Raw genomic sequence first — 144,179 nt, 5'->3', positions numbered from 1 at the left:
GCATGGTTTCCTTTGTCAGCATGACAAATCCATTGGAATTTTTTGAGGAAATAGCGGGCAGAATAGACAAAGGAGAGTCAGTGGATGGTGTTTACTTGAATTTTCAGAAGGCCTTTAACAAGATGTTGCACATGAGGTTGCTTGACAAGATGAGCCCATGATATTACAGGAAAGGTACCAGCATGGGAAGACAATTGGCTAACTGACTGGAGGCAAAGGGGACCTTTTCTGTAGCTGCCAGTGACCGGTTGTGTTCCGTAAGGGTTGGCGTTGGGACTGCTTATATTGACGTTATATGGCAATGATTTGTTTGACAGAACTGACAGCTTTGTGGCCGGGTATGCAGATGATATGAGGATATCGTGGAGGGGCAGGTAGTGTTGATGAAGCAGGGGGACTGTGGAAGTACTTAGACGGGTTAGGAGAATGGGCAAAGAAGTGGCAGATTCAAGATTGGGTGTTGGCCTTTTATTTTTATTTGATTTTTATTCTTTTTTTGAATCTTGAATCTGCCTCAAACTCCTAATGAAACATAGCTGTTGTTGTGCCTTCTATGTAATTGAATGAAAATGTTAGGACCAAGATAGCTCCTCAGAGATACAGACACCCAGGAACTTGAAACTGCTCACCCTTTCCACTGCTGATCCCTCAATGAGAACGAGTGTGTATTCCCTCAATTTCCCCTTCATAAAGTCCTCAATGAATTCATTGACTTACTGACATTGCGTGTAAGCTTGTTGTCGTGACACCACTCAACCAGCTAATCCAACCCATTTCTGTACATATCCTGACCATCTGAAATTCTGCCAACAATAGTTGTGTCATCAGCAAATTTTATATAGTGCTTGAGCTGTGTCTAGCCACACAGCCATGATGGTATGCCAGAGCAGACTCAATGGGCTAAATGGTCTAATTCTGCCCCAATGTTTTCTAGTTTTAGTTTCTTCCTGTCATTTTAAGTTATCCCTGTGGAGAAAGCTGCAAGTCCAGACTTGTAAACTTGGGGAGCACACTCACTATGCATGGATAAATCAATTGTAGATTTTATTGTATGAACTTTGATATTTTTACTAGCAGCTTGGTGATTCCGGAATTTTGACAACAATGTCCTGTAACGGAATGAAATCAGAAATGATCAATTACCATTATTCACATCACCTAATGACAGTGTGACATCTAGAAGAGACGTACAGTTACATTGATAACACAGTTCAATTCCAGGCTTGCTGATTACATGGAAGGTAAATAAGCTTTCAAATTTATCCTTATGAGGCTGGTGAAAGTCAAGGAGAATATGAAATTAACCGTTATGTGTCTCTATTCTCATAAAGCCTTATTACCTTGAGCCACATCTGTTACTGAAATTTGAAATTTACAGTCTTCTGACAAAACTTTCATTCATCCATTGTGCCTGTCTACTTCAGTGGTTTCCAAATTTTTTTGGGCCGCTACCCCATTGGCTCCCAGACCACATCCCTTTCTGGTCATTGCATACTGTAAAAGCTATAAAGAATTTCAATCTACGATGCACAATGAAAGAAATTGTAAGCAGTGACAAATAATTTACAAAATTATTCAAATCTATTTAAAGCTACAAAAATATTTATTTAATTACAGTAAAAACAATTTTCATCAACAATTTTAGAGCGTACTTTAGTTGCGCAACTATTCATGGTTCAGTATCTTTTCACCTTTCAATGAGATGGATGGGCTTGGTGCAGTGATACCAGCTTCTCAACATCAGGCTGAATGTCACTCTGAAGGAGTCGCAGATCCCCACAGTCAGCAACTTGTAGTCTGTTTTGATGCTTTGAAATAATTTGGGGAACTGCACTGAAACCATGCTCTACTAAATATGATGTTGGCAATAAAGGCAATAGAGAACATCCTGACCTTTTACCAAGTTCAGAGATTTTCTTCTGCAACCAAAAACCTTGATATGATTTTTGAAATCAGTTTCAGCTCAAAGTCATTTTGTAGCGGGATCTGTTCTTCCTCCAACCTTCCTGTTAATTCCTCATTACAAGAGTTCAGGAAAGGATTTATTACCCAATTTGGAATTAGATTGAGAGAAGATCCTGAATTCTCTCTGATATGTCTTTATACAGCTCCCCCAGCTTGAAGATCATCATCTGGTATTCTTTCTTTCCCCTCCAACTCCGAGAGGTCAGAAATTTGAAAAGGTCAGGACAGCTAATGTGAAGATGACGGATTTGACTTTGATATGATTCACATTTCCTTGAAAATAAAGATAGATTTCATTAAACTTTGTGAATGACTCTGACAAATAAGCAATGTCATGCCTAATATTCATGAGTTGATTACTAAATAAAGCATTTGAGTCTTCAAAGAATTTTATCACAGTTTCAAAGTGCATAAAAGCACCTTGTGTAATTTCCTTTTGAGAGACACCTGACTTCTGTGTGCAAAAGCAAGCATCAAACTGTTCATCAGTCTCAAAACAAAGCTCTCAAAGTAGTCGAGAAATGAGAGCGTGAGACTTGATTTTACTTACCTGTAATGATTTGTACAGCCGATAGCTTAGATTTTTTTGCAATAGGATGTTGTCTGTGAACTACACACTGAATGGTAAATATGTTCGGCACAGCTTTTTTTTTTAATAAAGTAGTAACCCCACAATGGTTATCTGCTGCGCAAGCAAGGATATTGGTGAGTGGAATGACCTTCTCTTTGAAAAGTTGCTCAACAATCCAAAGTACTGACTCCTCTTTCTTATCTTTTTCTAGTCCCTGTGCAAAGAACAACTCTTGAACCATGCTTTCATCTTTTATGAAACAAACATAACCAAGAAGCAAAGATTCATTGTCTGGAAAATTTGACTCATCCAAATGCAGAGCAAATTCTCTTGTCCTAAGTCTGTTGCAAAATGTATCTTTCATATTCTCAGACATTTCATCTATTCATCTTTGAACAGAGTTGTCACGGAGTGGAATCACTTTTATTATTTAGTCTGGTGACTTATGCAAAACCATACTCAGAACCTTCCTCACTGCTAGCAGAATCATTTCTTCTCCAATTGTACAGGGCCTTCCAGACTTAACAACGAGCAATGAAATGTTGTGCAAAGCACGCAAACCATCACTGTTTTATTGTGAAGTGCTGGCAAATTTGTTTTAAAGTGTTTTCCATTTCTAAAGTTTTTCACTGGATGACTGAAAATAAGCCCAGATCTTGTTTGCTTTGTCAGAGTGTATTCTCTTCAAATGTTCAAGGAGCCTTCAAATGTGGTCAGGACCATTTGAAGGAGAAGTTTCTGAACTTTGCCTCATTGAACGCCATACCCTAATTCACAAGAAATGTGTCATCATGTGATTAGAGTGTGGGAATCGTCCTAGCTAACACTGCACTACGGTATTAAATCGTTATAATGTGTGGGCCCTGCCCGGAAATAACATGATTTTGTCAGTCCATAGTTCTCATGATTTGACAAATATAGAAGTGTCACATTTCTTTTCAACAGCAATAATGTGCTTTGAGCAAAATCTGAGAGAATTGAAGATTAGCAAGAGATTAGTTGAATATGTGATTATTATCATAACTTATGAGGTACTGAGGATCAAATCTACAACATATTTATTTCATTTTTGAAATTAAGCCTGTAACCCCTCAGCTGCCCCCTTGCTACTGACTACTTCCCCCCACTGCCAGCTTTATCTTTATTTCCCTCTAAGAAACTCTCACTGTCCCCAGGGGGTGGCGATATTACCCACTTTAGGAATCACTGGTCTATTAAAATAAATCTAAGCCTGAGCCTTTCCGTTTAGAGGCGCATCTCATATTATCTTAAATGTGAGTGGTGCCACCTGCTGGTCATTAGCAAGCATATCAAGCTATGCATTTGAGGTTTGAGTCCAGTTCCACAAGATTTTCAGTATAACTTCCAATACGGGGCCAGCTCTTCTCCCTCTCTCATCCTGAAGCAGTGGCAAAGAAGGAATAAAATCATGGAAGCATTGGCCATGAAGCTTATCAGTCTGCCAACCTTTCAGGCAGAATCAGGCTTCTTGTTTGTGAGCAAGAGATATAGCAAGGTCCAGCCCTGCATCGATTATCGACCCTCAACAACATCGCTGTGAAGAACCACTACCCTCTTCCCCTGCTGATGTCTGTGTTTGAACATCTCCAGGGAGCAACAATATTTTCCGAAGTTGATCTGTGCAATGCTTAAAATCTGATTCACATAAGAGAAGGGGATAGTGGAAGGAAGACAGCTTTCAACAGCTCTAATGGCCACCTCGAGTACCTTGAGATGCCCTTTGCTCTGTCCAATGACCCTGCTGTATTCCAGGCTCGGGGACACATTGAGGCAATTTGTGTTTCTGTATTTAGATGACATCCTTATCTATTCCCACTCTCATGGGAACACATCCAGCATATTTGGAGGGTTCTCAGATGGTTACTCGAAAACAACTTGTATACCAAGCCCAAGAGGTGTGAGTTTCATAAAGACCAGGTGTCGTTTTTGGGCTATATGTATCCAATGTTCACATGGACATTAGTAAAGTTCGGGCTTTTGCAGACTGGCCCAAACTGTCTACAGTCAAACAGGTACGGCACTTTATAGGGGTTTGTGAACTTCTATCGTTACTTCATAGGAATGAGCATCACAAGAAGTCACTCCTACCTGTGGCCATCAAACTTTACAACTCCTCCCTCAGAGTGTCAGACCCTGTGCCAATAGGCTGGTCCTGGACTTATTTCCACTTGGCATGATTAACTTATTATTTAATTATTTATGGTTTTATTTTACTATATTTCTACACTATTCTTGGTTGGTGCGGCTGTAACGAAACCCAATTTCCTGTGGGATCAAACTTTACAACTCCTCCCTCGGAGTGTCAGACACCCTCAGCCAATAGGCTGGTCCTGGACTTATTTCATCAGAAGAAAACCTTTCCTGCGTCCTCACCACAAAATTCAGCATCAGAGGTTTGAAACAAGCCTGATGCATTTTGGAAACAAGTCCTGTGGACCGATGAAGTTAAAATAGAAATTTTTGGCCACAATGAGTATGTTTGGTGAAAAAAGGGTGCAGAATTTCATGAAAAGAACACCCCTCTAACTGTTAAGCACGGGGGTGGATTGATCATGCTTTGGGCTTGAGTTGCAGCCCGTGGCACGGGGAACATTTCACTGGTAGCAGGAAGAATGAATTCAATTAAGTACCAGCAAATTCTGGAAGCAAACATCACACCGCCTATAAAAAAAAAGCTTAAGATAAAGAGAAGATGGCTTCTACAACAGGATAATGATTCTACATGCATCTGAAAGTCCACAATGGACTACCTCAAGAGGTGCAAGCTGAAGGTTATGCCATAGCCCTCACAGTCCCCCAACCTAAACATCATTGAAAACCTGTGGATAGACCTCAAAAGAACAGTGCAAGCAAGACAGCCCAAGAATCTCACAGAACCAGAAGCCTTTTGCAAGGAAGAATGGGTGAAAATGCCCCAAACAAGAATTGAAAGACTCTTAGATGGCTACAGAAAGTGGTTACAAGCTATGATACTTGCCAAAGGGGGTGTTACTAAGTACTGACTATGAAGGGTGCCCAAAATTTGCTTCGGGCCCTTTTCCTTTTTTGTTATTTTGAAACTGTAAAAGATGGAAATAAAAAAGTAATCTTGCATAAAATATTAAAGAAATGTGGCATCTTTAACTTTATGCCTTTTAGAAATCAGGTCATCTTTTACTTGCATAGCAATTCACAATAACAGAAATTTTGACCACGGGTGCCCAAAGTTTTGCATGCCACTGTATGTTCTGGCGCCCCCATAATTAAAAATATGTCTACCATATGCTAACATGAGAAAAATTATCCTGCTTTAAATTTTTATTTGTCTTTAAACCTAGCTTACACAGTACCTCTGTGCTGTACAGCAACTTCGATATCAATGTGATCCTCGAGTTTGATGGTTTTTAGCAAGAGTTGAAATGTCTGGTATAAGTTACGACAACAAAAGCCTTAAGTCCCATGTGTAACAGTGTCCAAGCGGTTTCTGTTTTTGTGAGTATGTGTTTCACTGCACTGAAGCCTCTTTCAACAAGGTAGGAGGATGGAAATGAATGAAGAACAGTCAGCCTGGCTCCTCTCCAAAGACTAGGAAACTTCGTATGACAGTGCAGCCACATACCACAAAAGCTGATGTCTTTGAAATGCATTTTTGCTTCTTCATCATTCTAAATTTCAATAATTTTTTTCTTGCAAGCTCTCGTCCTGTTCTTTCCCCCTTGCAGAGAAATGGGTTAATTACCCAGTCAGGAATTTCCAGATCTTCCGATGATACAAATCCTTAAATAGATTCTTCAGTGTCTGCAGGAGTAAGCAGTACCCTTTCAAATTACCATCTGTGAAAGAGCGTGGCATACTTTCCAGGCAGGGAAACCGTGAGAACATTCTTCTCTCAATGTTTTGCTTTTATATTTCCAATTTTTCAATAAAAGTGGACACTGCACTTTTTTCCTGGATTAAATTGAAATTCTCACCCTGCGGTTTCATATTTAGAATATTCATTTTGTCATACAGATTGGCTAGGTATGCCACATCTCCCCAAAGATGGTTCTTGACTGCACATATGAAACTGAGGTCACTTTGAACCCCTCAAGGGGAATCCTCGGGGTCAGCTATTTCACCGTTTGGTTCCAGCCAGCACTGTATCATTGCGCAACCTGTTTTCTGTAGATCTGTGGAGAAAGTTGAGAAGATGTACTTGACTTGACTTACCAACTGCAAAGTTGCATGAACTTATTCCTTGCCGTGAGTTAAGGGGGCCTGTTGGGCACCCTGGTTGCAAATTTATACATCCCCAATAGTGTCTGTTTGGTTGGTAAGGTTGGAAGAGATTGCTAAGATCCAGATGTGTTGTGATGACAAGTGTTCACTGCCTGCACTGCCTTGGTTCTTACCGTGTCCAGTGCCTCATCCTTGTTTTTGGAAGTGCCTGCTCTACTGACGGTCGATCAGGTCTCGTGCCTCAAGTTATGGTGCTGCTTACCACCCCATCCCCACCCCAAGAATCTTGAATGTCCCCCAACAACTTCTATTTCCCCTAACATCCTTAGGACACATAAACATTCCCCCGGGAATCATTGCACCAGATTATGTTTCTCATCTAGACCCGTTTGCTGTTCTCCCATCTCTGTGTCCCTGGATTTGATTCAGAGCTATGATTTAGCCACAAGACTTTCAAACAGCTGGTAAACCAGCCTTTCAACCTGAACCCAAGTGCATCGGATGTGGCTTAGAATTTAGCAACGTCCTTGACAGATTGTATTCTCAAGTATTCCCAATTTACTATTTTGCATGGCAGTGTATTTTTTCATTTAAATACTAGTAAACTGTAGGTATTACCCTGGTTTCATATTACTACTATTTTGTCCAAATATTACTATTTTAAACAAAGCACCATTTTACAAATCTCTGTTTTTGTTTCTCGATAGTTTCAGTATTCTCAACACCAAGAAAGACTGAAACCAGGCACTATCTGCACACTTCCTTAAAATCACACCTGTCCGGATTTGGAAATATATCAGTCTGTGTTCCCCACCTGTTCTGCTTCCTTCCCACATCCAGATACATGGTAGTTTAATTAGATGATGTAAATTATCCTTATGTAGATGGATGGTATTTGAGAGAATAGATTACCATAAAACCTTAAGCCATAGGAAAGGAATTAAGCCATTTGGCCCATTAAGTATGGTTGCCCGTTCCATCATGGCTGATTTATTACTCCTCTCAATCTCGTTTCCTGTTTTTGCCCCATAATCTTCGATACCCAGACTAATCAAGAATCTATCAAACCGCTTTAAATATACTCAATGACTTGGCCTCTCCATCTAACTGTGGCAAATTCCACAGATTGACTACCTTCTAGTTAAAGAAATTCCTCCTCGTCTCTGCTCTAAATGGAAATCCCTCTATTCTGAGGCTATCCCCTCTAGTCCTAGACTCACTCCTACTCCATACTCCGCACATCCATTCTATCTAGGTCATTCAATATTCAATAGGTTCAATGAGATCCCCCTCATTCTTATAAACTTAAGCCCACGAGAAATGAGTCTCAGGGTTGTATATGGTGACGTGTGTACTTCGATAATAAATTTACTTTGAACTTTAATAATGGACTTCAACTTCTTCCCAACTACTGAAGTCAGGCTAACTGGCCCAAAATTTCCTTTCTTCTGCCTCCCTCCCTTCTTAAAGAGTGCAGTGACATTTGCAATTTTCCAGTCCTCTGCAAAAGTTCTAGCAAACCTGCCCACAAGGATATTGGTCCCCCTTGGGTTCAGGTGTACCCCGTCCTTTTTGTAGGGGCTATACATTCTCCAGAAGAGATCCCATTGACCCAGAAATCTAAAACGCTGCTCCCTGCACCAGTTCCTCAGTCATGCATACATCTGCAAAATCATTATATTCTTACCCTCACTGGCATGGGGCACGGGAATAAGTACAAATATTACTATCCTGAAGGACCTGCTTTTCAGCTCTCTACCTAACTCCTTATACACCCCCGTGATCCGAAGGTAAAGGGTTCCTATGAAACGGTTCTTAAGCCAGAATGTCGTAAAGCGAATAAGCAATTACCATTTATTAATTTGGGAAAAACTTGTGAGCGTTCCCAAACCCAAAAAATAACCTACCATATCATGCCAATTAACACATGAAACCTAACATATAGTAAAAGCAGGAATGATATGATAAATACACAGCCTATATAAAGTAGAAATACTTTATTGTAATCGTTGCAGCACTGTCTAGCGTAGCAAAAGCCTTACTACGTAGTGGAAGCAGTCTTTCCAGTAACCTTTAAGCTATGAAGCTGCCAAATCATACCAAATAACACATAAAAATACACAGCCTATACTGTATAAAGTAGGAATAATGTATGTACAGTGTAGTTTCACTTACCGGAATCAGGAAGACAGCGAGCACACTGATGATGGTGTGTTAGGCTGAGTCGTCAGAGGTTGGGGTGCTCGGCAATTTTTTCCAATAAATTGCAGTTTCGTCACAGTTAAAGACTTGCTTATATGAATAACCACGTTCTGTAATTATTTTCTTCAGTTCTGCTGGGAACTCGCCTCCTATTCAAACAGAGCTCAGCCTGTTGGGAAGACACTCCGCTCAAGATATTAGAGGAGGCCAGTTTATAGATACGGTGCCAGAAGAAAGTTAAGGTTTCACGTTTTCGATCTCCTTCTAAAAAATTCTCCATCCTTAATCTCAAGGGTGTTGTGGACACCTGTTCTTGGCTCAGGCCAGCCACAGACAGAGAGACAGATATAAGGGAGGAGGAGGAGGGGCTGATGAGATGGAATTCCTTCTACCAGTTTTAAAAATCATAATAGTGAAGAGAACCATGATAGAGGATGTAAAGACAAATCTCCATCAGGATTCCCTTCAATGAAGATCCACTCCAGCAGCATGTTCAAGCGCTGCAGCAGCTCAATAAGGCAGCTCAGCACCACCTTCTCTGGAGATCTGCAGCTACATAGGACCCTGGTCAGACCCCACTTGGAGTACTGTGCTCAGTTCTGGTCACCTCACTACAGGAAGGATGTGGAAACCATAGAAAGGGTGCAGAGGAAATTTACAAGGATCCTGCCTGGATTGGAGAGCATGCCTTATGAAAATAGGTTGAGTGAACTTGGCCTTTTCTCCTTGGAGTGACGGAGGATGAGAGGTGACCTGATAGAGGTGTTAAAGATGATGTGAAGCATTGATCGTGTGGATAGTCAGAGGCTTTTTCCCCCAGGGCTGAAATGGCTAACATGAGAGAGCACAGTTTTAAGGTGCTTGGAAGCAGGTACAGAGGAAATGTCAGGGGTAAGTTTTTCACACAGAGAGTGGTGAGTGCATGGAATGCACTGCTGGCGACAGTGGTGGAGGTGGATATGATAGGGTCTTTTAAGAGACTCCTGGATAGATACATGGAGCTCAGAAAAATAGAGTGTTATGGGCAAGCCTAGGTAATTCTAAGGTAAGGACATGTTCGGCACAGCTTTGTGGGCCGAAGCCCCTGTGTTGCTGTAGGTTTTCTATGTTTCTATTTACAAATAAAAGCTTGCTCAAACTGCGAGTCTAATACCCCTTGAATGAGTAACTCATGGACATTCTTCTTTTTAGTCCTGTACAAATTAGTGAGTGTGAGAAACAACGGAAGCTCCACAAAATCTGCTGCAGCTGGGGTAAGAGCTGGGGTATGTGAGTGAAGTCATACCAGAGAAACTCAAGGAGAACTTCCCCATTGTTTTGAATCAGAAGATTCAGATCTTAAAGAACTTCCCTGAGAAAACGGCCCAGTCTCTGAGGATGTATCAATTAAGAACTGTGAATCTAAAGTTAATGTTATCATACAGTATCTGTCTGGATTAAGGAAGAACAAGCGATTAAGCGGAGTCCGTGGAAGCAGAGTCCTGGGCTTTGGCTAAGTGGGCTTCGGCGTAAGGGGACTTCGGTAAGCCTGTGTGATTGCTCGCTGAGGGGAAGAAGGTAAGGTCGCTAGGTGCTTTTTAGACTTATTCTATTAATCCAGTTCAGGTATGGGGGAGATAGTCAGAGCAGTGGTGTGCTCCGTATGCAGTATGTGGGAAGTCAGGGTCAACACAGTTGTCCCTGATGACCACACCTGCAAGAGGTGCGTCCAGCTGCAGCTCCTATCAGCCCGAGTTAGGGAGTTGGAGCGGGAGCTGGATGAACTACGGATCATTCGGGAGGCAGAGGCAGAGATAGATAGGAGTTATCAGGAGGTAGTCACACCAAAAATCCAAGAAGTAGGCAGATGGGTGACGGTCCAGAGAGGCAGGGGGAGCAGGCAGAGAGAGCAGAGCACCCCTCGGCCATTCCCATTAACAATAAGTATACCGTACTGGATACTGTTGATGGGGATGACCTACCAGGAATGAGTTGTAGTGGTCCTGCCTCTGGCACAGAGGTTGAACCCTCAACTAGGAAGGGGAGGAGGGAAGAGAAGAGAGTGATAGTTTTAGGGGATTCTATAGTCAGGGGGGCAGATAGGAGATTTTGTGGGGCAGATCGGGAGTCTCGGATGGTATGTTGCCTCCCTGGTGCCAGGGTCCGGGACATCTCAGATCGAGTGCAGGCTATTCTTGAGAACGAGGGCATGAACCCAGATGTAGTGGTCCATGTAGGGACCAACGATGTAGGTAAGGTGAGTGAGGGGGTCCTGCTTAGAGAGTTCAGGGAGTTAGGAGTGAAGCTGAAAGGCAGGACCTCCAGGGAGACAATCTCGGGATTGCTACCTGTGCCACGTGCGAGTGAGGCGAAGAATAGAATGATTATGCACATTAATATGAGGCTGAGAGCATGGTGCAGGAAGGAAGGGTTCAGGTTTTTGGATAATTGGTCTTTGTTCCAGGGACGTTGGGATCTGTTTCGAAGGGACGGTCTACATCTGAACTGGAGGGGTACTAACATTCTTGCAGGAATGTTTGCCAGTGCTGCTCGGGGGGGGGGGGGGGTTTAAACTAGATGTGCAGGGGGCAGGGATCCAGAATACGAGAGAAGATGAAATGATGAAGGATAAGGGACAGGTGGGGAATACATGTTTCCCAAATATTAATTGTGTAAAGGAGAAAGGTGAGACAGAACATGTGTTGGAAAAGTTACATGTACAGAGGGTTGGTCAGAAGGAGCATGGGGTTAAATGTGTAGAAGGTTGGGGTGATCTTGAGAAGGTCATCAAAATTCAAGGTGCAATTAGCCCGATGGAAGTTCAAGGAGCTGGGTTAGGTACAATAGACAGTGTTTTAAGCAAAGAGAGGAGGAATGGGCTAAGAATTCTATACTTGAATGTGCGTAGTGTCAGAAATAAGACAGATGAGCTTGAAGCTCAGATGAAAATGGGGAACTACGATATTGTTGGGATAACGGAGACATGGCTGCAAGGGGATCAGGCCTGGGAATTGAGTGTACCAGGGTAAACGTGCTATCGTAGAGACAGAAATGTGGGAAGAGGGGGTGGGGTGGCCCTGTTGGTGAGAAATGAGATTCAGTCCTTAGCAAGGGGTGATTTAGGAACAGGGGAAGTAGAGTCTGTGTGGATTGAGCTGAGGAACAGTAAGGGTAAAAAGACCCTAATGGGTGTTGTGTACAGGCCCCCAAACAGTAGCGTGGATATTGGGTACAAGTTGATTAGGGAGTTAACATTGGCATGTGCTAAAGGCAATGCAGTCGTTATGGGAGATTTCAACATGCAGGTGAACTGGGAGAATCAGGTAGGTGCTGGACCCCAGGATAGGGAGTTTGTGGAGTGTCTAAGGGATGTATTTTTGGAACAGCTTGTGCTTGAGCCAACCAGGAACGAGGCTATTTTGGACTTGGTGATGTATAATGAACAGGAATTGATAAGTGATCTTGAAGTAAAGGAGCCATTAGGAAGTAGTGATCATAACATGATAAGTTTTTATCTGCAATTTGAGAGGGATAAGGGCAGATCAGAGGTGTCAGTGTTGCAATTAAATAAAGGATACTACGGAGCCATGAGGGAAGAGCTGGCCAAAGTTAAATGGGCGGATGCCCTGGCAGGAAAGACAGTGGATCAGCAGTGGCAGATATACTTGGGCATAATACAAAAGATGCAAAAGCAGTTCATTCCAATGAGAAGGAAGGATTCAAAGAGGGGGAAGGGGCCACAGTGGTTGACAAAGGAAGTCAGAGATTGTATAGCATTAAAGAAAAAGAAGTATGACAGGGCTAAGATGAGTGGGAATACAGATGATTGGGAAAGTTTTAAGGAACAGCAGATCTTAACTAAAAAAGCAATACGGAGAGAAAAAATCAGGTATGAGCTCAGTCTAGCCAGGAATATAAAAGGGGATAGCAAAAGCTTTTTTAGCTATGTGAAGAGAAAGAAGATAGTTAAGAACAATGTTGGCCCCTTGTGGTGAACTATGTGCCTGTCGGGACACGCCCCCTGCTGACTGCTCCTGTGGCTCCTCCCACAGGCCCCTGTATAAAGGAGATCTGAGGCCTGACGCTCGGCCTCAGTCTCCAAGACATTGTATGATAGACACTCACTCCTGGTTCCTTCTTCCAGTCAATAAAAGCCGATATCTCGCCTTACGTCTCAGTGTGAGTTATTGATGGTGCATCACCCCTTGAAGAATGAATTGGGAGAAATTGTTATGGGAAACAGGGAAATGGCAACAGAATTTAATGCGTACTTTAGATCTGTCTTCACCAGGGAGGACACAAGCAATCTCCCAGATGTATGGATGGGCCAGGGTCATAAGATATCAGAGGAATTGAAACAGATTGACATTAGGAAAGAAACTGTGATGAGTAGACTGGTAGGATTGAAGGCTAATAAATCCCCGAGTCCAGATGGTCTGCATCCGAGGGTTCTAAAAGAGGTGGCTCAGGAAATTGCGGATGCATTGGTAATCATTTTCCAATGTTCCTTAGATTCAAGATCAGTTCCTGAAGATTGGAGAGTGGCTAATGTTATCCCACTTTTCAAGAAGGGAGGGAAGGAGAAAACAGAGAACTATCACCCTGTTAGCCTAACGTCAGTCGTGGGGAAGATGCTTGAGTCCATTATTAAGGACGAAATAGTGGCACATCTTGATGGCAGAAATAGGATTAGGCCAAGCCAGCATGGATTTACCAAGGGCAAATCATGCTTGACTAATCTGTTGGAGTTTTTTGAGGGTGTAACAAGGATGTTAGACGAGGGTAAGCCAGTGAATGTTGTATACCTAGATTTTCAGAAGGCATTCGATAAGGTGCCACATAGGAGATTGGTGAGTAAAATCAGAGCTCATGGCATTGGGGGCAGGGTTTCAACATGGATAGAAAACTGGTTGACAAGTAGAAAGCAAAGGGTAGCAGTGAATGGGTGTTTCTCGGACTGGCTGGAGGTGACTAGTGGGGTACCACAGGGCTCTGTATTGGGACCACAGCTCTTTATAATTTATGTCAATGATTTAGATGAGGGCATTGAAAACTATATCAGCAAGTTTGCTGACGATACTAAACTGGGTGGCAGTGTGACATGCGAAGAGGACGTTAGGAGAATACAGGGAGACTTGGATAGGCTGGGTGAGTGGGCAGATACTTGGCAGATGTCATTCAATGTGAATAAATGTGAAGTTATCCACTTTGGAAGCAGGAACAAGAGGGCAGAGTATTGTCTGAACGGTGTAGAGTTAGGTAAGGGAGAAATGCAAAGAGACCTAGGAGTCCTAGTTCACCAGTCAATGAAGGTGAATGAGCAAGTGCAACAGGCAGTGAAGAGGGCAAATGGAATGTTGGCCTTTATTACAAGGGGAATTGAGTACAAGAGCAAGGATGTCCTTTTGCATTTGTACAGGGCCCTGGTGAGACCACACCTGGAATATTGTGTACAGTTTTGGTCTCCAGGTTTAAGGAAGGACATTCTGGCAATTGAGGAAGTGCAGCGTAGATTCACTAGGTTGATTCCTGGGATGGCAGGGCTGTCTTACGCAGAGGGATTGGAGAGATTGGGCTTGTACACACTGGAATTGAGGAGATTGAGAGGGGATCTGATTGAAACGTTTAAGATAATTAAAGGATTTGATAGGATTGAGGCAGGAAATATGTTCCAGATGTTGGGAGAGTCCAGTACCAGAGGGCATGGATTGAGAATAAGAGGTCAGTTATTTAAAACAGATTTGAGGAAAAACTTCTTCTCCCAGAGAGTTGTGGAGGTGTGGAATGCACTGCCTCGGAAGATGGTGGAGGCCAATTCTCTGGATGCTTTCAAGAAGGAGCTAGATAGATATCTGATGGATAGGGGAATCAAGGGATATGGGGACAAGGCAGGGACTGGGCATTGATAGTGAATGATCAGCCATGATCTCAGAATGGTGGTGCAGACTCGAGGGGCCGAATGGTCTACTTCTGCACCTATTGTCTATTGTCTATAACACTGGATCTCTATTAGAATCCTGCTGAACAACTTGTCTAAGGAGGGAAGTAAAAGAATGAATTGCTTGTTTGTATTTTTGCAATTTAACAGGGGAATTTATGTATGACTGATGTAAGTCTCAAAATACAGGAAATTATTCAAAGTACATTTATTACCAAAGTATATATAGATTATACAACCTTGAGATTTGTCTTCTTACAGGCAGCAACAAAACAAAGAAACACAAAAGAACCCATGAGAAAAAGACCAACAATCATCCAGTGTGCAGAGAGAAAATAAACTAACAAATCATGCAAACAATAAAAGTAAGCAAATCGCATTTAGACCAAAAGTGAGTCCCCAGACACGAAGCCGGGAGCAGGCCACAGCCTCAGACTCGATCAGTGAGAGCAGATTGTCATGGAGCAGCAAGCAGATCTGGACAACTTCTGCCTCTGGTCCTGACACCCTGCCATTTTGATCCACCTGGCCCAGCGTTTACACTGTCCAAACATTGGGTTGTCCCTCACTCTGAGAGCCAGGCCTTGTCACATCAATACACTCTGAGGTTGGAACCCACCACCATGTTTCAGCCTGTTCTTGACCTTTCCAAATCAGCCCAGCTCTTAGATCAATCAAGCCTCACTCTCAGGACAGGCCTCCAATCTGCCTCTTCTCTGTTTCAACTTCACTCCGCTCTGCTCACCTTGACCTTACCTCAAACATGCCTCAAACCTCAAATCAGCCCCACCCTCATTTGCCTCTTCATTGTTTGCAGTGATTGTTTACCATATTTTTTTTACAGAGAAAGTGTTATTGATGAAGTATTCTGTTGAATTCTTTGTTTTGTTAACCACCAGTAAGTAGTCACCCGCCTTCAGCAGCACCAAACAATAAACTATAGTTAAACAAGCTTTGTAGTGCTAAAGACTTCTGATTTGCTGTGATATTCAAGGATGTGCAATGGTCATGAGCAGGTGAAGATAGACTGTGTTAACACCTCAGTGATCCATTCTGCTCTTTGGCAGCACAAAAGGTAGGCAAGAGCATCTGTGTCTGGTAGCATCCTCCTTCCACACACTCAGCACCTCTGACTTTAACAGAACTGAATGCCTAAGAAAAGCGTAACCAAGGGTAAACACTTCTGCAAACACTCATCAACTAAAGGTGAATTTCATAGTTCTTTTTGTCATTTTTGGAGCTTTTGTCTCCCTTTAGAGTTAGGCAAGTTTCTGTCATCACAAAAACTCCATAGCATTCAACACCAGCTTTAATGAATTCTGTTTATGAGAGTTTGATTTTTTTTTTGAATTGTGATGTGTAAAACACAAATAATGCAATTTAAATATTACCATTATTTAAGTCTTCAAAGAAGCAGGCTTGAAGTTGAACTGCTGATTAGTGGTAGTCTTAGTACAATGCCTTTCATTCTTATTTCTGGGCAGTGTGTTGCAGCTTGTGGTTTGTTGGAATAGATTTTCTTTGATGTGAAGGTGTGGGTCCCTGCCACTGGGAAGGACAGAGCCTTCAATTACCTTTTGCACACTAAAACTTGGAGCAGTGTTGAGGCTGGTGACTTGCTCAACCTGTCCTCACCTCTTATTAGGATTCATGTCAATGGAATTCCAACTCTAGTCCTGTTGACAAACTCCTGGACATGGGCCACAACTCACAGGTCGAAGAACTGGCAGGGCAGAGAAGAATAATAAATCATTAAATTACCTCCACAAGGATACACTCAGTGGCCACTTGTACACTTGCTGCTAGTTGATGCAAATAGCTAATTAGCTGGGCATGTGCTGTTTCCATACCAGGCCATGATGCAACCAGTCCATATACTTTCCACCACACGTCTATAGAAGTTTGTCAAGTTTTAGATGTCATGTCGAATCTTTGTAAACTTCTAAAGAAGTAATGCTACTGATGTGTTTTCTTTGTAATGGAACTTATATTCTGGACTCAGGACAGATCCTCTGAAATGATAACACTGAGGAGTTGCTGACCCTCTCCACCTCTGATCCCCCAATCAGGATTGGCTCATGGACCTCTAGTCTCCTCCTCTTGAAGTCAATTATCAGATCCTTGGTCTTGCTGACATCGAGAGAGAGAGAGAGAGAGAGATTGTTGTTGTGACACCATTCAACCATATTTCAATCCCGTGCTATATGCTGATTCATCACCACCTTTGATTTGGCCAATGACACTGGCACTGTCAGAAAAATTAAACATGGCATTGGAGCTATGCTTAGCCTCGCAGTCATAAGAATAAAGCAAACGGAGCAGGGACTAAGAACCCAAGCCTTGTGTTGTCCCTGTGCTGATGGAGATCATGGACGAGATACTGTTGCCAATCTGAACTGACTGGGGTCTACAAGTGAGGAAATCCAGGATCCAATTGCACAAGGGGGTATTGAAGCTAATTGATAAGTTCTGAGGGGATTATAGTATTGAATGCTGAGCTGTAGTCAATAAAGAGCTTCCTGACGTATGCTTCTTTGCTGTCCAGATTTACCAAGGTTGAGTGAAGAACCAATGAAATAGCATCTGCTGTGGGCCCGTTGTGCCGGTAGTCAAATTGGAGCTGAAGCAAGTCGCTTCTCAGGCAGGAGTTGATATGTTCTGTCACCAGCCTCTCAAAACACTTCATCAGAGAGAACGTAAGTGCTACCAGACAATAGTCATTGAGGCAGGTACCACATTCTTCTTAGGCACCAGTGTAATTGAAACCTGCTTGAAGCTGATTGCTATCTCAGACTGCCAAAGCAAGAGGTTAAAGATCTGTGGACATACCAGTCAGTTGATCAGCACAGATCTTTAGTACTGTGCCAGGTACCCCATCTGGGCTGGATGCTTTCTGTGGATTCACGCTCCTAAACGATGCTCTGACGGCAGCCTCAGAGGCTGTAATCACAGGATAATCAGGGGCTGTGGGAACTCGTGTTCCAAAGACATGCTGAATTTTCAAGTTCAAACATTCCAACCTAAAGTTATAAAGTTTATTTTATAAACCCAAATCTTAATAGGATGGATCTGGTTGTGGAACTCAGCAACATTTACTGCAGACCCCATGGCTGTAAAACAAAGCTCTTTGCCAATCAATATCTCCTCAGTCTAATTGGAGTGTGGAGGCATTAGAAATGATCTTTCAGGAATTACTAGATTCTGGAATGGATCCAGAGAATGGGAAAACATGAAAGGAAAATCTTCTCTACATCTACTGCAAAAATCAGTAAAACTGGCATGCCCCACAAAAGATATAACAATAAAAAAAAATGGAAAGGGAAAAAATCCTAAGTATGTACTGTGAAAGAGAACTGAGTATTCAGTACTCTGCCATCATTTCCAAATGTATGGAATCCACAGTAACACTCTTTATCAGACAGAGAAAGGCATCTCCTTGACCTTCACTCTCTGAAGGGTTCTGACAAAAGTTATTTTCCATGTTTCGACAGAGCCACGGTCAATCAATGGCCAAACCACACATTTGAATATCGTGTATTAGAAATGTTTTTGAAGTTTGTATGAATGAGAGCATTATTTCAGAGCAGTCACAGCATTATTCTCTAGTAATGAGTCTGCCAATATAACAACCAAATCCAGCAGATAAAAGGAGTGCTGAGCCACACTGAACAAACACACAACGATTCCCAAGACATGTACATGCAGCGCGAGGATTCAAGATTATCCCTGGAATTAAAGAAACTGTGCTCAGAATTTTCCAGAACTGGGAAACTGAACACAACTGAAAGCATCAACACAAGAGATTCCATCTTAGAACTGGAAGCATTAACTTCAGTAGTGAGAAATCAGCCACAAAGACTTCAAGCTTTGTCATTACAATCAAACCCTGTTAAGAAACTGTGAAGTGCAACGTCCTGCATGGGAAAGAATGGTAAGGAAGGAGTTTTCGACTATTTATAAAAGACTCGTATACAGTTAGAACCCTTCACAGCTATTCCAAGGCATTTATATCCAATCAAGTATTTGTCAAGAGTGGCAACTGTAATAAATTAGGAAATATGATAGCATATAGCAAGCTCCACAATCAACACTGCAAGAATAACTACAGCAGTGATTTTCATCTGTAAAGTTAAAGTGTGTTGCTATTAGTACATAATTTCTAGTTTGGTTTTCTTCCGTTTCACAAGAAAATCAAATGAACTCAAAGCGTCTATTTTAACTATTATGAGCTAAGCAGAGTACTAGTTACTTACTTCACTTACTAATTCAATCTTAGCTGCAAGTCTGTTCAGCTTCATGCATACCTTTTTAACACCTACAGCGTATGGTTAAGCTTCTCGAAGTTTTGATGTTGTTTTAATCAATATTATAAACAACCAAAAATTATAGTACATGCTGCACTTTTTTTGTAACATTCTCAAATACATGGTTGCCTCTTGAACTATCCCATGGAAATCAATAATTAAAAAGATCAAGCTATGGTTCAGTTATAGCCAGAAACTTATAGCATTCGTTAAATTCTATTTAATTACTGAAACAACAAAGTGTCAGTAATATTGAAGGAAATATTTTCTCTTTGTCTACTCTCTTCCAAAATGGTCTCAGCTATTAGGCGACACTAACTTAAACGAGCTAAGCCTCTAAGCTCATTTAATGTGTACCAGGAACTTGTGGCTTAATGAACTATCAGTCATTGCCAGTGCCTTAACTATGTGAATAGATTTCCATATAGATGAACTCTCACTTCCTGGGTGAAAAATTATCGTGTTTAATTTGTCATACTTTCTCTCAACAAGAACCCTTCCCTTTCAATTAAGCTCCATAGTGTTAACCAATGTACTGTATACGCCATTGTCAGCAATAAACTCATCAAAATAAGGTATGCCTTACAGTTCCTAGAATTCATTAGCTACTGCACAAGTGTTTCAAAGGTACATTTAATGTCAGAGGAATGTATACAATGTACATCCTGAAATGCTTTTTCCATGGAAACAGAGGAGTATCCCCAAAAAATGAATGACAGTTAAATATTAGAACCCCAAAGTCCTCCCCAGCTCCCCCCTGCATGTAAGCAGCAGCAAAGCAACGACCCCCTCCCCACACCAGCAAAAAAAATTGCATCAGCATCCACCACCGAGCACTCAAGAGTCAGCAAAGACACAGACTTGCAGTACTCCATGGACTACCCGTTCACCCGGTATTCGACACTCTCTCTCTCTCTCCCCTCAATTAGGGGGAAAGAGGTGTTTCCGTTTCACCGCGAGAGGGGAGACATAACGAACAACTCTCTGATTTACAATGTTAAAAGTCCATTACGCAGCTTTTCCTGAGCTCTGTGCCCAAAGATCTCGGCTAGAGATCATCCATCTCCCACGGCACACCTATTTCCTGCCTGGACACCGACCTTCGGCCTGCCCGTCTCCAGAGCAACAAGATCCCAGAACTCCGAAGGTGAGCTGATCCCTTAGGCTGCATCCTTGGCATGTCGAATAACAGCCGGTCGTGAAACCCCGAGACCGGGATTCATTCTATTGCAGATATTATATTGGCATGGAGGACTGACTCATTAAAATAATAAATTGGTAATTTTCAGATTAGTAACAGGGATCAGTTTTGGGTGCCTCATGGATATATTAATGCCTTGGAGAAAAGAATTACATGTATTGATGCCAAATTTGCTGAAGGTACAGCGGGACAACATGTTGGAGGATGGCATGATGTGTCTGCAGATGGATATCGGTTGAGTAACTGGGCTAAAGTCTGGGGATGGAGTATAATAATAAAAAAGCAATCTGAGTTTGGTAGAAAACCAGATAAGTGGACAATGCCATAAAATGCTAAAGAATTGGTCTACTGCCTTCACAGTGTATTGTGTACAAAGCTAGACCTAGATTATACATCTTCTCAAAACTCACCTGAGCCAGCAGCTTTCTTTAGGGTTTTTAACGAAAAAAACTTTGTGAAACCGCAGAAAGTAAAACACGCATAAGATTTAATACAGAATCGCTGTGTGCCTGAATAGACTAATATTATAGATTATTCTCACGGTCAGTGCTAAACAACATTCTACACACGGGCAACATTCTATAGCTATGCCATGGACTAGAGCGAACTTGTGATGCAACAATAGCTTAATAGCAACGAATGATAAACACAATACTTCCTTCAAAGTTCATCTACTAAATGCTCACCAATTTTAAGAAAGCTGAAGACTCCCAGATATTGCTGCTTCAAGGGCAAATAAAGAGTGGATGGAGATGGATGTCTTTCTATCATGTTTGCTCAAAGTCAAAATCAAAATTAACCCATGCAGGAAATGATGTAAAAAACAACAGGAACTGATGATTAGTATAAAACAAACAGCACCTGTAGAGGCAGAACACTTGGCGTGCTGTACATGAAGCACAGATGGCTAGCAAACACAGTTAACAAGTAATTAGGAACACACGTGTAATGCTAGCCCTTATTGCGAGGAATGTAAAAGTAGAGAAATTCAGCTACAACTGCAAGGGTGTTGGTGAATCATATCTGAAGTACTCCATACAGTTCTGGACTCCTTTTCAAGAAGGATAATATTTGCAATGAAGGCAATTCAGAGAGGGTTTGTCCACTGGAGATGAATTGTGATTAAGGAAAGATTGATCAGATTTCAGAAGATTCAGAGGTAATCTTATGAAAACAAGATTATGAAGGTACTTGCAAGGGGGTTGCTTCCTCTCATGGGAAAGCATCAGAACTAGAATGGGGGGCATAGTTTTAGAATACGAGTCACCAATTCAAGGAGAAGGCAAGGAAGAAAATTTTATCTCAATGGATCACACATTTTTAAAATTCTTTCTTCCACAGAAATGTAATATTTAATAATTAAATATATTTAAAGTTGAGTTTTTTGTCATATTTACTGTACTGCACGGAGCAGACTCGATGGGCTGAATGGCCTAATTCTGCTCCTGTGTCTTATGGTAAGTGCACAGATGCAATGAAAAGGCTTGCAGCGGCAGCACAAGTTTCGAAGGTTTCAAAGGTACATTTAATGTCAGAGAAAAGTATACAATATACGTCCTGAAATGCTTTTTCTTCACAACCATCCACTGAAAGAGCAGTGCAACAAAGCATGAATGACAGTTAGATGTTAGAACCCCAAAGACACCCCCCAGCTCCCCTCCTTCCCACACGTAAGCAGCAATCAGCAATCCCTCCTCCCCCCACCAGCAACAAAAAAGCATCATGTAAGCAGCATTCACAAGAAAACTATAAATATAAATTATGCAACACTTTTACAAAAAGGAACACAATCAGAACAATAAAAAACAAGAAGTCCATTCTAGTGCTAAGAGATCATGGTGTTGCTAGACTGTAGTGATGGGGGTTTTGCCAGCTGGTTCATGAACCATTTGGGGGGAAGTAGCTGTAGGGAAGGCAAGGACAAAGCAGATAGATACCTGGTGTAAGGAAAGTTCTTGTTACAGAGTAATGAGGAACATGAAGGCAATGCCACAGCCAGGGCAACAAAGATCTTAGAGAACAGCAGAGCAGATTTGCTGGCCCTTTCAACCCATACCTGACCCCAGTCTTTACTTTCTGCTGCACTGATATTGACCTTGTTGGTACATGCAAGTGATCCCCATATTACCATCGTGTGACTATGTATTTCTTGCATTACAATCCCTTTTCTAACTGTTCCCCTTCCACATTTTATAATTTGTTAAGTGCATAATCAGTTGGCAGACTTGTCCTTACTGGAGCCTTTTCCAACAAATCACTTTTGTTTTCTATGTTTGCTACAAGTTAGAATCTCTTAAGTAATTTCTTATTTGGAGCCCTGAATGCCTCTGGATAAAAAAATTTGTAGGACTACAATGGCTGGACTTTCAGAAGCCAGAGGATAGATTCACCCCATAGAAGTCGTCTTGTAATGGAAGATGAGGCTACTGTTGCTGACAAGGGAATTCAGAGAAAACGTAAAAGCAAAAGAGAGCGCATAGAAGATAGCAAACATTTGGAAGCTAGAGAATTAGAAAAAGAAACTGGCATAAGCACTGGCTTGATGAGCCACAAAGGCTCGGGATAGGACTTTCTGAGAGAATTAGTAAGGTTTTAAAACCCAGTAGGCAACAAGGCAATGAGAAGAAAAAAGATGAAACATGAAGGTAAGCTAGCCGATAATGTAAAAGAGAACACCAAAAGTTGTTTTCAGATATGTAAAGAGTAAAACAGGAGGCAAGAGTGAAAATTGGACAATGATGTTTGAGAGATAGCAATGGGGAGGGGGGGGGGAAGAGACAAAGAAATGGTGGATAAACTTAATAAGGATTTTGCATCAGCCTTTACTGTGGAAGACACCAGCAGTATGCCAGGAATTGGCAAATATCTAGGGGCAGAAGTGAGTGTAGTTGCTATTACTAAGAAGAAGGTGGTTGGAAAGTGAAAGGATTTAAGATAGATAAATCACTTAGAGCAGAAGGACTACACCCTAGGGTTCTCAAAGAGGTGGCTGAAGAGATTGTGTAAGCATCTTTCAGGAATCACTAGACTCTGGCATGGTTCTAGAGACTGGAAAATCGCAAATGTCACTCCACTCTTTAAGAGAGGGAGGCAGAAGACAGGAAATTATAGGCCAGTTAGCTTGATCTCAGTGATTGGGACGATGTTGGAGTCAATTATTGAAGATGCGGTTTCTAGTTTACAGGCGGGATAGACAAAGGAGAGGATGTTATTTACTTGGATTTTCAGAAGGCCTTTGACAAGGTGTCATGCATGAGGCTGCTAAACAAGGTTAAGAGTCCATGATATTACAGGAAAGAATGTAGCAAGGATAGAAGATTGGCTGACTGGCAGGAGGCAAAGAGTGGGAATAAAGGTGGCCTTTTTTGGTTGGCTGCCGGTGACTAGCAATGTTCCACAGGGGTTGGTGTCGGGACAGCTAATTTTCACATTAAATGTTAATGATTTTGATGATGGAATTGATGGCTTTGTGGCCAAGTTTGTGGATGATAAAATATAGGTTCAAAGTTCAAAGTAAATTTGATATCCAAGTACACGTTTGGGCAGGTAATGTTGAGGAAGCAGGACTGCTGCAAAAGCACTTGGACAGTCAGAGAATGAGCAAAGTGGCAGATGGAGTACAGTGTAGGGAAGAGTACAGTCAGGCACTTTGCTAGAAGGATTAGAGGGATCGACTATTTTCTAAATGGGGAGAAAATTCACAAATATGAGGTGAAAAGGGATCTGAGAGTCCTAGTACAGGACTCCCTAAAGACTTACTTGCAGGTTGAGCCTTGGTAAGGAAAGCAAATGCAATGTTAGCATGCACTTCAAGAGAACTAGTAGATAAAAGCAAGGATGTAGTGCTGAGCTTTTTAAGACACTGGTCATGTCAGGAGCAGCAGGTTAGCTGCCATGGGCTGTGTGTCCAGAGAGGTGAACCTTTCTGGAGCCAACTCTCTGGGTGCAGAGCTCATAAAGGCGATGCACAGACTTCTAACATCACAAACCAGTTTGTTATGTCTCCCCTCTCACTGTGAAACGAGGACATCTGTTTTTTCCCTTATTAGGGAGAAAGAGAGAATTTGTGGTATGTCGAATGAGTAGTGGGTTACCAGGTGAACCAGTAGCTCGGTGGAGGGTGCTGATGCTTTTTTGCTGGTGGGGGGGCCGTTGCCTCGCTGCTGCTTGTGCGTGGGAGGGGGAGCTGGGGGGTCTTTGGAGTTCTAACTTTTGGGGTACTTCTCTGTTTCTGTAGATGTTAGCAAAGAAAAAGAATTTCAGGATGTATATTATATATATTTCTGTGACATTAAATGTGCCTATTGAAACCTATTGAAAGTTTTGGGGCCCTTATTTAAGTAAAGGTCACCTGGTTTGACTGGTTTGGGCCAGTCGGAGTTGAAAGGAACAAATACACAAGGCTGGAGAGTAGAACCATAAAACATCATTTGTTGTAGCCCTGGACTAGAGCCAGTAAGAAGATGACCCAGGTAGGTCAGGTGAGACAATGGGATGCACTGAAGGGCCTGATCGCATGCAACATAATTCTATAGTAATCCACAAAATCTCTTGCACTGATTGACAGTAAGGTTATGAGTGAAAGAGAGCAGTTCAGCCTGTTGAGATTGTATTGGTTCCATGAACATATTCCATCTGGTGCCATACTTCCACACTCACCTGATTGACAGTAAGGTTATGAGTGAAAGAGAGCAGTTCAGCCCGTTGAGATTGTATTGGTTCCATGAACATATTCCATCTGGTGCCATACTTCCACACTCACCTGATTGACAGTAAGGTTATGAGTGAAAGAGAGCAGTTCAGCCCGTTGAGATTGTATTGGTTCCATGAACATATTCCATCTGGTGCCATACTTCCACACTCACCTGATGGCTCTAAATTTCTTTTCTTTCAAGCTCGTTTTAAATGCCACCAAAGGATCTAACCTGCCGGTGCATACGAGATCCTAACAGTGTAACAAAAAAGACTTCACTCAGGTCACTTTTTGTTCTTTGGTCAATCATCTTTGTTCTATGCCCTCAAGTTCTTTCTCCCTAACTACTCAACCCAGAATCATTAGAAACCGTTATCAGGTCCATCATCCCTGTGCTCCAAGGAAAGAAACCAAAGTTTTTCTCCTCTATGCATGTAAACCACATCACTGATGTCACTCTAGTAAATCCAGTGTGCACACTCTCTGATGCAACATTTACATCTTTCCTGAAGAATGGGGCTCAGAAGTGCACACATTATTCCTGCTGTAGTTGAACCACTGTGTTATAATTCAGCATAACCTCCTCACACTTGTTTTTACATCTCCATTTATAAACCCATGATCCTTTATACTTCTTAACTTTTTCTCATCTCTGAAGTTTTCTGCAAGCCTTTTTGTTTTTGTTACCCTCTTGGCTTTATACCATCACCCACACAATTTATTATGCTAACAAGCTTTGTGTCATCTGCCAACTTGAAAGTTGTGTCTTTGTCAACCTAGTCGACTTCATTGATATATATTAAGAAAACGAGGGATCCCAGTGTCAACCCTGGGAAGCAGCACTGGACACTCACCTCTAACCTATTAAAAAAATCCCCCAGTATTCGTGCTGCTACAGTCCTTTTAATTCCATGTCTTGATGTGACACTTTGCTAAATGTTATTTAAAAGTCCACATACACCACGCCAGCCATATCTCTCTCATCAACCCTCTCTGTTGAGGTTTACAATTCACTTCATTGGCAAGGTCGGCCATGGGTGTTGTGTTCCAGCTGATACACAAGCCAGTACGCAAACCAAGGCAGTACGATACGGAGAGCAAAGCTGTTGCCCGTGTAGCAAGCTCCTCCTCTCTACACAGCTGATGAACAGCAGAGACAGATACAGTCCAGCACCAGTGACATCATAGAAGTTGCCAGTCAGAGTTGAGCTCAATGTAAGACTGCCTTAAAGCCTCCAGCTCTGGATTTCCCTTGGGGTTTACTCCTGAAGCCTTTCCCATGAGTGGGTGTAGACACAAGGCAGCAGGGGTTTGAGATCAGAGATTTCCTGCTCCTAGATGAGCTGCCAACTATGGCTGACAAGTCCTATCTGCCCAAAGTGACTGGTTTTAAGGCTTGGGCCCTTCTCCTGTCAGTAGAAGTGATGGCATCAGGGTTAGTAACTAAGCCACACGTGAAGGCCAGAGGCAGGACTTCTTTGTCAGAGCCTACTTGAGACACATGCCATTGAGAACATTTAATAGGTACTCCCCCCGGCTACAACAACATTAAGGAACCAACCCTCTCTGTAACCTCATCAATATCAATAACTTCATCAATATTAGACGAGAAGCTAGACTGGACTGCCAACACAGATGCCCTGTGCAGGAAAGCACAGAGTCGACTGTACTTCCTCAGAAGGCTGGCGTCATTCAATGTTTGTAGTGAGATGCTGAAGATGTTCTATTGGTCAGTTGTGGAGAGCGCCCTCTTCTTTGTGGTGGCGTGCTGGGGAGGCAACATTAAGAAGAAGGATGCCTCACGTCTTAATAAGCTGGTAAGGAAGGTGGGCTCTGTTGTGGGCACAGAACTGGAGAATATGACATCGGTGGCAGAGCGGAGGGCGCTGAGTAGGCTACGGTCAATCATGGAAAACCCTGAACATCCTCTGCACAGCACCATCCAGAGACAGAGAAGCAGCTTCAGCAGCAGGTTGCTGTCAATGCAATGCTCCTCAGACAGGATGAAGAGATCATTACTCCCCAATGCCATTCGGCTCTACAATTCAACCACCAGAGGCAAGACATGTTAAAGTGCCAGGGTTAGGACTGAGCTTAAGTTATCACTCAATGCACTTTAGTAAGCTATTTAAGAACTTTTTAAAAGCTATTTATTAATGCTTGTTGGGAGGGTGATTTTAGATGCATATCATATTTATACTGAGTTAAATACTGGATGTAATTAGTTTTTGCTACAATAAGTGTATGGGACACTGGAAAAATGTTGAATTTCCCCTTGGGGATGAATAAAGTATCTATCTATCTATCTAATCAAGTTAGTTAAACTTGGTTCACTTTTCAAAAATCTGTAATCACTCTCCACCTGACCACACGACTGCTAATTCTTTCCCTAATAATCATTCCTAATTCCTACCTCCTCCCCCCATCACCAATGTTAAATCGATTGGCTTGCAGTTGTTGAGTTCATCCTTGCACTATTTAATGAACAAGGGTAATAGTTGCAGTTTTCCAATGCATAGGAGCCTGTGTTTAAAGAATTATATCCAGAACCTCAACAATTGCTCATTGTAAATGGTCCATGATTAGGTGAGGGTTAAATTGGGGTTGTCGGGGGTTGCTGGGCAGTGCGGTTCAGAGGGCCAGAAGGGCCAATTCTGCACTGTATCTCTGAATAATAAAATGTCCACCCCTACACTGCTCATCATCTTGAATGCATCCCATCTGAACCAACTAATACATCCACTTCAGCAGAGCTGCCCATTCTATTAGTAATTTTCTCATTATCTTTAAAGCTTCTCCAGAATCTCAATGATACCTTCCATTGCTGAGGCTCCAGCAGCAGCTTCCTCCTTGGCCAAGATCAACGTACAATATTAAATTAGTACGCTAGGCCAGACCTATTGTCTCCATGAGATTTCCTATTAATCCCTGATTGACCTCTCCTCTTACATTTTATTTACTGTTTACATGCTTTTAGACGGTTTTTGCATTCCATTCTATATTTATTACTAGTCTTTTCTTGTACTCCATTTCTCCCCCTTATTTATTTTTTCACTTCCCCTGAGAACTTCCTGTGATCAGTCTGATTCTCAATTGTATTATTAACCTAACTTCACTCAGATGTTCTTTTTTTTCTGCTTTATTTTATACTTTTTGTTCATACAAGGTTCTCTCACTTTAATTGCCTAATCTTTCTCCTTTAGAGGAAAGCAAAATAAATTGGTATGGTAGGGTACAGGAGCCATGGTGTACAACGGCTGTTGTAAATCTAGTCAAGAAGAAAAGAAAAGCTTACAAAAGGTTCAGAGAGCTAGGTAATGTTAGAGATCTAGAAGATTAGAAAGCTACTAGGAAGGAGCTTAAGAAGGAAATTCGAAGAGCCAGAAGGGGCCATGAGAAGGCCTTGGTGGGCAGAATTAAGGAAAACCTCAAGGCATTCTACAAGTATGTGAAGAGCAAGAGGATAAGAAGTGAAAGAATAGGATCTATCAAGTGTGGCAGTGGGAAAGTGTGTATGGAACCGGAAGAAATAGCAGATTTACTTCATGAATACATTACTTCAGTATTCACTATGGAAAAAGATCTTGTGATTGTAGTGATGACTTACAGCAGACTGAAAAGCTTGAGTATGTAGATATTATGAAAGAGGATGTGCTGGAGCTTTTGGAAAGCATCAAGTTGGATAAGTCGCCAGGACTGGATGAAATGTACCCCAGACTTACTGTGGGAGGCGAGGAAGGAGATTGGTGAGCCTCTGACGATGATCTTTCCATCAATGGGGATGGGAGAGGTTCCGAAGGATTGGAAGGTTGCAGATGTTGTTCCTTTATTCAAGAAAGGGAGTAGAGATAGCCCAATAAATTATAGATGAATGAGTTGGTAAGTTGATGGAGAAGATCCAGAGAGGCAGGATTTATGAACATTTGGAGAGGTATAATATGATTAGGAATAGCCAGCATGGCTTTGTCAAGGGCAGGTTGTGCCCTATGAGCCTGATTGAATTTTTTTGAGGATGTGACTAAACACATTGATGAAAGAAGAACAGTAGATGTAGTGTATATGGATTTCAGCAAGGCATTTGATAAGGTACCCTGTCCAAGGCTATTGAGAAAGTAAGGAGGCATGGGATCCAAGGGGATATTGCTTTATAGATTCAGAACTGGCTTGCCCACAGAAGGCAAAGAGTGGTTTAGATGGGTCATAATCTGCATGGAGGTCAGTCAGCAGTGGAGTGCCTCAGTGATCTGTTCTGGGACCCTTACTCTTCGTGATTTTTATAAATGACCTGGATGAGGAAGTGGGGGGATGGGTTAGGAAGTTTGCTGATGATACAAAGGTTGGAGGTGTTGTGGATAGTGTGGAGGGCTGTCAGAGGTTACAGTGGGACATTGATAGGATGCAAAACTGGGCTGAGAAGTAGCTGATGGAGTTCAACCCAGGTAAGTGTGAAGTGGTTCATTTTGGTAGGTCAAATATGATGATTAAATATAGTATTAATGGTAAGACTCTTGGCAGTGTGGAGGATCAGAGGGATTTTGGGGTCCAAGTCCATAGGACACTTAAAGCAGCTGCACAGGTTGACTCTGTGGTTAAGAAGGCGTATGGTGTATTGGCCTTCATCAATTGTGGAAATGAATTTAGGAGCCGAGAGGTCATGCTGCAGCTATATAGGACCCGGTCAGACCCCACTTGGAGTACTGTGCTCAGTTCTGGTCGCCTCACTACAGGAAGGATGTGGAAACCATAGAAAGGGTGCAGAGGCGATTTACAAAGATGTTGCCTGGATTGGGGAGCATGCCTTATGAGAATAGGTTGAGTGAACTTGGCCTTTCCTCTTTGGAGCGAAGCAGGATGAGAGGTGATCTGATAGAGGTGTATAAGATGATGAGAGGAATATATCATTGTGGCTAGTCAGAGGTTCTTTCCCAGGGCTGAAATGGTTGCCACAAGAGGACACAGATTTAAGGTGCTGGAGAGCAGGTACAGAGGAGATGTCAGAGGCAAGTTTTTTACTCAGAGAGTGGTGAGTGCATGGAATGGGCTGCCAGTAACATTAGTGGAGGCGGATACGATAGGGTCTTTTAAGAGGCTTCTAGATGGGTACATGGAGCTTAGTAAAATAGAGGGCTATAGGTAAGCCTAATAATTTCTAAGGTAGGGATATGTTTGGCACAACTTTGTGGGCTGAAGAGACTGTATTGTGCTGTAGGTTTCCTATGTTTCTATTGTCTAAGAATTTTGCAAACTATGAGAACTTTTTTGTCATATGGTTACATCAGGTTCTCAATGAAACTTTCATGTGTGCAATATAATTCCCAACCTATCCTGATGTAGTGTATAACAAACTGGGATAGATAGCAAAGGTCATCCACTAGCATTAGTTCAGGGTGAGCCTAACTGGAGTTCAGCTTGCATAAAGTTGTGAATCTCTGCCACCCCCACACATACACCCTTTCTCACCTGAAGGCACCTTCATGATATTTTTGTTTTGTTTTCTCCTGGAGCTCCCCAAACTTTCCTGGGGGTTAGATTCCACGGGAAAAAAAGTCCTGTTTCCTTTGGGATCCCTGGGAATGTTTGCCCAGTACACCCAGGAAAGAAACTTCTAAATTTAGGAGGCTATAACTGAAAAAACAACAGTAGACCTTATCCAAGATCATTCTCAGTTTATGGTTGTTGCCAACAGCATCCAGTAGTTATCAGAAACAAACTGGTGGTAAAGATCCTTTAAATAGAGCTTTGGAAAAATATTTACCAATCAAAATCATTGAATCATGAAAGGATATCTTAGAACAGATGACTAAGAGATTCATTGTAGAAAAGTAGTTTTAAACAGATTCAAAGAAGAGCAAGACGCAGTGATGGGATGTAGCGAGGGAGTAATAAAGCTCGAAATGTAGGCAGCTGAGGCACGCTCGATGATAGAAGGGTGATTAAAATCAAGGATGTACAAGAAGCCAGAATTTGGAGGACAGACTTGTCATTGTGTAACAAGCCAGAGAAGGCTACCGAGCAGATTTGAAAACCCATACCAATGCATGCTCATTTATGCTCAGCCAAACATTGTTTATAAAGTTAAAGAACATTGTGTTCATCCAGAAAACAAATGTTATTTTTGTGTGTGTGGAGAAACAGATAATTTCTTTGATCCCTATCAGTTTACTATTATAGTTCTATTGCACAATTTTCTCAGAACAATGCCAAATCGTTGAATTGCATTGTACTGCAGGGTACTCTGGACTTCCCTTAACTTTGCCCCTCATTCTCAATTATGTCTGATAGGCCTCCAAACATTATAAACACATACACATAGATGGATAACACATACATGTATTCCACATTCCTTTTCTACATTTGAAATTTTGTCATCTAAACAGTAAGTACTTTCTAGCCTGTCAGCGTGGCATTCTACCAAAATCAGATTTCTAACTGAAACTGCACACACGTATCTGTGCAAAGTTAGCTAATCCTTCAATTGTCCTGAAGTTACCTGCCTCCCTCACCTGACTTAGCCTGCTCGCATCCTGTTCTTTGCAGCTTTCACCCTTTTCATGGGACCGAATCTCACCGTGAGGTGTACCATTTGTTCCCTCTATAATGCCTACCCTGTTGACAACTCACCCCATTCTCTGCAGCTTCTCCATCTCATCTTCAAACCTTTGCTACTTGCTAGCACTGTCCCAACCTCTGAATTCCCAGTACTCACTTGTTCAAGCTGCCCCCTATCTGGCTACTAGCCTGCCCTCATCACTTCGGTCAAAGTGCTGTGCTCAAATCATCAAACACCCTGATTTGAAAGTTTTCCATGTTCTCCCCAACCCCTTTATCAATGATCTTATCAGTCCAATGTGCATGACAGACATTAGACTCCCCTTGCTTCACCACCACTCTGAACTTCTGGACTCTCTACTTAGATTTCTCTAAGAGATTCTGCAGATGCTGGAAATCCAGAGTAGCACACATACAACATGCTGGAGGAACTCAGTAGGACAGGTGGAATCTATGAAGAGAAATAAAGAGTTGATGTGTCGAGCCAAGCCGAGACTGAAAAGGAAGGAGGAAGAGGCCAGAATAAGAAACTGTGGACAGGGGAAGGAAGCTGGAAGGTGATAGGTGAAGCCTGGCAAGGGGGGAAGTTAAGTGGGGGTGAAGTGGAAATCTGGGAGGTGATAGGTAGAAAAGGTAAAGGGCTGAAGAAGTAATCTGTTAGGAGAGGAGAGTGGACCATGGGAGAAGGGGAAGGAAGAGGAGCACCAGGGGGATGTGGTAGGTGAGAAAAGACAAGAGGAGAGCCAAAATGGGGTGTGGTTTAGGAGAAAAGGGGGAAAGGGTACAAAATTACCAGAAATTATAGAAGTGGATGTTCACAACGTCAGGTCGGAGGCTACCCAAACTGAATATGAGGTGTTGTTCCTCCAACCTGAGAGTGGCCTCACCATGACAGTAGAGGAGGGCGTGACCGGCAAATTCAAATGGAATAGGAATCAAGTGCCTGGTCACCAGGAAATCCTGCTTCTAAAGGTGCTTGACAAGGAGGTTCCCCAAGCCACATCGAGTTTCGCCAGTGAAGAGGAGGCCACATGAGGAGCACCAAATGCAGTAAACGATCCTGACAGACTCGCAGGTGAAGCATTGCCTCACCAGGAAGGACCGGGGCCTGAACGGTGGTGAGGGAGGAGGTGAACATGCAGGGATAAAGGCCACACTAGAGATCAGTGGGGAATGACGAATGGACAAGAGAATCACAAGGGATTGGAATTTCTGCAGAAAGTGGATTATGGGGTTGAGGAGAGGTAAAGATGTGTTTAGTACAGGCTCATGGAGTGTTAGGTAAGGACAAAAGGAACTCTATCTCTGTTAAGGCAGTGAGAAGATGGGGTAAGGTCAGATATCTGGGAGATGCATAGAAAACATAGAAACATAGAAAACCTACAGCACAACACAGGCCCTTCGGCCCACAAAGTTGTGCCGAACATGTCCCTGCCTTAGAAATTACTAGGCTTACCTGTAGCCCTCTATTTTACTAAGCTCCATGTACCTATCTAAATGTCATTAAAAGACCCTATTGTATCCGCCTCCACCACCATTGCCGGCAGCCCATTCCACACACTCACCGCTCTCTGAGTAAAAAACTTAACCCTGACATCTCCTCTGTACCTAATCCCCAGCACCTTAACCCTGTGCCCTCTTGTGGCAACCATTTCAGCCCTGGGGAAAAGCCTCTGACTATCTACACAATCAATGCCTCTCATCATCTTATACACCTCTATCAGGTCACCTCTCATTCTCCGTCGCTCCAAGGAGAAAAGGCCGAGTTCACTCAACCTGTCTTCATAAGGCATGCTCCCCAATCCAGGCAACATCCTTGTAAATCTCCACTGCACCCTTTCTATGGCTTCCACATCCTTCCTGTAATGGGGCGACCAGAACTGAGCACAATACTCCGTGGGGTCTAACCAGGGTGCTATATAGCTGCAACTGTATGCAGGTGAGGACAGCATCAATAGCAGAGGAAGGGACGCCCCATTCTTGGAAGAAGGAGGACATCAGTGATGTTCTGGCAAGGGAAGCCTTATCCTGCTACTAGAAGCAGCAGACACAGAGGAACTGAGAAAAGGAATGGCATTTTTACAAGTAGCAGGAGGGTAACAAGTATAGTCAGATAACTGAGCATCAGTGGGTTTATAAAAGGAATCAGTCAACAGTCTATCTCTAGAAGTGGAGGCAGAGAGATTGAGAAAGGGAAGAGGGTGTCAGAAATGAACCAAGTGAATTGAAGGGCAAGGCGGAATTTGGAGGCAAAGTTGATGAAATTGACGAGCTCATTATGAGTGAATGAGGCAGCATCAATGCAGTCATCGATGTAACGTTAAAGGAATTAGAGAGAATTACCAGTGAGTAGTTCAGGAATAAATTCTGAGATTATTTAATAGATATTGAACAGTTTTGCTTATATATTCCAGAAGCTGTTCTGTATGTTAGCAATCATAAAACACAGGAGTAGAATTAGGCCATTCGGCCCATTATGTGTTTGGAATACCTATGTGCAAAAGGCTTACATGCAATTAGATATTCAGTGCCCCATATAAGCACAATAAGCTCACATCTAGTTAAATAACGTATCAGTGTCATAATAGTACTAACTGTTTCCTTTATCATCTGTAGGTACCAAACATAAGAATTCTCCAACTATTGCTCCTGCTTAAGTACCTGAGCTCTACTTTTACACTGGCAGAAGTGCAAGCCACTGTACAAGGTAAATATTTCAGAATTCATGCTGTTGCTGTAACACAACCTCCACAGAGACTTAAGAATGCAAACTTCTTCCAAACTCACCAAGGGCCATCAAAATAATTAAGGAACATCTTTGTCTCACCTGAAACCTGGAAAAATTTGTAAGCTATTCAAGAATCTGGGTCCTGAAGTGCTTTAAAACTGCTGGAAGTATCAAGTTTTTGCATGATTGCTCAATTTAAGACAGCTCGCAGATTTAGGGATATGTTTTGACCATTTTCTTCGCCTACAGATTGAGATTTGCACATTGAAATTCCCCAGGAAAATTGAACAATCTGAAACAAAACCCACTGCCTTTTAATTAAGTTCTCTGGCTGGAACAGCATAAAAAACAGCCTTTAAGAAGATTTTTTTAAAGTTGCAAGCCTCAAGAATCTTTCCAATATCACCAACATAATTGAGCATGTGTTTCCGAAGCACCTGCACGGCAGTGAGTCTCTCTCAGCCAGTCAGTGGTTTTGGTTTCCAGTGGACCAAAGTCCCCGTAGAATTAGGCTGATTCTTCTTACACCACATATAACCAATACCTTTCTTTTTTAGTAGATCTCCCTTTTTGCTCAATAAATGGAATATTTAAAGCAAAACACAAATGCCATAAAATCAGTTCCAGGATTAATTTATAATGGCCCTTTTCTTTCAAAAGTAATGCCAGGGAAACTAGACAAACTAGTTGACATCACACTATAAAAATAACGTCAGTTCTGGGATAACCTAGTGTGGGCATAGTGTAGAAATTCTGAAGTTGAGCATTCAGTGCATCTTTACAGCCTGTGCCCTGTTTGAAGTCTTCACCACCATGAAGGGAAATCACTGGAATTGATAACAGGTTAATCTGTAAATGGACTAATCCTGGAATAAAATATTCTGAAAAATACACTCGTTATGAGACCTAGCAAGTTTCTCATATATATCATGCATAATTACAGCTCAGCAAACTATCTACCCTTAAAAAAACTACCTGCATGTTGTCACTCCCTTGTACTATGAGTTTATTAATATACACTATTTTGTTCTCTGTACAATGCTGTAAAAGTTGTCCATCTTGCAATATGTGATTATTGTTCAAGATGACTGGCTGCCCAGTCAGCTGGATGATATTATATTGCTGGACGCCAGGAATCGATGATACACGACAGCTTCATAATTTGCACAAATAATGGCTGTAATTACAGAGATCACTCTCTGTGTGGGGGTGGACTGCATTTCAGGGTCAACGGTGAGGATCACAGCACAATTTGTTTTGTATCATTACTTATATTATGTAATACCAGAATCAGTTTGTGCAGCGCTGGCACGACTTAACTGGTGAAACAAATTAAAGTGCGGCTCATGCGCCGATGTCATTCGCTACCTGCCAGAGGAACTCAGCGGGTCAAGTATCATCAGCGGCAAGAAAGGAACTGTTGAAGTTCTGGGTTCAGAGTTTTGATGTTGACTGATTTGCAGAGCATTAAGTACAGGTTTGGATGGACACAGTGCGTACAACTGTGGGGGAAGGGAAACCCACAAGTCATTGAAAGATCATCTGAAAGGAATGTTTAAGATGATGTATCAAAATAGCCTAAAAAGTAGGAACCTTGGGAAATCAAATGGAAAGAGTAAGCCAGAGATGCAGGAACCGTGAAGCCCAAACGCAGAGCAGCCATTGCATTTTGTTTCTAAAGTTGGTATTAAACATGCACGGAAACAGTGCCTCCAGACACTCAATGCCACATTATTAAGTTCCTCCTGTACCTAATATAGTGGCCACTGAGTGAATATTCATGGTCTCCTGCTGCTGTAGCCCATCCACTTCAAGGTTTGATGTGTTGTGCATTCAGTGATGCTCTTCTGCACACCACTGTTGTAATGTGTAATTGTTTGAGTTACCGTTGCCTTCCTGTCAGCTTGAATCAGTCTGGCCATTCTCCTCTGACCTCGCTCATTAACAAGGGATTTTCGGCCATAGAAATGCCTCTCACTGGATGTTTTTTGTTTCTCGCACCATTCTCTGTAAACTCTAGATACCGTTGTGCGTGAAAATCCCAGGAGCTCGGCAGTTTCTGAGTTACTCAAACCACCCCATCTGGCACCAACATCATACCACGGTCAAAGTCACTTAGACATCATTTCTTCCCCATTCTGATGTTTGATCTGAACAGCAACTGAACCCTTTGACCATGTCTGCGTTCTTTTAGGCTTTGAGTTCCTGCACGTGATTGGTTGCTTAGATACTTGCTTTAATGAACTGGAGTGCAGGTGTACCTAGTAAAATGGTCACTGAGTGTATGTCATCAGATTCAGATTAGTTCAGATTCACTTATTTATCCATCGTATTTCAGAACAGTGCTCACAAGACATGGTGAAGTCATAGATGCATGGCACAGCAGCCTGCCAATTGACATTCCTGCTGGGTGGCACTAATGACCTGACCTTGGATACAGCCGGCTCAGAGTTCGCATTGGCTTCCTCCAAGTGCTCTGTTGCTTTTTATTCAAAGGTCATGCTGCTGGGCTAATTGGTTACAATAACTTAATGCAAGGTGAAGGTTAATGGCATAAAAAATAACTTAAGAAGAGTTGATAGACTGTGTGTGAGGAAGGAAGTCGTAAGGCTGCAGAGAAATGGTGGTGGTTGGCATCTGTCTCTCTCAAAGGACAACGGGCAATGATGATCACTATCACAAGCCTGGGGGAAAAGCATGGAGATCCTGAGATGCCCAGTCATCAAGATCCACCTCTCAGCTTCACCAGTGTAGACCAAAGGAAAGCTTATGAAGGAGTACGTTTGGCACCAGCTTGGTCGCAGGAAATGCCAAAAGGATGTTAAATAACCCCCAGCCATCTTAGGGGCTGCACTCCAGATCTGCTGTCTGGGTTTACTCCCGTGGCCTTCGTCTCTCCCGAGGCTGCCCACAGGGCAGTGGGGCAATCTACCCATAGCTGGGGGATCACTGGTTCACGAGCACCAGGACGTGCCCACGCACTGGTGGGGCCTGCATGCTACGTGTGCAGGGGCCAGACCTCCTCCCCATCCTGCGTAGTTCAGCCTGTCTGAAAGGAGTTCAGTTTCCATTTGTCGCCAATGAGGAGGCGCTACATGAGGCTTGCTGTTGGAGACACTATGTACTGGCAGGGAGAGACTTATACACTCAGCTCTCCTTTTCGCGAGACTGCTAGCCAGCGGTGGAAGCTGAAAGTGAGAGCGACAAGCACTACCCACTACACCACCATACTAGATGCATCAAAACAAACCATGCAGGGAAATAAGGAGAGATTACAGGGGATGAAAGGAAATGCTCCCTTGGGGGGCTAACATGGACCTCATTGGGCTGACTAACCTCTTTCTGTGCCACTACGAGTGTCACCAATGACTTATGTGCCAGCAGAAGATCACCTGTCAAAGCAGTAAATGACACGGCCATTTCCCCATGGCTCTTGCCCAGATGTGTTTTATGACCTGCAGCTTAACTTTGTGCTATCTTGGTATAGTCAGTTGAGTGATGTTCAATATGTTTTCACATTAAATCCAATTCTAATGCAAGTTGTCCTCAGCTATTAAAATAATAGAGTGAACTCTCCTTTGGTCTAAAATTTCAGCCATTTTAGTTTCAACTTAGAACACAAACTCACACCTTAACCACCACCCTGGTATTAACACCAAAATCAGACCCGAGTTCTCAAGACTGCCCACCATTAGCTTTACAAATAAAGTCATGGAAATACTTAGTTATCACCTTTCTATTCCTTTGGGAGCGAAAAAGGTAAGATTTTTCTTGCGATATTGCAGACGAGATAACATCACAACAGCTAGCAGAAGAAAATGTCAATAATTGCATCTCCATGGACAGTTGAATAAAAATATATGGAAAGCTTCTGGGACAAAAGCAGGACATTAGAAATAAAATATTAAAAATTTGTCATAATTGTACAATTAAATTCATTGCTTAATCATTTCTTATAAACCTTGCAGGACCTGTGACTCAGCGAGGCAGCACACGAGTCATTGAGACATTCTATCAAGCAGCCGAGCTTGTGAACGCTGCCTACAAAACATCCAGAGGCAGGTATGACTAAAAGACACTTAAGAAAGGAACACATCAGAGCCATTGTCAAGTTAGAGACATTGGGCCAAGATGCATTTGTACATATTTGGAACAGATTAAGCAACATTGAAATAAATGTGGATGCACATGGAAGCTGATTTCAATTGTAGAAAAAACAGAAAAATGAGAAGATTTGATTCAAAATCCTGAGAAAGAGAAGTCTAACATTCAGAATAGGAGGAATAATAGGGATAGCAACCAATGTGCTGGATCTTAAAGAACCAAACAGAAAATTCAAGGAACACCAATAGCACCTTTGTTTATAAAATTAAGAAGACCTTAAAGGTTTCAGAAAATGCATTCACCTGTTGAGGTGTTTAAGACAGCATGAAAATAAATTATTATTCAAATATTCCAGACACTAGCATTCATTAGGTCTGCCCTAATTGTAAAGTTCTTTCTTTGCATACTACCTGGCTTAAGCTGTCTGGATCAACCAAACCATCTACTCACGATATGGTCCAATAGTAGTCAGTGAGGGTAAAATGAAATATAAGAAATACACCAATAGCAGACAGGCATTAATAAACATGAAATGTAATTATCATTCACACCAACTCAAAACTCGTTTAATTCCTTATCCGTGATGTTTGGAATGTGAGAGTGAATAAGTAGAAAGAGTTAGGTAAGAAGTTAAGAAGCAGGACCTCACTGCTATGGCAAGGACGGCTTGTACTTACTGTATGAAAATACTGTCAGGCCAGAAGGAAAGGTGTACCAGTGTGGTGTCAAATTATAGCGTATCTGGGCCGAAGCAAAATTATATCTCATCCATAGTGTGGGCTTCGACAGGTGCTGAAGCTAGAAAACTTTAAGCAGACAGAACAAGGGCAATAAATCTCCCATGTGCAGGTATAGAAAGCAAACTGGAACATTAACTAAAGGGAAAACTCTGAACAAGGGAGAAAGAGAATGGATGTAGGCACTGGCAGACCCGGCCAGGTCTCCAAAGATTGATGTAATGCACCCACTTTGAAAGTGAAACTATGTGCTTTCAATACCGGTTATTAGGGTGATATAATGGGCAAGGTAGAACACATCTTAGAGAAGGGGAATAACAAAACAATTTAATCTATAACAGAAAGAAAGAGATTTTCTTCTGAAATAACTGAAAGGCAGGACTGCTGGGAACAGCAATGTTTTCAAGGAGTTTAATTCATTAAAATGCTTGCAGATCTCTGGATTACTCCCAGTGCAATGTGCAAGTAATGTCAGAAATAGAATATTCGGCTAGATGAACTTGTGGCTGAGGAGCTGGTACAAGAGCTAGGGATTCAGGTTCTTGGACCATTGGGATCTGTTTTAGGATAAAGACGATAGAGGGATGGTTCCCACTTGAGCTAGAGAGAGACCAATATCCTTGAAGGGATGATTGTTAGTGCTACATGGGAGGATTTAGATCACATTGACGGTGGGGGGGAATGGAAATCTAAGCAGGAGCAAGTTATCAGATAATGTAGTAGCCTGTGAGAGCAGGACTAATAATCAGGAACTCCGGGGACACTGTAAAGACAGGAAACTGAATTGAACACAGTTAAAGGAATCACAGTTAAACTGCATTTATTTCAATGCATGAGGATCAACAGGTAAAGTGGATGAACTGAGAGCATGGATTGCCTCTGGGAACTGGCATATTATCGTTATAACAAAAGCATGGCTGCAAAATAGACTGGCAGCTCAGTGTTCCAAGATAACGATGCTACAGGTGTGACAGAAGTACAGGTAAGCAAGAAGGGATGCCTTTTAGATAAGGGGTGGATGCAACCGCAGTGTTTAGAGACAACATCCTTGGAGGATTATTCAATAAAGTTATACGGATAGGACTTACAAACAAGAAAGGGACTGTCACTCTAGTGGGGCAAAATTTTAAGCCCCCCTCCTCACCCTCATAGTCAATGGAAACGAGGAACAGGTGTTTTGAGATATCACTTACAGTTTTAAGAAGTTTCCTGAGTCAATAAAAAGAAGGACCTACTCAAGAGAATGCAGTTCTTGGACTTGCTGTTGGGAAATGAGACAGGACAAGTAACAGAGGTGGCTGTCAAGAAACACTTTGGCACTAGCAGACGTAATTCCATTTGTTATAAGATAGTGATGGAAAAGGATAGGACCAGTCCACAGGTAAAAGTCCTATTCAGGAGCAGGGCTAATTTTGATGGAATTAAGCAGGATCTAGCAGAGGTAGATTGAGAGGTCCTGCTTGAAGGAAAAGGATTGAATGGCAAGTGGGAGGTTTTTAAGAGTGAGGTATCTAGAGTCCAGGGAGAGCAGGTTCTTATTAGAGTGAATAGTAAACCTGTAGGATGTAAAACAGTTCCACAAAATTAAGGCCTTCATTTCCTAGCACATGGCAGGAACAAAGACAACCAATCTGTCTGCTTCCACTCTCCTTGACCCATTCGAGTTCAATGTTTTAAATCCGCCATGACCAGCACTATTAGGGTGAATGGGAAACCTGGCAACTTTAACCAGCCTGGGGTGACAAGAGCTATTGAGGCTCAGATCAAAAAAAGGGATAAAACATAAATTGTATTTGGGAGGTCAGGGACAAGTGAGTCTCTTGATGGCTATAAAAAGTTGAGGAATACACTCAAGAGGGAAATCGGATGGGTGAAGAGAAGGTGTGAGCTGGATCCGGAGGCTTGTTTAGGGAAAATCCCAGAGGTTCTATAGATGTATTGAGAGCAAATGAGTGGCTAAAGAGAAAGTAGGTCTGCTTAGAGATCAGCAGGGCTGCCCAGGACACAAGCCACTGGAGACAGGTGGGATGTCTATGACACAAGCCACAGGAGATGGGTGGGATTTTTAAGGTATATTTCTTCTCAGTGAGGAGAAAATCATGGTTGCTCAAGAGATAAAGGAATCAAGTGGAGAACACTCATATTACCAGTAGGAGGTATTTGTACCTTACAGCACATTATGGTAGATAAATCTCCAGTGCCTAACCATGTGCATCCTTAAATTTTCTGAAGGAGAAATTGCAGAGGTTCTTGTGGAGATAACTACTTTATCACTTGCCACTAGCAAAGTTCCCGAAGACTGGAAGGCGTCCTTTGTTTCAGAAGGATAGCAAAGATAACACAGGGTACTAAAGGCCAGTCAGACTCACATGCGTGATGGGGAAGTGACTTCTGTGGGACACGATCTACCAGCATTTGGATAAGTAGAGTCTGATTAGGAGGTCAGCGAGGTTTTGGCCGTGGAAATTCATGTTTGAAATTTATTTATTTTTTTAAAAGAGTTCTTTGAAGAGGTCACCAAAAGAGTGATGAGGGTAGGGCAGTAGATGTCTATTTGGGTTTCAGCAAAACCCTCCCAGACCAGCCAGCCGTGCTGGACCTAAGGTCCCATGGAAGCCAGGGAGAGCTATTTAGCTGGGTTCAAAGGTTCAGAGGGAGCAGAGGATGATGGTTGAAGGCTGCTTCTCCAAATGAAGACCTGGGAGCCTTGTCATTTGTTATTTGTATCAATGTTTTAGATCTGAATGCAAGGCTTGATCAACAGGTTTGCAGATGACAAGATTAGGAGGCAAGTTGATGGTGAAGAAAGTTATTATAGATGTTAGTGGAATCTTGATCAGTTACAGAAATGGACCAAGGTCCGGCAAATGGATTTCAATACTGGTAAGTGTAGGTGTTGCATTAGTTGTACTATGAATGCTACAGCATTAGGGAGTGTGATAGAACAGAGGAATTTGAGAGTACAAGTGCATAACTTGTTAAAAGTGGCATCACAGATGGACAGGGTGGCCGAAAAGCAATTCATACTGGCCTTCATCAATCATGACACTGAGTACAGGAGTTGAGACATTATGTTGATGAGCCTGCACCTGCAGTACCGTGTACAGTCTTGGTCAGCCTGAAATAGGAAGGAGGTGTCAAACGGGAAAGAGTACAGAAGTGATGATGTTACCAGGATTAGAAGGCCTGAGCTAAAGGGAGAGGTTGGCCATGTTAGGTCTTTACTTCTTGAAATGTACGAGAATGAAGGGCAACTTTATAGAAAATGTTTTACATTACGAGAGATATAGATAAGGTGGATGGTAACAATCTTTTCTCTAGAGTAAGGAAATCCAAAACTGGAGGACATAGTGAGAGGGGAAATATTTAAGAGGACCCGAGAAGCAACTTTTCTCATCCAGAGGGTGGTGAGTGAATGAAATAAGCTGCTAGAGGAAGTGGATGGGACAGGTACAAAGGTATCATTTAAAAAGTACTTCAGTAGGTACATGGAAGGGAACTGTCTGGACCAGGGTTTCTCAACCAGGATTCTGTGAGAGGCCGCTAGGGGTTCCCTGAGAGAGTGTAATTTTTTTTTATAAATCATTTTTTGAACTTTGTGCTATGCGCAATACTAATGGTCACACTTGTGGGCAGTGAAGGAGCAGTCCCAATAGCAATCCCGTTAGAGGTCTCTCAGCTCAGTAGGACCATTTTATTTGCTTGAGTCCACTCTCAGTTTTTAAACACGAGATGGGGAGGCATTGATAATTGGTGAGCACTGTATTGCACGGAGGGGAGGATGGTAGGCTGATAATTGGTGAGTGCTGTATTGAATGGAGGGGAGGACAGCAGGCTGATAATTGGTGAGTGCCCTATTGCAAGGAGGGAAGGATGATAGGCTGGTGAAGAGAGAGGTGCATTTTTCAAATATTGAATAGACTTGCCCAACTTGGGTTGTGACGTCAGTTTCTCCCTCCCCAAATGCATCCCCCAACTTCCCCTAGTGTGCCACCAATTGCGTTATGGAAGGGAACAAACTTCCAGTGGAGGGAACTGGAGGGAAATTTCCATTTAAAGATGGTCCAGTGTGGCAAGTTTGAAGAGGAGGTGTGAGATGGAAGAGGAGGATTCTAGGCCTGGGCCTACAGACAATTCTGATAAGGTTAATGATGAGGAATTACAATCTTGAGTCATTTCACTGTACTAGCACAACAACAGACACAGAAAGTTATTTTTATTTTACAGAACTATAAAAGTTTATTTACACAGTAAATACACAAAGTACAAATAGTATGTATTTACAAGATAGTGAACAAATTCAAATATGATTATTACTGTCTATAAAACAGTAAGTTCCCTGGGGGACCACTGCTCCAAGAAATCCCCACTGCACCCATTGTGACCGCATGCTCCCTCTCCGAGGACAACCAGGCACGAACATTTCCTTGGAAGAGGGGCTCGCTGTCGGCCCTGGCAGAGCCCTGGAATTTCCGCTGCCTAGACCCCGGGAATGGTCACCTTGGCCAGGCCCAGGAGCAAGTCCACCAGGAGATGCTCATCGTGACTCACTCCCCCCCCCCCAGTACTGGGGGCCCGTAATGAGGAGCGCAGGGTGAAGTGCAGCCGGAACCTGAGCAGATATTCACACAGGGGCTGCAACTCCTCACACTCCAGATCAGCGTGGTACACTGACTCCTCCCGGACACAGGATGGACAAGTGGACGGGGTGTCAGTCACTGCAATGCCCTATGCAACAGGTCCCCAATGTAGAGAGGAGAGACTCCTGCATAAAGAGATTTCCACTGGGGTCCTCCTCTGGTGCCAGATGGTAGAACAGACCACCAACGTGAGTCCGGTCAGCAGACGAAGGCCAGGATGTGAAAGGTGTGCTGCAGAGACTCAATGCCCCCTGTTGCCCCAGAAGTCCACCAGCGCCTACTGGGTCCTGGAGACAGAAGCAGTGGGTGGGACTGTAGTAATCAGCCAGTACAGTATCTTCACAATGAAAGCTACTGATCAATGGGTTTAACATGGACTGGTGATCTGCGTTGTTCTATTCCATTGTGCCGAGTCTGTGGCAAACAACTTACAAAACAGCAATGGCTCCAGCAAAACTGAACAGACACTGAACTACAAATCACAGACGTATGACATGTAGAAGTGCTGATCATTTTAAATGACCATTGAAATTCAAAACAAGCAGATTAAAGCTTTTGAAAATAAAGTCACAGTCAGTAAAAAGATCCAGGAAGCAAGTTATTTAGTAGTTTTAAGATCAGTTCACTCAAGAATGTTTAAAAAACTGTATGAAAACCTGGACAAAGAGCACACCAATCTCCTGCTATATACAGAAATCAGGTGGCTTCGCAGAGGAAGATTTCTCAAAAGGGTGTTTGAGTCAAAAGGTAAATTGTAGGAGTACTTTCAAGAAAATATTAGGCCAGATTTTGCTGAGTGCTTTGAAGATCAAGAATGGCTGCAGAAACTAGCCTACTTAACAGACATTTTTCATCATATGAACCAGTTGAACAAGTGTCTGCAAGGACCCGAAGAAAATGTTTTGACTTCAAGTGACAAGATTCTTAGAATTAAAATGAAATTGGATCTTTGGAAAAATCATACTGCAAAAGAAAATCTTGATATGTTTCTGCTGCTTGTTCTGGAGAGTGAGGGAGGATATTAAGAGATCTCAAATGTTGTAGAAAACCACCTGGAAGAATGAAATTGAACAGTATTTTTCCTCCCTTTCAACACAAGCATATGACTCCTTTCTATGAATTTTCTGCTCAGCCTGAGAACTTGACCTTGAGAGAAGAGGAAGAACTTCGTGAGCTGCACTCTGGTCATTCACTGAAAATGAGATTTACTGACCTGCCCCTGGACAAGTTCTGGATTTCTGTGAAAGAAGAGTATCCTGCCATTCATAGGAAAGCCATGAACATTGTGTAACAGTTGTCAACTTCTTACATATGTGTGCAAGTTTTTTCTTGTTTATCAAGCATCAAAAGCAAGGATAGAAACTCCTTCATTTCAGTTGAAGCTGAAATCTATGTGTGCTTATCTCAAGTTTGACCCAGAATTGAGAAATCTATTCTGTTTGCCTTATGAGCTTTTAAAATTTATTAAAGAGAAAGAAAGAGTAATTTCAGGAAAGGAAAGGTGATCTTTCTCCCCCCCCCCCCAAGAAATGTTGGCTAGAACTGAAAAAAAAACCATTATAAAAACTGAATTGAATCCCAAATCTACAATCCACATCAATTAAACGCTGTTTATAAATTTGCTGATGACACAGCTATTGCCAGCAGAATTTCAGATAGTGACAAGGAGGTGTACAAGAGCGAGAGAGATCAGTTAGTTGAGTGGTGTGACATCAACAACCTTGCACTCAATGTCACTAAAACCAAGGAATTGACTGTGCGCCTCCAGAAGTCGACGAGGGAACTTATCAATGGATTGGCAATGGAAAGGGCGGAAGGCAAGTAAAACGATTGAAACAACACTTGTAACAATTTTTCTGAAGTAAGTTTAGGTCAAGTATCACTGCAAACAACGCAGAAGCAAGCGGAGGCAAAGCTGATTTGGAAGATGAGCCGCGACGGTATATCGCAAGGCCAAAGTGCAACATGTTTAAGATGCTGTCGCAGACTGAGTCAGTACTGCCGTCGCTGTTGGAGTGAACAATTTGTGAGAGGAAGAGTTTCAATGCCCATCCATTTAACTGGGGTGCAATATTGGATCACTCCAACTGCCCCGCTGATTTTGTGAGGTCGAGAACAGCTTCGGGATGTGCGATCCAAGCGTGTCTCTGCGCCGGGGCCCAGGTCTGAGAGGAGGAACTACTCAGTGCTAAACAATTTAAATGCTAGCCCAGTTAGATTGGAAAGCCTGGGTGTGAAGGCAAGGGTTGGGCTGATTCTGCTCGCTCTCCCGTGATGTTCATTCCTTTCTCTGGTGGCTGTCGTTTCTGCGAGTTCGCGGCATTTTTTCCCCACTAATATGATTAAATTGATGGTCAAGTCTTGGGCCTACTACTGTACCTGCTCCGGGGAATGGATCTAAGGACTCATTCTGGGTCAGGAGGTTGTCGTTCGCATCTATTGTTTGTGTGATGTGTGTCTTCTCCCTCTTTCTCTGCGCAGTGGCTATGGTCTTTTTTTAAATTGGATTCTTCGGGTTTCTTGCTTTTGTGGCTGCCTGTAAGCAAACGAATCTCAAGGTTTTATGATTTATAATTCTTTGACAATAAATACACTTTGATTTGATTTGAATTCCTCCATTGATAACAATTAGAACCAATACAGAGTTTTATAGTACTGTAGTAGAATTAGTAATGTTCTGGTTCATTCTGTATATCATTCAAATATACAATTTGGTACTCAGTTAAATAGTTTTTTTTTTAAATACCTTTTTTTTAAACTACTTCCATGAAATTTCAGCTAATTGGGGAAATCCCTTAAATGGGCCAGAATGTACTGGTCCCAATTAATCAACACCCCGTGTATACATCTTATTGTGATTTTTTTTTAAATTTTTAAAAATTACGTATAACAATGTACTGCTGCCACATATCAACTTATTTCAAGACATATGCCAGTGATATTAAACCTAATTCTTATTCTGATCCTGAGCCTGTGGCTAAACCCTAAGTGCTTTGCAGGATCTGACATGAACGACGTGATAGATATTGCTAATGCACCCTGACCGGATGAACTCTGAACAATTGCTAAAAGGAACATTGGGTAAAAGGCTGATGTTGCCCCCTTAAAACACCATATAAACAGTCAGCAGTAAAGATCGAAGTCATTAATCGAAGGTCACTGTCCTGGCAGATCAGTGCATTGTGGGAGTCAGAAGATCTGTGACTGTATGCCCAGAGACCTGAGATCTTTGGGCACAGAGCTCAGAAAAAGCGACGCAACAGACTTTTAAAATCGTAAACCCTCTTGCTGTGAAATGGAGACACCTCTTTCTTCCTCATTAGGGAAAGGGGGAGAGAGCGAGAGAGCCTGTGGTATGTCAAATACCGGGTGAACGAGTAGTCTTTGGGGTACTGCAAGTCTGTGTCTTTGCTGTTGCTTTGCTGCACACTCGAGTTCTCAGTAGGGCAGGGGGATGCCGATGTTTTTTTTCGCTGGTGAGGGGAGGGGGATCGTTGCTCACTTCCCCTTACATGTGGAGGGAGGAAGCTGGTGGGGGGGGGTACTTTGGGGTTCTAACATTTAACTGTCATACATTCTTTGGAGGCACTTGTCTGTTTTCGTGAATGGTTGCAAAGAGAAAGCATTTCAGGGTGTATATTGTATACACTTCTCTGACATTAAATGTACGTTTGAAACCTTTGAAATGTTACATGAACATCTTCTGACATTTTAAGGGACCACATGTAGCAGACCAAAAAGCTTGCCTACTTAAGCCACACAAAAGCAATTAAGCAAGATGTACTTCGTGTAATTTTCTAGGTTTTATAGCAGGATTTCCATTAAGATTCACCAGTTTGACTTACTGTAATGCCTCAAAATGGTTCCTCGAAGGCAGGGAATTAGCCACCAAAAAACAAGGAATAATGCTCAAAACAAATTTTCCTTGCTTTTGTCTTTAAATGCAACAACTGCATCACACTGGAGTCAGGACATCTGCTAGCTCCCAAGATGTGAGCTCTGGAGAGTGTTACTATTTTCTTCTTTTCCACTAACTCAGTAGAGACCCAATATCTATGTCCTCTTCCAGGCCATTAACCCCAGTGCTGGTGGCCAAGTAGCACGTCGTCGGCTACTCTGAGCAGATCGTGTCATCCACAGACATTTCATTCCAACATCTGTCACTGGAAGAAATTATAAGGCTGTCAAAGAAAAAAATACTTAAGAATACTCAAAAATTCCCTGAAGGAATGTTACCTCCTTGTTGATTCTGAAATAATTCTGGCCCACAGTCACCCAAAATAGAGAAGGAAATTCCGTGATGGTACTGAGAACCTTAAGCTCATATGTGAAGAACACAAAGATCCTGTGGAAGTTGAGGAAGGAGTGGCCCACTTTACAAGCTGCTACTTTCTGCCCCGCCTGTGCAGGTTTTGAAAGAGTCTGCGGTTCCCACATTGGCCTCATTGATGGAGACTAACTTGGGAGAATCACTAAACTAAAGACGTATCCTTTGATGAGTATATTTTCATGTAATTATACATCTTATTTGCCTGCATTTTACAGCTTCCACTGTGAAAATTTTAGTTTGCCAAAGTTAAAGCATCTGCTACTGTTTTTCCCAGGGGTAAAACCGCCGTGCACAAAGACTCCATTCTTGCAAATGACCTGCTTAGTTTTTTCAAACTTCCTGTGGCTGAGACTCGGAATGCAGTGAGAGCAGCTGAGCTGATGGAAACAACCATTGAACTGATTCGGCAGATGGTTTACACCCAAGAGAAAATATTCAAGAATGCATCAGGTAAACAAAAAATACTTCTATTGACATCTCATATGGATTGTGAAGATGCCTTGTGATACTCTACAAAACAGATATAAAATTCTTGTTGGACAAACTATGGATGAACAATCAAACTATCAATGAATTATCTGTGCGTTAAAAACAAGGAAAAATTATAATTTAGATTTACATTGATTGTAAATGAATCTTGGGGGTGTTCACATCAAGTGTGTCTATACTGTGCAGACATCAGAAATGAAGTAACTTCAATTTAATTCAATTCAAGTTTAATTGTCATTCAACCATACATGAATACTCATTAATTCAGCCAGGGGAAAGGGGGGGAGGGGAAAGGGGGGAGGGGAAAGGGGGGAGGGGAAAGGGGGGAGGGGAAAGGGGGGAGGGGAAAGGGGGGAGGGGAAAGGGGGGAGGGGAAAGGGGGGGAGGGGAAAGGGGGGGAGGGGAAAGGGGGGGAGGGGGAGAGGGAGAAGCACAGTGGGAAGAAGATACAGCAAAGTTGTGCCAAGACAGAGTAAAGACGGCTTTTCCGATTGAAAAGCAGGGTTTAATTTGATTTGTTATACATTCTACATACAGTGATTTGTAGTAGCCCTCCCACCTCACTGTCTTTTCTCTCCATTCTCTTTTTTAGTCTCTCTTCTCCTCGGAGACACTTCACTCTCAAAATCAACACTTCCCTTTTATGCAATGTTAAAATAAACTTTTTTTTACATTGTGTTTACCATACGGTTAAAAGTATAATTAATTCTATTTTTATTGCACAGTTAATCACTTGATAGCCTAAATGATAATGTTGCCATGTTAAAATGTTGATAATGATGAATGCAATACAAAATGCAATCTTCCTGTCTGGCCAGTAAGTAAGTGGAGTCACAGAATTTGCATAGGAAAATGTCACATTTTCATAACATTTATTCCTTAATTTTATCATCTTCCTACTATGTTTTCACAGTAGCAAGTAATTAACTCCTGTGGTTGTAATCTTTCGCATAAAATTTGAATTATATTTACCATAAATATAATCATCCACTTCCACATTGTAGCTTAATCTACCTCCAGAGTAAATATTCTGGTGTTTCAAGGATTAACACGGGGCTCTAACACATTCTATGTCATCTTTGTTTCAATTCCTCTTTGTACCAGGTGACCCGGTCTGCATTGGTGCAATAATCAAAATGAATACTTTGAGACAAAGTCATAAACAGGGTGAAAGCAGCAGAAGCTCTTTTCAGAACTCGCCCATGTGACGTCTGCTAGAAAATGAACTACAGATGTCAGCTGTGGGGCAGGAATGTTGCTCAGCTATGAAAATGCCTCCCAAACCTTACTATCTAACTCCACATGCAAGGAATGATTTAGTCAAAAGTGGCAACTGGCTTTCTACATAGATCAGCAGTTTAAGGAAAATGAGAAATAAACCAAAACAGAACAATTCAAATATCCCTCTGTTTCTCTGACCAAAATCAGCACTATAGCCTCTGCTTAAAATGGCTTTTTTACCTCTTAGATCTGCTCAGCACACTAGATCTTCAGACGCTGGCCAAAATAACAGGTTGTACCACTCAGCTACAAATGGTCACCTGCTCCAGCTCCTGCCTATTGGACAAATATCGAACTATTTCTGGCATCTGCAATAACAGGTATTTCAACCCCGAGTAACCCTCACTCCAATACAAAAATGAATATTGCTTCCCCTGCGTGGTTTCTTTGCAGAAACATGTAATTAAATGAAATGGAGGTAATATTGAAAGGCTGCAGACCTGACAAGATGTAAACTATCTGTTGGATAATTTATTTAGTGAATCCTTCTTACTGGGTCCTTGAAAGAAATCATGATTAGTTCCCCTAAAATCAAAGGTAAATTGGGAGGGAGAAGGAGGAGGAGGAAAAGGATAAAATTTAGATGGAGAAGTAGATGAATCGGCTTGATGTATATTACACTGATCCCTCAGAGAAACCTTCAAATAATTCCACTTGTTGAAAGCTGACCAGTATCTTCACCATAGAAACCGTGCAGTGCAACAGGTTTGTCAGCCAACTCTCCAACATGAGCTCACGATCACTGCAGGATCTGAGCTGTGGAGCGTAGGTCTGATTTGTGATTTTTCCATTCTAGACATGAGCATAGACAGCATTATTGTGTCATTGGATTACCTTAATGAAAGTTGATATTTCAATGCTAGCTAATAGCAATGTACATACAAGATGATCCACACTAACAGAAATGGTAGCAGCAGAAATAGCTTTTTTTGAAAGATAGGCTGGAAACATCATCACTATTTTCTCTACCCACTATAATAGTCCTCCTCCAAGAGGAGCACAACCCTGTCATAGGGTTTGGAGGCTTGTGTGCCTCAATGACCCAGGGAGCTATGTTGGCTGGAGTTGGGACCTTATGCTTTGATACCTGGTAGGGTCACCCATGCCATCCCAGTCAAAGGGTAGAGCAGGACTAAGAGTGGTCACCAGTCCAGCTCAGGGCTAACAACCCTGACTGGTCAAAAAAGAAATTGTGATGGGAACAGCAATGAAGATTCCTATATCTGTGTGACAGAGATGGAGGAACTTCATTGTGGCCTTCAGCGCCAGTGACATAATAGGCAAACGGATGGACTGTAGTAGTCCTGCAAAGCTTGCTGGCATACACAAATGAATCGATCTGCTTTCTGTGACTTCAGACAGCACACCCACTGGGGAGCAGCTAATGTCCCATATGTTCGATGGCTTCCTCCAGAGTACGATGATGGGTTTTCAGTTCCAAAAGGATGGCGTGAGACTAAGGAATATAATGGCTTCCAATTACCGCTGGTATGTAGCAGAGTTTCCAGGGGTGTGGTGAATGTATGAAGGTGGCTGTGCTCATACTGAAGCAACAAATCTTCTAAATCTTACCAACTCCAATGATAATTTGCAGGCCAGGATGGTGTCTACAGCAATCCTGCACACTGGCAACAGGAACATTTCTCTGGACAGCAATTATGCCCATATATTGGTGGAATGGGGACAGTGGATTGACCACGATATGGACCTGACGCCACAGAGTGCCAGTACATCCTCCTTCATCGACCGTATTGATTGCTCATCATCCTGCAGTAACAGAAGCCCATGCTTCCCAATACAGGCAAGGATCTGTGTTTACACAACGCAGGCAGATTTTAGTCAACCAACCTTTGGTGCACACCTGACATGATGAGTGCGTCTATTTTCTGATTATGCCTTGCAGATCCCAGATGATGATCCACGTGCCTGTGAACGGGAGAAGTGCATGCCGTTCTTCCGCTCAGCCCCAGCGTGTGGGAGTGGCGAATCCGGAATCCTCACAGGACAACTCCATCCCAGGGAGCAACTGAACAGCATCACTTCGTTTGTGGATGCCAGCATGGTGTACGGAAGTACAGAGAGCCTGGCATGGAAACTGAGAAATCATACCAGTGGCCTTGGGTATCTGGCCATTAACCAGCAATATTCTGACAACGGCCTGTCCTACTTGCCCTTCATGACCAAAAAGCTTCAGAATCCCTGTGCACTGACAAGAGACCAATCCCACATTGGAAACAAGTCAGACATTCCATGTTTTCTGGCTGGTAAATTTTTAACAGAGAATAAGGATGAATTCAGCATTGGAACATGAAAGAGTTCTGTAGTTACCTGGTGCTATTTGAGGTGTCAGTTAGGATTCCACAATTAGTTGTAGTGCAAGAGGGTGGGCGGGGGGGGGGGGGGTAAAAGCAACTCTTTCTGAACATTGAACTTCTTTGGGAGTTTCTACATGGGAGAGTTTTGTCCTCAAATTAGGAGTTCTAAATAAACAAAAGTTCAACATCTATGTGTGGGATGCAAAAAGGTATCTGGAATTCAGTTCAGTGCAATGCACAGGCATTGCAATCAAAGGCACTTAGGGCCGCCAAGCTGAGGATGATTTTCTGGATATTTCCATATGTACGTGAAACAGTCTGGTTCCGTCAGCTGCGTAAGTCTAGGGAAGACAATGTCTGGCCCCGCCCAACGTGTGAGATCGAGGCGTGAGCCCACCCCGAAACATCTGTGTGGATGCTGCGTGATTCGTTACCCTGATACAAATAAGTGCCACAAAATAACAGACCCTACTCTGCATACAATTAAAAGATTTAGCTTTATAATTCTTAATTGGACAAAAAGGTTAGTAAAGAAAGAACAAAAAAAGAAGAGGGCCCATTTTACTGAAACATCCTAATGCACACAAGTGGGAGCTCACGGTTTCCCTTCGCCGATCCGCCTTCGATCTCACCCCGGTCTTCGTCGAATCACGGCCCCAGTCTAGATCAAATCCTACAACCTCTTCTCTCCGGTGTCTTCTCTCTTCATCTCCTTACCAAAAGCCCAAAGCCCAACCTTAGTGTCCCTCACCGGAGAAACCTCCCCTGAATCCGGCCATCCTAATTGGATGGCACACAATTCTCCCATCTCTTATCTGCAACAGTAACCCAAACAAGTAGCTTACACAGGACAGCACAGAATAAAATACAGAACAGCATAACAGTAAAAAATATGAACCAGAGCATTACATATATAAAAATGCACAGTATGTGCAAGATTGAATTTAGCTTAAATAAGGAATAGAGTACTTACATTGAACTATGTACCTTTAAAGCATCTTGCATTCAAGTAATAGAAAGAGATAAAAATTAAACAAGCAAATACCAATTCATTATTACTGAAGAGTAAGTGTAGACAAGATTGGACTTGAGTTTGAATCATTACTCTATGATAATCTTACTGTCAGAAATTATCACCGATAACTCTATTTTACCAAGTAACCTTTTGTCTATTTGCTTGAAAATTAAGACATTCTGAGTTTATAACAATAATTATTACAAATTGTGTTGTGTGTTTAGATAATCTAGTGAGTATTATAGATGGGAATATTGAACACTTTATATCTGAGGTTCAGACTGTATGGGTCTCAGTCGAAGTCATGTCCAAGACAGGAACGCCAAGAGCTCTAAAACATTTCAATAACCTTTAAGCAGTTCCTCACAAGCCCTTCCAAACTCTGCACCACCAGATAAGATACACTGAAGTCATGCCAGATTCTACAAGACTGGAAAATTGAAAATCATATCTTTTACTATTTAGGGGATTCCCGAGCAAATGAACATTTAGGGATGCAAGCTCTACACACTATCTTCTTACGTGAACATAACAGGATAGTGTTGGAACTACATCAGCTAAATCCACACTGGAGTGGTGAGATTCTGTACCAGGAGGCACGAAAGATCATGGGAGCCTACCACCAGGTGAGGAAGAATTGCATTCAAGATAGCCCTTTAATTACACCCGTATAGATCAGCTCCTAATCTATAACTATGTGAGGGTCTTCCATGCTTACGTCTGAACTGCACATCACCCATGGCCTGGAAGCTGTTTTATTGACTACTTTTCCACCAAGAGCTGATTTTCATTTCGTAGCTGCAGGGTAGTGATCTTGAAAAAAAAACTTTATTGTAAATATGCTTTCAAGTAATTTGCCAACAAATAGGACTATATATCCATCATTAGAGAAAACTTTATAAAGCAAAATAAAATGAAGTCACTCCCTTGACCTGTTGTGTAACATTCTGAACCTGAAGCCATAGACAACAACCTGTGGTACTGGAATGGGGTAAGACAACGTTATGCTTCCTTCACAGAGAAGGAAGAGATTTACAGTATATGTCCAAAGAAGTTATGGCATTTCACCAGGAAATCCTCAGCCATCGATTTTGAAGATAATATTATTTCAGAGAATCACATTTAAGCATACTGTATAGCCATAAAGGCAGCAAATTACAATGTACCGTAAAAAAGCAAAAGAGATTTGAGAAGAATGTGTTAATTTGATCATAGTTATATAAAGGATTATTAAATCCATCTTGCATATTTGAACAGACCTACTCTCCTATTGCATGTTCCAAAGTGCTTCCCTGAAAATTCCAAAATTTAATTTTCTAATCATCCAGAAATTATAAAAACTATAAATGTGAGTGTCTGGAGCTAATCTGCCAACCAAATTCCACAGCCATCTTGTGTTACAAATTATAATGTAGAAACCATAATACTCCCTGTAATTTACATTGAATCATACTTGACATGATTATAAAAAAGATGATCTTGTGTGGAATCTGCATTTACAATAAGGAAGAAAATAATATGATTATATCACTGCCTCTTCCGTTGAACAAAGAAAAAGTATTCAAGTCTGCAGTTATTTATGAGCTGACATAGCAGGCTAAATGTCAGCTCTAGCTGGAGAACGTGGAACAATGGCAGAATTTTAAAATCTTAGAATCAGCTATTTACAACTGAGATATAGTGAAATTTCTTAAATCTCTCAATCTTTCATCTTCAGAGGGCTGTGGATGTTCTGTCATGTTCTGGATTGAAATCAAAAGATTTATGGAAATTCAGAAAAGCAGAGGATAAGGGGATTGGGAAGGAAAGTGGATGAAGTGCAGGACTGCCGATGATTTTACTGAAAATTGACAGTTATAGCTCAATGGGCCACACAGACAGCTTCTGCTTCTTCTCTTCCTGCAAGTATTTTACTGAACTGGAACATTAAGTTTCTAAAACAGGATACTGTGGTAGATCTCAGAGTCATACAGGATGAAAACAGCCCTTTGACCCATCTGGTCCATGCCCACCAACAGTCAAATAGTCCCATTTGACTTTGCTTGGCCCATCGCTCTCTCAACCTTTCCTATGCATGTACCTATCCAATGTCTTTTAAACAGTGTTAATATACTAACCCAGCTGCTTCCTCTAGCAATACATTCCATATATGGTCCACTCTCTGGGTTAAGAAATTGACCGCAAGGTTCCCATTAAATCTGTCCCTTCTCACCCTAAGCCTATTTCCTTGGTTCTTGATTCCCCAATTTTAAGTAAAATATCATGTACATTCACTGCCTCTTATGATTTCTCAACTCATAGGAAATTAAGAGTAACTCTCTCTTACAGTTTGTACTATTTTCACTCTTCAAAAAAAATCTGATCCAATACCACTGGAGAGTGTGTATTGGAGTCTTCCAAAGTTTATGAACTTTACTATTAAAACAGTGCTTTATGTCATACCCATCTGTGGTCCACTTTCAAATTCACACTGAGACAGTGATCTTACTGATTTTTTCCATTTTGCATTGTGCATCATTAATGGTTTAAGTAAAACAATTTATGGCTGTTGGATTAAGCGCACAACTAACAAAGCTGTCTTTTAAAATCTGCATTCATTCATCAAAAATGTGTGTTTAAAATACGATGCATGAACTAAATGTATTACTTACCAAATCCTAGATTTTTGATCTTTCAGATTTCTTTACTGTTCAGGTTGTTCTGAGCTGTGACGCTGCTTGGTTCTTAATAGAGCAATGACCTTCCAATAATGCATTCAATAGCCTATTTCCCTTCCATTAACTTTCCAGGGGAGGTTAATTGATAATAATTGAAACTAGTTAAGTTTCCTTAACTCTGTAGTTAGCTCTGTTCTGTTCCATTCCGCACCCTGTGGCGCATCAGGTGGAATTTTTGCTATTTCCGTAGCATTTGCCTGTTTTTTTTAAAAACGAGACCGAGTCACTAGCTCGATGTTCAATCCGGATTCAAACTCAGGACCGCTTGCCTCAGTCTGGTGCTGATGCTGCTATAGCACCAGCCGGCACAACTCTAGCAAAATGGTCAAAGGAATCCAGCCACTGAAAGCGATCAATGGTCTAGACTGAACAGAAACACATACATAAAATGAAAAGCACAAAAAAAAGCAAAAAAAATCAAGAAAAAGTACCACAGCTCAGGGTAATTACATTTCTTTAGATTAACTCAACATTCAAGCAGAACTTTTATAAATTTTCTAGTCCTCAGGAAACACTTCATAACAGTTATACAACAGATGAAAGTTAATCATCAGGTACATGAATTACTTCAATCAGTGCAGATCAGTCACATTTTCAAATCTAGCCAAATTACAAAGAACTGTGAAGCTAAAAGAAAAAAAGACATAAGCAGATCCTGGAGGAGCAGCGGAACATAACAGGATCAGGGTTCAGTCTACCTAAAGACGAGCTGGACCAAAAGAGGTGGAATGAAGGGTAAACAGAAGGCAAAGTCAGCATTCACATGGGAAGATCCGTGCCCTGCAGCCAATAGCCACAGGCTCTCCGAAGGCTGATTTCTGCAGGACCTGCTCAGTCTGTGGACAACATGCACACAAAAAAGTATTGAAAAGACCATAAAACATAGGAGCAGAAGTAGGCTATTCAGCCCATATGACTACACCATTTCATAGTGGCTGATTTATGATCCCGCTCAACCTCACCTGTCTGCCTTCTCCCCATAACCTTTGACAATGGTACCGATGAAGAACCTATCAACTTCCACTTTAAATATACCCAATGACTTGGCACCCACAGATGACACTGGCAATGAATTCCATAGTTCCATCACCCTCTGGCTCTTAATTCTTCCTCATCTATCTAAAGGTGTGTCCTATTCTAAGACTGTGCCCTCTAATCTTAAACTTTCCCACTATTGGAAGCATCCTCTCCACATCCACGCTATCTCAGCCTTTCAATATCCAGTGGGATTCAATGATATTCCCGCCTCATTAACCTAAACTCCAGTGAGTACAGGCATGTGCCAACAAATGCAGCGCATATTTTAACCCTTTCATGGCCGGGGTCATTCTCATGAACCTCCTCTGGACCCTCTCCAATGCCAACACATCCTCTCTTAGATAAAGGGCCCAAAACTGCTCACAATACTCCAAATGCAGTCTGACCAAGGCCTTACAAACCCTCCGCCTATGCCAAAGACTGTTTTGGACATCATTTGACACCCTCATATACTGTATCCACACCCCACTGCACATCATGTGCACAGCAAACTGAAAACTCACTACGCTACAAGAACCATACAGGTTTAGATTGTGCTACATGAAATAAAATTCTTGGCCAAAGTCTGTGGTGTGGTAGACCTCTGATTTTAAAACATAAGAGAAAAGGAGAAGTGAATTGAAGCCAGGCTCAAGTTTCTAAACACGTATCAATTTTTAGGACCACAGCCTTGGGATTCTGGAAAATAAATTGTACACAAAGTAGCGATCCTTTATTTCAATACAGCAAGGACACGTAGAACAGGGTATGGACTTTCCAATTTAGATAAAAATGCTGTGTTCTGCCCAATACATAAATCAATGCCAACAAGATTGTGATTATCAACAATGGAGAACTGAAAATGCAAACTTAAAATGTAAAACTATAGGTAAATATTCATATAAATTAGATATAGGAAAATAATTAACAGCAACTCAACGCGGGTTCAGACTAGACTTATTTTTTTGAAAAGCTGTTTTGCTTTAACTAGAGTGGGTAAATGGATTTGGAGGAAAATGTGATCAGTATTTCTCTTCCTCTCCACACAGATTATAAACTGGAAGGATTACGTACCCAAGATTCTTGGTCCTGAAGCAACAAAGCAGCACTTACCTCCATACAAGGGCTACGATGAAACCATTGACCCCCGGATTTCCAATGTGTTTGCTACAGCAGCATTTCGTTTTGCTCATGTTACCATCCATCCGATACTCTTCCGACTGGACGAGAATTACAGAGAGAATCCTACCTACCCCAGCATCTCTCTGCACAAGTCATTTTTCTCTCCCTGGAGAATTATAGAAGAAGGTAAAGAGAACGCTGCACATGTCAAAACATGGTGTGATAAACAAAAACTGAATTCAGCTACCACTGGGCCAGTAAGCAATGATGAGGCTATTAATATTAGTTAAATTACATATTCCTGCCCCTACTACAATGAAATTCTAACATGTATCTAATTGTTGAGAACTCCTGGCGGTTCATTTTTCTGGTTCACTCCATTAGTATCAGTCACCAAGTTTAATGTGTCTGCTGAACACAAAGCAATTTGCCTTTTTATTTTACAGCACAAGTTTACTTTTTCACTCCAAAACTCACCAAGACCCAGCTTTGGCACCCCTTTTAAATTCACCAGGTCCCATTTCAAGTACTTCCTTTTACCCAATGGGGTTAACTGGAAAATTTGACTATATGCTACATGTCTCGTTAATCTTTCTCCCCTCAGCATAATCTGTTTTTATCTCAGATTTCTAGCATCTGCAGTTTATTTTAAAACTCATTCATTATAAAGTTTACCGTTTTACTATGTAATAAGTCAAAGAAATGAGATAAAAGCATGCTGGGGCAGAAATAGGAGCAACATTCTGTTGGACTGCCACCCCCAGCTCCAAAGTATGCTGGATTATGCGAGCTTTTCTGTATTTGGTTCCACAGGTGCTGCCAACTTTGTGGCTCTCGATTCAAACTGCTGAGTTTCAACTGGAACCCAGAAGCCAGTGTGGATCAGTGTCACTCCACTACCCAGCCAGCACTCAAACTAATATTTTAGATCAAGAAATATTTCACAACAAAGAGCTGCAATGAAATTCGCTTTGCCTTGAGCCTTCAAGAACAATGATTAAATCTATTTTGGCTAACATATGTGTATTTTCATTAATATAGGGATTGACCAACTATGATTTACTGATGATGGCAGGCAGACTAAATACTGGCCAACAGTAAAGCTGTAATTCCCCACTAATGCTCTCCTGTTACTCGGACCCAGTTCACTTTATATGGTTATGTGTACTACAGGAGGCATTGACCCAATCATTCGAGGTGTTATATTAAACCCAGCCAAGCTTCAGACACAAACACAGATGATGCCGGAAGAGCTGACGGAGAAGCTGTTTAAGCCCAAGGAATCCTTAGCATTGGATCTGGCAGCACTGAACCTGCAACGAGGAAGGGATCATGGGCTACCAAGTGAGTATTCACACTAAAGACATACAGAGGGCTTAAGCTAGTCCATCCCTAATGATATTGTGAAGCCACATCAATAGTCATAATGATGTTTTGAATTATTCAAAGAATACACCAAGCAATTAGAAATGAAAGTGCCTCTAATTACAAAGAGGATATAGTGCAGGCTTAAACAGCTCTTGGTAAATCACCAAGGGTTCTAGTGAAGCCAATCCCCCAGGTGCTGTGTGTGTTTGGTCTCCTTATCTCAGGAAAAACAAAGTTGTCTTCAAAGCTGTTCAGCACGATGCGCATGGGTGGAATGAGTTCCAGTTCCTGGGCCAGCACCGGAAGAGAGAGCCGTTACACTGGAACGGTCTTCACTTGAACCATGCTCAGACCTATCCTGAACTATATGGACCAACTTGAACTATCCTGGGATTATAGACAGGGCTTTAAACTAATTAGAGAGTATAGGGTTTCAAATGATAGATGGTTTAATAAATCAAAACAAAATGCAGGAGCAGTGAAACAGGTTTGTGAAGGGGTAAATAAAAATACATGTATGAAAGAAAAGAGCAAACATTATAAACAAATCTGCACATTCAAAATGGAAAGCATAAAACAGTTAAGCTTATTACTCTTCATCTGAATGAAGAGCCTCTGAAAGGAGGGTGGCACATGTTATTCCTTTGCTCAAGAAAGGTAATAGGGATAATTTTGGGAATCCAGTGAGGAAAACTGTTGGAGAGGATTCTTAGAGATGGGGCTTACTAGCATTTGGAGAAGCATAGTCTGATGAGCAATTGTCAGCATAGGTTTGTGAGGGGCATGTCATGCTTCACAGGCTTGACTGAATTCTTCGAGGAAGTGACAAAACAAATTGATGAAGGCAGAGCAGCGGATGTGGTCTACAGTATCTGGATTTTAATACGTAGTTCGACAAGGTTCTCCAAGGTAGGCTATTCAGAAAGTCAGGAGACCTGGGATCCAAGGAAATTTGGCTCCAAACATTCAGGATTGCCTTGCTCATGGAAGGCAAAGGGTGGTAATAAATGGAGCACATTCTGCAGGTCTGTTTTAGGACCCGCGTTCCTGTGATCTTACTGAATGACTTGCATGAGGAAGTGGAAGGGTGGGTTAGTAAGTTTGCAGATGACATGTAGATTGTTGGTTTCATGGATAGCGTAGAAGATTGTCATAGGTTACAATGGGGCATTGAGAGTTGCAGAACTGGGCTGAGATGTGGTACATGAAGTTAAATCCAAAAAAGTGTGAACTGACTCACTTTGGAAGGTTGAACTTGAAGGTGCAGCACAGGGTTAATGGCAGGATTCTTAGCAGTGTGGAGGGAAAGAAGGATCCTGGAGTCCATGTCCACAGACCCCTCAAATTTGTCCAACAAGTTTACAGTAGAAGACGTATGGTGTGTTCGCCTTTATTAGTTGGGGGGATTGCGTTCAAGTGTCGCAAGATAATGTTACAATTCTATAAAACTCTGATTAGATCACTCTTGGAATGTGTTCAGTTTTAGTCATCTCATTATAAAAAGGATGTGGAAACTTTAGAGAGGATCAAAGATGATTTACCAGGATGCTGCCTCAATTAAAGAGCATGTCTTATGAGGAAGATAAAGCAAGCTAGGACTTTTCTCTTTCAAGCAGAGGAGGAGGAGAGTTGACTTGATAGAGGTGTACAAGATGATAAGAGGCATAGAGTGGACAAGCAGTGACTTTTTCCCAGGGTAGAAGTGGCTAATATGAGAGGGCATAATTTTAAGGAGATTGAAGAAAAGTATGGGTTGGAGGGTCAGAGGCAAGTTTTTTTTAAACAGAGAGTGGTGGGTGTATGGAATGCTCTGCCAGGATGGTGGTGAGGCAAGTACACTGGGGACATCTACAAGGCTCTTTAGATAGGCATATGAATGAAAGAAAAGTGAAGGACTATGTGGGAGGGATTGTTAGATTGATCTTTGAGTGGGTCAAATCTGCAGGAGAAGGGCCTGTACCATGCTGTACCATTCTATATTCTATGACTATGAGGCACTTGTAACCACGATAGCACGAATAGAAGCTAGCTAACATGGCAATGTAGTAGCTGAGTGACCAGAATTCATAGTCCAGATTATTCAGTGTTCCAAAATTACAGGCAAAAAAGGAAAAGGAGATGGGATATCATTGTGATTCGAGGAAGTTATCAGTATCATTATGAGTAACGAGAAGGGTGCAGCAGATTCTGATGAGGAAGTTTGTGAGGAAATTTTAAAAAATAGCAATGGGTGGAGCTGGTCTGTAAGCCCCAATGTTTTGATCTGCAGTGACACAAAGCAAAAATGGGAACGTAATATTGAATATGAATAAATGAGGAACTGCAATTATTATGGGTGATTTTAATCTACTTATTGATTGGCCAGTCAATTTGGCAAGAGTACCGCGTGGGAGGAATTTTTGCAGTGCATCAAGGACTGTTTCTTTGTGCAAGTGAACCTACCTGAGAGCAGGATACTTTTGAATTGATCTTTTTTTAATTAGCTAGGGTAATTAAGAAGTCTTGTACTTGAGGATCATCAAAAGCGTAGTGACCACAATGTGGTGGAATTCCAAGTAGAGTTTGAGAGTAAAATCTTGGTTCCACAACCTGTGTCCTCAACCTAAATAAAGGCAAAAGCAAAGGTATTAAGAAAGAATTATCAAGATTGTACGAGGAAGAAGGTTAAAGGGAAGTTCAATAGATAAGCACAGGCAGATGTCAGCAGAAATTTATCATAGTTAGCAAGAGGATTCTGAGGAACATGTTGGTTGATAACCATCAGTAGTTAAGAAAAACACTGGGTCAAAACTAGAACACACTGAGTTAATTGTATAAGGTAATCCATGCAAGGTTAAAAAAAAGCCAGCATTTTCAACTGACTTACTTATAAATATCTTCTCAGGGAGGGGTGGATCTTTGGAATTTTTTTTACTCTAGAGGGTTGTAGAGCTAGATTATTGGAAGTATTTAAAACAGGATATAGATATATTGTTGAAAGATTTGGGGGCTGCATGGCACAGGAATCAAGGCCTGGGGTAGATCAGTCATGATCGCAGTGAGAAATAGGGTAGGCTTGAGGCTCATATGGCATCGCTCTGCTCCAATTTTGTGCGTGTGCTCCTGTATGTTAGAGCTTATCACATTGATTCCCAACATAAAACATTGAAAATCTGTAATTTCTAAATTGAGAATTGATCTCAATTAAACATACAAAATTAAAGGAGCTTGAAAGTGTGATTTCCAAGAGCTTTTCCCCTCTCGATGATGGGCATTCAACTGAAATTCATAGTCTTGAAGATGATGATATCAAATCAAAAGCTGAGTCACAAAGGTGAATTAAAGGGAGAGTTTTTAAAACAGCACAAGGATGTAAAGAGTCAGAAGTGTTCAGGAAGAGAGTTCCATAGCTAGCTGAAAACATGAACAGCAGTTTTGGGGAAGCGAATGTTACAAAACATTTATATTTAGTAATTAATAAAAGTAAAATTAAAAATGGGTTTACTGATGCGTCTTGTTCTCAACCTCACTGGGACTATAAAGCTCCTCGGGTGTCATGGTACAAGGCACTTCTGCAAGTTTGTGTTGCTGGGTGCCACGTTACACCCTAGGTCCACCTATCAGTTTCATAATGAGTACTGAGAAGGGTACAGCGGATTGTGATGTGGAAACCAGTTTGTGAGGAAATTTAAAAAATAGCATCGAGAACAAGAAATTCGCAGCTGAATTCTCAAAGAGGTAGTTTTGAGGCATAGAATATTGTGGAGTTACTGATTGAAGAAAAGTCCATCTCAGTTTTCAAGAACAGATTTGAAGTTTGTTGAAGGAAGATCAAGGAGAAATGGGAACAGTGGGCATAGCTGGTTTGGACAGCTGCTCAAGAAAGATTTTCCAACATTTTGTCTGATGGAAGGAGACAAGGCAAATTGTAACAACAGTAATATCCAAAGCTGTACATAAATGTAGCTTGATAATCTTGTCCTTCTTGTGTAGATTATAACGTTTGGAGACGGTTCTGTGGACTGCAGGAAGCCAGGAACGTCTCTGAATTAACGCAGATCTTTAACAGCACGTACTTAGCGAGAAAGCTCCTGTCAGTGTACAAGACACCCAAAAATATAGACGTGTGGATTGGTGCAATAGCAGAGCCACTACTGCCTACAGCTCGTGTTGGGGAGCTCTTGGCTTGTCTTCTTGGAAAACAGTTCCAAGTTCTGAGAGATGGAGATCGGTGCGTATGCAAATTTGCTGCCCATGGACTTGACTGCTTCCTGATGACTTGATATTAGGGAATCATGGATTATATTTCCTGTACAGGTGGTGCTGTTTATTTATTAGTGTTGTTTTACTACCTGCCATGAATAGGCCACACACACAAAATACTGGAGGAACTGTGCAGGCCAGGCAGCATCTATGAAAAAGAGCAGAATTGACATTTCAGGCTGAGACCCTTCAGCAGGACTGGAGAAAAAAAAATGAAGAGTTAGAAGGAGCGGGGTGGGGAGGAAGAAACACAGGGTGGTAGGTGAAACTAGGAGGGGTGAAGTAAAGAGCTGGGAAGTTGATTGGTGAAAGAGATACAAGGCTGGAGAAGGGGGAATCTAATAGGAGAGGACGGAAGTCCATGGAAGAAAGGAAAAGGGGGAGGAGCACCAGAGGGAGGTGATGGGCATGCAAGGATATAAGTTGAGAGGAAAGGGGAGTGGGGAATAGTGAAGGGAGGGGGCATTACCACAAGTTCGAGAAGTCAATGTTCATGCCATCAGGTTGGAGGCTACCCAAACAGAATACAAGGTGTTGCTCCTCCAACCATTTTGAGAGTAGAGGCGGCCATGAACTGACCTGTCGAAATGGGAAGTGGAATTAAAATGGGTGGCCACTGGGTGGCATATTGACACAGCTAGTAGAGTTATTGGCTCACAGCTCCAGTGACTCAGGTTTAACCCTAATCTCCAGTGCTATCCATGTAGAATTTCCATATTTTCTCCTCGAATACATGGGTTTCCAGTGGGTACTCTGGTTTCCCTCTCAAACCCTAGTTTACAGGTGATTGGTAGAGTCGAGTGGTAGAGTCTGAGAGGTGTTGATGGGAGCGTGGGGACTATGTGCACTAAAATGTCTGTTTCCATGATGCATGACTATGACTTCGTGAGGGGAATCCATACTACAAATGAAGTTCCTAGAATTGGCCCAGAATGCACACACTTATTGGAACACATCAACTTTCTTGAAAATCAGGTAGCTAACACTAACTTGCTACATTAGAATGTGAAGTTTTGGAAAAAATTAACGTGGATAGATAGGACCCAAAGGTTTGGGATCTACAGTTCTGCTCATGAGCATGGTCAGATTTGAATAAGATAAAATTCTATGCAGTACATTGATATCTTTTCATGTCCATTTCAACCAGTTGCCACTGTGGCTGCAATGCCAACTTAGTGTTTAGGAATTTAGCACAGAATAGAATGTAACCCTTTAGTATACATTCACAGTTCCAGTTCACCATAGTGTGGCAAGGCAGGCTCCAATCAGCCTGCTACAATCAAGTAAAAATCTCAAGTAAAATCATATTACCAGCATACTTCTGCACATATTTTTTAAAACACTTGCTGTTTCCTTTGCCAGATTTCACCAACTTTCTTGAGATGCTGATTCTTGTGGTATATTGTCCTTACATCCCCTGACATCTTGTATTTGGGCCATCTTTAATCCATTTGCAGAAATAATGAATGTTAGCAAGTTATAACAAGATGGGTTGGATAAAACTGAAACACAAATTGTTTTTATCTAATTTCTACTTACAGACAACACAAAGCCGTTGTCTTACTGGAGTAGAGGTACTCAAGTTGATACCGACATTAGCAACCAAACAGATCAAATAACTCAGCAAAATGTAGGAATCAAAACTAGGACCAAGATAATACAGATTACTAAAGTACGTGGAGAGAGGAATGTTTTTTACCCCACAACCGAGCACAGCAAGATCAATACCATATCAGGCAAAATGCATTAGCCAATTCCTAGTTGTGACACTTGTTTTCTTTCTGCAAAAGGTTTTGGTGGGAAAATGAAGGCGTGTTTACCAGCCAGCAGAGAGAAGAGTTGAGTAAAGTCACTCTATCCAGAATCTTATGTGACAACACCAGGATTCAGAGAATCCCCAAGGATGTGTTTTCACGGAACCAATATCCCAATGACTTTGTACTTTGTAACAGCTCTGCAATTCCCTCACTCAGTTTGGCTCCTTGGAAAGAGGCCACAGGTGGGTTGCCATTAACTAATTCTAAAAAGGAATATTTAGATGAGGTACAGTAAGAATGGGGAGGGGAGGGTGAGATCAGCATGGGAAATGGTGGAACCGGCAGGAATGTTTTCAATCTCTCACTTCAGCAGTCTGAGGTACTCACCTGCTTCAACTAGGCCTCAATCATGCTGGTGGCCAAGAACATGGTAACCTGTCTCGATGACTTTTGTTCAGTAGCACTTACATCCACTTTTTTGAAGTTCTTTGAGAAGTTGGGGATGAAAACACATTAACTCCTGCTTGAGGAGTGTCCTGGATCCACTCTCATTTGCTACTATCACAACAGGTCAACAGCAGATGACATTTCATTCACTCTTTACTCAATTCTGGAACATCTGGACAATGAAGACACATCAGGATGTTCTCCAATCAGCATTCAACACCAATATCCCCCTAAAACTAATCAGTAAGCTCTAATATTTAGGCCTTGATACATCCCTGTGCAACCATTTTCTTACCTGCAGGCCTCAGTCAGATCGGCAATGACATCTCTTCCCCAATCACCATCAGCATCACTGCACAGCAAGTCTGTTTGCTTAGCCCCCTATTCTACTCACATTATACCAGCAATTGTGTGGCTCAGTACAGCTTCAATGCCATATTTAAGTTTGCCAAATCTAAGAGGATGACAAACTAGCACATGGGAGGGAGATTAAAAATCTGTTTGAATAATGCCACAACCACCATCACTCACTTAACATTAGCAAAACGAAGGAGCTGATTATGGACAACTGAAGAACCACCCAGAGATCCATGAGCCATTTGTCATTGGGCAATCAGAGGTGGAGAGGGTCAGTAACAGTAAACTCCTTGGCGTTACCATATGAGAGGCTCTGTCCTGCGCCAGCAAGTGCATGACGCAAAGGCAGCATGACAATGGCTCTATTTTGTTATAAGCTTTTTAGATTTGGCATGCCATCTAAGACTTTGAGAAACTTCTATAGATGCATTGTGGAGTGAATCGTAACTGATTGTGTCATGGCTGGTATGGAACTTCAAGGCCTGGGAATGGAAAAATGTACAAATGGCCGATACAGCCCGGTCCATTACAGGCAAAGCCCTCCCCATCACTGAGCATATTTACAAGGAGCGCTGCCACAAGAAAGTAGCATCCATCATCAAGGCTATGCTGTCCTCTCACTACCATTGGGCAGCAGATACGGGAGCCTTAAGTCCCACACCACCATGTTCAGGAAATTATTATCCTACAAACAGCAGGCTCTCAGGAGGAGCAAGGATGACTTTAAAGACTACAATTCATGCTCTTATTTATTTATGGATTTGTATAATTGTCTTCTTTTGCAAATTGATTGTCATTATTTGTTTAGTTTTTCATAAATTCTATTGTATTTCTTTGTCTTCCTGTATGAAGGTGAATCTCAAGGTAGTAAATAGTGATTATACACACACTTCAATAATAAATTCACTTTGACTTTGGATAAAATTAATCATAGATAAAATTGGGGCTGTTCAAGAAGCTGAGAGAGTACAAGCCAAAGGCCAGAATGGATGTAGATTAGGGTCTGTGATGAGAACGAGACAATGTGTGGAATAACAGCTTGAGTTCTGAATTTGGTTCCAAATTATGAATACCCATTGACCAAAATATAATTGATAAGAACATACTAAGTAGAATAGAATAATCATTATTTTATCTTAAAGTACTTGTGGACAATAGCACCATTCATGGTGACAGCTTTGGAGAAAAGAAATACTAATGTTATATGTTCTTTATTATGTATTCCTGAATATTCACAAAAATGAGATTACTTTTTTTTAAAAAAAGGTAAAATAACTGGAACCAATTGCTAGCTTATATAAAAAGATTACTTTAAAAAAATTCCCTCAGAGTTCGCAACATCCCCTCTTCCCACCCTTGATATTCATCAGCAATGAATGTTTATTCCTCAGTCAGACCTCACAGTAGATTGGATCACCTTAATCAATAGCAGTCTTTTTAACAACATGGTGTACATTCCAAGGCCAATTTCCAAGTTTGATTGGCAAGTGTAACACCTCAACAGCTGGGAAAATACATGAAAAACATTCAAGCATCATTGTGAATATTTTACCCATTTTTCATTTTTTTCCTCTCAAGCTAATACCAGTCTTGGTCTAAACCACAAAATAGTTGATGCAATACTGGCCACTCAAAGCACTTATTGGCCAGAATTCAGTATCATTGACTTTACATTGATTACACAACTGGAAATAAGCTCTACATTAATGCTTTAAAACAGATATGAATGTTTTAATTTTAAAAAGCTATTTCTTTCCTTGCATTAGTGTCTGTCACATTTCTACCCTTTTTGAATCCAGAGCAATTGTTGACAATAATTTACAGAATCCTGAAAGATGTCAGTGAAGAGCCTCACATAGTTCCATCCAACGTGTATATTCCACAGAAGGCATTTAAAATGTCACCAAACTCCCCTAACTTTAGGTTGCTAAGATGAGTTAGAGCAACCCGATCTCAGTGCTCAGTATTAGAGAACTTTGCTGATACCCACAGCTCTGTAGTATCACAGCTTTGGTATTTACCAACTGTGATATTGTTTGTGGGAAATTATACACACTAATCAAAAGCAAGCTTATAAACAACCTCAATTCTTAGAGAAAACTACAATTATTATGATTTACTAAACTTGTAAATCCAACAAAATTCATTGTTAGTTTTGTGAACTAGTCAAATAATTTATTCCAACTGTAATGAAAGGAATTCCAATATAATGTAACACTGATCTATCTTGTTCTGATTTTGTTCACCACGGTATCCAAATTGTTAGCATTTCAGTAGCTTAATGAAGTTGTTTTTGACTATTTTTCACAGAAACTGCTTGTGGGCCAGTCCCCACGGTGGAAAACGCACATTTCTTCTTCTGCAAAACATCATTCCATTTTGAATGCAATGCTGGATTTAACCTTGTTGGGCCTCCATCTATAACCTGCAATCCTTTGACTGGAACATGGAGTTCTGCAGCACCCAAATGTAAAGGTATCATGGGGTTCTTCCTCCTATCCTTTTTAAATCTGAACACTCACACAGCACAACTACAAACACATACAATGATTTGTGAGAATAGCTGGTAGACTGACTGCCAACGTTATGATTCTGAAATTGCTCTCCACCCAACTGGAACTAACTAAATTAAAAAATAACCTTTTTTGATTCACAGCCCATTTAACAGTCATAGTATGTTGAGCCTGAGAGACTGGATAATGATTATCTGACATTAGAAAACTTTAAAAGAATAGTCAAATATCCTGAAGAACCATGGTCTGATGCACAGGGTACTACAGAGGATGGAGAGAGTAGGGGCAGAGTAGGTTTAAGTAACAGCAAACTTGTACATTTTGGGAAATAAAGGATAATGGAATTACACACTTATGTCTCAGTTTTAAAAAAATTAATTATAAAACACTATAGTGAAGATTGTAGCAGTGAGGGTTTAATAGAATTGACTAGATCAACTTTAGCCAGAGTGCCAAGTGCATGATTAACCTTTGCCTAGCCATAAACCCCTCACCATTACAGAAGCAATCTTCAACAGTTCCATTCACTCCAATTTGTCTTTCCAGAACAGCTTAAAACTGAATAGAGAAAAACATAATGCACAATAATTTGCTGAAGATTTGGGCTGTGAAATACTCTTGTTTCTCACCAAACTCTTCCAATACATTCAGATTACCCCAACAATGTGAAACATTTGTGAAGCATGCCTCTTCCGCAAAATTGAGGTTTAATTAAACTAAATATAACTCCATCAAACTCCTCTAATTATGGTAAATGAGAAAAATGTATCACAGAAAAATGTATCACAGTTGCTAAGTGGCAATTAATTGGTAAAGAAAAACTTCATTTGATCAAGTATCATCAAGGTGCTTTAATAAAATTGATTTCCTGCAGTTATTGGCATACAAATACTTCATAACAAATTTATTTCTGAAATCTTCAATATAGAAAACAACTCAAAGAGCTCCAGCCTTCTCATCACGATGCTCGGAACTGTCTGTGGCTGTGTTTTCATTATCCTACTGACAGTGACTGGTTTTCAGAGGTAATAATCCATTCATTAATAATCAACATATTAACAGAGTCATAGAGTAATACAGCACAGAAACAACCATGAGGTCTGAACCTTTTCTATCTATATACTTAGTCAAATACCTTTCAATGTGAATAGCTGGTACGCTCAATTGTGAACTGGTTAAAAATGTTCAAAGTTTTTTTTTAAATCTAGGTATGTTCTTTTTAATCTAGATATCAAAGAAGACACAAAGACACGAATGAAACCATAATCAAATGTGGATTGTGTGTTAAATAATTTTCATCAAAAATGATATCTTGCAAGACAACAGCATTGAACGTACACAGATGATATTCATAACCTAAGTCGCAGCAACTCCATTGTCTAGGTTTCGTCATTCTCTACAAAAGCCTCCATTCATTGAATCCCCATCTTTTTGAAGATGCTCAAACATGCAGACTAGATGGCATGAAAGCATTTTTCCCCTTCTAATTTCATATACTAATCTTTGAATGAGAGTCAATGATCCCAATCCAACTCTTCCTCCACATTTTCTCTCCTCTACCTCTCTAGGGTATGCCTTGAGGATGAAACCTTTGTGAAGTTCCCTACCACAAATAACCATGGATCACTTCTGGCCACGAGTTTAATGATCATGACAAGAACTCAGATTTTGAATCCTACAGTGATCTTTCAGTTTTCTAAAGATTTACACCATCTTCAAAACATGGGTCAATATTGTGATATATCCCAAATTTCAGCTCAACTGAAGTTTAATAATTTCAACACCATCTAGAACAAAGAATACCAAGTAACAGGCACTTAACTCTTCTTAAACTGCCACTGTGCAGAAAAATATGCAAGCTACAACATAAACTTTGGCACCTTGTCAGGATTTCTTTGACTTCCTCAAATCCACATAAAAACTGTGCTATGGTATCACCAAGTTCCTAATTATGTTCATACACTGTCCAGACTTTGAACTGTATCATTCTTTCATTGACAATGTCTAAATACTGAAATTCCCTACATGATAATACAGTTGAACTACAAGCACAAGCTCTGCAGCGATGCAAAGATATGGCTTAAAGCACTCTCAAGAGTACCTAGGAATTGGCAATGCATGCTGGAAGTTCCAGCAATTCCCACATCTCCTAAATGTAAAAAGATCAGCTATGCTTGTGCAGCTATTGACCAATACATGTAGAACGTGTCCTTGTTTCTGCTTCTGTAAAATGCACAGTGACTCCACTGTACTGGAATTTCTCTGTCTTTCAGTAAAGTGGTCAGGACTTTCCTTTCTCTAAAAAAATTGTTTATTTGCTGCAAAATGCATTGGAGTAAGAAGTATAAACACGAGAAAGTCTGCAGATGCTGGAAATCCAACGCAATGCATACATACACAATGCTGGAGGAACTCAGCAGGTCAGACAGCATCTATGGAAATGAATGAACAGTCGCATTTTCTTCAGTAAAGTATGCTTGTATTACAAGAAGCCTATTGTTTCTGTGAAATGTGTTCAGTTTTGAAGAAATTTATTTCTCTTTCTGTAAAGAGATCTTGAACATTTATTTCTGTAGCTGAAAAATACACAACGAAATCTTAGCAATCACTGCAATTCTCAGTTACAGCTTTACACTCATACTCATGAAGTGAACAGATAGTTCAATTACCTTCTTATTTTGTAAGCATCCCTGCAGGCAGAAAAAAAGGAGTCCATTTTAAACTTCTTAAATAATACCACATAAAATACACAAGGCTTTTTAAAGGTGAACATGCATACAGCTAGTAACTACAAAAGGCAAATCACACAACACAGAAAGCAGAACTCAACAATGTTGCTCAGTTTATAACAACAAAATTTCTCCCAGGTGTGTGTTCATCACCTCAACTCTTCACTCCTCATTGCTGTGAGTCACCTCAATACACCGCCTTGAGCAATATCTTAATTGAGTTCAGTTAATTATCACACACAAAGAGTAAAAGGAATGATAAACTGGTTGAATTATTTCATGTTAATAGGGACTTAATAATTATGATTCCAATTTCCATGTAAGCAGCTTGACAATTATTCTTCCTAATGTCACTCCATCATTAGCATTTGTAGAAGAGCAATGACATCAGTTTTATGCACAGAACAAATAGGAAAATCTAAATAAACTCAGATCAAATCAAACACCTTGTCATTTTACAATTAAATTTAGGTTTGGCAAACCATTATATAACTTCTTGTATATGTGATTGCTCCATATTTGTACTGGCTGAAACTGAATTTTGAATAAAGTTCAGTATTGTTCTCATTCTTTCAGCAAAGCTACTGTTTGAACAGTGGCTTAAATATATCCAGCTATGAACAGTAAAAAGTCAAAACACCAACTTAAAATCAAAAATTTAATATACCACAAGTGAACAAGAATAAGTCCAATGAGATTCTGTATAGGTCATAAAATTCAATATAATGTCAGTGAGAGGAACTAAAGCAATATATTGTAATCCAATAATAATAAAGCATATTGGGAAGTTAGGTCCATGGATCTTCAGAACAGGAATAAATAAAAGTTTTTTTTTCCTGTTATTACTCTGTTTAATGTGAAGATTGTATTCCAGTTTAGTATTCAGCATAAACAAGCAACCAAAGTTTCTGAAACTGGCGTCTGAATAAGGGAGCTAAGAAAGAGTGGAAACTTTGTGAATAATGCCAAAGTGTAACTTCAGCATCTAAAATAAAAAGCTACAGCAATGTAGCCACTATAAAACCCACACGCTTCAAGATTACTTCTTTATTACTTCTAGCAAATGACCTGAAATAAATTGCGGTACAAATCAGAAAATATTTAGAATCCATATTCAACATCATTGCAGTTTATCTTGAGTATATTTATTGTCCTGATAAAATTATCAAAGTTATATCTTGCAGTAAGGTTTGTATCTATATACTTGTTTAAGCTGAAGATCAAGTTAACCCTAAGAAAATTTCAACACTCAGCCATCTTTAAATTTAACTCATCGGGTGTTTCTCACCTCTTGATGGAAAATAAAGTGTCATTCACATGCTGCCTCTGCTCGGGTGGAACCATTTCCCAGAGCTGTTGTCAACCTGTATTGTATCCTTCTTAATAGTATAACGGTATCATTCACCAAGAATTAAATGAAAATAAAGCCAGGTTATGCCTTCATTTAGCCTTCTTGTCAAAAGAGTTGTTACAACAAAATGTATCTATGCCATTGCCAAAACTTCGATTCAACTAAAGCTGCAGTCCAGCTTCAGAAACTCAATGTGCTCAGATTTTCACCAGTTTTGCTCTCCAAGTACCAAATTCTAGAGACCTACCTAATTTTCAAGCTGCTGAGGAAGTGTAGAGGGAATACAATTTTTCCATTACAAATGCTGGGCTTAAACTTTGTTAGAATTACAATTTAAGTGTTTGAAACTTGGAGGAACTTCAGTGATGTATTCAGTAACAATTCCACCATCTCTGAAATCCAAACCAGCAGTAGCATACCCGTGTTGTGCAATTGTGATGTCTCAGATTCAGTAAAATGGCAAATTACCGAAGGCAAAGAACTTCCAAGGTTCCACCTTCCAGCATCACAGAGACTTTAGTCAAGAAAAGAGCTGCTGGTGGGTTAATGCCTGCTCACATGAAGCCTAAACCCTTTGGAGGCTATTTCATGAGCAAGCTACCTGTCCTAAATACCAATCGTATGCAAGTCATCAGCTCAGAGCCAGCGGTACCAGGTGTGAGTCAGGAAAGCAATGGTCCACATTCTCGTTCAAATGCAAATTTGTACACGAGCCAGGAAAAATATAATTTATTTCCTTTGTGCAGCTTCCTGTTCAATGTCCCAATTCACTTGGGAACAATGTTAAATGGCACACACACTACCATGAATTAGCTTGAGATCTTTTGACATACTTGGGCCTTGATAAAGGTACAGCATTGAATCTCAAACTCAGGTCACTGACTACCAATGAAACTTTCAGTGGAGTGATAGTTGGTGACCACAGCATGAATTCTGCCACTGGTCACCCTCTATCCGAGTTAAAATTAAATCTTCTGTATCAGAATAACAGAGAAGATACCTGCTTATGATTTATGGCTTGGTGGCAGGTTATTATTAGACCTTGGATTTATTATAGCAGATCGGTTAGGATACCAGAGGAATGAGCTTCGGCAGGATAATAGCATTTTCACATTCCTGATACTCGAATTCCTACTTCACTTTGGATATTCATTATTCTGTGCATAAAATATCCAAAATCCCTTCATTAGAATCCAATCTATAATTTATTAGCATGCTAAAAATACAATGTTATTGTGCCCATCGACTTCAGTTTGTTTATACAAAGAAGCAAATGATCAACTTGTTTTCTTTTAGATACACGGTAGAATGCATTAGACATTTGTATAAATGTATAGTCAGTCCAAACCAAACTGAAGGAAAAGAGAATTCCCTTCATCCCATTGGCATTTCATTTGGCAAAAGTGCATTTTTTGCTATCCATTAATAAAAAACACTGGAACTAATTAATAACAATTGAAATAGTCAATTAAAAAATAAACTCTCCACACACCTTAAAGGAACACTCTCTCTAGGGAGATAAATGTTTGGAAAACACAGTTTCTAAGAGATAGGAGATGAAGGTTCAGGAGGATGCCACACCATTTTGAAATGTCAATATCTTAGATGCCATGCTATCAAGTAACAAAGTGATTTATTGTTTTCCTAAGCAAACATCCCCCTGCTTAATATCCCACTTGTTACAATTTTGAACCACATTGACAAGGTGAATTGTCTGCGTTCAGATTAATCTGGATCCACATCACAGATGCAGAAGCAAATAAGGCAGGGAAACCTTGCTGGAAAATCCAACTGTGGCTATCAACTGAACGTACAACCAGGGTCTACTGAAATACATCCTGTTTAAATAATGTGTTCTCACTCACTGAAGACTGACTCTAGGGCCAACTACAGGACTCTAGCACTTGTCAATCCCAGCACAAAACAGTACCCTAAGATTGAAGTGGAGAAAGTTGTCATAAATTATTTTTATTCAGGTTTACCAAACATTTAACAATGCTCCTCTAGTGGCAATGGATAGATGATAAAGACTAAAATCCGTTGTTTCTAATGGATGGACTATAAATATTTTTATACATATTAAACATAGATAGGAATGATACATCGTGACTTCTTGGAACCCATTCTCAGGATGCCATGCTTCGCCATGTCTTACACAAAACATACAGTATGTGATATGTGGAGATCTAACATGAAAACACTTATTGCTCAGGATGCTAGTTACCAAGGAAATGGTGCACCAAGAAATGTAGGAAGAAAGGATAGACATAAAGACACAATGTTCTCCGGATTGACAGATAATGAAACTATTCTGTGAGAAAAGGACAGTAAAGGAATGTGAAGAATCTACCAATTCCCTGCATATACCATAACCTGGGCCCTGAGGTGAAGTATTTATTGAACAGCAGAAAGGGAAGTGACTCTAACATGATAGTGTTGGGTCAAGGCGCCTCTTGTATATTATTAGCTTTAGTGGACATTTTCATTATTGGTTTCACTGATACTCTAACAGGGGTTCCCAACTTAATGGTGTTGGTCCATGGCATAAAAAAGGCTGCATTCCCTGCTCTAGGATGCACATCAGTGGGAACATACAGCACAATATGACAATAATGATAGCAGATTCTTGCAAAAGTACATTGGCAAATACAGAAAGTTATAGGAGCTCATAAAAACAAAGACAATGATTTATGGCAATAACAGACAACTGGGTCTGTCAACTGACTGAGGCATTTGTGTATGTAGCTGTGTTACTGCAGCCTTTCAATGGTGAAATTTATATTTTTATTTATTTCACTACTCATCTATAAACCTTCCTTTTTACCAACCCCATTCCTATAACACCTTCAACCTCGCACCCATAGGCTCCCAAAACTGTTTATTTTGATGAGGTACAATTGTATGGGCACAAGTCATTTTCTGGTATTAATTATTTATTGACATTGTGCCTGTTGTTTCCGGGGGAGGGAAAGTAGCAAGGGACCTTCTTCCCCAGGTCGTCTTAAAAGTGTGGTCCCACACGTGCTTGGGCCATTGTCTACTCCATAAGCAGAGGCAAGTGGTACCATTGCCAAACATTTTGACATTTAGTGATCTTGTGACCTATGTGAAGTGTGTTATTTATGCAGCTTCCTTTGTACATTGCAGGACAGTGTAGATGTTTGTGCAAGTCATCTTTTATTTAACACATTTTGTTTAACTTGAGTTTGTGGCATTTGTATGGCAAGTCTTAATTATCCATGTGAATTTGAGGCACCCTTGCGCATTGTTATACTGTTATAGTAACTTCACCTAACACAGTTTACATGGTCTGAGATCTGACTTGCCTCTTTAAGTACAACGTTATTAAACAAAACTTCTGTCTGTTAATAGAATTTGTTATAATTTTAAATGACCTTGTCGGACTGCCTGCTCTAAAGAGGTCCAGACCCTGCCCGTAATCCTGGCCCAGTGGTTACAGTAATGTCATGGGTGACAGGTTGTTCGTATGTGGAAACTGTTATAAAAAATCCACAAACACAGTCATTGAGTTGCTGGTTTCACTTTAGAGATGGTGTTTGATGGAATTACGTCAGCATAAGGCAACTGCTTTTTGGTTTGCTCATAATGGAAGTAAACATCTGTGGCTTTTGTTCAGCACATAAAGCAACTCTCGCATGTTTTATTCATAACATCCTACAGTACTATGGCTTGACCTTGCCAATGTGTACGGGTCATCACCACACAAGATGGTGGAGATTGCCCTGAACCAACATTATGGTCCGAGGAAAATAAAGGATCTCGCCCTGGGCCACTGTGGGAATTTCAGATTGAGAGTCTCCTCCAGAACAACCATATCAGGCACTGGCTCAAGAACAGTATTATAACCAGATGTAGGATCTGTGATCCTCTTCTCCCTGAGTGTTAAGGCAGCCGAAGTGGAATGTAGAGGCCCTCTGACTAAGACAGCAATGCAGCAACCTCCAAACAGAGCCTTCGTAGAGGACCTCAAGGTGACAACTGCATCGGTCCCAGGCAGTAGATGGATTGCCCTGGGGCTAGAGAGGCTCATCGCGTGGGCAAGGATGAGATTTAAGCCAGAGAAATCCAGGTCTCTGGTGTTACAGAAAGGCAGACTCATAGAAGGTGTTCAGTTTCTCCTTGGATGGTATTGCTACCCCATGTATCTCTGAGAAGCCGATCAAGAGCCTGGGGGATGGTGTTTGACTGCAGCCTAAGAGAAGAGAGCAGGCTGCCATCCGGAAGACCACCAAGGAGCTAGAAGTCTGGCTTGCCAGTGTTGTCAAGTCAGGCCAACCTGGCAAGTTCAAGGCTGGGATCTACCCTGAATCCTCTGGCCCCTGCTGGTATAGGAGGTACCCCTGTCAATAGTTCAGTCTCTTGAAAGAAAAACTGATGGCTACCCTTGAAGATGGCTGGACCTGCCACGTAACCAGAGGAGCATTGCTCTGGGCGGGAACAGGAATAAACGGCAGCTTCTCTTCAGCAGCCTGAATGAGGAGTTTATGGTCTCCCAGATAAGGAAATTGTGCTGTACAGATATTCCAGCAACCCCAAAGTCTTATCAGCAGGCATTGAGGTATGGATAGGCAGGAAATGGAAGGCCCAGGATTTAGTGGAGGTGGCTGAGACATGTCTGAGGTACAGGGATCAGTTAGGGACAGTGGCACCCAGTCAGAAAGGGCCAGGCAGCATCCCTTCAACCTGCTTCGACAGGGCCCAGGGCAGGGGCAGATGAAAGCTAGTCCAGGAAGAGGTGTGACCAGCTGCTGAAGTGTGTCCCACCAGGATGGTAGTAATGGGGCAATATTCACTAACGACACCTTATGCACAATGGTAAAATTACGAATTGGCCTTGGATCTACTCTACACAAAGTTCCAAACAGACAGGTACTATCCTGATACAAAGATATACATTAAATTCCTCTCGTCTTCCCCTGAAAATCAATCTTCCCAAATCCTTTCCAAAAGATTCTGTTTAGGTTCCAAATCTACTGCAGACAATGAGAAGGAAGTCCAACATGACAAGCAAACTTGGATATTGGATCTTAATCACCGGGCTGTTGGTGTATCCATGCAAACAATGGTTACACTTAAAGCGGTGTCTATCTCTTAAACTTTAATGACTTGGGCAAACTGTAAGTAATTAATTGAATTCAGGAAGATAATCTGAAAGACCCGATATCAGAAAGGTGCAACTTTGTTTTAAAGAATATGTTATCGTGCTGTAGCTATCCCAACATTCATAACTCTTTATATAACAAAAAGTTACCTATTAAACAATGAGATCTGTTTTTTTCAAGTGAGGGTTCATTCACCGGGTTCCATTTAGGGTTGATCCAAACAAATGATCAAATAGTAGGAGACACTGGCATTATTAATAATTAAAAAGATGGGTGTCCTTTTAAAAATACTTGCATCCCTACTTCCCCCTTGCTTCTGAAAGTAGCTGTGAGAGCCTATGAACAAGAGGTGTACTGCCATTAGTAGAAGAGAAGATGAAGGAAAACTGGCCTGGATTACAACAATTAGGGTGAGAGATTGTGTTGGTGTAATTGAGGAGAGCACAGAGGGCAACAGGCAATGTGGATAAGTTTGTTCATGTACTGGAGGGAGATTTCCAGAGGGTCAGTGTTAGAGCAGAGTGGCCATTGCTAGACTGTCCTTAATACTACATTTTGGACTTGCAAGGTAGCCACTTTTAAGGAACTTAATCAACACGTCAACCTTGTGTTTCTCATATTACAGCAAATCTTGTACCATTTGCTGTTCGATTCTCTGGTATAGCATCAATACTAATGTCTCCTAGCATGAAAGAGTTAAAAGGGTTCAAGTTTTTTTTAAACTGCCCATCCTTGAGGTTTTACATGAGCTGGTATTGAGCTCGTCACTGCAGATATAATCAACTGATTATTATTCACGCCAGAGTCCAGAATCCTGGGCAGTAGGGAATCCACAAGAGAATTAAGGGAATATTACATTAAAGGGAATAAACACTTTCCTTCAGTCGATTCTCCTTTCAGACATTTGTCTTCATATTACACAAGATTCTTGACTATTTTGAATAGAGAGCAAAGTTACAGGTTAAAAAATAATAAAGATTTACCCTGTGTATATATATATATATATTCACAGTCTTCAGCATCGATTTTTGTTTAAAAATATAGCACAAGGCCAGAATATAGGAGGTACTAAATTCTGAATACATTACCACACTTGCTCCTTGATTTGTTTTTTTTCATGGAAGCAAAGGGTTCTTGTTTATAGAAGACATTATTTCTTCCATTGTTTAAAATCAATTGTTTGTAATTCGTAGCCCCCCAAAATTCAATTGTTCAGCCCAGTGCTAAATCTGGGACACAAACTTAGGGACTATGACTCCTCAGTAAAATACCCCAGTTTAGCAATTGACATTTCCTTCCTCAGCTTCATAACTTCCCAGTACATCTGTTCCACTGCAAAGAAAAGAAAACAATTTATTAGGGCAGGTTTGAGCACACTCTGTTCTCACCCTGTGCCCAGCGTGCACCTCCCACACAATCTTGCTGCTCAGCTCACTCAGAGACTCCAGGCAGCTCGTGGAAGAATTCCACACCTTCCTTCAAACTTCTTTCTATTGTTTTCACTTCCCAATTTATTCCCACTCTTATTTAATCCCTTGCAAATTTAGAAATCCCAAGCAGGCCACTATAGGCCCCAAATTTTCATTACTGATTTTCAATGAGGGGAGAAAAAAGATTATGATCTTACCATCTTGTCGGACTAGGCCTTGCTGGATATACCGGATATAAGTCAAAAAGTTGCAAACAGCAGTAATCTGAGAAAGACGTGGTAGCAATTATTATGACAAATAAACACGCAGCAAAGCTCCACATCTACTATAGATAAACGATTTCTGATCTTTTAAAACATTAAACAACTCCCTCTGAAAATATCCTGAGAATTTTAACTTTGGACACTGATAGAAATCACGTTGGATTCAATTTTAAAAATCAAGTTTTTCTCTGAAACTGATGAATCTAATATAATAAAAGTATCAATGTGATCTCTCATCACCACCGACTGCCACTAATGAAAACAAAGAAACAAAACCATAAAATGTGTGCTAGATTTAAACCGTACACTGAGAAATCACAAACACTGCTACATATTATAGGGATCTCAGCACCAACTGTAGCCAAGTTCTCCTTGTACATGAAGAATTCACATCTTCATGCATACTGTGTGCGCCAAAGAAAAATACAGGGCACAGATATACATGCCTAGAAATTACAGCAATTGGAGAATGAATCAGAGATTGGCAGTGGGAAACAACTGAACTGGGGATTGGTAACTAAAACATAGAAATGCAGAGGGAACTCACGACATTGTTTGTTGGCTACACATCCACAGCAGAGATGCGGTAGATGTGGACTGGTGTAGTACAATAGGAGAAGATCAAAAAGAATGAAGGCTGGTCATTCATTTACAGCGCAAGCCTCTTTGTCCAGCAATGCATTGGAAGACCATATTGTTCCAGCAAAGCCCAATGCCCGGTGTCTCTGAGACATGGTTCAACTTCATCTATAATGCTCCAGTAGCATCTCTGCACAGAGAATGACATCAGCCTGTATATATACTAATCTAGCCGGCAAACTGCAATGGGGCACAAGGGTGACTTGTACTTGACAGCACCCTGTCAAAATTCCAAACTGACACTAAACTATCTGGAAATGCATCCATGGGAAAGGAAACAGTTCTGACAAAGGGTCATAGGTCTGAAGCACTAACTTTTTTTCCTCTCCCCACAGATGCTGCCTGACTTCCTAAGTATTTCCAGCATCTTCTGTTATTATTTCAGATTTCTTTCATCCGCTGTTTCTTTGATTTTTCACAACCTGGAAATATTTGTCAACGCATTTCACAGTGGGAAGAAAATGCAATTCTCAGTTGCTGAATTATGGAAAAACAACATTTAAAGGGGAATAAAGTAGAGAAAAGGTCACTACACTCATTATTTATTTTCACCAACTCCTCAAGATAAAACTCAAATCAAATTTATAAAACAAGGTATACCCCAATTAAAGTCATACTGACTACCCCACTAATAAGTCCATGCATTTCCAAATGTAAGCAGATCTCTACAAATTTCCTCTGATAATTTTCCAGCTACTGGTGTAAGGCTTTCTGGCCTGTAACTTGCTAGATTTCTGCTCTTCTTAAAACAAAGGAACAATACTAATTATTCTCCAGTTTTCTGGAGCCTTGCTCATGACTAACAAATATAGAAAGTTCTGTGTCAATCTCCTCCATTGCCTCTCTCAGTATCCCAAGACAGATTTCATCAGGCCTTGAGGACTTGGCTACCTTAGTTTTTCAAACGACTGAAACTGTTCTTCCTAATATTGAAATGCTCTAGAATATCAACTTAACCTCTCTAATTGTACCATCATCCAGTATTCCTTGGAGAATACTGCGGAGAGTTACTCATTAAGGACCCTGCCTATTCCTCTGGCATGAATTCTCTCTTTGTCCTCGTGTGGATCTAACCCTTCCTTAGTTTCCGTTTTGCTCCCAAGGTTCTCCTTAATCCTACTTGCCAAGTTTAAGTTCTTTCCTGATACCCTTAAATATTCTTCAAGGGCCTTGTCCTATTTCAGCTTCTTAAACCTTATATGAACTTCCTTTTACTTTTTGAATACAATTACAATATCAAAATATAAATCGGACCTTTTCAGGGTAGTAAATAGTGACTTAGGGGATAATCAGGAAATAACATTGCTCAGTTCTCAGCTATTTGCAGACACATCAATGATCTGAATGAGGGAAACAATGGTAATAGTTCTAAATTTGTCAACAATTTAAGACTGTGTGAGATTACAAACTAAGAGGATGATAGAAAGAGGCTTCAAGAAAATACAGACTAGTTTAATGAGTGGGCAAATATCTGGCAGTTGCAGTTACTTCATTTTCATGGATAAAGAATATGAAGTTATAGGCAAAATTGAAAGACAGAGTTTTATTGAAATAGGGATAAATTGGGAAAAGTTGATGACCAAAGGAATTTTGGTGCCCTGGTACTCAAGTCCCTGAACAAGTGCCAGGTTCACCACTTTGCCATTCTGAGTACAGGATCAAGTATCCCACCACGATTATACATGGTCTTGGTAGTTTAACTTCTGTAGGAATTTGTGAAATTTTTTTCTCCTTCCCACAAAAAAAATATACTTGCCATAGTTCAATGAAGATTCTTGAGATGATGCACTGTTATGTGAGAAAAATCAGGCTAACTAGATCTGTATTCACTACAGTTTAGAATAATAAGAGGACAACTCAGTAAAATGTACAAAATTCTGACAGTGTTTGAGTGGCAGTTTATGTTGATTTTTTTTTCCCTAGTTTGGGGCTCTGAAACCAAGAGTCACAGTCTGGAGTTACGAGGTAAAATGTCTTGGACTGAGATGAGGAGGAATTTCTCCATTCAATTGGTGAATTTGTATCATTCATTATCACAGAATATTGTAAATGGCAAGTTAGTGAATATATTTCCAAACAAGAGAGAATCTGCAGATGCTGGAAATCCGCGTAACACACACAAAATGCTGATGGAACTCAACAGGCAAGGCAGCATTTCGGAGAAGTGTACAGTCAACATTTCTGGCCAAAAAAATCGTCTGTACTCTTTTCCTGGATGCTGCCTGGCCTGGTGAGTTCCACCAGCATTTTGTGTGTGTTGGTGAATATATTTATAGGAAATAGATGGATTTCTATATAAAAAAAGGCATCAGGGAGTATAAAAGCAGGAATATGGTATTGAATTAGAAAATCAGATGTAATTACACTGAACAGAAGAGCAGGTTCAAGTGGCCAAATGGCACCCTGTTTTTTATGTGTATTTTTATGCTTTTTTTGTTGATTAGACAACAGTTATCTTTCTCATATCTGAAAACAGCTTTGAATCATCAATTCTATCTGACACATCACATCCTTTCATCTTGTGCGTACCCTGGTCCTGCAGGATGGTGAAATGTAGAAATAGCTGCCTGTGTCTCCCAGCTTGATGCGATGCTTACAGGTTCTGGACAGGCCACTCAACGCACATTTCCTGCGAAGGAGGGACAATAATGTCAGAAAGGAATAGACCTCGCTAACTTACTGACAGAACAATACGTTTGCCAGAGATAACACGTATTATTTCAACAAGCAAGGTCTGCCAAGTATCTGACCTGGGCCTGCAATACTTTAGAATGGACTTGATTTTTTTCATTATTATTCCATATTACATTATATCTAATTGATTTCTCTGGAGAAATACACAATTTCAGTTAAGACAATCTTCAAAATAAACTACCGCTGTCCTGATTGAAATAAAAACGTAACTAATTTGCCAGTGTCCTTCTGGTTGAGGCATGTGACTCAATAGTTCCATTTAATGTCAGAGAAATGAATGCAATATACATCCCTAAACTCTTGTTCTTCACAGACATCCATGAAAACAGAACAGTGCCCCATAAAATGTCAGAACCCTAAAGCCCTCCCCCACTCACCTCTCCCATGTACCAGCAGCAAAGCAATAACCTTCCCCCACCCATTCCCCCCACCAAAATTCAGCATCCTTCATCCACCAAGCAAACTCTACCAAAGTCGCCAATAAAGACCCCAAGACCATGAGACATAGGAGCAGAAATAGGTCATCTGGCCCATCCAGTCTGCCCTGCCATTCAATCATGACTGATTCTTTTTTTTAAATCTCCTCCTCAACCCCAGTTCCTGGCCTGCGACCCTTAACCTTTGATGCAATCTCCAATCAAGAGCCTATCAATCTCTACCTGAAATACACCTAATGACCTGGCCTCCACACCTGCATGTGGCAACAAATTCACCACCCTTTGGGTAAAGAAATTTCTCTGCAACTCTGTTTTGAAAGAGCGCCCCTCAAACCTGAGGCTATGCCCTCTTGTCCTAGACTCTCCCACCATGAGAAACATCCTTTCCACATCTACTCTGTCTAGGCTTTTCAACATTCAGAAGATTTCAATGAGATCCCCCCCTCATCCTTCTGAATTCCAGTGAGTACAGACTCCAAGCCATCAAATATTCCTCATATGATAACCGTTTCATTCCTGGAATCGTCCTTGCGAACCTTCTCTGGACCCTCTCCAATGCCAGCACATCTTTTCTAAGATGAGGGGCCCAAAACTGTTCACAATATTCAAGGCAAGGCCTCACCAGTACATTATAAAGCCTCAGCAATGCCTCCTTGCTCTTGTATTCTAGACCTCAGGAAATGAATGCTAACATGGCATTTTCCTTCTTCACCACTGACTCAACCTGCAAGTTAACCTTCAGGGTGTTCTGCACAAGGACTCCCAAGTCCCTCTGCATCTCAGATTTCTGGATTTTCTCCCCATTTAGGAAATAGTCCACACATTTATTTGTACTACCAAAGTGCACAACCATGTATTTTCCAACATTGTATTTCATTTGCCACTTTCTTGCCCATTCTGTTAATCTACGTACTTCTGCATCCTACCCATTTCCTCAACACTATCTGCCCCTCCATCAACCTTCGTATCATCTGCAAACTTGGCAACAAAGCCATCTATTTCATTATCTAAATCATTTATATACAGCATAAAAAGTGGTCCCAATGCTGTACAATTTAAAAACTAAGCATTCACCCAAAAATTTAACATTCCACAGGCTCTCTCTCTCTCTCTCTCCCCCTAATAAATGTAAAAAGAGCTGCCCCCTTACATAGCAAGAGGGGAGACATAAAACAACTCACTGATTTACAGTGTTAAAAGCTTTTCTTCCCCCCCACCCAAGTTCTCCCACATGAGAAACGGTAACAAACTCTCCCCCGCCAATGAGCGAGAGCGCGCGAGCGAGCTTGCAATTTGCTGAGTACAGAGCCCCTGACAGCTGATCTCCCCTTCCTACACATAAGGCTTCAGCCCACAGCACCGGCTTAGAATCAGCCCATCCACAGGGCTGCGAAACCTCAGAACCCTGAAGACACACTCGCCCTCTAGGCCGCATCCTCGAGGTTTCAAAAGGCGCCTGGTTGTGAGCCTCCGAGAGTGTCCCAACACCCCAAAGAAACGAAGTCTGAGGGCAACTTCAGGTCAGGTTCTTCAACAGAACTCCACCTGCCCTGAAAAGGTTGCCCAGAGTGCCTAAACCTTACAGGTCTCTGATGCTAAATTTGTTAGCTACAACTCAAAAAAAAATTGGGAGAGGCATAACCGAATAAAACCTGACATTAAGTCATCCTGTCAAAATTAAATTACAACAGCCAAAATTACATTTGCGAACAACATGCTGGATATCACTGAAAAGTTTTTAAAAATTAAAATTACTGACTTCTTTAAACTGGATCATAAGAAATTAAGTAATATAAATACACTCTTCTTCTCTTCTTTTCCTGGCTATTAAATAAAATTGCATAGTGTATATATCCAGACATTCAGCAAAGTCCGGGCCAGAGTTTATGTTTCTCTCAACTCATCCTTCCTCAACTAAGAGCATACCTCTCTGTTTCTCTTTTCCTTTCTAATGCTTATCTAGCTTCCCCTTAAATGCATCTGCGCTCTGCTCTTCAACTTCCTCCTTACTGGTCAAGAAACTGTTCATAAGTTCCTTATTTGATTTCTTGTTGAATATCTTGCTTTGCAATTCACTACACTGAAGATTTTTTTTCTGGTCTATCTCAAAATCGCTCAATTGTTAAAACCTCCATTAGGCCCTTTCGGACAAGGCCTAACCACCATCCTTAACCAATATGTTTTATATTATTTTGTTTCTTTTATCTTCTTCCCTTTTCTTGCTTATTTTTCAAACCCTGTGTGATTATGCATCATGCTAGAAACTTCTTTTGATGGACAAAAAAACTAGGCCAAATTTCCTGCTACATGTGTCTCCACCAATCTGTTGACTATCCAGTTCACCAGACACCACTGTTGCTAGTCCCTTGTTGCAATGCTGAATTCTCCACTGAACTTAAAGACCCAGTGGAATCACCAAGTCTTTACATTAGTTTATCATTCAGTGTATCTACTCCGTGTAGGCATGAGCTGGCATGTCACAAGGACGATTATAATCTTAATCACAGTTTAATGATTTTAACTAAAGGTTTGCAAGATCAGCTGCTTAATACTTTGTTACAACTTTGGCAGTTCACTCTGTTCTCGACTGCATGACTTAACATTGAGTAAAATATGCAGCCCAGCATATGCAGAGACATCAAGTTCTTAAAAAAGCTGTAAAAACTCTTAAATACTAGAAAACAGTTGTTCAGACTATATCTGAGATTGTTGGAGTAGAGGTGCCTCACCAAGCAAAAATGTGTTTATGTGTTTTTATATATCCAAAAATCTTTACTGTTGGTTCAAAACAGACAATTTTAATTGATTTTGGACTCTTGCAGGCCAGGAGGATGATAGCTTTATCTTGGTGAAAAATGGACAATACATGTATGTGTGAAAGAGATGGCATCTTGTATTGTATTAGAGAGACCGACTTACATAACCAGAGGAAGGGCAGGAGAATTCGAAAATGTGTGGAAACCTTTATTGGAGTATCTTGGATGTCAAGGTGTACAGTCATTTTGAAATAGCAGTGTTGGTGAGTGCTTCTACAGTTCTTTTTCTGATGTGTTTTATTTTATTTTTGTTAAATATGTGAAGTATGTGAAACGTTATATTTCTTTTCCTTTGATGATTGTGAAAAACATGAGGACATGTTTCACAATTTAGTTTATTATTATTGTTTATTTGTATATGTGAAATATATGTAAAATTCAATAAAAGTATTGTTTAAAAAAGAGTGAGTACTGGGTGATAAGAATCATTTTTTAAAAAAATTAAATGGCTGGCTACACCAGAAAGACTGATGAGTTTGATTGCACAATAGATAATTGGCTCATGTACACCGAGTTATTGGAACAGTATTTTGAAGCAAACGAAATAGCCAATGAGAAATGAGTGATGTGGCTGAATTGAAGAGATTGAGCATTGTCAGTTCAGTTATGGACTTAATGATACAGTAAGATTGTTTTATGTGTTGAATTTTAAAAGAAAGCATTCAAAAACAGCTCCTAACTAAAACACAGCTTACATTAAAATGAGCCATGGAAATCACTGTTTCAATGGAAACCAGACAGAAGATGCAAATGAGCTGTAGTCAGAAATGAAAGGAAGCTTGAATAAAGTGCAGCATCTAAACAGAAACTGGCCTAGCTGAACAAATTGTGTTACCATTGTGACAGGGGCTCACATACACCAAAGAAATTAAGATTTAAGAGTGAAACTTGCAGAAAATGCTATTAAGTAGGACACATACTGAGACACGTTGAGCAGAAAATAATAAATGGACTTTGGAGGGAAAAGAAAAAGCTAAAAAGTCAAGTTGCAGTTTCAAAAAGTTCACTAATCTAAATGCTGTTGATGAAAAACCTGATGATGAGAGTGATGCAAGACCAGCTACCCTGTGAAAACTAACAATAGAAAAGCAATATGGCTGAAACAAGAAGTGAATGGCAAACCAAATAAAATGGAATTAGACACTGGCTCAGCTGTTTCAGTCATTCCTCAAAATCAGTTTGAGCAGCATTTCAAAGATACCAAACTAAAGCCTACAGATATTCAACTAAGAACTTATCCTGAAAAGACTATTCCTGTGGAAAAGAAATTTCTAACAGTGAAATACAACAACCAACAAGCCACATTGGGCTTGTATGTGGTTAAAAACAAGAGAATCAGCACTGTGGGGGCGTGATTGGCCGAGACAAATACGAGATTGGAGAACCGCATCCCCTACAGTGAAGCCATATGAAAGTGAATTAAGAAATGTACTGGACGATGCCTCAACTGCCTCAATGCTGAATGCCATAAAGCATTGCCCAACAGAGGACAAACAGATGTTGGTGCCAACCTCTGTGCCTTGGTTGAAAAGCATCTTGGACCAAGGAAGGACCATGCTGCTCAGAGGAATTGTAAAGTGTTGAAAGCAGTGGTCCGACTACAACAATTCTTGTCGGCATTGTATCTGAGAGAGCTTTTGTTATGTTAATAAGGCAGTTACTTGTAAAGTTTGGCTTGGTTTTAAGCTGGAAGAGAGTTTAAAGAGTTTCAGGGAAGTTGCAAGCATTCGGCTTTTGTGAATATAAAGAACCAGAACCTACTCTGTGTGGATTAAAGTTGTGGCATGAACTACAAGTGGGAGACAAAGAGCTGCTTGTAAGAGTAGATGCAAAGATCAAAGCCCAGCTGGATGAATGGAAGGCCAAAAAGAAAGGAGTCAATGGAGATACAAAAACAGAATATTCATCAGACAATGTTGTGGATGAGGAAACCAAAAAGAGAGATCAGATCATAAAGGGAGCAGAGAAGGACTAATAAGAGAATATTCTAGTGAACTAAATTCACCTTCCCAAAATCACGATGCACAAGGTAGAAGAAAAAGGAAGAACCGCTTCCTGTGATCTCAGAGTCCACTCCTACAGCCACCATGACAGAGGACCCAGAAGCTGAGAATTTTTTCACAGCCACAAGTCTCTCCTGCCAAGCAGAGTGATCTCTCTTGTCAGGAAAGGTGTTACCCCACAAGAATAAGAAATCCTCCATAGGCCTGAATGGGACCATTTAAAATTTACTATGCTGTGGATGTCTGTCGTACAGTATACTATGTTTACAGTTGAGATGCATTCTCTATTCAGTTGGAGTTTATAGCCAAGCAGGAAGGAATGTTGTGTATTTAATATTTGAGAAATATTGTAAATACATTGGTCGATTAAACATTCCTGTTCATTTGAATAATTCAAGGTTACATGTATAAACATGTGAATTGCATATGTCAACACGCTACCACATGACACACACACGCCTCACTTAAAGTAAACTCAGGGTTAGACACACATTTCGGACTCCAGTGTCTTCCTCTGAATTAGATTATTACTTTGAAGTTACTGAACATAACACTGGGCCAACAAGTTTAACTTTGGCTACTTGTAAATAATATAACTTAACTATCTTACCTATATTTGATATACATTTAACAAATTATCCTCCATTCAACTGAAGACGATAGGATAATAATCTGTAGTCATTTCAAAGTACATTTATCAAAGTATGCATACTATATACAACCTTGAGTTTTGTCTCCTTACAGGCAGCCATAAAACAAAGCAACCCAATAGAACCCATTAAAAAATTCCGTCAAACAGCCAAACCGCAGAAATAATAAAACAAATCAAGCAACAAAAGTAAAAAAATAACATTCAGAACTTAAGTTCACAAAAGCAAGTCCACAGCCACGAAGCCAGTCACAGCCGATTCAGGAGCCTGTTAGTTGCAAATCACAGCCTCAGTTCAGCGCAGAGACAAGTAAACCTCGTGAGCTACAAGCTGAAAACCGGCCCATCCCTCTCATCCAGTCTGGACACCCTGACCGCTTCAATCTGGCCTGGCACTTAAATCGGCCAAACCACCAGGCATTCTTCATTCTTGGACCAAGGCCATGCCGCTGCGACACACTCCTGACCTGGGACCCACTACCTCGATTCACGCCGTAGCTAACCTCTCCAATCTGGCCCAGCACTTAAGTCAATTAAATATCAGCTTGTTTTTCCTTCTTTAGGCCTGGGCCCCGCCACCTCGATTCAGCCCATAGACACCACAATGAAACCATCCTGCACCTTCAAGACTTCAGTCCACACTATAATAATGCCAGGTCGTGGAGGCAGTTCAAAAGCTTAACTCCAAAAGAGAAGCTACAGGCTACTGATTGCAGTGACTGATTCCAAGAAAAAGTGCGATTAATTAAGTAATTAGCGATTTTCCCACAGGATCTGTGTCTCGCCAGCGTCATCTTAAACTGGAAGATACTTGTATCTTCTAACATAGCTGCTGGTCACCAAAGAGATTTGCTTTGGAAACTCCTACCACTATTGTGAACTAGCAACCACCACACTCACCAACAATGTTAAGAGAAAAACATCCTACCAGAACACAACTTCAATTAACAGATTGTGTGGGAAATGGGTTTTCCTATTAAAATCACCAATACAGTTTGATGAATGTAACACCACTATAATGAAAGGGGTCACCTGTATATGGTTAGTTCCCAAGTTCAAAGTAAATTTATTATCAAAGTATGTAAATATCACCATATACTACCCCGAGATTCATCTTCTTGTGGATATTCACCAAAAATACAAAGCAATACGAAAGATCAATGAAAAACTACACACAAAACAAAAACAACCAATGTGCAAAAGACAAAATGTTCAGATGGAAAATAAGTAATATTGAGAACAAGAGTTGCAGAGCCCTTGAATGTGAGGCCATAAATTGTGGTATCAGTTCAGTGTTGAGGCGAGATAAATCATTAACACTGGTTCAGGAGCCTAGTGCATGAAGGGTTAAAATTGTTCCTGAACCTGGTGGTGTGGGACCCAAGGCTCCTGTACCTCCTTCCCAATGGCAGCAGTGAGAAGAGAGCATGGCCTGGATGGTGGGGGTCCTTGATGATGGATGCTGCTTTCTCGTAGCAGCGCTCTTTGTAAAAGTGTCGAGTGATGGTGAGGGCTTTTCCTGTGATGGACTGGGCACTGTTCAATACTTTTTGTAGGCTTTTTCCACATGTGGGCATTGGTGTTTCCATTACAGGCTATGATGCAATCAGTCAGGACACTCTCCACTGTGCATCTATAGAAGTTTGTTTTAAATGACATATCAAATCTACGCAAACTTCTAATAAAGTAGAGGCGCTCATTAGCAGTGGCATGCTTCACAGTCACAGGAACATTACATGCACGTTTCTAGTTCAGAGTGCAGGTTTGATAGTCTCAGGCCTCAGTACAATGGCTCAGGTTTGTACAATGAAAAATGGAGAGGTCACTGGGGTGGAAGCCGTTTTAACCAGATGAATGTTTTGGGGCTCGAACTTTAAGGCAACAGCCATCAGTCCAGGCATAAATGGATTGTAGTCCTCTCAACATCAGATTTGCTAATGAAGAGGTCTAAACTTTGCAGGAAGTTGGGCAAACTCCACATGTGGGAAAATGAAAGCCCTCTATTAAATCCTTGTAGACTCTCAGTCTAAATTCTCAGACTGAAGTGAGATTACATGCACCACAGTGAAACTTTCAACACTGACATGTTCAGACCCACCAATAGAACTTGAATGCAATGTGGAGTGGCCCGGGAAACAAGATGAACATAACTATTAAAAAAACTAGTATCCCAATGTCCTTAAGTACCCATCAGCCAAATACGTGACTTGATCCCTATATTAAGTAAAGTATTATTGGCCTCTAATGTTGTCTTTTAGGGGGAAAAAATTCTCACAGTGAAGCAAGTCCAAGTTTAATTGTCATTCAAACATACATACGTATATACAGCTATTAAAAACAGCATTCCACTGGGGTCAAGGGGTGAAACACAATACATACAGTCACAGAAATAAGATTAGCGCAAGTCCCTGAGAGGCATGGCCTGTAGATCGATGATGCATGGGATGTTGCCCTGGACACGCACTTCTGTGCAAACAAGCTCGCGTTGTGTAAACTGCAGAAGGCAGCGAACCAGCTCGTCTTCCGGGGATTGAACCCAGGAGACCAGCCCCGACAGAAGAGCCAGCCTGCAGGGACCAGCCTCCAAGCCAGAAGGGATTCAGCACCTCTCCCACACCTCCTCCCCCGGATAGCACTAACAGGCAACCCCGCGGCAGGAAGGTCTGACCCATGCAACAACTGAAGCCACGCGGCTTCCCCTGCTGTTAGGCTCGCCAATGAACTGGACGTGAAGCGTTTTTTATTGACAATATCCAACAGAGTCTTGTAATCAAAGAATAATGTTCAAAACACAAACTTGCACTATTTGTTGGACTCAGAGAGGCTAGGCCCATTGCTGTCTTACTGGGGCATGATCAAAACTGACCTTTTCTTTTAAATATAAACTTCATACTGTTATGATCCCAGCCCCCTCCTTTGTGAGAATCGCAAGAACACCCGTTGATGCGGGGGGGGGGGGGGTCAGTAGACCCAGGAAGTGAGAGAGAGAGAAACGTGCAAAATTGCATGTCCCACCCGGGATACAGAATAAGACGACAGCGACTATTGTCTCATGGAGACCACGTGAAAAGCCCTCGGGCAAGGTGGGCTTGTTGAGAGAGAGACTGCATCATCCCAACCTGATTGACACCTGCGACCCCATGAGGAAGTATAAAGGAGAGTCTCAGGGGGACAGCCCCGCAGACGCACCCAGAAGACACGAGAGATCGATCCTGCAGCAGCGGGAAGCCATTCTGAAGGAAGCCACGTGCGTTAGATTCCGGGATTGGAATCTGTGGCTGGAATCACAGAAAACCGCTTTAACTAACATCGGGGAGAGGAAACCAACGCTCCCCCGATTTCACCGAAGATTCATCGAGACTCGGCAAGTTCTTTCTCTTCTCCCCCAATCTCTCTCTCTCGGTCACCCCACGCAAAACCCAGCGATTTTCAAAGGGCTGAGGCCTGCAGACTTTCAGAGTGACTTTTATATTTCCAACGGACAATCTATTAACCCCTAGACACCAGCAGAGCTCACTTCTTAATGATGATTATTACTATACCCGCACTTTAGATTGAATGTTGACGATGTGCACTATCTGAACGTTTGTATTAACCCTACTTTTGTGTCCCTTTATAAATAAAAATGTTTGAAAATAGTGACAACAGACGTCTCTATCTTTGCTGATAAGTTATCCAGTTACGGGATACATAACAATTGGGTTTCTCGTCCGGGATTTGACACCAAATTGGGAGGCCAGTGAATCGGGTTGTAAGTCCAAAACTTGAATCTGGTTACGCGGGTAGCCAGACGGGAAACCAGCAAAGATGGACGTGGGTGAATTTATGGAAAACCCGACGGTGGGGGGCGCTAGAGGCGGCCACCAAATCAGACTTGTTAAATTTGGCGAAGGGGTTGAACCTCACAGAAGTGAGGTCGTCCATGAAAAAGCGGGAGGTACGAAGGGCCATAACTCAGTATTACGTTGGGAAGAATGTGTTTGAAGATGAGGTATTGGAAGATATCCCTGACAAAGTACCATCAAGTGGGACGGTTCAGTTAGAGGTGGAGAAATTAAAGTTGGAACGTGAACTTAAGTTAAAAGAGCTGGAAGTGGCTGAGAGAGAGAGAGAGAGAGAGAGGGAAAGGCAAAGACAGCATGAAATTCACCTAAAGAAGCTAGAAGCAGAAGAGAAAGAGAGGGAACAGGCCGAGAAAGAGAAGGAACCGGCCGAGAAAGAGAAACAGATGCAACATGACTGGGAAATTGAGAAGATGAAGAACGAGCGAAGAGATCAAGGGTTAGACCAAGCAGAGCGGTTTAATGTTAGTAGGGAGTTGAGATTGGTGCCCCCGTTCGAGGAGACAGATGTCGATAGTTATTTCTTGCTTTTTGAAAAGGTGGCAGTAAATCAGAAGTGGCCAAAAGAGCAGTGGGTGGCGTTGTTACAAAGTGTGTTAAAGAGGAAGGCCCAACGAGCATATGCGGCCTTGTCCCTGGAGGAGGGAGGAGCGGAGAATTATGATGAGGTAAAAAAGGACATTCTCCGGACTTACGAATTGGTACCTGAGGCCTATAGACAAAAGTTTAGAAATTTAAGGAAAGGGTGGAATCAAACGTATACCGAGCTAGCCCATGAGAAGGGGGTGCTCTTGGACCGTTGGTGCACCGCGGAAAGAGTGGGCGAGGATTATGGGCATCTCAGGGAGTTATTTTTGATTGAAGAATTTAAAAGTTGTGTTCCGGAGGAGATCCGGGTGTATTTGAATGAGAAGTCGGATAAGTCCATTTCAGAATTTGCCAGGTTGGCGGACGAATATGCCCTAACCCACAAGACAAAAACTCCCTCGAATAAAGGTCCCCAGAGAGATCGTGGGAACGATCGAGAAAGTCCGACGAGTGAGGCAGAGGTTCCACTGGGAACTAGCGGTAAGGTTGAGGGGGAAAAGCAAGACAGCCAGAGGGTTCCGGGTTTGACCTGTTTTAATTGTGGAAAGGAGGGGCACATTGCATCTCGATGCTTTGCTCTGAGGAAGGAGATAGGAAGAGGGAAAACCACAGTCCCTATCGGGTGTGCCGTGGTAATCAGCAAATCGACCAGAGAGCCGAGGGTAGACAGAGTACGAGAGGGCTCTGGGAGTTGTCTGTTACACGGAACCGTGTCTGTGACGGAGGGAGACACACCAGTTTCCGTACGAATCTGGAGGGATACGGGCTCTGAATTATCCCTGGTTAGCCGTAAGGTACTAGAATTTGGTCGGGAAACGGGCAGGGTAAAGGTGGAAGGAATAAATAAACGGATAGAAATGGTGCCCTTATATAAGGTCATTCTGGATTGTGAGCTGGTGTATGGATCAGTTGAAATAAGGGTGCCCTCAGAATTCCCGAGAGCTGACGTGGACATGCTGCTGGGGAGCGACTTAGCAGGGGGTAAGGTTTGGTCAGCCATGCTGCCAACCTGGCGACCGGCGAGTATGGTGGCTCCGTCCCTAGCGCCCAAGGACCATCTCGCCGGCGTGGTCACTCGCAGCCTGTCGAGAGAGAGAGCTGAGAACGAGAGCAGTTTAAATCTGGCCAGTTTTGATTTGGCCGGGACGTCTTTGCTGACCCTGTGCCATGCGGGTTTAGAGGGTGGTAAGACGAAGAGTAGTAAAGTGAAAGGGGGTAAGGGAGAGGAGATAGATCTGCCTTTAGCGAAGAGAAAGGTCCTAAAGGTAGGAGATAAAGATGAGAAACAGATAAAGCTGTTGAAAGGTCCAGAGTTGGACATGGATGATCTGTCTGGTTTGGCAGAATTGTTTGAAGAACTTGAGAGTTCTAAAGGTGTTCCCGATAATGAGAGGAGGGCAGTCCTAGATGGAAAGGATACCCTTGCCTCGAAGGGGTCTGCTGAAAGGGCCGAGGAGGTTGTTTCAGCGCGCAGGGTTGCGCCTTCCCCGGGTGGGAGCTGCCCAAAGAGTGACTGGGAGGATCGGGGGAAGTTAGAATTTGAAAAAGGTACGGGTGTTGAAAGCCTGGAAGAGGCCAATGTCCCGTTTGAGTGTGTCCGAGATGGGGATGCACGTGGTGCTGAACCTGGTAACGGAGCTCAGAAGAAGTCTGAGGTATCTGATCCAGTGGAACGGGGCGGCCGTCCTTGTGGGTCAGATGGACTCGATTCAGTGGGAAAAGGGTTAACCTTGGTAACCGGGGAAAGTGTGAGCTCCCCGGCATCTGTACTCGAAGGAGTGGTCATCGGTTCAGTGGGAAAAGTGTTAACCTTTGTAACCGGGGAAAGTGTGAGCTCCCCGGCGTCTGTACTCGAAGGAGTGTTCAAAGTTAATGCAGAATTTAAGAATGGGGGGGTGAGGATTGTTGGCGAAGGAAACGAAAAGCCTGTAGTTTCCAAATCGAAGGAAGAAATCTTAAACATGGCAGATCGCTCACAGAGTGAGCCAGGGGAATAGCGGGGCCCCCCACTCTATTGTTATGCCAGGATGGGGTGTGAAAAGGCTGCCTTCGACAGGCTACTTGAGCGAAGAGTTCGAATCAAACACCAATAGCCTGAAGGGGACTGATAAAAGGGCCAGCCACCTGGGTAAAATCGAAGAATTGGGTGAAAAGGGTCTAAGTTTGGGGCATGGTGTTGCAAAAATAACCCCGATGAACGAGGCTGGCGGGAGTTCACCACGAAAAATTACTCAAGTTCCCCACGGGGGGGCTCGCCGAAAAAGAGGCGACGGTTAATGGGGATGCCATTGTTAGACAGCCAGGCAGGTTGAACGGGTTTGCGCCAAAGCCTGTGAATAATAAAGACAGCCCCTTTGGAGACCTGCCGGTTAAGTTAAACGACTGAAACGATTAGTATTCGCGTAAACTTTTGTAAATGCATCTAAGCTGTCACACCTCCTTAGTTTTGTTGCTTAAGAAAAAAAAATTAAATAGGTGGTTATTGAATTGAAGTCTGATGTACGGTTCGCAATGTTAAGATATTAAAGAAAGGGACACTGTAATCGTTAACTATTTAGATACTGACTTGAATGTATAACGGTAGTATTTTGTGAAAAGAAAAACTTGTGTATTGTGTTAGATTCAAAACTCCTGTAAGACTGTGGACCACTCCATTTTAACCGCTGGTAAAAACGTTTTTTAAGAGGGGAGGTGTTATGATCCCAGCCCCCTCCTTTGTGAGAATCGCAAGAACACCCGTTGGGGGGGGGGGGTGGGGTCAGTAGACCCAGGAAGTGAGAGAGAGAGAAACGTGCAAAATTGCATGTCCCACCCGGGATACAGAATAAGATGCCAGCGACTATTGTCTCATGGAGACCACGTGAAAAGCCCTCGGGCAAGGTGGACTGGTTGAGAGAGAGGTTGCATCATCCCAACCTGATTGACACCTGCGACCCCGTGAGGAAGTATAAAGGAGAGTCTCAAGGGGACAGCCCCACAGACGCACCCAGAAGACACGAGAGATCGATCCCGCAGCAGTGAGAAGCCATTCTGAAGGAAGCCACGTGCGTTAGATTCCGGGATTGGAATCTGTGGCTGGAATCACAGAAAACCGCTTTAACTAACATCGGGGAGAGGAAACCAACGCTCCCCCGATTTCACGGAAGATTCATCGAGACTCGGCAAGTTCTTTCTCTTCTCCCCCAATCTCTCTCTCTCGGTCGCCCCACGCAAAACCCAGCGATTTTCAAAGGGCTGAGGCCTGCAGACTTTCAGAGTGACTTTTATATTTCCAACATACAATCTATTAACCCCTAGACACCAGCAGAGCTCACTTCTTAATGATGATTATTACTATACCCGCGCTCTAGATTGAACGTTGACGATGTGCACTATCTGAACGTATGTATTAACCCTACTTTTGTGTCCCTTTATAAATAAAAACGTTTGAAAATAGTGACAACAGACTTCAACAGATGTCTCTATCTTTGCTGGTAAGTTATCTAGTTACGGGATACGTAACAATACAACATACTTGTTTGTGGTTTGGACAAGCTGTATTGCAAAGAAAGGTGGAAAAAAAAGCATTTTTTTGAAAACTGCTTCACAAGTCTGCAAACACAACTCAGTGGTAAAATAGCAGCTCTATGTGAAGTTGCTTTGAAAGAATCACCTAGATCTTTTGTGGCCAGACAATAAGAAAGGAATTTGGAAATGCTCATTTAATCCTCTGGTGAAGTTGAAGATGAAAGAGTTAAACTTCAGTAAGCTGTTTAATCCTGTAATACTGAGTTCTAACACTCCTTTGTTTTTCTGAGGTATAATACCTCCCACTTATCTGCAGGAATTATAAGAATTTATATAATCATGAAAAATATTCGAGCAATCTCTGGGCATTTCAGATGAGAAGAGAAGTCACAAATACTTCCACCAGCACTAGATTTGAGCACGACATAAAATTATTTTACCCAAGATTTTCTTCAGATAATCAGTTGGTCCGACTGTTTCCTGTTAAGGCTTTATGTGCTAAGACAGTGGAGGAGCCTACTTTTACAACAGTAAGCAAGACATTGAGCATGCAGTAAATCTGCATAAGTAATAACTTACTTCTGCCTTTTCAGTAACATAAAAGAAAATTTTTACTGCTTGCATCATCATTAGGTATGGAGGTGCCCATGCACAGCATCATAAGAGGCTTCAGAGGGTTGTCTCCGTCATGGACACAAACCTCCCCAGAATCTTCGAAGGTGGTGCCTTAGGAAGAAGTCTTCCATCTTTAAGGACCCTCACTATCTGGAACACACCCTCTTCTCAGTACTACCATCAGGGGGCAAGAGCCTGAAGACCCACACACCATGTTTTAGGAACAGCTGCTTTCCCTCTGCCACCTGATTTCTGAAGGCTTCATAAACGTGACATCCTCTTTTACATTTAACTAAATTATTATAACTTAATATAATTTGTTACACCTGCCCCATACCCCAGCCAGAAAGCAACAAATTTCACTGCAGATGTCAATGACAACAAAGCTGATTCTGATTCTGGATGCATTGCGCATTAACCAAGTTGCAACCACTTTGATTTCAATATCAAAAGACACAAGAGCGTAAGACATAGGGGCAGAATTGGAGCATTCAGCCCAATGACCCTGCTCCCCCATCTCATCATGGCTGATTTATTATTCCACCAAAACCCATTTTCCTCCCTTCTCCCTGCAAGCTAACCTTCCGGGAATCCTGCATGAGGACTCCAAAGTCCCTTTGCAACTCCGATTTCTAAATTTTCTCCCTATTAAGAAATTAGTCCACGCCTTTATTCCTTCTACCAAAGTGCATGACCATACAGTTCCCTACACTATATTCCATCTGCCACTTCTTTGCCCTTTCTCCTAATCTATCCAAGTCCTCCTGTATATTCCTTGCTTCCTCAACACTACTTGCCGCTCCCCTGTCTTTGTATCGTCCACACATTTGGTCAGACCTTCATCCTCCAAAAACAAAACTCTGACATAAAATGTCTACAATTAATATCAATACGAGCATCAAAGCAAGAGTTTTCAACCTCACAGCACTACAAAATAACAAGTATTATCCTAACATTGTTTCCCTTGAAACTACACTAGTTATAGACCCAACATTCAAATTATATTGCTTGCCACTTCATTGCTTTCTCCACACTCTCACACAAGACTGAGCCTTCTTACAGTTTCGCCAGCTCTGTAGTAACCTGAGCCTACAGGCAATGGATTTTTGTCTCCACCCAACAATATTTTTACTGGATGGCATGGAGACAGACCACAATCAATTCCTTGGTCTCACTGATGTTGAGTATAAGGTGGTTGTTGCAACATCACTCACTCAACCAGCTGATCTGCCTCACTCCTGTGCGCCTCCTCATCACTCTCAGAAATTCTGCCAACAATAGTTGTGTCGTCAGCAAGTTTACAGATGGCATTTGAGCTGTGCCTAGCCGCACAATCGTGGGTGTAGAGAGAGAAGAGCAGTGGGCTAAGCACACATCCTCAAAGTGCACTAGGGTTGACTGTCAGCAAGAGGAGACGTTATTTCCCATTTGCACAGACTGTGCTCTCTCGGTAAGGATCCAGTTGCAGAGAGGTACAGAAACCCAGGTTTTAGAGCTTGCTGATTAGAACTGAGGGAACGATTGTGATGAACGCTGATAAAAGAATTAAATAATTTCAATAAAAAGCAGACTGTCATGGGTATGACTATTGTCCAGGTGGTTCAAGGCAGAGTAAAAAGCCAGGGAGATTGCTTCCCCTATAGACCAATTGTAGCAATACACAAAATGCAGTGGGTCCAGGTCCTTGCTTAGGCAGGAGCTGATTCTGGCCGAGACCAACCTCTCAAAGTACTTCATCACAGTAGATGTGAGTGCAACTGAGCGATAGCCGTTGAGGCAGCTCACCCTGCTCTTTTTGGGCACTGGTATGATTGTTGCCCTCTTGAAGCTCGTGGGAACCTCCACGTCAGCAGTGAGAGATTGAAGATGTCCTTGAACACTCCCACCAGTCGGCTGGCACAGGCTTTCGATGACTTACCAAGTACAGTATCAGGGCCTGTCAGCTTGCGAGGGTGAATGTTCTGACATCATCCTCAAAGATAGATGACCTGGTCATCAGATGCTACAGGGATTTGCATAGTAGTTTTTAATTCTCCCTTTCAAAGTGTGCATAAAAGGCATTGAGCTCATCTGTGAGTGAAGCATCACAGCCATTTATGACATTGTTTCACTTTGCAGGAGGTAATGGCCTGCAAACCTAACCTCAGCTGACGTGTATCTGATTCGGTCTCTAACCTCAACCAGAATTGTTCTCTCACTCTTAAAATAGCCTTCTGTAGGCTATATCTGGATTCCTTGTTCTGGATCAGCAGTATTGAATTCCACAGATCTAGCCCTCAAGCAGAGTACACATCTCCTGGTTCATCCACAGCATTTGATTTGGGTATGTCCGGCATGCTCTCAAATGCACACACCCATCCACATAGGTCCTGATGAAGTCGCTGGCAACTGTGGTGTATTCATTCAGACTCAAACACAAATCCCTGAACAGTCCACCAACTCAGAGCAGTCCTGTGAGCATTTCTCTGCCTCCCTTGATCCTGGTCGTCACCACTGATACTGTGTGTACTGTCTCTGTCTATACGCTAGGAGTAGAAGTACAGCCAGGTGATCAGACTTCCCAAAGTTTGGATGTGGAATGGCACAATAAGCTTTCTTGATGAGGGCATAACAGTGGTCAGGTGTGCTGGCTCCTCTGGTTCCACAAGTGTAAGGTTGGTCTTAGTTCTTCAGAGACATCTTCAAGCTGGTTTGGTTGAAATCTCCCACAATGACAGGGAAGGCATCAGGGTGCGCAGTTTCATGCCTGCTGATTACGGTCCTCCATTATTCCAGTCCTGGCCTGATGTAGAACATACACTGCTACCAAGCAGAAAACTTCCTCAGCAAATAAAAAGGATGAACTTTGACCGCTAGATGGTCCAGGTTGGGTGAGCAGGACTAAGATAGAGCCACCATGTTTGTGCACGACGATGATTGAATCAAAAGATAGTCCACCTCATCTGTCTGTAAAAGACTGCCCTGTCTTTGCAGAGACTGCCGAAGAAGCTGTGCTGCATCCAAAATTGCGAGTGTGAGCCATCTTTCCATAAAGCAGGGTACACACTGGCCTCTGATGTCTCTCTGGTAGCACCATCTTGCTTAGAGGTTTTCAAATTTATTTTCCAGAGAATAAATATTCAACAGCAGGACAGTCAGGAATGGAAGTTTCAAGCCTCTGAGTTTCATTCGTACCCGCTGACTGGCACAGCATTCCAGTTTCCATTTTGTTAAAGGGGAACTGAACCTGTAACCAAAGTCTGCCATCCGAGGCTTGTTGACTTTGAATATCAATAGATGTTTCAAACATCTTAAAACAATGCTGTTTACTGAAGTACCCATGGCTGCAACCATGGATTTCAGCTGTGGTGGTCCTAAACTGGAATATTTGATTCCTTTTGGAGCTGTACGCAGAGTTGCCACTTATCAAGCCACCTTCAGGAAGGGCAAGTCAAGGGAACACACACCAGCCCTCAATATGGGATCAGCATGAAAGGGTGAGCAATTTCAAGTTCCTGAACGAACTATCCTGGGCCCAACATATAACCATATAACAATTACAGCACGGAAACAGGCCATCTCAGCCCTTCTAGTCCGTGCCGAACATATTGATGTGATTACAAAGAAGGCACGACAGTAGCTATGTTTCATTAGGAGTTTGAGAAGAATTGGTATGTCACCAAAGCCACTCACAAATTTCTACAGTTGTAGCTTGAAGAACTTCTTACTGTTTATGACATCATCTGGTATGGAGGTGCCATTGTATTGGACTGGAAAAAGCTACAGAAGTTGTAAACCCAGCCAGCTCCGTAATGCAGCCTCTGCTGCATGTAGGATATCCTCGAAAGGCAATGCCTCAGAAAGGTGGCATCCGTCATTAAGGACCCCCATCACCCAGAACTTGCCCTCTTCTCGGTGCTACGATCAAGACGGTAGTACAGGAGCCTGAAGACACACTCAACATTTCAGGAACAGCTTCTTCTCTTCTGCCATTAGATCTCTGAATGGACAATGAAGCCATGAATACAGCATCAAGTTTTTTCCTCTCTTTTTGCACTACTTATTTAATTTTAAATAAAGGAAATAGGCTGGTAGGCTGTTTCAAGCATCTTGGAGAACTTGCCACAGTTCTTCTGCAGACTTTGGCTGTCTCACTTGCTCCTGGCTTTCCAGGTAATCCCAGACAGCCCAGTGATGTTGAGATCAGGCCTCTGTGGAGGCTGTACCGACTGAAACCATACAAAAAAAATCTAGAGTGACATCTGCCAGAGATATTAAACCCAATTCTGACAGACCATATGCATTTGAACATCAGCTACAGATAAAGGTCCCAAGCAGGAGGAGGCACAGCCTTGGCTAATCATCCAAGGTTTTTCAATCCAATTTACCAAATCCACATCTGGACCTTGCTGACCACCTATGTGTGTAGCATCTAAACTTTTTCCACTTTTTGTTGTTACTCTTGCTACCTTAAATTTTGGCACACACAAAACTGGACTGTTGTCACAGTTGAAGATTACTGACACCATCAACTTCCTAACGTCAGCTCAGTGAATGTCTTGTCAATTTCAATGCCTTCTGCTCTTCTTGATTTATTGCAAGACTGCACAGCCATTGGCACATGCGAGCCAGCCCTTAAAGGAAGCCACGCACAATGCACTCAATGTTTTCTTAAAGAATGACTATTGTGATGGTGGGAGAAACGAAGCAAAGTGCTGTCAGGGTTTCAAAATGGGGCCTTGCCAGGCTGGTGGAAAACATTAACCACTGCAGAGATGAGCCTTACAAATACCAAAACTCAACGCCACAATTAGGCACCCCATTCAGGGGTTTGTCAGGAAGCCATTTATGATGCCCTCCCTCAAACAGAAGAAGGCAAACTGGGAAAAAAAACAGCAACTGTAGTGGTTTCTCGTGCCTCACAAATGACCAGGAGACGCAGAAGATTCTTCAAGAAGTATTAAACTTTAATTTGCAAATCAAAGCTGAGACAGTCATTGAGCTAGTCGCTGATTGCCCACCAATCCTTATACATAGCATTTTTTATAGCAATCTCCTGGTTTAGTTGTATTAGCATATGCAATCGGTCTACTGTTGCATATCACATCCACCACTACTGTTTCTACCCATTGACTTAATCTACATCTATAGCTACCTCTCATTAACACACCATTGTCTTCTACATTCTTAAGATTTCATTCTCCTACTAAATTGGATACATGCATAGCAAATAGCAAACTCAGACTACATAGTATTGGTTACACAGCAAACAATGCAACTTTTATACTCCAATACAACCTGGGAAGATGTTAAGTGAATTAAAAAAACAAGTCTACCTCAGTGATGGGGATTCAATTGTCTTCTCAAAACTGACCTTTTTACCTAGACCTGAGCCTAAACTTTTAAATGATTACTTTAATTTAGCACTAATTACGCAAAATACAACAAAGTGGAATGAAAACGACATTTTACTATACTCTTAAGGCACCTCATACAATTAATGGTACAAGAGTTTAAATGGAAATTATATGTCCTCAAATCCTTCATACACTTTGTACAGTTCGGGATACAAATTCGAATACGGACATACCATTCTAATGCGGTGAGATGCTTCATTCTGCCCTCTGCTGCAGTACTGTGGGATTTTCTTTTTCCTTATCAAACATCACACAATTCCCCTAAAGCTGACAGTTTGATACAATTAAAGTGCTAAGGTCCAGTCATTGGGAGCTGAATTCATAGTATCGTTTTTCCTTTCACTTTACAGCCAGCAGGTAGGTACATACACCAGGAAGGCCTAGATTGAAATCTGCATCCTACACACTGTGAAGCAGAATCTAACAAATTGCTGAAGCCCATTATTCATAATTTATACAATTATGAAGTCCAATAAGACAATAAAGCTGTGTTAATATTGTGAGTATGAGCTGTTATAACCCGGAGTTAGTTTGCATTAGGACTGGGAATATCTATGTAAACACTTACGTCACTACTTCAGCCTGCCACCCACTAGAAGAGAGAAAGAACATCAAATCAAGAGGAGAATGAGGCCAATTAATAACAATTAGATCAAAGCTATGAAGAGTATGTTCTTACTTTGGTCCACCACACTCTATAGCTGAAGCTTTGACCACTGGTAGCGCTTGGACAGCTGCTGGTTCAATACTCAACGTGTTGTTCTCGACAGCAGCCTGGACCGCTTCGGTCAGCTGTGAAACAGGAGTGAGAGTGAAGGGAAGGAAAATAAATAATGAGGCAGAAAAAGAAACAAAGAGGACAAAGCACAAGACAGAGACAACAAATGCATAAACAAAGACGATGAGAGCCACACATAGAGGTAAACAGAAGCAGACAATCACAGTATACAAGATACAAAAAGAGGGAGGATAGGGTAGCATGGCAGAGAGACAGGAAAGAGAAGAAATAGACAAAAAATATTAGTCAACATACACAGAATTTTCTTATTAACAAGGGGATAATCTTGCCCAAATATTGAGAAAGACCTAAAACTCAGTTATAGTCTAATCTTTCTCCTATCTAATACTAACAGCTGTTCTAGAACAAGAAATAAGATAACTGTAGCACTGCTTTCATTTCCCCTCCACTTTCTTCTTATTTTAAGGTTTAAATATTACACTCGACTCAGCTGCCTCTGAAATTCCTTCACTGTTTCAACAATACTGCAGTTATCAAAATTTGCACATAAAGTCGGAAAGTAATGAACAGTAACTTCTGTACTTTCATAACCAGAACTGAACTGAATCAAGGTTTGCATTCAATGTTGCTTCAAGGTTCAAAAGACATCACATGGGCTCTTTGAAAATTGAACCTTCATCTTCTAAAATGGCCATGAGGAATTCACAAACTCACCTCATGTTTGGCGAAGGAAAGACATGGACCAATGTCTTCTTGGTAAATCCTTTCTAAAAACGGGCAAGCCTTATCCAGAGTCGGTTCCTCCTTCCATGCCTGGAACTCATCAAATAAAATCAGGTCGATCTGCAATGGAAAGGCATTCACATTAATAACAGCATTTTGCTGGCTTCTAAATTGTCATGTGCACCTTTAAACAGAACGCCATCACTGCTGATTTGTTATTAAGGAAACGTATATTCTCCCTCCTCTTTTAAAAGACACTGACTCACCCCAGAGTACAAATTGATGAGTATCAAATGCCCATCGGTAGCCCACTCGATGTTACTTTTAAGTAAAATGAATCAACAGGCCGTGTTAGACAACAAAATCAAAGGACAATCCTACCCTTGCTGGACATCCACACATATGCAGGTTATCAGACTCTGTGGTGGGGAGTTAAGGTTAAGCAACTTTCTTGAGAATAACCTATTCTTATTAATTTTCCCTTCCCCACTCTAAGATCTATCATACAGTTCAACCTACCATCTAATTTTGTGTACAGCAGTGATGATTTCTACAATTCCTCTGTGCATATGGTCATGCACCATGCCTCCCAATGTATTTTCTTGGTATGCATTCCCACACGCTTCCTATAATCCCAACATTACTTCAAAATATATTGAGGAATATTTAAATAAGGAATTGAAGTAAAAATGAACCTAATTGCCAGTTTTCCCATTCTATTTATGTTTCATACTTTTATTTTTATGTCTAAAGCCTTAGTAACAAGATTAGATGCACCTTGCTGATTAATACAGTAAAGAGATTAACCCTCAGTTGGTTGGCATAAAGGCATTCCCCCAATTTATTCATTGATTAATGGTGAGGAAAGGCAGTGCCCTATTTATTAGTTCCTGAAGAAAGGATGAACCCCAGTCATCCTCAGTCATTCATTTATTTAAGAAGAAAGAGAAAGTCCCAATCAATCATTGGATGTTTACAAGTGATTGATTTACCCCAGTCACAGTGAAAAAGCTGTTTAACCCAATCATAACGGAGCACTCTGATCATAGTGGTGAGGCCATAGCACAGTCATTCATCAGGTACCCTAACTGACTGTGGGGAATAAAGGAGCAATGCATTCAGTATTAAAGAACTTGTCAGGACGGAAGTACCCTGATTCTCATTGACAGAGGAGGAATGAATCTACCCTAAACACCCACTACTTCCAAGGTCAATCCTCCAGGGGTAATTAAATATTGCTACTCATTGACTTGGTCTTAATATCTTGACTTCCATTTGATTCCTCTTTTCTCTTTAACTGATTATCTGCTTGTTTGTGGTTATCAATTGAGAAAGCCGATGCATTTCAAAATTAGCAGTCTGAGCTCTATATCACGTCTACCAAGAAATAGATTGAGAAGGTCCCAGAGATAATTTCGCTTACCCTTATACCCAGCAGCTAGGGAAGGCATTCAGTCAAAGGTGCAATGTGCAGCACACCTATAATATGCCTTGTTACCTGTATATTAACTATTTAATCACATTTTATCTGCTTGGGCTGCAGATGAATAATCACATGAGCAGGTCCTTCCAATAAATTTTTTCAGTGCAGATTGGATGAGGAGGAACAAACATGCAGACATAAGTACATTTATTTCAGAATATCATTCTAGACTGGGCAGAGCAAAAGGTGGCAACAGTACCTGATGCTCCCGCTTTGATGATGACTTGGAAAGGTGCTCAAATGGCTCAGGTGTGACATAGATCGCCCTCCCAGGTACGATACAGAGAAGCAGAGACAGAAGAGTAGGTACCCCTGGCTTCAGGAGCACCATGAAAAATTAACGTTAGAAGAATTTGAATATTATACAAGACAGACAGGGAAGATCACCATTATGGAGAAAAGTACAAGCAACTCAAAGTTTTGAGAATAACAGCAGAATCACTTTAATATTAATTCAGTTCTCAAAAGACAGCACATTAAAAGACAGTCACAGGGGAGAGAAGCAGATACACAATCACACACACAGACACATTTAAACACAACCTCACTCGTTACTCCACCATCCCTTCCCGTAAGGAATGGGAGGGAGGAGAGGACAAGAGAGGGAAAAAAATTAGCAGAATGGTGGGGTGAGGAAATGAGAGGAAGAGGAAAGAGTGAAAGGAACAAAAGAAAGATAAAAAGAGAATACAAAGAGCACAGCAATAAATATGAACAGAAAGAACCTCAAATAGAGTCCACTAAGCTCAGGTTGATGGGTTAATTCAGTTTTTAACCCACGCAATTTGATAGTATTCTTTCATAGAGGAAGTGTCAAATATCATTTCATATAAGTGATAAAATTGCACTTCTCATTTAGCCTGGCCTAAGTAGCTGGGAAGATGTTGCTGTCGATTGATAAGGATGGGATCTTAAGAATATTTGGAGGCATATGATAAAGTAGGCCAAGGTCAGCATGGATTCCTTAAGGGAAAATCTTGCCCAGCAAATCTAATGGAATACTTTTAAGGAAACAATAAAAGCAGGATAGACAAAGGAGAATTAGTTGATGTTATGTAACTGGCTTTTCCCAAAGTCTTTGACAAGGTGCCACACATGAGGCTGCTTAACAAGAGCCCGTGGTATTACAGGAAAGATTCTAGCATGGAGAGAGAATTGGCTGATTGGTAAGAGACAAATAATAGGGATAAAGGAAGCCTTTTCTGTGACTACCGGTTTTCTACAGGGGTCAGTGTAGGGATCACTTCTTTTTATGTTATATGACAAGGATTTGGATGATGGAATTGATGGCTACATGGCCATGTCTGTGGATGATATGAAGATAGATCGACGGGCAGGTAGTGTTAAGGAAGCAAAGAGGCTGCAGAAGGATTTGGACAAATTAGGAGAATGGGCAAAGAAGTGGCAGATGGAATACAGTGTAGGGAAGTGTATGGCCATGCACTTTGGTAGAAGGAACAAAAGCATAGACTATTTTCTAAATGCGTAGAAAATTCAAAAATCTGAGATGCAAAAGGACTTGGGAGTCATCATACAGGATTCCCTAAAGGTCATCTTGCAGGTTGAGTCAGTGGTGAAGCTAAATATAATATTGGCATTCATTTCGAGAGGACTAGAGTATAAAAACGAAGATGTAATGTTGAGGCTTTATAAAGCACTGGTAAGGCTTCACATGTAGTTTTGTGAGCAGTTTTGGGTCCTTTATCTAAGAAAGGATGTGCTGACATTGGAGAGGGTTCAGAGGAGGTTCACAAGAACAATTCTGAAAAATGAATGGACCATCATACGAGGAGCGTTGGATGGCTGTGGACGTGTACTCACTGGAATTTAGAAGGATGAGCAGGCGATCTCATTGAAACCTATTCAATTCCGTAAGGACTAGATAGAGAGTATATGGAGAGGGTATTTCCTTTAGTGGGGGAGTCTGGGATGAGAGGATACAGCCTCAGAATAGAGGGAAATCCACTTAGAACAGAGATGAGAAAGAACTTCTTTAGCCAGAAGGGTAATGAATTTGTGGAATTCATTGCCACAGGCGGATGTGGAGGCCATGTCACTGGGTGTATTTAAGTCAGAGGTTGATAGGTTCTTGTTTCGTCAGGGCGTGAAAGATTACGGAGAGGAAGCAGGAAAACGCGGTTGAGGGGGGAAATGGATCAGCCACGATGAAATGGTGGAACAGACTCAATGGGCCAAATGGCCTAATTCTACTCCAATGCAAAACATTACTCCTGTTTACCATTCGCAAATAAATTTTGGCTTGCATACTTGTTACCTCTTGAATGGAAGCATTTAAGACTTCCTCCCACACTTCTCCAGAGTGTGATCAAAAGTTAACCAATTTAACTTGCTGCCCATCTAACATAATTAGTGATATACACACACAAAATGCTGAAGGAACTCAGCAGGTCAAGCAGCATCTATGGAGGGGATATTTCAGACTGAGACCCTTCATTGGGTCTAGTGGAAAAGTCTTGGCCCAAAGCATTAACTGTTGAGTTCCCTCCATAGATGCTGCCCAACTTCCTGACTTCTTCCAGCATTTTGTGTGTGGAGCTTAAGATTTCCAATATCTGCAGAATCTCCTGTGTTTTTCCTTAGTAATATTCCCCATGATTTTGCTCATTTCAGATCAAGCTACTTATGCTGATAGCATAACATTTCTCTTAAATGCTTAACTTCAAAAATTTTACCTATATTTAATTTCTTAATAGTAGTTAAATAAAAGTTGGAGTTATCAAATTTGCTTTGGAGGTTGATGATAAACAGATTTGTTTCCACAGAGTTTAACTCAGTGATGCTCAAGGATTGAAGGAAATATGAGCATGTCAAACTGGGCTAACGCTACCCTTGGAACAAAATGCTGGTCTGATGAAAACTAAATGCCAGAGGTCACAGTGAAATATTAGCTGGGATCTAGAAGCCACAAGGACTGTGTGGTTAAAAGCTAATAGATTCAGGATTTCACAATGACGGTCTTCTGACAGGACTCAAATAAATTGTCATTTTTGTGTGTGAAGCTCCCATTACAAAGAACAGAGAACATAAAACGGAACAGTACAGCTTAGGAACAGGCTCTTCAGTCCACAATGTCTGCCAAAACAATGGCTAACTAAAGCAATCCTTTCTGCCAACATAGTCCATATCCCTCCATTTTCCTCACATTCACATGCCTATCTAAATGTCTCTTACAAGTCCCTAATGTATCTGCCTCTATCACCACCTCAAGCAGCACATTCCAGGCACCTGTATATATATAAAAAATCTTGCCTCTCACATCTCCTTTAAAATTACCCTCTCGAACCTTCAATGCATGCCCTCTGGTATTAGACATTTCAATCCTGGGAATAAGAGACTGTTTACTCTATGTATGCCTCTGTCTTATAAACCACAATCAGGACTCCCCTCAGCCTCCACCACTCCACAGAAAACAGCCAAAGTTGTTCTAACTTCTTGCTATAGTACATGATCTCCTGGCAAACCTCTTCTGCACCCTCGCCAAAGCCTCAACATCCTTCCTATAATAGCTTGGCTAGAACCGTATGCAATACTCCAGATGTGACCTCTAGAGTTCTGTAAAACTGTACGTAACTTCCTGACTTTTGAAGTCAATGCCTTGGCTAATCAAAGCGAGCATGCCTTCTTAACCACTATCAACCTGTATTTCATGGAGCTATAAACTTCGACCCTAAGATCCATTCTGCTCATCAACATTCTTAAGGGTCTTGTCCTTATCTGTGAGCGATCTCTTTTCATTTTGACTTACCAAGGTTTGACACTTTGCATTTTGCCGGGTCAAATTCCATCTCCCATTTCTCCGCCCATATCTGCGACCGATCCATATGCCAATGTAATCTTTGCCTGTCTTCTGCACTATCCACAACACCATCAATATTTGTATCATCTGCAAGCTTACTAACCTACCAATCTACATTTTCATTCAGATCATTTATATACATCACAAATGACTGAGATCCTGGTACAGATCCCTGCTGAACACCACTAATCACAGCTAGAATAAGTCCCTTCAACCACCACCCTGTCTTTAATGGGCAAGCCAGTTCCGAATTTAAACGGCCAATTCATCATGGATCCCATCCATTATAATCTTCTGGATTGACTTCCATGAGGGACCTTGCCAAACACCTTACTAAAATCCATGTAGATAACATCTAAAACTTCACTTTCATCATTCACCCTCGTCACCTCGTTTAAGCACTCAATCAAGTTAGTAAGACACGACTTGCCTCACACAAGCCAAGCTGGCCCTCCCTAATTAGGACATAGTTCTCCAAATGCTCATAAATCCTATCCCAAAGAATTCTCTACCACTGACGTGAGACTCGCCAGTCTAAAGTTTCCAGGATTACCCCGGCTTCCTTCTTGAATATTGGAACAACATAAGCTAAGCCAGACCTCTGGGACACAAAGATGTTGGTCAAGGCCTCAGCAATATCTTCTCTTGCCTCTCTCAATAAACCGAGGTACATCCCATTAGGCTCTAGGGACTAATCCACTTTATTGTGCTTTAAGGGACCCAACACTACCTTCTCCTTTATCTCAATGTCCTAGCACATCAATACACTCAGCACTGATCTCCTTGTCCTCAACATCCTTCTCCTTGGTAAATACTGATGTAAAGTCTCATTAAGGGCCTCACATATACCTTTCACATCCAAGCATTATTTATTTATTTGTTAATACAACACAGAATAGACCCTTCAAGTCATGCCGCCCCAGCAACCCACGTCAAACCTGATTAACCTTGACCTAACCATGGGACAATTTACACTGACCTATGAACTTCACGGTGCATCTGTGATGTGGGAGGAAACCGGAGCACTCGAGGAAAACCCATGCATTCCACGAGGAGGACGTACAGACCTGAAGTTGAACTCTGAAATGCCCCGGGCCGTAATAGCATTGTGCTGTCCACTACACTGACCTGGCACCCAAATGTTTCCCCCTTTATCCTAGAGTGGTCCCACTCTCTCCTTTGTCTTCTTCTTGCTTCAGATGTATATATAGAATATGTTGAGATTCTCTTTAATTCTACTTGCCAAAAACTTTTTATGGGTCCTCCTGGGCTTTGAATTTCCCTTCTTGAGTTTTTTTCTGACTTCTTCATAATCCTCCAGGGCTCTATTTGATTCTAGCTTCCTAAGCATTACATACTTTTCCTTATTCCTCTTGAATAATTCATCACCAATCTAGACATCCAAGGTTCTCTTATCTTGCTATTCTTGTCCTTCCTCCTGACTGGAACACACTTGTCCTGTACTCTGTGCCGTTGGTCTTTAAACACCCTCCACATGTCAGATGTGGACTTGCCCAAAAACAGCTGTTCCCAATTAACTCTCCCTAGTTCCTGTCTAATGCTCCCATAATTTGCCCTTCTCCAGTTTAATACTCTCCTGCAAGGTCCATGCTCAACCTTGTCTATAGCTACCTTAAAACATAGGAAGCTGTGATCACGGTTCCTTAACTGATCACCCACAGAAAGGGTCAGTCACTTGGCCAGGATCATTACCCAACATCAAGTCTAGTATAGCCTCTCCTCTTATACATATTGATTTACGAAACCCTCCTGGATGTACCTAACAATCTCTGCTCCATCTCAACCACTGCCACTAAGAAGGTCACAGTTTATATTAGGGAAGCTGAAGACCCCATGACAGCAACCCTTTTGTTTTTACACCTTTTCTTAATCTGCTTGTCCGGGTGGCTACTACATGGTCTGCAGTACAACCCTATCAGTGATTATACCCTTCTTATTTTTCAGTTCTACTCGTATAGACTCAGAGCCTTTTCCTCAAACACAGGGCTCTGCAGAGAGAGGTGCAGATAGCCAAAGCACCTTTGGATGTGAACTTCCCACAATTCAGGACACTTACAGAGACAGGTGTGTAAAAAGGGCCCGAAGGATCACTGGGGACCCAAGTCACCCCAACCACAAACTGTTCCAGCTGCTACGGTACTGCAGCATTAAAGCCAGGACCAACAGACTCTTGGACAGCTTCTTCCACCAGGCCATCAAACTGATTAATTCATGCTGACACAACTGTATTTCTAGGCTATATTGACTGTTCTGGTACATATCTTACTGCAGATACTATTTATTACAAATTACTACAAGTTGCCAGTCAGACGGAGATGTAACAAAGATTTTTACTCCTCACACACGTGAAAGATGTAAGAAATAAAGTCAATTCAATTTATTATGTCCCTTCTGAATGCAGCAGCGATATTGTCCACAAATTAGTTGTAACTTTCCCACTCCCTTTTCCTGCCCTGTCAATGTTTTCAAAACATCAAAACCCTGGAACATTAAGCACCCATTCATCTCTCTCTCTCTCTCTCTCTCTCTCTCTCTCTCTCTCTCTCTGTCTCAAACAGGTCTCTGTAATGGCCACAATAGCATAGTTCCATCTACTGATCAACACTCTACATTTATCTTTATCCATAATACTCCATTAATATACACATTTCAAACTCTCCATTACTTTGCTTCTGCCTGTTGTTACTGGCCCTGATAGCTACCTTTCTCTCCACCTCTCCACTTTCTGACCTGGTGCTGTGGCTCCCTGTCAAACTAATTTCAACCCTCCTGAGTAGCACTGGTGAACCTCTCAGCCAGGATATTGGTTCCCCTCCAGTTTAGGTACAATTCGTCCCTCTTGTACACGCCAACGCTGCCCCAGAAGAGGGTCCAATGATCCAAGAGTCTGAAACCTTGCCACCCCCAACAGCCACTCATTCATCTGTTCTATCATCCTATTCCTGCTCTGATGAGGAATCCAGAGTTGACTACTTTGGAGATCCTGCCCTTCAGCCCCTTTCCCAACTCCCTATAACTCTCTGCACAGGAGCTCTTTCCCCTTTCTTCCCATGTCATTAGTGCCAATGGCACCAATGCCTCTGGCTGCTTATCTCCCTTTTGAGAATATTCTGCAGCTTCTCCCAGATCTCCTGAACCCTAGCATAGGAGGTAATGCACCAACCTGGCACCCCTTTTTCAGCCTTTGCCAGGTCCCCCATCGAGTTTCCTAACACAATTGCTCTGCCTGACTTCAGCCTTCCCTGCAGAGCCACGGTGCCACTCGCCTGGCTGCTTCTGCTGTGCCCCAATGGGTCACCACTGCCACCATTATCCACTTGTTGCTGAGGGGAGCCCTGACTGACTGTTTACTCCCCTTACTTCTCCTGGTGGTCACCCATCTATTATCTGGCGTCTGCTCTCTGGGTGTGACCTCTTCAGTAAAAGTCTCATCTCTGAGGTTTCACCCTCCTGGCCGGCCCTGAGTTCCACTTCTTTTATCTTGTCAGACAGGAGCTGATGTTGGGTGCACTTCCTGCAGATGTAGTCTGAGAGAGACTGTCAGGTACACTGAATTCCCACAACTCACAGGAGGAGCATTCTACTGCCTTAGCCATCCTATCTACACTGAACCAAAGACTAAGAATTTACACACAAAAGAAAAAGCTTACCTGTATCTTCTCTCTGAATCCTTTGACTCAACTTTCCAAACCCAAATGCCACAATTAAAATAAATGATAACGACTCAGCACACTTAGGCTCCACCTGTTCTCACCAAAGCCTGTTGAACCAAAGTCTAACCACTCTAACACACTCCGACAATGGCTGCTCCCATAATAGCCGTTCTGATAGCACCTCCCTTCTTTTAGTGGCTCAAATAAAACTCACTCCTGGCGAGACTTGTTCCTTTCAAATGGTAACAATGCCGCTCTCTCACTCGCGAACTCAAAGACTTTATTCAAAGACAATACCATTCTGAGGAACATGTACTTTGACTCACTTGATAGGTATACAGGGAGACAGAGCAAACAGAGAAGTAAGCAGAGGAACAAGCTGGCATACAATGAGACTAGCAGGCTTACTGACAGGCAAGCAAAAGGAACAGACAACTAAGAGAGGAGGAATAGACTGACCATATATCAGATATACTTTTACACTTACCTCCCTACCATCCTTATTTAGAGTCTGCAACTGTGCGTTCTGTGTTGCTGCTGTGACGATGGCACTGCTCATGCTTTTGTTGCGACCATGGCCCTTTTTAAAGACAGCTTTAGAGGGACACTGGAGCTGTGGATGTAGCTCTCTATTGGGAGATGATGGTGTAGACGTAATAACCAGTGTCTTCAGTGCAGTTACCTCTGCCAGTAGCACATCGATCTAAATTGGTAAAAAGAGTAACTACTCACTGGCCAGCAAAATAACAGAAAATTACTAAAACTTGTGATAGCTTGTTTGTGTGGTTTTTTGTTGCACAAGAAGGTGAAGTAGATCAATGGGGAGGAATGAATATTTTTATTTCAGCCAGCCACAGGTTCATTTTATAACCACCTATCTGAAAGAAAAGTTTAATCTCATCTCTCAAGCTCGAGGAACATCACCTCATCTGTGTGAGCACATTGGAGATGTTAATGTCAATATTAAATTCTCCATCTTCAGGTAATTCACTCCTTCATTCTATCAATACAAAACTGACCATTATTGTCCATCATCACTTTGGCTCAGTTTTCCTTTTTATTGTTATATTTTGGCCTGATGAACATGTCCCACAGCCTCAACATTAACGAAGAAGCTCATGCTAGAGTTATAGAATCATACAGCACAGAATCGAGCCCTTCAGCCCATCTCGTCCATGCTGACCTGGATACATGCTAATCTCATTTGCTTCTAACTGCCCATTAACTTAAAGGCAGACAAGCGTACCATGAACCATCCACGGTATTGATCTTTTTAAATCTCCCTACAGGACAAGCCAATCTGCAAGGCAAATATGTGTGAGAGATGAAGATCACTTACCTTGCCCTGTGCTTCTTTAAGCTGCTTCTCAGCTGCAGCTTGTTTAGTGTTTGCTTCTCTCACCATCTTGTGTGCTTCCTGGTTACATAAAAAAGAGAAGTGAAAGAACGGTAATAGTGAATGGCTATTCTAGTTAAGTAGTTTACCATTTTAGTAGTAAACACTGAAATCAACCCCATCTTCATTAGGGGAGCCATTCATTCTCTGAATCAGTGACCAAGGAAGGAGTCTCTTTGGAGAGACAAAGTAAGGGGACCTCATACATCAATTGAGGAGGGAAAATAGGCCTCAAGCAGTACGTGATTGGAAAGTGACTATATTGCCAGCAGTACCTCAAAGAGACTAGCCGTCAGCTCTTCCAGCTCCTGTTCCAACTGCTCCCGCACTTTAGACAGCTTCTCACATTCTTCATCCTTCAGCTTCAGCTCCTGGGCAAAGAACACCATAAAGGCATGTCACACGGCTGACAAAACTTCCCTCCATCACTGGTTGATTTACTCAGTGGCTCCAATGTGAACTCATCATCTAAAATCTTTCCGAGTGGGTCAGACCCTTGTCTGTACCTGTGGGTTTCAACTCGAGTAATCATATTCAACGCAAGTAGCGCCTTTGTCTTGTGAGGCAAGCGTAATGGAGAAATTAGCTATTGTATTGTATGTGCTCCAGAGCACTTTCTGCTTGAGCTTCCGTGTTTGTGGACAGCAGGACAGAATAGGAACAGGTGCAGCTGCAATGTGAAATACTCAACAGCAAGCAGCATCTGAACTAACTCAGATAACTGGGCATCTGTGAACTATGACCCAGCATCACTTTAGCACCTGAACGGGAATGGAGACAAACTGGGAGATAAAACAATAAAAGGACCAGTTGAAGCAATTTTTACTGGTCATTTCCCATATCCAAGCTTATACTAGATTCCATGAGACATTATAATACACAATGTACTACTCTTCTTTTAATGGAGACCCCCAACAAATTATAACTACAAAAGGTTAGTTGTTGTAAAAGGGCATTTTTTAGCTCAAAGGCTAACTTTTTATAACAATCATATTTATCCACAGATTTACAGCAGCCTTAAATCATCACTCCTTCCCCTGAAGAAATGCTAATATCATAAAGTTTAGAATAAAGTTGGGCATGGACACAATGGACCAAATGGCCTCCATCTGTGCTTTGAATTTCTCTGATTCAAACGGTTAACTGTCTTCGTCACGTAGATGTTTTCAAAGATTCCTCACTAGTGGTCTGCGGCTGTGCTATTGGGTGACATTTTCAAATCGGATGGACTCATTTGCACATCAACAAGGATACCAAAAACAAAATCATTGTTGATGCTGGTTGTGCATCTAAAACTACAATAGGTAGTTAAAGCTAATAGACTGTCTTCTCTCCTGCGACATTATGCCCTATTGTAGGAAGTCACTTCCCACCTTGAAATGCTATTCATTTTGCACAAACTGTATATGGAGTGTAAATAATGCACAATTTGGTAAGGTGGTAAACACAACAGATAACCCTCCTAGTCATCTCCTGTTCAAGATTTGTTACATCAACATGTGAGCAGCTCAAACTTCTAGCACAGACAAGTCAACTGCAAAGATGGATTTGGATGGTTCCCCATTGTAAGTTGAACCTGGAAGATAGAGATGCATGGAATTCCGGGTAAATTGCAAGTTGGGACTTAGAACTGGCTTGCCCACAGAAGACAGAGTGAGGGTTGAAGGCTAATACTCTGGTTGGAGGTCTATGACCAGAGTATTCTGCAAGGAGCAGTGCTGGGACCTCTGTTGTTTGTGCTATACATCAATGATTTAGATGAAAATGTAGTTGGGAGGATTAGCAAATTGACACCAAGATTAAAGGAGTTGTAGAGAGCGTAAAGGGCTTCTGAAGAAGATAGTGGATATACACTCAGTGGCCACTTTATTAGATACCTCCTGTGTGGTCCTCTGTTGCTGTAGCCCATCCACTTCAAGGTTCGACATGTTGTGCATTCAGAGATGCTCTTGTGCACACCACTGTTGTAATGCCTGGCTATTTGAGTTACTGTCACCTTCCTGTCAGCTTTCACCAGTCTGGCTATTCTCCTCTCACTAACAAGGCGTATTCACCCACAGTAGTGTCGCTCACTGTTTTTCGTTTCTCTCATCATTCTCTGTAAACGCTAGAGACTGTTATCCACGAAAAACCCAGCAAATCAGCAGTTTCTGAGATACTCAAACCACCCTGTCTGGCACCAAAAATCATTCCGCGGTCAAAGTCACTTAGATCACATTTCTTCCCCATTCTGATGTTTAGTCCGAACAGCACCTGAACATCTTGAACAACCTGGCCACGTCAGGATGCTTTTATGCATTGAGTTGCTACCACGTGTGACTGATTCAGATATTTGCATTAACGAGCAGGAGTATAGGTACCACTGAGTGCCTATAAGCTGCCACTGAGTGTAAATTAGCTACAGATAGGGGCAGAGAAGTGACAGATGGAGTTTAATCCAAGCAAGTGTGAAATGCCACACTTTGGGAGGTGAAAAGGAAGAAGTATACATTTACTGGCAGTCCCCTCAGGAGCACTGGGATTCAGAAGGATCTGGGGTTCAAGCCCACAGTTCACTAGAAAGGGCTACTCAAATGGATAAGGTGGTAGAGAAGCTGTATGAATGCTTGCCTTTACGTGTAAGACTGCTGAGTATAAGAGTAAGGAAGTCAAGCAACAACTATATAAAATTTTATTAGACCATACTTGGAGCGTTGCATGCAGTTCTGGATACCCCTTTATAGGCCAGATGTGGAGATTATGGATGAGGTGCAGAAGATGGTTACCTGTAACAACAGGTTGGACATACTTGGTTGTTCTCCTTGAAGCGTTAAGAGACTGAAGGGAACCCTGATGGAGGTTTTTATAGGACAGTCGTAGGTAGGGCAGACATCAGAATTTGTTCCACAGGGTCAAAATATCAGACACAAGAGGACACACACAAAATGCTGGAGGAACTCAGCATTTTCATCAATGAAAAAGAGTACAGTCAACATTTCAGGCAGAGACCCATCAGCAGGACTGCAGAAAAAAGATGAGTAAGAAGGCGGGGGAAGGGGAGGGAGAAACACAAGGTGATAGGTGAAACCAGGAGTGGGGAAAAGGGGAAGTAAAGAGCTGAGAAGTTGATTGGTGAAAGAGATATAGGGCTAGAGAAGGGAGAATCTGATAGGAGAGGACAGTGGCCATGGAAGTGGGAGGAGCACCAGAGGGAGGTGATGGGTAAGTGAGGAGATAAGGTGAGAGAGGAAAAAGTGGATTGGCGAATGATGGAGGGATATTACTGGAATTTTGGGAAATTGATGTTCATACCATCAGGCTGGATGCTACTAGACAGAACGAGACGTTGCTCCTCTAAATGACTGTGGCGTTATTGCGACAGTGGAGGAGGTCACAGACTGACATGTTGGAATGGGAACCAGAAGTGGATTTAAAACAGGTGGCCACTGGGAGATTCCGCTTTTTCCAGCATCTGCAGATTTTCTCTTGTTTGGGATTAGACACCAGAGTATGCGGTTTTAAGGTTAGAGTGGGGAAGTTTAAAGGGAAAGTTTGTCTTTACAGAGAGTGTGGCATTTCCCTGGAATGGATTACCAGGGGGCAGCAGAGGAATCAGACAGTTTGGTGGAGTTTAACAGACGAATATGAAAGAAATGGAGAGAGATGGATGATAAACTGGAGGAGGACAAATTGGCATCAAGATCAGCACGACATCGTGGGCTGAATGGCCTGTCCCGTGTTACTCTGTTCTCAACATTCTACTTCACAGTATCCTGTTGCCTTGTTATATCTGTCGGTGGCACTGCTGTTGACTTCGGCACCAATTCAATAGAGCACTATAAATTTGCATAATTGCACATAAAACTTCCAAAGGTTTTGCATCAATATAAAGTACTTTGGATCACAAATGCATTTAATTTATGCTACTCTTAAACATCTCATAACATCTTCAGCATCCACTCCCCAACCCCAACCCACTACCACCTGCTGCCCATCCCAAAGCTTGGATCTTTGCTGTCTCCATCCTCTGTTACAGAGAGTACCCACTTACCCTTTGTGCCTTTGCCAGCTCCTCCTTCAGCCTTTCTGACCCTTTCTCCCTTATTTCTACCGAGGAGCTCCTTAGCCGGGAAAGGTGATAAGCATTGCGAAGCATCTCCTCGCTCATGGGCTCAGAGTTCTCCTGTTGAGCATTTGCTGTGTGCTGCTCAGGCACAGCTTCATCATCCAATGGCATTGCTTCTTTCCAAGTGCTAAGAGTTCGGTTACTGGACAAACACTGACTCCCAACTGCTTGCTTCTGCTCCCTGGTGGAAAGATAGAGAGGAACCTTTGTGATGTACCCAAGCCATTAGGGTGAACCAGTCCACTCCAAATAATGATATTGCTTCAGGAATAAAATCTGAAAAAGACAGAGAAAAGACATTGGACGGGAAATGAGAAGGGTTGGGATGGATGGCACTTGGAAACAAGGAGAGCATCCACAGGAAACTAATGCAGGGGATAAATGAAAAGAACCAAACGGGTGAGATACTATGGAGAGAAAGAAAAATAGAGATCTCTAGTAATGGGGAATGAGGAAAAATGAAAGAAAATAGGAATAGAAAGAGATGGATCGAAAAAAAAATCTGAAACTAGCTAAAGGTATGTCCTCACACTACTTGGCAAAAGATTGCAAACTATTAGTACATTTCTGTAAAACAGTGAAGGAAAAATTAGATAACATATTGGAACTAAGAATAACCTCAAGAAAGAGGAAATTATAACAGCTTTTCAATACAAGGTAAGTAAACACCACTGGTATAATGGATAACTTGGAGACCAAATCATAGGAAAGCAGAGTCGTCCTGGGATTATAGAACCCTGGTACTATCTTCCCTATTTTGGTTGTGGTAACCTCCCGCAAAAGTGGAAATTTAAGGATCCATCCTGCTATGAATGTTGTGAAGCCATATAACCATACCTTCATGTAGGCAGTAACATTGCACAAGATATTCCACCATCGAGACATCACAGCTCCAATTACATAATCACAGCTCCAATTACATGTAATTGTCCTCTCCAGTCATATTTACCATTTCCATTCCTTTGAGCATCATGCTATTATTCAGCATGGAGAATGCACTGAATAATCATGTTTTCAATGCTTTTTGTACAATTGTACCCAAAATTAATGGGTTTTCTCAGGCACATAGAACACAAGATATGTAATTCATATATAATGCAAACACTGCCAACTTAAATTACTACAAATCAGCTGATTAAGCAAAATCTATCAACCTTTTGCCCTCAAAACAATGTTTTGTCAAAAGCTAGGATTTCACCACTGTCATGAATTCAAAACATCAAAACCAGCAAATTTCTTGTTCAGTTTTTCCATCATACAATCTACAAATCTTTTAAATTCAAACGCTGTCACCTGATTACCAATACTTTAGCTCTTATCATCTCCTACTTCATGTGATCTCAGAACTTTTCACCTCAGCTTCTCAATTTTAAAAGACTGATAAAATCCTGGGAACAGAAACTAGAAAAGATAAACTCTACATTGATATTTTATTCAATGTGCTACCGAGTCCAACCAATCTGTTTATCTATCTCAATTCATCCACATAAAATTATGTCATCCTACTGGTATATCTAAGTGTTTCTTGAGTGATTCTATAGATTTTAATCACAACAGGCAAGGAAAAATACAATCTGACCCAGAAATGTATTTATTCAAGACCTTTAAATACATCCTCCATCATTTCTCAGTTGTTTAGGAAAACACTGAACTTTTGTTTATAATTTTTTAAACTTACAGAGTTAGAAGTAAAGGAGAATGTAGAGTTAGGTCAGGACTAACCATTTGATGATGTCTCCTTTGTAAAATTACTTTGCTATCTGTGTACTTCATTGTCTGAGATGAAACAGGTGATAAATGGTTCCTTGAAGTTAAAAGAAACGTGAATAGAATTATAGAAATGTTAGTGACCAGGAGAAGGTGGAGGCTACAAAGATAGCAAAATAAAATTCTATGCTCCATCAGGCAGCTTTTCCAGTAAGCTGAGTGTTGTAGACCACAGGAATGCGAGGATTGCTGAATCACAGTGAAAAATCAACATTTTAAGGATCACTACACTTCCCAGGAATCTGAGACAGGAGGATTGCCAATATCAGCATCCACAGCTTCTATTCTGCTGTAGTGTGGGAGGCTCGGACCAGTTAGAGTTGCTCTGTACTTGAGACTAGTATTGCCTTATCTTAATTTCAGTGCCACTGTTGCCTAGCTGTAAAAGAACACATTTCCTGGTTGATCACCCTCTGTTTTTCTGCCATGTGCACCCAAGCTCGTCACAATTCCTATTCCTCCTGACGACTTAATGACAGAAACAAGCCCTTTGGCCTACAGTCTGTGCCGAACTATTATGCTGCCTAGTCCCACTGGTCTGCACCTGGACAATAGCTCGCCACAACCCTCCCATCTATGTATTAAACCAAATTTCTCCTTAATGTTGAAATCAAGCCTGCATCCACCACTTCCACTAGCAGCTCATTCCACACTCTCATCACCCTCTCAGTGAAGTTCCCCTCAAACATTTCACCTTTCACCCTTAACCCATGACCATTAGATCTAGTCTCACCAACCTCAACAGAAAAAGCCCCTAATTTTTTATGCCTCTACCAAATTTCCTGCCACTCTCCTATGCTCCAGGGAACAAAGTCCTAACCTATTCAACCTTATCCTTTCACTCAGATCCTCCGGTCCCAGCAGCACCCTTGTAAACTTCCTGATATCTTTCCTATAGGTAGGTGAACTGCACAGAAAACTCCAAACAAGGCCTCACCCATGTCTTCTACAACTTCAACATAACATTCCAACTACTGTACACAACACTTTGATTTCCGAAACCCAAAAGCTCTCTGTATGACTCTATATAACTGTGAAGCCACTTTCAAGCAATTACAGATCCATATTCCCAGATCTTTCTGTTCTACTACACTCCTACAGCACCCTACCATTCACTGTGTCGGTGCCACCCTGTCTCATCCTCCCAAAGTGCAACATCACACACACTTGTCAGTATGAAATTCCATCTCCCATTTTTCAGCCCGTTTTTCCAGCTGGCCCAGATCCCACTGAAAGCTTTGATCTCCTTTCGTGGAGTTCACTACGATCATGGTGTCATCCACAAATTTGCTGATCCAGTTTACCATGTTATCATCCAAATCCCATCGATTATTGGGAAGTCTGTGATATAGCACCATTAACGTGGCCATCCCTTTCTTATTCCTCATTTCCAACCACATAGCCTCAGTAGGCAAGCTCTCTAGTCTGCTGTCTGAGAACTGCTGTGACATTTTCACTAAAGAGTAATGCCACCCCTCCACCCTTCAATCCTTCCCACTCTATCATGTGTAAAACAACAGAACCCCAAAACATTGAGCTGCCGATCCTGCTCATCCAGCAACTAAGTTTCACTAATGGCTGCAATGTCATGATTCCAAATGCTGATCCGCCATACCTACAATTCTCCTTTCAGTGAAACAGGCACACCTCAGAACATTATTCCCACTGTGCTCAAACTTTTGATTCATGTCTTTGTATGTAGATTAAACAACATCTTCCTCCACAACCACTCCACTACCTGCCCTGGCACTCTGTGTCCTGTAGCCCTGAAACTCTAGTTTAAACCCCCAGAGCCGCACTAGCAAACTTTCCCAGCAAGGATATAGACCCCCTTTACTCAAGGTGCAAAAAATCCCATCTGTACAGATCCCATCTTCCTTGGAAGACAGCCCAATGATCTAAAATTTGAAAGCCTCTCTCCTGCACTAACAGTATTAAACAGTATTATTTTCCCATTTCTGGCCTCACTAATACGTGGCATGGACAGCAATCCTGAAGATCACAACCCTTGACAACCTGTCCTATTACTCCCTGAACTCACCTTACAGGACCTTGTCACCCTTCCTATCTATGCTGTGGTAGCAATGTGGACCATGGACTCTGGCTGCTCACCCTCCCACTTAAGAATGCAATGGACTCGACCTGCAATGTCCCTGACCCCGGCACCTGGGAGGCAATGTATGATTCAAGAATCTCGTTCTCATGCACAGAACCTCCTGTCCGTTTCCCTAACCAGTTTATCTATTATCAATACAGCTTACATCTCCTCCACCCCTTCCCTTCTGAGCCACAAAGCCAGACTCAATTGCTGTGGCCTTCCTCTACTAGGTCATTCCCGAACTGTATCCAAAGCTGTACCCTTGTTACTGGTTGGGATACCCTACACTGACTACCTATCCACTTTCCATCTCCTGGAAGTCTCCCAGTTGCCCGTATCCTGTACCTTGGGTGTATCCAACTCCCTGTATCACCTGTCAGACAACCCGTTAGCCTCTCAAATAAGCCAGCACTCATCCAGCTCCAGTTCCATTTCCCTGTCACGGTCTGAAAGAAGGTACAGCGGGATACATTTCTTGCAGGTGTAGATCTCAGCGACCCTGGAGGTCTCCCTGCCTTCCCACATCCGACAAGAGAAGCATTCCACTATGCTGCACAGAATTCCCACTGCTCCAACTATGCAATTAGAGAAAGGGAAAGACACACACACAAAGAAAGGAAAGAAAGAGAAAGAGAAGATCTAGCTACAGCCTCTGCCCCTCCTCACTGAAACCCCCTTGAGCTATAACCTCAAACTCTCCACTCTAACACAAGCTTACTCCAACAATGTCTGCACCCACAACTGCTGCTCCATTTAAACCCAACTTCTTTTTATAGGCCCTCGCCTGCTGCCTAATTACCCCACAATCTCTGGCGCGCAGAACGTCCTGACTGGCCCCGCTTGCTTTCTCAAACCTCGCTGCCACGACACCCAATCCAACGGCTCCTTACGTTTTCTGACGCACAGGATGTCACCACTGGCCCTGCTCGCTTGCTCCCACAATGCACCTTTGCTGGGCTTACCCAACATTTTGGTCAAACAAGCGAGCAAGATTGTTATATTAGTTATTTCAAATCTAAGCAGCTCTGGCAACTGTTCAAATTAGAGAGAATTGGTGTGGGAATTTTGAGTGCCACCAGCGTGGTGTAAAGTCTTTCAAGAGGGTCAATACATTAAAAATGATTGAAGGTATTAAAAAAAATGTTAATTCAAACCATATGCAGCTTAGTCAGCTATGCAAAATTGCATTCCTTCTATTTTAAAATGCACTTTAGATTTTTCTGTAAATATACACATTCATTAGTTGTTTGTTCTGTGGGTCACCATCATCTGATGTGTGATCCTTTGCCATAATTTGTGGATGAGAGAATAGTTCTACAGTGGTGGGAAATAATTTAATAAACAAATTGATCAATAGAATTCATTACTTTATCAAAACTAATGAAAACACTGTTGAGGCTAGGTAGAATTATGATTTTGTAGAAGTAATTTAATCTTACTTTGCTCATTATAACTGATAGCTTTGCTCACTTCAACCTTTCTTGAAATTCAGAGACTGAAGGACATGGCTAACATAACCTACCTGCATAATACTTGATGGCTTACTGAAACACCAATGACAAGATGCACTACTACACCAGCTTAGCATTATCACTTAACTGGAAAGATGAGATGTCAGTCATATTGGCCAATCCAACAGGAAATTACTTAGATGAGGACAAAAGCTGAAGTTGCAGCCTACAATGAGGCAGTGGCAGGTGACCTTAACTGTCAAAGTTTATGCGTCCATATGACTTCACTACTAGCGCTAAGTTTTGTTAATTAACTGATTCCCGAGAAAAGTGCAGAGTTTCTGAAGGTCAATGATAGAAAAGTTTGCCAAAACCTGCTGATGTGTTGATTTCCAACTTTGGGTGCCCATTAATCTTATAGGTGCCTCATTTTTCTTACGCCAGTCAAGGACTAGTAGGTGACATGTTCAAATCAACTCCACAATGAACACAACCCTACTCGTTAACAAATGCATGATTTTCACTTAGATACCAAGGGAAGCTCCATTGATTGCCCAAGATAGGTGAACATAGGTCAGCAATTTTTTCACTGAGGATAGCAAAAAGTGTCCATTCCCCTCGAGAAATGGGATTGCTTGACAGTAACTAAATATTTAAAAATTTCCCAGAGCGTTGCAAATCCATCAATGAGAAAGAGATCCTTCATCGAGCAAGCTAATGCTTTTTCAAACCATTGCTTATGGATCAAAAGTGCATACCAGTACCAACCCAAATACTCACCTTACACGAAAAGCAGAATCATTCCTCCCTGTTGCTCCAAACTCACAGTCCAATTTAATTACGATCCCTTCCATAATTCAATAATCCCTGCTTCTCCATCTCTCCTAATAGCCATTTCTTGTACCTTGCAATCTTTAATATCATCTCCAAAAGTGACGTTCTACCATTGTTGCTTTTCCATCTTATAGCCTGCCAAACTGGCCAGACAGATGGGGACACTGTGCAAGAATTAATCAGATAGCACACTCCAACCCTTATTCCGAAGGAACATGCCCCAGACAGTTTTTCATTATAAACACTGGGACCCTTGTTTCACCAGAAACATGTTTCCATCGCGTGTATTTTGTCAAGCTGTTGTGCATTACAACAGAAAAATCAAAGGCCATGGGTATCATAATTGTTCAATTTCGGGGCAAAGGAGGTTCCTGGTAGAAATGTTTTTGAAAAGATTGAAGTTATAACGTTGAGAAGAATGAATTTCTTAAGAAATAAAAAGCAATTTTATAAAAATACCTGCAAAAATAAGCAACAAAAATCAAAGGCAAAACACATACATTGTAAAACTGAAATACTTTAATAAAGTCCAGAACTCCTTTAACCAGTTCTGGAGTGTACCTTTCATGTAGCCAAACTGAACATTCAGGGATGTATTCCTGAATGTCTGGAAAATTGGAATAACTATTTGCATGAATGGGAGCATTTGGTTTGATAGATGGGGAAGAGGTAAAGGGTAGGAGAAATGAGAAGTGATAAAAGAAAGCACTGGGAATGGGAACAGTAAATTATTTAAACAGTGGAAGGTTCTTCTTCAATGGAATAAAGAGCTCAGTATTAACATAAAAAGCAATCTGCAAATGGATTACTATATACATTTTATTTTACAAGTTCTATTGTAATTTATCTCAATTAAGCTTTGCTTTTCCAAAGCATCCCGAAATAACAGCTAGGAAAAAAAACATGTCACATGACATGATCAACCACCCCCCCCCCCCCCGCCCCCAACAATATGTCCTGTTAGGGTTATGAACATTAAGCTAATACCAGTAACTGATTGGATTGATAATCTACCTCAAATTCATTTCCTCAATATGCTGAATTATAAAGTAGTAAAATAAAATATGGCCTACAAGGGTATTAATAATTGAAGGGTTAATGCTTACAGAATCAAGGGAAAGTCTAATCCAGCTGAGCCTAGTTATCAATCTGTTAGCGCTAGTGCCAATTTTGACCTGTTCCCAGAATACACATTTATCTAGATCATGCTTTACATTCAGATAAAACTCTATTCTGATTATTTCCTCCCACATGGCACAATATTGAAGTTAATGGATTTCACTGTAATAATTAACAAATATCAGTAACTTGGGATAGCAACAATTTTAAAACCCATTTTGTGATAGCTATTGTGGAAGCCAGCACCAGGATTTTAGGAAGTTAAAATCCTTGATACATGGATGCCTTGACTTTGGCAAGCTGTACGGCCAGGAAATTTGCATAATATGCAAAAGTCAAGGAGGAATTGCAAAGCTCTAAAGTGTTGGCAATTAAACATATTAAGTGACCTCTTAACCAAAACCCCAACAAATTGACCAACAACTAGAGATTTCTTTACACAGGTTTGGTGCAGGTCTTCATCCTGTTGTTTCCAGTGCATGATCCACACACAAATATACAAATCAGACAGGACATCAAATAAATGTTCTGGATTCACACTTGGAATTTATGATTAAATGAAATAAGTAATGCAGATTACATGATAATGTAGCTTAAGCCAATTCACAATCAAAACTACAAATAGGAGCTTAAAGAAACCTGCACTATGCTCGAAGGTCCATTTATTATCAAGGTATACAACTCTGAAATTCTTCTTCTACAGATAGCCATGAAACCAAAAGAATGGCAGCACAATCATCAACTCAAAAATCCCACCTCACTGCAAAAACACCAAACAAAGACAGAACAGACACACCGACTCCCAAATCCCCCTTCCTCGCGCACACAAAAAAAACAAGAAAGATCAGGTGAAAAACACTGAATATAGAAAAACCACAAGACTGAAAAAAAGTCTATAGTCAAGACCATATCCAAAATGCAGAAAACCTGGGTAATATTCTCTGGGCACGGCTGCAGTCTCTCCCCTCTCTGGCAGCAGAGCAATCTCCCAGTGATCAAAAGGCTGTCTCCCCTCTCCAGTAGCAGAACAGTCCTGCAGTGATCAAAATGCAGTCTCCCTTCTCTGTAACAAAGTGATCCCAACAGCGATCAAAAGGCAGGCATCACCTTCCGCAATCACCTCAATGTTTCAATCTCCCTCGATGCTTTAATCAGCAAAATGGAGTGGAGCATCAGCCTACAGCTTTCTCACCACCAGGTTCACAAACACAGCCTCTGCCTCCTGGAATCCCCTCTGAAACTGCAGAGCATTGAAATACCCAAACGACCTCCAAACTGCTAATCGCAGTCTCCAACGGTTCCAGAATCACTTTCAAGATGAAAAACAAATGTAAAACACATAAAAAGTGAAATAAATACAGTCAGCCCTCCTTATCTGTGGGGGATTGGTTCTGGGAACCCCCACGGATACAAAAAAACGCAGAAGCTCAAGTCCCTTATATAAAATGGCATAGTATTTGCATATAACCTATGCACAGCCTCCCGCATACTTTAAATCATCTCGAGATTACTTATAATACCTAATGCAATGTAAATGCTATGTAAATAGTTGTTATACTGTATTGTTTAGGGAATAATGACAAGTAAAAAGCCTGTACATGCTCAGTACAGACGCAACCATGGTAGCTCTTCTGGGAATGCTGATGCTGCCTCGGCATCAGCCAATCCCAATTCTCCCATGATCTTTAAGTTCTTGAGGCTGTAGCACCTTACATAGCCAGTCAGCCATCCCTTACTAGCTTTAAACTCCTTCCTCTTGCTCACAACACAAGTAGCGAACGAACGAGCGAACAATGCTCACACAACGAGTAAAACTTTTAATCATCTCTAGATCACAGTACTTAAATTACCTAACACAATGGAAATGCTATATAAATAGTTGTTACACTGTATTGATTAGGGAATAAGGACACTTTGGAGGAGGCTCAATGATACTAAAGTCAGGATCTGTGGAGGCTGAGGCCCAAGGACCACTTCGGCAAGTGACACGCCACTTTTCAAAAGATCTAAGATTTTTACTTTCTCGGCGAGAGATAGCACTCTTAGCCTTTGAGGAATTGCTTTTTTAGGAGCCATTTTTTTTCCCACAGAAACAAAGTAGCGACTAAACGAGACACGAGGCAAACAAGGCTCAAACAACAAGCGCCGGAGAGAGAACTTCCGGGTTTTCCTGATCCGCGGTTGGTTGAATCCATGCGTGCAGAACCCGCGGATAAGGAAGGCCAACTGTAGTTTCATGATCTATCCAGAACTCGTCAACCAAAGGAGTGCTGTACTCAGGCGCCATCTTGAGCGGAAGACGGGAAGGAATGAATATTCTCTTTCAAATCTCTAACTGCTCTTGCCTTATCCAAAGTTAAGACCTTTAGAATCCAGATCCTCTTCCCAAACCTTACCAGCAAATTATATCTTAGTCTCAGTAAATATCTACGGTATGTTTCCTTTTCATTAAAATGAGCTGTTATGCTGAATTCTGTGAAATGTGATGTGGGCAAACCATAAGAAAAATAAACCCACGAAAGAATGCCTATCTGTTGCGCAGATCTAAGGATTAGGTGGAAACATTAAACTTGAGAAAAGGAAACAAGATCAGATTCTACAAGGTTGCTTTGAAATAATATTTTGTCTTGTGACCAGAAAAGAAGAGATTTTTCAGTGGTATGTAGAAAATATTCCATTGAAACTATTAATTTAACTTCACTAACAAAGTGAGACTAATTAGTCATATCTGGAAAATATCCAAGGGCACTAGTCCAATTTAGTGTCGAATTTCCATTTCTTCCCATTATTATACTTATTCTGCACTGTAAACCTTTTCCCATCTTGTCACCCATGACAACTGTTTAGTCATTATTCTCCTTTGAATCAAAAGGTAACACACATAGTTGCTGGTTGGTTTACAGTCTTTTATAAATGGAAAATGAGAAAATCCTGTAGTCAGTGAGCTTCCAAAGTGTCCAGTTTTAACTAAAGGAACACAAGAATTAAATCCAGCCGTTTCCTTTACATTCCAGATGTACAACAAGCTGATTTCCCAAGGTGACTCTCATGCTGGGTCAGAGAATTCAGTATTTTATTACAAAACTATGCTTGTCTAAGCAACATTGCGAATTTTGCTGATACAGCAAATGGAATTCCATGCCTGACCATTATTCTGTGAAATTCAAAATAAGTCCTTTCTCCAATTCATTTGTTTATTTATTTTCACTTCTACTTCTTACCGGTTGTGTCATATAGCTTAGCCCACAAAATCTGAAAGCTTCATGGTGAATTTCAGGCAGGACATATAATCACCAGCAAAACACTTGTAAAGAGCAGTACAGAAAGACAGTGAAACAGTAACATGCCCTTTAGAACCTATGCATTACAAACAATTTCCAAGTAGTTTCATGAACAAGCTTTTCTAGAGTCCTGAGAGGCTCCAGAGGCACTTGTTTTTTTCAAATCCTCCTATAAATGTTCTTTTACGCTACGATGCAGTACCACAGTATTGTTCTCCCTCACGACTTCTGGCATTATTAATCCTTCTTCGAACTTCGGGTTCTGTGTTTGGGCACGTCAAAGAAAGACTCTGACAGTAATTACTACATTTAGGATGATTAAGATGTGAACTAAAGATGTTGTAAAGGCTAAAGAGGGTTCATCATCTAAATGGGAGGAACCTGAAGAACACAAGATCATTCACCCAGTAACGGAAGCCTTGTTGAAGTAATTAGCTCAGTCCGTTACAGACATGCGGCACACTGGCAGAAGAGTAGACTGAATACTAGCAGCAACTAGGTCTCTGGCACCGAGTCCGACTCTGTAGCTCAGAAGAGAAGGGGTTGGGGGGGGGGGTGGAGAATAGGAGTGTAGTGCTGATAGGGAGTTCAATAGTCAGGAGAAGCAGACAGGAGATTATGTGGATGTGAAAGAGATGGTATGTTGCCTCTCGGGTGCCAGGATTAGGGACATCTCAGATCTGCCTACATTAGACTCTACAGCTTTCCAAAGTGGTTGGGGGTGGGGGGGGGGGGTAGTAGGGTAGTAAGCACCCAGGAGTCGTGGCACCAAACAAATAGGTAGGAAAAGGGAAGTGACCCTGACGAGAGAATATAGGGAGCTAGGTGGAAAACTGAAAAGCAAGACCTCAAGAGTGGTGATCTCTGGATTGCTGTCTGTGCCACGTGCCAGTGAGGGTGAGAATAGGACAATTCGGCAGATGAGTGCATGGCTGAGGAACTGGCACAACGAGCAGAGTTCCAGATTTCTGGATCATCAGGATCTCTTCTGGAGATACGACCTGTACAAAAATGGCATGTTACACTTGAACTTGAGGGGGATCAAGTAGGTGTGTTTGCGAGAGATGTTGGGTAGGGTTTAAACTAATTTGACCAGGAAATGGGAACAGAGTGATAAGGTTGAGGACGGGGCAGTTGGTATACAAGAAGATGTAGTCTAAAGTGAGACTGTGAGAAAAGATCAGCAGTTAATAGGGCGGTCAGTGGGATGGGTTGAAGTACGTCTTTAAACCAACCAGCAGGGAGGTAGGTTCAACAGTCTGGAAAAGGGAGGATAAAGTAAAAAGGAAGGACAGTGCAGAAAACATTACAAAAGTCTCCATAATAAACAAAAAGACAAAAAGTTTAGAAAGGGACAAAAAATTTTACTTCCAATAACACGAAAGCAAAATTTAAAAGGGTGATGAATACAGGGCTGAAGGTGTTATTTTGAATGCACACAGTATACAGAATAAAGTAGACGATCTTGAAGCACACTTAGAAATAGACAGGTGTGATGGTGTGAGCATCACTGAGTCTTGGCTGAAAGAAGATCACAGTTAGGAGCTTAACATTCAAGGATACACATCATATTGAAAGGATAAGCAGGTAGACAGGGGAGTAGGGTGGATCTGTTGGTAAAAAAAAATCAAACCCTTAGAAAGAGGTGATGTAGGATCAGAAGATACAGAATTCTTGGTGGTAGAGTTTAAAAAGTATCAAGGGTAAAAAAAACCCTGATGGGAGTTATATATAGGCATCTGTACAGTAACTAGGACGTGGGGTACAAATTCAAACAGGCAATGGAAAACACCTGTAAAAAGGGCAATGTTACAACAGTCATGGGGGATTTCAATATGCAAGAAGTTTGACAAAATCAGGTTGGTATTGGATCGCAAAAGAGGGAATTCATAGAATGCCTATGAGATGGCTTTTTAGAGGAGCTTGTTGTTGAGCCCACTAGGGGAAAGGCAATTCTAGACTGGGCATTGTGTTATGAACCAGATTTGGTTAGGGAGCTTAAGGTAATGAAACCCTTAGGAGGCAGTGAACATAATATGATAGAGTTCACCCTGCCATTTGAGAGGGAGAAGATAAAATCCAATTATCAGTGTTACAGTGATGCAACAGGAACTACAGAGGGATGAGAGAGGAACTGACCAAAGTAGATTGGGAAGTGACACTACCCGGGATAACAGCAAAACAGCAATAGCTGGAGTTTCTGGGAGCAATTCAGAAGGTGTAAGGTTCATCCCAAAGAAGTAGTACTATTCTAAAGGGAGGCAGGGGCAACCATGGCTGACAAGAGAAGTCAAAAACAGCATAAAAGGATGGCATGTATTATAGCAAAAATTAGTGAGAAGCTAGAAGACTGGGAAGCTTTTAAAAACCAACAGAGAGCAAATAAAAAAAACAATAAGGAGAAACATTAAATATGAAACTAAGCTTTTTCAGATATATAGATTACAGCAAACAGAAACAGGGTCCCATTCCTGCTGCTGTCTGTAAGGAGTTTGTATTTTCTCCCTGGAACTGGGCTGGTTCCCTCCGTGTGCTCTGCCTACTCCTACGTAGACTCCTACTCCTACTCCCAAAGACGTAGGGGTTAGTGAGTTAATTGGTCACATGGGTGCATTTGGGCAGCGCAGGCCTGTTACCGTTTAAATTTAAAAATATATAAAGGCTAGGAAGCAATGTGAGGTTTTATATGGCATCGGTAGACTGCACTTGCCGAGTACTGAGAGCAGTTTTGGGCCCCTTAGCTAAGAAAACGTGCTGGCATTGGAGAGGGCCCAGAGAAAGTTCATGAGAATGATGCTGGGAATGAATGGGTTAATGTTTGAGGAGTGTTTGATGGCTCTGAAGTTTAGAAGAATGAGGAGAAATTGTATTGATACCCATCAAATACTAAAAGGCCCAAAGCAACACACACAAAATGCAGGAGGAACTCAGCAGGTCAGACAGCATCTATGGAAAAGAGGAAAAAGCTGAGAGCCTTCATCAGGACACCCCAGTAGAATGGACATGGAGAGGATGTTTCCTGTAGCAGAGCAGTCTAGGACCAGACAGCACAACCCAAGAATAGGCCATCCCTTTACAAGGGAGATGAGAAGGAACTTCTTTAGCCAGAGGGTGAACATGTGGAATTCATTGCCACAAACGACTGTGGAGACCAAGTCATTGGGTATATTTAAAGCGGAGTTTGATAGGTTCTTGTTTAGTAAGGGTGTCAATGGCTATGGGGAGAAGGCAGAAGAATGAAATTGAGAGAGATAATAAATCAGCCAGGCTGGAATGGGGATCATGCTCGATGGGCTCTTATACCTCGTGGCCTAAAATATTGAGAGGATCAACAAATCCATTCATGAACTGATTCCCAAAGACCTGAGCTTTCCAGTTAAATGTCACAGTCCTCTCCCTAAACCTAGCACTTCTTAAGATCGACAAATAGCACAGACTGGAAACAGAATGTAACATTTTGGCCAGTATCTCTTGGCACCACAGTAGCCAGAGAATCTACTGACAGTCATCAGCAGAGCAATTAAAGAATTCAACTTGTTGACATGAGTACCAGATTGTGGATGGTGTATAATTATTTCCAGTTATGAAAACAGATCAAACACATTTCAATCATCAATAAGTTGGATATGTACAATACTAACTACCCTTTCAATTTTGTTGTGACATTGTCAACCTGCAGTCCATCACGTCACCAGCTAACTAAGAAAGCAGCAGTGCAGTATTCAGAGAGACATCTGATCCTCTGTAGTCATTGGTATGATGTGTCTGTTGAACTTGGCTCTCATTTTTAAAAAAAACTCAGTCAAAGCCTGCTTCTTATTTAAATATTTCTGGACATCTGACATTCTAGACTCAGTACAGATGAATGCACTCAGAAGAACAGATTAAGAACTGCACTTCTTTTTCCAAATCCCTAACCACATTCAGAAATAATACTGGGCTCGGCAGCATTGAGTGTGGTTGCATTTGGTCTCAACTGACAACCTTCCCTCAAAAGGGCAAAGAAAACAGAAGTTCTGATTTATGTATTTCATCATGACTTTCCATCAAAATACCTCAGTTTTTCACACACAATAAATCACCTACAAGTGCAGTCAAATACAACTGGAACTCACATTTATCAGATTTCAGCATGTTTAATCTCATCTTTATCTGATCTGCAAGTATCACTTCTTATGATAGCTCTGTTCTTCTCTCAAGTACTGATCTGACTCTAGTTTGGTGTCATTAATCGGCCTATTCAATCACAAAAGATAATACTGCAGAAAATTAATTACCTTAATCAAAGTGACATACACTCAGAATAGGCAAGAAAGGCATTGCTCACATTCTGAAAATAAATTTCAAATTATATTTGGTTATTTAATGATTTATACTCTTACAATACACACTTCACATAGTGCCAGCAACTTTTAGAATAAAGTGGGTTTTTTTACCCAATGGATTCAGTTTTGATGCACGTGCTGTTAGTTTCTTTCACAATGTGTCAGTGATGAGTAAAACAAGGACAAGCTGCTTCGTGGGTGTTTGATCACAATCAGATCACATAGTATATACTGTATGTGCAGAGATGAGATTTATGTATGCATATGCGTATTTGCAAGAAACACTTCCCGGGAAAGGCCAAATTTGTTGCTAAGTCTGGGAGCATAATTACAAGTCACAAATAAACAGAACGAAAAGACTAGTCTGTGAACTTTGGGGTCACCACTTGTAACTGTAGTTGTCATTCCCTTCTTCCACTCCACTTTAGATTAAATCTCTGACAAGTTTCCTTCGTGTTATTTTCACACCTATTTGCTGTTGGGAACTTATAGCTATGGGTGCAGGGCATGTTTGAACTTCAACTTCTGCTGAATAATGGCAGCCTTAGGAATCATGCCACTGGATCCTCGCCTTTTTGAAAGATCTTTCACCACTAGGAAGATCCAAGGATTTAACTGGGACCAGGGACTGTGCCTAAAATGTCTTTGTGGTAGATTAGAACAAGCCTCCTCCTTTCAGTGTATGTTACACAGCAAGTAACCTCCCAGGACTGGTCACTTAATCAGATGGCTACGGGAACAAAAGGGTTGGAAAGAGGTTAGAAGAGCTATTGTATGACTTTAGAGGGATGGTTAGTTGGTGGCATGCTTAGCGAACCAAACCTCTGCTACCTGGCATAAACAGACCTTAGTAGTGTTGATGGATTTGGGAGAGTTGTTGCTGAATGTGGAGAAAGGTGTTTATGAATGTCAACATTTCGGGCCGAGACCCTTGCTCAGGGGGTTGCCTGGCCTGCTGAGTTTCTGCAGCATTTCGTGTGCGTCACAGGTAAAATGTTACCTCACCTGGAAGAACTGTCTGGGGACCCTGAATGGAGGTGAGGGAGGAGGTGAATGGGCAGGTGTAGTGTTTCCATCACTTGCCATTACACGTGCCAGGAGGAAGACGAGTGGGGAAGGGATGAACAGACATGGGGATCAATCCCTGTGGAACGTGGAGAGTGGGGGGTGGTGGTGGGGAAGGTAAAGATGTATTTGGTGGTATGTTCCTGCTGAAGATGATAGAAATTGCAGAGAACAGTGCGTAGGATGCGTAGGCTCAAGGGGTGGTAGGTGAGGACAAGAGGAATTCTATCCCTGTTATGGCAGCAGGAAGATGGGGTGAGAGCCGATGTCCAGGAAATGGAGGCGATGCGGGAGAAGGCAGCATCAATGGTGGAGGAAAAGAAACCCCATTGCTAGGAGGAGGACATCCCTGATGTCCTGAAAAGGAAAGCCTCATCCTGGAAACAGATGCAGCTGAGATAAAGGAACTGAGATTTCAAGATAGTGAAAATATAATAGTGTAGCGGTGTGCTACAAACAGCGCTAAAATTACGACACGGAGTCGGTAACTGCAGTCGAAGGAAAAACTTTATTCGAAAACTTCAGCCTCACTTTTAAGCCTCTGTCAACCGGCCCCCCATGGCGAAGAGGCTCCAAAGCTCTGTGCTTGCAAACCCCCGTAGGCTATCTAATTGTGAGTCGGTTCGGATACGCTAGGAAATGAGGCGCTACATAACCCCCCCCCAGAACCGGCGATACACCCCCCAATGTCCACAGCCTGGGCCAGAACCTGCTTGGGAGGTCGGCCTCTGCGCCGAGGCGCCGGAAACTCGGCCGGTTGCGCAAGGTCCACATGGGCCGGCTTGAGGCGGTCCACCGTGAAAACCTCCTCCTTCCCCCCAACGTCCAGCACGAACGTGGACCCGTTGTTCCGGAGCACCGTAAACGGCCCCTCGTATGGCCGCTGCAGCGGTGGCCGATGCCCGCCCCTTCGTACAAACACAAACTTACAGTTCCGTAGGTCTTTGGGTACGCAGGTCGGGTGCCGCCCATGCTGTGAAGTGGGTATGGGGGCCAGGTTACCGAGCTTCTCGCGAAGTCTGCCCAGGACTGCAGCGGGTTCTTCCTCTTGCCCCCTCGGGGCTGGTAGGAACTCCCCGGGGACGGCCAGGGGCGCGCCGTATACCAACTCGGCCGACGAGGCGTGCAGGTCGTCCTTGGGCGCTGTGCGGATGCCGAGAAGGACCCAGGGAAGCTCGTCCGCCCAGTTGGCTCCTCGCAGGCGGGCCATGAGGGCCGACTTCAGGTGACGGTGGAAACGCTCCACTAGCCCGTTCGACTGTGGGTGGTAGGCAGTGGTGTGGTGCAGCTGAGTCCCCAAAAGGCTGGCCATAGCTGACCACAGGCTGGAGGTGAACTGGGCGCCCCTGTCGGAGGTAATGTGGGCTGGTACACCAAAGCGGGATATCCAGGTGGCGAGCAGGGCTCGGGCGCAAGATTCGGAGGTGGTGTCGGTGAGCGGGACCGCCTCTGGCCATCTTGTGAACCGGTCCACGATAGTCAGGAGGTAACGCGCTCCGCGCGACACTGACAGGGGGCCCACGATATCCACATGAATGTGGTCGAAACGCCGGTGGGCGGGATGGAACTGCTGCGGTGGGGCTTTGGTGTGCCGCTGAACCTTGGCCGTCTGGCAGTGCATGCACGTTCTGGCCCATTCACTGACCTGTTTGCGGAGACCGTGCCAAACGAACCTGCTGGAAACCAGCCGGACAGTTGTCCGGATGGAGGGATGCGCCAAGTTATGAATGGAGTCGAAAACACGTCGCCGCCAGGCTGCGGGGACGACCGGACGGGGCTGGCCGGTGGCGACGTCACAGAGTAGGGTCCTCTCACCTGGGCCCACGGGGAAGTCCTGGAGCTGCAAACCAGAGACTGCAGTCCTATAACTCGGAATCTCCTCATCTACCTGCTGTGCCTCTGCCAGTGCCTCAAAGTCTACCCCTTGGGAAAGGGCATGAACGGTAGGGCGAGAGAGCGCATCCACCACGACATTGTCCTTACCCGAGACGTGCCGGACATCCGTTGTGTATTCAGAGATGTAGGACAGGTGGCGTTGCTGGCGGGATGACCAGGGGTCGGATGCTTTCGTAAACGCAAAGGTAAGCGGTTTGTGGTCCGTGAACGCGGTGAAGGGCCGACCTTCTAGGAAGTACCTGAAATGCCGGATTGCCAGGTAGAGCGCCAACAGTTCCCGGTCAAAAGCACTGTACTTGAGCTCAGGTGGCCGCAGGTGTTTGCTGAAAAACGCCAGTGGTTGCCAGCGACCTGCGATGAGCTGCTCCAGCACCCCACCGACTGCCGTGTTTGATGCGTCCACTGTGAGGGCGGTAGGGGTGTCCATTCTGGGATGTACTAGCATTGCGGCGTCAGCCAAAGCTTCCTTCGTTTGAACGAAAGCGGCGGCGGACTCCTCGTCCCAGGTAATGTTCTTGCTCGGACCCGACATCAGGGCGAACAGGGGGCGCATGATCCGGGCAGCTGAAGGGAGGAAGCGGCGGTAGAAATTGACCATACCTACGAATTCCTGAAGGCCTTTGATCGTGGTGGGTCGGGGGAAGTGGCGGACCGCATCTACCTTAGCGGGCAGAGGGGTTGCCCCGTCTTTAGTAATCCTGTGGCCCAGGAAGTCAATGGTATCAAGTCCGAACTGGCATTTGGCAGGGTTGATTCTAAGACCGTACTCACTCAGTCGGGCGCAGAGTTGACGGAGGTGGGACAGATGCTCCTGACGACTGCCGCTGGCTATGAGGATGTCATCCAAATAGATGAACGCGAAGTCCAGGTCCCGTCCCACCGCGTCCATTAACCGCTGGAACGTCTGTGCGGCATTCTTCAGGCCGAACGGCATGCGGAGGAACTCGAAGAGGCCAAACGGGGTGATGAGAGCCGTTTTGGGGACGTCGTCAGGATGCATCGGGATTTGATGGTACCCTCGGACAAGGTCGACCTTGGAGAAGATCCGGGCGCCGTGCAGGTTTGCCGCAAAGTCCTGAATGTGCGGCACAGGGTAGCGGTCCGGTGTGGTAGCCTCGTTCAGCCTGCGGTAGTCGCCGCATGGTCTCCAGCCCCCCGTCGCTTTGGGCACCATGTGCAGGGGGGAAGCCCAGGGGCTGTCGGACCGCCGGATGATCCCCAATTCCTCCATTCTCTGGAACTCCTCCGTCGCCAGTCGGAGCTTGTCCGGGGGAAGCCGCCGAGCACGGGCATGGAGGGGTGGTCCCTGTGTCGGGATGTGGTGCTGTACGCCGTGCCTGGGCATGGCTGCTGTGAACTGCGGTGCCAGAACCGATGGGAACTCCGCCAGGACCCTGGTGAAATCGTTGTCGGACAGCGTGATGGAGCCGAGGTGAGGGGCTGGCAACTGGGCCGCGCCCAGGGAGAACGTCTGAAAGGTCTCGGCGTGTACCAGTCTCTTCCTGGGCAGGTCAACCAGCAGGCTGTGAGCTCGCAAAAAATCCGCACCCAGAAGCGGTTGGGCTACGGCGGCCAGTGTGAAGTCCCACGTGAACTGGCTGGGGCCGAACAGTAGCTGCACCTGACGGGTGCCATAGGTCCTTACTGTGCTGCCATTCACGGCCCTCAGGGGGGGACCCGGTGCCCTGCTGCGGGTGTCGTAACTCGTCGGAGGTAAAACGCTGATCTCAGCCCCAGTATCGACCAAAAACCGGCGTCCCGACCTTCTATCCCACACATACAGGAGGCTATCCCGATGGCCAGCCGCCGTAGCCATCAGCAGCGGCTGGCCCTGGCGTTTCCCGGGAACTTGCAGGGCGGGCGGCAACGGCGGGCTTCTGCGCCCCACCGCTGGTGGTAGAAGCACCAGTGGTCATTGGGCCGGGGGTTAGTGGGCTCTGCGGCCGGGCCTGGACTGGTTTGCTGCCGGGAGCGTGGCTGGGAGATCTGTGCGATGGACGCCCCGCTCACCTTTTTGGCGTTCCACAGCAAGTCCGCCCGGGCTGCCACCTTCCGGGGGTCACTGAAATCCGCGTCGGACAGCAGCAGGCGTATGTCCTCGGGCAGCTGCTCCAGGAATGCCTGCTCAAACATGAGGCCTGTGTGTCCCTCGGCCAGAGACAACATCTCATTCATTAAAGCCGATGGAGGTCTGTCGCCCAAGCCATCCAGGTGCAGTAAACGGGCAGCCCGCTCGCGCCGTGAGAGTCCGAAAGTCCTGAGGAGCAGGGCTTTGAATTCCGTGTACTTGCCGTCTGCCGGGGGCGACTGTACGAACTCCGCGACCTGGGCAGCTGTGTCCTGGTCGAGGGAGCCCACCACGTAGTAGTAGCGGGTGTCTTCTGAGGTGATCCGGCGAACGTGGAATTGGGCTTCGGCTTGCTGGAACCATAGGTCCGGGCGCTGTGTCCAGAAACCCGGCAGTTTCAACGAAACCGCATGAACAGAGGCGGCGTCGGTCATTTCTGGTCCAAAAATCGTTTGGACCGTCGGGGTCACCAATTGTAGCGGTGTGCTACAAACAGCGCTAAAATTACGACACGGAGTCGGTAACTGCAGTCGAAGGAAAAACTTTATTCGAAAACTTCAGCCTCACTTTTAAGCCTCTGTCAACCGGCCCCCCATGGCGAAGAGGCTCCAAAGCTCTGTGCTCGCAAACCCCCGTAGGCTATCTAATTGTGAGTCGGTTCGGATACGCTAGGAAATGAGGCGCTACAATAGAATATATCTGGGAAATATATGATGAACTCCTGGGCCAACTTTTATTGCATATTAAATTGAGTCATTATTCCTCTAGATTCATTACAGACTCAATCTACCTGCAATTCACACATCTCTATAACATTCCACATCTTAAATACGTATATTTTCTGTGACATTGTTTAAGAGTTCTACAGTCATGGTGTGAGCTGGAAGAAATGTGAATTCAGTGTCATGTTAGATGGAGTGTTTGTCCTAATGATCTGAGTCACTGGAGAGATGAATGACTGACTTTCATTGCCCACACTATATTGCACTGGGGAAGCTATGGTCAGCACTGCGAGGAGAGCAGCAGCAACACTCCACCAAAATACTTGCAATCCGGAATATTCAAAAAAGCAAAACTTTGGAATTTAAGGTACCCTTTCATATTTCAAAACAGATAGTTGCAGCAAAATACCTCTGTATCTATTAGGATCACTGAAGTGGCTACTCAGCCCATCATGTGCATGCCAGCTCTCTAGAGTGATTCACTAGTTCCATCCCTGTCCCTTTAGCACTGCAAAATTTCAGCACCATATACCTGTATTTACACAATTGCCTCTTGAAAGCCACACTGAAACAAACCAAGCTCCACCAAATCTGCATTCCAACGCTGTGTGCAAATGTTTTCCTGGTATTGCTATTAAATCTTCTCCCTTTCATTTCTGCTCCATCTCCAACTTTCTAATTGGGGATAAAGTTCCGATAGCTCCAGCGTGGCTCATTTGGCATCCACATCCTCACATTTTACACTCAAACAATAATCAGGAATAAACAGAACAGCTATTGTTTTCCATCTAGTTGCTAAACACAATTTATCATTATTGACCATGGGAGATTACTGTGTACAATTTAACTGATCTATTTCCCTTCATCAGCAATGTGTAAAAACACTTCAGTAATTGTGACGCCTGTGAGGTGTCATGATGAACTAAAACGTGTTACAACGATGCATGATTTTTTTTTCACAAATTCAATGCAGAGTAAAGCTACTCCATTAAGCACTCTCAGATCAAGTAGAGTTTGGATTAGTTGCTGTATAAAGTTCTCTTTATTCTCCATTCCAACAACTGCCTCAGTCTTAATTATTGAAAATATATTTCATCTGCTTCTTCTAACTATCATGATATGGTCTCAGATTCAGATTCCCAAGTGATTTAGAGCCTGCCTCATACAGAGAGATCATTAGTAACTGTATTGAGACTGCCAAAAGTTCATATAATCAGAGAAAATAAACTTTCATCCAACGGTTAAGGCTGTTTAAATACTTGGATCACAGATGTGAAAGAACCAGCCATTCCAGGATCTAGATTCAGTTGTATATTTTATACCGGGCACTAGTTTTCTCTCACCCCCTCCCCTCCTGAAAAAAGTTGTTCTGCAGTTGCTGGGTCTGAAGTGGCTGTCATTAATAAGTGAACTTTGGCAGAGACTGCAGGGCTCAAACTAATCCTATTTCTGAGGATCTACTCTTATTGTGTTAACTGGATAATAACCAATCTCAGAATTCAGACTTAGATAAGGGATCAAAACTGGAAAATCTCTCATACATGCAGCTCATGTGCACATCAAGGCCATTTACCGGCATGACATAGCTGAACAGCCTTACACACATTTTAAGCAATATTAAAGATAAAATATTCTGTTTATATTTAGTTCTTTTAAAAAGGAAGATGCATTCCTGAAATTAATATCATTGTACATTGTATCATTGTACATTGAAGTATTAGTTACTGCACTTCAGTCTCCTGAGAGATTGCCAGTGAGAAGTGATGCGTCCAATGGCTTTCAAAATTAGCACATAGATAAAACCATTCCACCAGGACCAGAAAGGTATATAATTATCCAAAACATTTCTATAGCTTGAGTGGTGCACCTGTTAAATGCTCTGTTCATTGCTCTACTGCCCCGGTGTCACTCTTCTGTGTCAAACCTACTGAATCCACTTGGCAGCAGCAGAAACCCTGAGCTATGTGAATGAGATCATCCAATCATCTCAGGTCTCTTATGCTGTCCTCCATCTCAGTATCCTCCATTTATTTTAAGATGTAACCAGACACATCTTTGGACAGGTTTTACAATTATACAGTCACAGAAACATTATTTCACTGAAAAGCCTTCTCCTCCCCCCCCCCCCCCCACCAGTGCACCACCTGTTCCGTTGCACACATCGACAACTACAGACCTCTTTATCCTCAGATATCCCTTCTCCTGACTTTGGCAGATACACCATCAGGATTGTCGCCCAAAAACCTTGATTTTCAGGAGTTGACAGACTTTAAAGATCAGTGGCATCACATGCAGGCCATCAGCCAAATCCCCAGAGGGACACTTCACCTATCACAACAGCTACTGGACGGCAGTCAGCAAAAGGAATAGCGGATAGTTTTTTCCCTTCTTATACCAGGGACACTAATAGTTGGGCCTTAGTTGTGATCAGCTAGAATAGTGCTCCACCTGAGCCTTGTTCTTCATATACATGTCTCAGCTAGACATTGTCCTTGCTAAATGAGATGCTATAAATTCCACAGCTATCAGAGTAACCTCACTTGTAAACACAATTAAAAAGTGAACATCAACTGGACTCATTTCTCATCAAGGTATTTACCATGTAAAGCAGGCTTAGACTTTAAATAGTCAATATCCTCAGCGGTCGTCGTTTGAACCCCTAGTGCCCAGGTAGCCTCCAATATCCTCAGCAATACCGGCAAAACTTCATCTGGGACAAGAAAAAAGCCGGAACTGCTAAAGGATAGACATGACCCAAAGAAGAATTTCAAAACAGTCACTGCTTAAAGTACTTGTAAACTAGAGCTGAGCTTTGCCATCTTTTCAAATGTGCCTTCAAGAATAACTTTCTTATCAGTACATAGAGCATAGAAACCTACAGCACATTTCAAGCCCTTTGGCCCACAACGTTGTGCCGACTATTCTAGAAACTGCCTCGAACTTCCCTACCGCAAAGCCCTGTTTTTCTAAGTTCCATGTCTCTTGAAAGACCCTATTGTGTCTGCCTCTACCACCATCACTGGCAGTGCATTCCACGCACCCACCACTCTCTGTGTGAGAAACTTACCTCTGACACACCCCTTGTACCTACTTCCAAGCACCTTAAAACTATACCCCCTCATGTTAGCCATTTCAGCCCTGGGAAAAATCCTCTGGCTATCCACACGATCAATGTCTCTCATCAATGATCATAGTTAAGAAATATTGTATCCTTTCTCAGAATTATATGAAACAATACATTTATTAATGTCACAAGATAGGAAATCAGTTTAAATAATGAAAATAATCATTTTAAATGGGAGGTGTTCCATGTTTTGGTCAGGGAATGCATTCCAGATGCAGTGCACGGGCTAGTAGGTTTTAGATTTGACTCCTACACCGTGGTGAACTAGCTGATCATTCCTTTTGTCGCCCCTGATTACTTCCTAGCCTGAAAGATGAAAGCAACTGGTCAAATGAAGGCAGGATTGGGCTGAGCAGTGAAATTTTCACAATTGCCTGGGCTCATACATGAAGAATGGCCCTTCGCCCAAGATCCAGGATGGCGTGTTGGTCCCAAAACCTGCATCCTTGCAGCAGCAATGACGTCAGAAAGGAAGAGGAGAAAATGGAGGAATGAACATAACCACAAGTATGCTGAATGCAGAGACTGATACAAGTACGTTGTTCATTGAATTAAAGCAAAGATCTCTCCTGGTTTAAACGAGAAACAGATGAAAATTACTCAGCATAGGCACGATCTCTGTCACTATGCCTCTGTCCAAAGGAAAAGCATTCAATGTCCTAATGCCTTTTTCTGACTTTTTTAATGTTCTTGTCTTTACCCTTTATATCCCTGTGTGTGGTTTTGTATATCACCAGCCAAGAGATCGAACGACTTTTTATTATAGATCACAAATCAACATATAGTTTACACAGCCAGTCTATTACATTATCTGAAGTGCATCGCTAAGTAGTAGTTTAATTCACCACTAACATTAAAAACTGGGAACAACATCAGGGTTTAGATGCATTCATTAATACATAAGTACTGGCAGAGCACTGCAGTCTAGTTTCTCAACCTATTCTGTTTAAGCACAGTGAAAGCCCAAACCCCCTCTAAGCCTGCTTTCTCCGCCCATTAAAAAAAACTCCTGTCAGAGACCCTACTGATCTGCATTAGGACTGGCGACGGCAGAAGGTTCCCCGCTGCCAGCACATGAAAGAAGCAGCAACTTGAAAAGGGATCCGACTTACCGCTTCCACATACCAACAGGGGATCCCCTCACTCATGCGTATCTAACTACCCAATGCCTTGGGTTGCAGCTGCAGTTCCATTACGCAGACGGGGTCATGATGCCAGCCCCTGGCAAGGAAATGCTGGGGGATCTTTCCCTGCTCTGCTGTTGGGATTTTCTCTCTCTCTCTTCCACTTCACTGCATTCTACAGCACAAGAACAGGAACAGCTCGGCAGCCTCGGCTCGGTGTCACGTGACCACGCGCAGCTAACCCACTCGCTCTCTCTCTTGAATAAGTACAGCATGTGACCCTCCCTCCAGCATCATATGACGAGCAGCTCCAGCTGACAGAGAACAAGGAAAGAAAACATCTGATTGAAAGTTGCTTACTTTCAGTCAGGATGCCTGGGAGAGCGATTTTCCTTGCCAAGTAAAACTGACACCTTCTTCCGTCTGTCTGAAAAACACTGGGAGGTGCCCAGCCAATGTCTCCAGAGCCTCAAACTTTGCTGAACTC

The 144,179-nt window shown here is 42.2% G+C and overlaps 2 protein-coding genes across 5 annotated transcripts; one reads left to right on the top strand and one right to left on the bottom strand.

Annotated features, from left to right (window-relative positions):
- Window positions 1-18,566: 18,566 nt before the first annotated feature.
- On the top strand, window positions 18,567-72,030 carry LOC132397550 (eosinophil peroxidase-like). The gene is made up of 16 exons (XM_059976373.1): window positions 18,567-18,710; window positions 34,237-34,327; window positions 38,317-38,410; window positions 48,434-48,609; window positions 50,117-50,249; window positions 51,288-51,417; window positions 51,524-51,730; window positions 51,833-52,193; window positions 53,725-53,885; window positions 58,043-58,301; window positions 59,289-59,459; window positions 63,456-63,693; window positions 65,516-65,724; window positions 68,597-68,761; window positions 69,728-69,824; window positions 70,028-72,030. The coding sequence occupies exons 1-16, from the start codon at window positions 18,567-18,569 to the stop codon at window positions 70,089-70,091; spliced, it is 2,700 nt and encodes an 899-aa protein (XP_059832356.1). The 3' UTR covers window positions 70,092-72,030.
- A 6,183-nt stretch (window positions 72,031-78,213) lies between these two features.
- Window positions 78,214-143,946, bottom strand: LOC132397201 (guanine nucleotide exchange factor for Rab-3A-like). Of its 4 annotated transcripts, none has more exons than XM_059975639.1 (11): window positions 143,681-143,946; window positions 118,744-119,094; window positions 114,989-115,084; window positions 114,657-114,734; window positions 113,805-114,020; window positions 104,335-104,463; window positions 103,561-103,673; window positions 103,450-103,473; window positions 82,864-82,963; window positions 79,630-79,696; window positions 78,214-79,334 (listed from the first exon to the last, which is right to left on the bottom strand). In XM_059975639.1, the coding sequence occupies exons 2-11, from the start codon at window positions 118,927-118,929 to the stop codon at window positions 79,252-79,254; spliced, it is 1,092 nt and encodes a 363-aa protein (XP_059831622.1). In that variant the 5' UTR covers window positions 118,930-119,094; window positions 143,681-143,946; the 3' UTR covers window positions 78,214-79,251. The 4 variants fall into 4 exon arrangements, with proteins under 4 accessions (XP_059831622.1, XP_059831620.1, XP_059831621.1 ...); XM_059975637.1 differs by having other exon boundaries at window positions 118,744-118,999; XM_059975638.1 differs by lacking the exon at window positions 103,450-103,473 and having other exon boundaries at window positions 118,744-118,999.
- Window positions 143,947-144,179: the final 233 nt, after the last annotated feature.

Source organism: Hypanus sabinus, chromosome 7, assembly GCF_030144855.1.
Source record: "Hypanus sabinus isolate sHypSab1 chromosome 7, sHypSab1.hap1, whole genome shotgun sequence".
NCBI classification, from domain to species: Eukaryota; Metazoa; Chordata; class Chondrichthyes; order Myliobatiformes; family Dasyatidae; genus Hypanus; species Hypanus sabinus.
The sequence above is the reverse complement of the archived record's forward strand: the minus strand, read 5'-3'. Positions and strand labels throughout refer to the sequence as shown.

Coding starts and splice junctions, on each gene's coding strand:
- LOC132397550 (XM_059976373.1), top strand. CDS start 18,567: ATGTACATGCAGCGCGAGGATTCAAGATTATCCCTGGAATTAAAGAAA. Junction 50,250..51,287: donor TCTGGCATCTGCAATAACAG/GTATTTCAACCC, acceptor CTGTGACTTCAG/ACAGCACACCCACTGGGGAG. Junction 65,725..68,596: donor TCCTTGGAAAGAGGCCACAG/GTGGGTTGCCAT, acceptor TATTTTTCACAG/AAACTGCTTGTGGGCCAGTC.
- LOC132397201 (XM_059975637.1), bottom strand. Junction 114,735..114,988: donor TGACGGCTAGTCTCTTTGAG/GTACTGCTGGCA, acceptor TTATGTAACCAG/GAAGCACACAAGATGGTGAG. Junction 79,697..82,863: donor CACCATCCTGCAGGACCAGG/GTACGCACAAGA, acceptor CGTCTTTCTCAG/ATTACTGCTGTTTGCAACTT.